Source organism: Strongylocentrotus purpuratus, unplaced genomic scaffold (assembly GCF_000002235.5).
Source record: "Strongylocentrotus purpuratus isolate Spur 01 unplaced genomic scaffold, Spur_5.0 spur5_scaffold_6, whole genome shotgun sequence".
Taxonomy (NCBI): domain Eukaryota; kingdom Metazoa; phylum Echinodermata; class Echinoidea; order Camarodonta; family Strongylocentrotidae; genus Strongylocentrotus; species Strongylocentrotus purpuratus.
This window is the reverse complement of record NW_022145612.1, coordinates 22379311-22488316: the sequence shown is the minus strand read 5'-3', so window position 1 is coordinate 22488316 and position 109006 is coordinate 22379311. Positions and strand designations below refer to the sequence as shown.

At 37.5% G+C, this 109006-nt stretch overlaps 7 protein-coding genes and 8 non-coding genes across 17 annotated transcripts; 2 read left to right on the top strand and 13 right to left on the bottom strand.

The window, feature by feature from the left end:
• Positions 1–6929: 6929 nt before the first annotated feature.
• TRNAP-AGG lies at positions 6930–7001 on the bottom strand. Its single transcript has one exon. It is a non-coding gene; the product is annotated as a tRNA-Pro (tRNA).
• Positions 7002–7773: 772 nt separating this feature from the next.
• Positions 7774–7845, bottom strand: TRNAP-UGG. Its single transcript has one exon. It is a non-coding gene; the product is annotated as a tRNA-Pro (tRNA).
• Positions 7846–8689: 844 nt separating this feature from the next.
• TRNAP-AGG lies at positions 8690–8761 on the bottom strand. The gene has a single exon. It is a non-coding gene; the product is annotated as a tRNA-Pro (tRNA).
• Positions 8762–9568: 807 nt separating this feature from the next.
• TRNAP-UGG lies at positions 9569–9640 on the bottom strand. The gene has a single exon. It is a non-coding gene; the product is annotated as a tRNA-Pro (tRNA).
• A 209-nt stretch (positions 9641–9849) lies between these two features.
• On the bottom strand, positions 9850–9921 carry TRNAP-AGG. Its single transcript has one exon. It is a non-coding gene; the product is annotated as a tRNA-Pro (tRNA).
• A 1773-nt stretch (positions 9922–11694) lies between these two features.
• On the bottom strand, positions 11695–11766 carry TRNAP-UGG. Its single transcript has one exon. It is a non-coding gene; the product is annotated as a tRNA-Pro (tRNA).
• Positions 11767–11979: 213 nt separating this feature from the next.
• Positions 11980–12051, bottom strand: TRNAP-AGG. The gene has a single exon. It is a non-coding gene; the product is annotated as a tRNA-Pro (tRNA).
• A 1899-nt stretch (positions 12052–13950) lies between these two features.
• On the bottom strand, positions 13951–14021 carry TRNAP-UGG. The gene has a single exon. It is a non-coding gene; the product is annotated as a tRNA-Pro (tRNA).
• A 2411-nt stretch (positions 14022–16432) lies between these two features.
• LOC577340 (centrosomal protein of 83 kDa) lies at positions 16433–44135 on the top strand. Of its 3 annotated transcripts, XM_031000342.1 has the most exons (15): positions 16433–16560; positions 18248–18529; positions 18804–18954; positions 19978–20202; positions 21708–21831; positions 23491–23615; positions 24148–24394; positions 24979–25123; positions 25603–25752; positions 26527–26684; positions 27140–27345; positions 30230–30330; positions 37705–37894; positions 39521–39580; positions 41321–44135. In XM_031000342.1, the coding sequence occupies exons 1-15, from the start codon at positions 16553–16555 to the stop codon at positions 41528–41530; spliced, it is 2382 nt and encodes a 793-aa protein (XP_030856202.1). In that variant the 5' UTR covers positions 16433–16552; the 3' UTR covers positions 41531–44135. The 3 variants fall into 3 exon arrangements, with proteins under 3 accessions (XP_030856202.1, XP_030856203.1, XP_030856204.1); XM_031000343.1 differs by lacking the exon at positions 39521–39580; XM_031000344.1 differs by lacking the exons at positions 30230–30330; positions 39521–39580; positions 41321–44135 and having other exon boundaries at positions 37705–37888.
• Positions 33189–36602, bottom strand: LOC115930022. Its single transcript, XM_031000345.1, has 2 exons — positions 35859–36602; positions 33189–33626 (listed from the first exon to the last, which is right to left on the bottom strand). The coding sequence occupies exons 1-2, from the start codon at positions 36339–36341 to the stop codon at positions 33312–33314; spliced, it is 798 nt and encodes a 265-aa protein (XP_030856205.1). The 5' UTR covers positions 36342–36602; the 3' UTR covers positions 33189–33311.
• A 1910-nt stretch (positions 44136–46045) lies between the features above and the next one.
• On the top strand, positions 46046–52600 carry LOC577279 (transmembrane protein 115). The gene is made up of 4 exons (XM_777519.5): positions 46046–46694; positions 47384–47524; positions 50315–50438; positions 50968–52600. Exons 1-4 carry the CDS (start codon positions 46082–46084, stop codon positions 51164–51166), a joined length of 1077 nt encoding a protein of 358 aa, XP_782612.3. The 5' UTR covers positions 46046–46081; the 3' UTR covers positions 51167–52600.
• A 1251-nt stretch (positions 52601–53851) lies between these two features.
• On the bottom strand, positions 53852–57915 carry LOC105440247. The gene is made up of 4 exons (XM_030973236.1): positions 57662–57915; positions 56621–56698; positions 56082–56286; positions 53852–55130 (listed from the first exon to the last, which is right to left on the bottom strand). Exons 1-4 carry the CDS (start codon positions 57884–57886, stop codon positions 55081–55083), a joined length of 558 nt encoding a protein of 185 aa, XP_030829096.1. The 5' UTR covers positions 57887–57915; the 3' UTR covers positions 53852–55080.
• Positions 57916–60115: 2200 nt separating this feature from the next.
• Positions 60116–67668, bottom strand: LOC105440245. The gene is made up of 4 exons (XM_030999924.1): positions 66966–67668; positions 62861–62912; positions 62318–62370; positions 60116–60267 (listed from the first exon to the last, which is right to left on the bottom strand). The coding sequence occupies exons 1-4, from the start codon at positions 67261–67263 to the stop codon at positions 60116–60118; spliced, it is 555 nt and encodes a 184-aa protein (XP_030855784.1). The 5' UTR covers positions 67264–67668.
• Positions 67669–74014: 6346 nt separating this feature from the next.
• LOC115918321 lies at positions 74015–80164 on the bottom strand. The gene is made up of 6 exons (XM_030973361.1): positions 80085–80164; positions 78074–78302; positions 76689–76885; positions 75990–76096; positions 75447–75524; positions 74015–74974 (listed from the first exon to the last, which is right to left on the bottom strand). The coding sequence occupies exons 1-6, from the start codon at positions 80119–80121 to the stop codon at positions 74402–74404; spliced, it is 1221 nt and encodes a 406-aa protein (XP_030829221.1). The 5' UTR covers positions 80122–80164; the 3' UTR covers positions 74015–74401.
• A 329-nt stretch (positions 80165–80493) lies between these two features.
• On the bottom strand, positions 80494–84003 carry LOC115929850. The gene is made up of 6 exons (XM_030999923.1): positions 83890–84003; positions 83188–83336; positions 82568–82736; positions 81832–81974; positions 81173–81416; positions 80494–80583 (listed from the first exon to the last, which is right to left on the bottom strand). Exons 1-6 carry the CDS (start codon positions 84001–84003, stop codon positions 80494–80496), a joined length of 909 nt encoding a protein of 302 aa, XP_030855783.1.
• Positions 84004–109006: the final 25003 nt, after the last annotated feature.

Sequence of the window (109006 nt, the reverse complement as noted above, 5' to 3'; positions counted from 1 at the left end):
GGTCCATTTGCTCATGTCGTTGTTCTTAGAAAAAAGTGTAGCCATCACACCAATTTGATAACTATGGTCGGAAATTATTTGACTTTGTTGTTCATTCTCTTTTACAGGAGTGCTCAAACTCTATTACTATTGTTTTCTTCGTTCTCTTTGGTGGAGTGTTTTCCTGTTTTGTCGTTGGCAAGGTCGTTCTCATTGGTGATGATGTTCTTTTCTGTTGAGTCGTTGGCAAGGTCTTTATTACTTCCATTTGAGATTGCTTTAAATGAGATTTTACTTTTTTTCTTGTTGATTTTGTGTAAAAGTATGCCATCGCTTTCCCAATGTACGTGACACCCTTTTCTCGACCTTTGACTTTGTCCATGCTAGAATATGTGTCAATATTCGCATTCGTTGCTTTACGGCTCACACTTTTTTCATTAAGCGGTTTAGTTCTCCTTGATTTTACCGTTCCCCAAATTTCGGCACTATCATCAGCAGTTCCATCAGTTCGATCATTTGTTCTCTCCCTAAAGGTATTGCTTGTGAATGTCGTTTTAATGTCACTTGTACACGATTGACAATCATTATCATCGATTCTTTTACTATTCTGGCATTCACCAGATTTCCTTTTCTTTGTGGTTGATTGGTTTGGCGAAAGTAGTCTTTTCTTGCCCCGAGGAATATGCTTTTTCCCACTTGATGAAGATTTGTTTATCTTGTCTCGACCACGAGGTGGCTGTGCTGCGTGGTCATTATCATTGTCTTTCGTTAGATCATCCATGGTTAGATGTTCGTACATGTTTACGTCAATAGGGATTCCAAATTGGTCATATAAGCGCTTAGACAAATTGTTGTTACCACAGTAGCAACATATCCATACTACTTGAGCATTAGACAACTCCTTTGCAGAAGGTAATCCCATACATGGCACATGGTAATGGTACAAGCATGTTTCACAGGTTGTTCTGTTTTCATTATCTTGGATATCGAGGCCACAGACGCAATAATCCACATTGCCTTTCATGATGCACGTGTTGCCATCCGACACAAGTGATGTGTCTTTTTCCAACATGGTTTTAATGATTAGCCGTACAAATTGATACGATTTGGCTCAAGACTTCACGTTTACAATTTTGACGAACAAAATGCTGTCTCTTAACTTTTGTCTATAATTATGGTATATAGTTCTTCAATATAAAATGCGTTTTCTTTCTGTTTTAATGATTATAACATAGGCTTATGTGCATATACTCGGAACTTTAGTAATCAGGTTTATTTCACCGACACTCTTGTTTATATTAACTTAGCACACTTTGCATATTTTGATTGATATGTTCTGACAAAACCCCTTGTTTTATTCAATTACAAAGAAATGATATGCCACTCTTAATTTCACGTTCATGAAATTGCTTTGCTTAATAATCAATCACACTGTGCCTCTTCTATCATACAAGTGTGCTAAATTATTTACGTTCCTGTAGGTTAAACAAATACTTTTTTGCCGATATTCAACAAATCAACTCGCACCTTTATTTAGACTCTCTTACAATCTCGAATATACCACTACCGTTTCACAATTTCGCTTCTCCACGGGTCTCTTATAACTTATGTCTATATGATATATAGTTCAATATAAAATGCGTTTTCTTTTTGTTTTAATGATTAAAACATAGGCTTACACACATTTGTGCATAAACTCGGATCTTTAGTAATCAGGTTTATTTCACCGACACTCTTGTTTATATTAACTTAGCACACTTTGCTTATATTGATAGTTAAGATCTGACAAACCCCCGTTTTATTCGATTACAAACAAGTGATATGCCACTCTTAATTTCACGTTCATGAAATTGTTTGTTAAATAATCAATCACACTGTGCCTCTTCTTTCATACAGCCGTCTCAAATTATTTACGTTCCTGTAGGTTATACAAATACTATTTTGCAGTTATTCAACAAATCAACTCGCACCTTTATTTAGACTCTCTTACAATCTCAAATATACCACTACCGTTTCACAATTTCGCTTCTCCACGGGTCTCTTATAAAATAACAAGTTTTCATGTAATATTTGTGTCGGCTTTATAACATTCTGCATACACAGTTGCTTGTAATAATAATTCTTTTTTTAACAAGTGTTCTTGATACCAGCAAATGTTGCCCAACTCCACTCCTTTTTTCCAAGCAAGCACCATACCAGATGATGTACATGTCACTACATTGCACAGGAGAATCTACAGGAATAACCTACACTGCAGTGGTAATGATTATGATGATGTTTTTGCTTTCACTTAGTTTCAGATGTAGTAGATACAATTTGCGCTTATATGAAGGAAGCACTAGAACTGGTAAATCTGCCGCAGGCCAGATACAAATCCAGGTGAGAATAGTTTTCATGGTCTGTGAAAGAAAATCACACATTAGCAGCATAATTATAGAGAGTTATGATTAATCATGACCGGTCTGTATAATGCCATCCATTGATTTGCGCTCACTACCAAACTTGCGATCGATAAAAATCTTTGAAATACACTGCTAGTATATATGATGGCTACATAAGCAATTAAATATTAACAGGGAAATTTAGATATGGAATATGTAATGCACTTAGCAGACATAGTACAAAGCTGGACAGGAACGTGTTTTTAATTTTGGCGAAGGATATATAAGTACATGACCATTGGTATATAATATTTTCAGCTAAAAATTTTATGAACCAAAATTGGTAATATTTGTTGTAAATAGAGTGTCTAAAGTCAAGTCTTGATCAGCAAGTACCAAGCACACTCACTGCATAATGTGCATTGGGGTGGTAGTTGTTTGGTAGGGGCAATTGAAAACGTCTGTTTGGGGTCAGTTATTACTAGTGATTAATTTGATGTACAAAAGATAATATTAGATGTATATCTTTACCTCTGCTTGCAAAAAAAAAGAAGGAAAATAACTTGTACTGTATTTATTTCTTTTATTCTACAAAATTAGATTGGATACAGGGACCGACATGCTGGTTAGATGGGTCCTTGATAATTCACTGAACACAGAGCTGCAGATGTGACTTGGCACGGTGACCTCAAAGTGGGAGCGGAATGGAATTGTTGAAGCAATTCACTGAATACAGTCAGAGCTGCAGATGTAACTTGGCATGGTGACATCAAAGTAGTTCAGATGGCTTCGATGGCGATTCTGATGATGAGCCACTGTCTATGCTTGTGGACAAGTCAAAAGGTATCTTCTTCCCTTCTTGATCGTTTCCAAATAGTTGAAATTTGAGATATTTCTAATTAATTGTTTTTAATGTTTAGGTCTCTTAGTTTAAGGGAATGAGTGGTCCTATCGAGGTCAGCATCTAAGTTTTTTTTAAATCCTTAACAAAAATTGCTAATACTAAGGTTATACCAATTAAAGTATCTAATTTAAGAGCCTCTCTAAAAGTTGGTACCAAAACTACACAAAATAATTTCACCTAATCATAAATATAATGCACTATAAAGTTCCCTTTCATAATTGACATTCTGATAATGATTTTCTATTGATTTTGACTTGTAATTTTTTATTATGATTTTTGTTTCTCTTATTTCCTTTTGCTTTCAAGAAGTCTAGAATTGAAAGGGCAGACATTGAACTTTCTACAAATGTGATTTTCTTTTTAAAATTCAGATACCGCCCGCCAAATGACATTTTGGTTTCCTCTCTTCATATTGCTTTTAATCACTCATGCGGTAGTTGCATCAAATGAAAGAGGAGGATCTAAGCTTTCCAAATATGTGTCATTTGTTAACTATAATTGTGATTAAGTTATGATAAAACATCGATAATTCTCGGTTTCGTTTTTTCTGGGACGCACTGTACATGTGTTTCATGACTGTCAAAATATATTTAACACTTTCTTTATATCTTTACAAATTTATATTCATATGAATTACTTAATCACTCTCGTTCGCTTATAAAATACCAACGTGCTGAGTTATTTGCTATAACTATGATGCAATGAAAACTTCCATTTATTGGAAATCCAGAACAATTAAACTCTTGTGGTGCTCTGTGTGTTTCATGACTGTCAAAATAATATTAAACACTTTCTTTATATCTTTATATATTTATATTCATGAATGACTTTATCACTAACGGTTCGCTTAAAAATACCAACGTACTGAGTTATTCGCTACAACCAGTATTGCAATGTGAATTTCCATTTATTTGGAAATCCAAAACAATTGAACTCTTGTGGTACTATGTATGTGTTTCATGACTGTCATAATATAATAAACACTTTCTTTATATCTTTACATATTTATATTCCTTTATCACTCTCGTTCGCTTACAAAATACCAACGTGCTCATATTACTCCGTATTCATATGAATATAATATAAATATTTTTAACAAATCCGCATCACCACCACTGTTTCATGCAGGCCCCGCAGAACGTTTTTCAAAGTTGGTGGGGGAGGGGCTCAAGTATTTACGATCAGGTAGAGCGTAGCGAGCGAAGCGAGTGTAGCGTAAATTGGCGTGGGGTGCAGGGGAGAAAGCCCCAGCGGGGGTCAAGGGGCGGACCCCTCGGAAGCTCAGGGGTTTTAGGCATTTAATTACGGTCAGATGAGCTTAATTTGATACCTTATTTGTCACACTAGCAGGGGCGGTATTCTGAACATTGTTGTAAGTTTTGTGTTATCTTTTGTTGTATCTTCCAGAGATAACACAGCGCTAATATGAAGCTCAGGGGTTTTAGGCATTTAATAATGAACAGATGAGCATCCAGGGTACCGACTTAGTTCCGCTGATGGGGTTATGAGGGCGGAGCCCTCGCAAGCTCAGGGGTTTTAGGTGTTTAATTGCGGTCAGATGGGCATATTTTGATACCTCATTTGTGGCACTGGCACGTCACAATTTTTCTTTCTTCCTTTCTTTCTATTTTAATATCTTAAACATACTTTTTTTTGTGAGGGGGTGGCTCGAGCCTCCCAGCCCCGCCGTTCCGCGGGCCCTGATTATGTAGGCTTCTAAATAAGACAATTTTGGCCTGACTGAAAACTTGGAAATTGTCATTTTCTAGCAAACAGATAAAAAGAGTATAATTTACAAAACAGAACAAAATATCCCGGAAAATCATGTCATTTCAGCAAATTTTTAAAATCATTGGTATCGAATAAGAAATAAACCAAGTTTGAATTTTATTTGGGGGGCACGCCCCAAAGCCCCCGCCCCCAACCCATCAGTACGCCAGTGCGGCCCTCCCTTGTCATGTTCTATAGAAACAGGCCAGGTCATGGTGGAAAAGTCTTCATCCCTGGAATAGGATGCCAATGGAGGCCTAATGTGTAGAAGAGTTCCCAACCTATAAACGTTATAATAAAACCCACTGTACTCTTCATAAGAGATTAGGGATGGAATCATGGATGGTGGTGGTTGAAACCTTCGATACAGGGCTTGCACATGACATCTCGATCATTCCGTGACGAAAAACCCGAAGGTTATACAAATTGAATTCTTCTTCTAATTATTTCTTACTTTCAAAATAGTCTTGCAAAAGTCAGAACCATCTTATTTTTATGAAACCGCGGACGTAGTAAAACAGTTTATTTCAAAGATTTGTATTTCAATTGTTTTAATCAGCATTAATATACTCTCTTAGAGTAGGTTGGATAGAAACGTTATAATGAAAAAATATGCGTCAGTATAAACAAACTTGACACTTCTGTGGCGTGGGAAAGGGGAAAAACAAATCCTGATCAATGAATTTCCGTCAAATTATTGACGTGTGCATGTGTCTCTTCCGCTTAGGAGCCTTTTCATTATGAAGAACAGTGCTTTCGTAAACAGACAGTCAGGTGGCAATTTAATTGCTTAGTAATACCGTGTGAGTCAAAAAAAAGTTTACACTTAGAAAATTGCTAATTATTTGAAAAATCATCTTTGAACAGTAAATTATTATACATCTTATGAAAGAGTGTTTTATCCCAAATCATTTGGTATCATTTTTGTGTGGTATGTGTTCACGTTTTTGTGCTAAAAGTGATTTTCCCTGCATTTCAGTGCCTCGTTTTGTAGATTATCATTTCTATTTAATACGATGCACGTTAAAAGAATATTTATTTATTTATTTATTTCTGATATTTAGACAGAGTGACTCATTATCACCAATAATGGTGGTCTTCAACGAAGCCATGTTAAACATAATCGCAATAAACAATAAGTAAGAACATGTATAAACATACAAAGTATTTGGTATCCTCGTAATAAAAAAAGTTTTGTTTTGTTTTGTTTTGCTTTGCTTTTCGTTCAAGAAAACGTTGTTGCATATTTTAATTTAACATTATAGCATAGACAGTAGTTTTTAAATCCGATAAAAAGTAACTATTAGCATATTTCGGTAAGTATTAGACCTTGAAAAAAGGCAACATACTACTTTAAGAGTTCAATTGTTATATACATATTTACAACAACAAAATATATTGCAGGATAGTCCATGTAAACAGCGGACGCTAGAAGTGGGCGGGGTTTATCAAGACATGATCCAGGTCACTGGAGGTGTGATGCCACGTTGAACCATTTCCGTCGGAAGTTGTTCATCCCCACTTCTCTCTCTCTCTCTCTCTCTCTCTCTCTCTCTCTCGAGTCCATGTCTATCACTTTGTCAGTATCTCTCTCCTGCTTCTTACTCTTTTTCTCTCTACCCCCCCCCCCCCGCTCCTCCCCAACTTCTCTATCTCTCTACCCACTCCTATTATAGTCCTAATCAAATTCAAAGATAGATTTGAATTGGGATATTATTATTGATAATGGATAATCCGGCTTAATTCATATTCGAATTTTCCCTGCATTGTCGGTGTCTCATGCGAACAATCATTTTCACGTTTTTTCGTTTTTTTTTTTCTTTGCCCCAGATGATTATTGCAAGTAGGATTAAATACCAAAAATAATGCAGGATGGGAAGGAAAAAAGCTACGTGGGGCTTGTCCGGGAGTCGAACCCGGGACCTCTCGCACCCTAAGCGAGAATCATGCCACTAGACCAACAAACCTTAGATGCCTGGTTCCCTGAAAAATATATCCCAGTTTGATTCGCTTCTGGTACGAATTTGCAAAGTAGACAACTTTCACAAATCTCCCTGGCAACGTTCGACGCTTTGGTAGGCGGTGCTCGGGGTACTCTGATCCGTGGCCACGTCAACAAGATCCAATGCACTTGAAGTCTGTTTCCATTGCTATACTCTACAACCCTACAATCAGCCATGATAACATCATTATAAACCGATTCATAGAATAGTTATTTTGTTAATCCATTATCTTTAGAAATATATATAAATGATGTTGGTATTCACAATATTATATTGATTTGCCTAGATATCATTGTAAACAATAATCGTCAGGATAAACTAGATTAAACGCATCGAAATTGTGTGCACTTGATGCTTCCGCTAAAGTTATCGTAATTACTTTGAATAACACACTCTCCCACAGCGATTGAGTCACTCAAATTGAATTGAAAGAAAAAGGTTGGTCAAGTAAAATGTCACTTGGTAGAAAGGTGGCACTATAAACATGATGATAATCAACGGCAATAATACAATACTCGAACACTGAAAAGATGATATTACCCATAGAAATTCAGAAAAGCAGTATATACCACGACTGTTATGGTTCGAAGGAATACAAATCAATTTTAATACCAGTATAATGAGCTATAGGATAATTGAATAACGGCTGTTCTAATAGACAGTGATAAAAAGTAACTGTGAATGTGAGTTTAACTGATTTATTATAACACATTTAAAGTGCAAAAAAGATTCCACGGGGCTTGTCCGGGAATCGAACCCGGGGCCTCTCGCACCCAAAGCGAGAATCATGCCACTAGACCAACAAGCCTCAACTGCAGACATTGGGAGAATTGTCATTTTTATTCGGTTCTGGTACGAATTTGGAAGTATCTCCCTGGCAACGTACAATGCGGTGCTCCTGATTATGACCACGTCAAGAACGTGGGGCAAGATCTTATGAATTTAAAGCGTTACTCTTGTGCTCCTAGATACCTAACTCGAGTCTCTATATAATCAGCATTGATATATCACAATTTCTGAAATATTATTGTTTCGTAAATTATTGATTACCTTTACATTTATAAACCATGCTGATTTTTTTTCTCATGCACACACTGGAACAATCGTCAAGATAAGGTTTATGAGAATGAAAATTGACATGAATATTCTTTGTACTTGGTAATTCTGCTATTAATAGTTATGATCATGACTATCATAATTATGCACAGCTGTATAAACACATCCTCTCAAAAGTGAATTAGACAGCAATGGTTGGTCAAGTCAAATTCCCCGACCCCCCCCCCCTCCCCCCCTCTCTCTCTCTCTCTCTCTTTCTCTATCTTTCATCTAAAGCTCCTGAATCTCATTCCTTTCTTTCTCTCTCCTCTCTCTCTGTGAATCTCTTCCTCTCCCACCCTCCCCTTCCCCTCTATTATTTTGACTCCCGGTCAGGACCCCATTATTGCAGTCGTTCGAAGTGCCAAGTCAAGCTGATCATGGCGCCTCAGTGCACCGGTTTCACAAAATAATGTCAAATCCTCATACATAAAGCACTATATACATGTACTATGATATATTTGCGGACAGCAGGATATACAAACTACTAGGGTATGTTTAATCATCATGACAAATCCAAAGACAGAACAGATAAAAAAAGAAAAAGAAATCGCGTGGGGCTCGTCCGGGAGTCGAACCCGGGACCTCTCGCACCCTAAGCGAGAATCATGCCACTAGACCAACGAACCTCATCTGTTCGACTTGTAATAACATGATACTTTGATTTGATTCTGGTACGAATTTGCAAAGTCGATAAGTTTCACAAAATCTCCCTGGCAACGTTCGACGCTTTGGTAGGCGGTGCTCGGGGGTACTCTGATCCGTGGCCACGTCATCAAGATCCAATGCACTTGAAGTCGGTTTCCATTGCTATACTCCAAGCTATCAAAAATAGAACCCTACAATCAGCCATGATCACATCATTATAAACCGATTCATAGAATAGTTATTTTGTTAATTCATTATGTTTAGAAATAAATTTAACATTTATATTCATAATATTATATATTTAGACTTAGATATCATTATAAGAATATTCGTCAGGTTACACTAGGTTTATGTAGACGAATCGACCTTTGTGCACTGGATACTTCCGCTAAAGTTATCATGATTACTTTGCATATTCTGTATAGACACACTCTCCCACAGCGATTAAAATAATCACTCGAAATTGAAGGGTAAGAAAAGGGTTGGTCGATTAGAAGAAAATATGTCACTTAGGAGAAATATAAACATGATGATAATCAATGACAATGATACAATACTCGAACAAAAGATGATATTACCCAAAGTTCATGGGTATCATAGAAATTAAGAGGTAAACTTGCAGTAAACCACGACTGTTAAATGGTTTGAAGGAATACAAATCAATTTAATACCAGTAGCTAAGGATCATTCAATAACAGCTGTTCTAATGTAAATTGATACAAAGAAACTGTCAATGTGAACTTAACTGAATTATTGTAACACATTTAAAGTGCAAAAAAGATTCCACGGGGCTTGTCCGGGAATCGAACTCGGGGCCTCTCGCACCCAAAGCGAGAATCATGCCACTAGACCAACAAGCCTCATCTGCAAGTAATGGGAGAATTGTCATTTTTAGTGCCAAGTCAAGCTGGTCATGGTGCCTTTGCACCGGTTTCACGAAATAATGTCAGATCCTCATACATAAAGCACATTATACATAATTGCGGACAGTAGGATATACAAGCTAAGTGTGCGTTTAATTATCATGACAACTCTAAAGTGCAGATAAAAAAGAAAAAGAAATCACGTGGGGCTCGTCCGGGAGTCGAACCCGGGACCTCTCGCACCCTAAGCGAGAATCATGCCACTAGACCAACGAACCTTAGATGTTCAACATTATCATCAATATATGATACTTTGATTTGATTCTGGTACTAATTTGCAAAGTCGATAAGTTTCACAAAATCTCCCTGGCAACGTACGACGCTTTGGTAGGCGGTGCTCGGGGATACTCTGATCCGTGGCCACGTCAACAAGATCCAATGCACTTGAAGTCTGTTTCCATTGCTGCTCTAAACTACTTATGCATCCCTTCATTCGGCAGTGATTACGTAATTATAATATTCATAAAATATTTATTTTGATAGTCAATTATCTTTAGATTTAGAAAGCATGCTGATACTTTTTTCATTTATGCAAAATAATAGTCAAGACATGGGTTTATGTGAACGAATCGACATGAATTTTATGCAATATTGAAGCTTCTGCTATATAGTTATGATTATAACTATTATGCACAGCTGTATAAACACGTTCTCACAGCAGAGCGATTAAATCACTCAAAATTGAAATAGAGAACAAGGGTTAGTCAAGTCACGCACACCCACCCCTTCTCTTTCCTATTTTTCCTATGTCTCTCTCAAACTGCACACACACACACACATACTCTCCCTCTCTTTCTGTCTCTGAATCTTTCTTTGTCTGTTTTTACCTATCCCGCTCTTCCCCTCTCCGACTCCAGACCAGGACCAATAATTATTGCATAGTTCCACGGCAAACCATAGACACCTCTACAAACTATCAACTGCGCCTTGCCCCGCTTTCACAATACAAAATCCTCATATTTTACAAAGCACTTTAGTATAATTAATACAGGGCAGTATACAAATTAAAACCCTATAATGTATTTAGTATACATAAATTATTTCCCAGAACAAGGATGAAAGGTGAATTTTGACAATAATATTATTAACAAAATCAATTTTAAACCAGTAGGGACCAATGACTAAAAGCTGCTGTATTAAAGGCCCACTGCACTACTGGTAGCTACTTGCGCCCTCTATATAACAAACAATGCCTAATCGGTGACCATTGGTCCCCCATGATCCTCTTTTTCTTATGTTAACTGAGAGCTGAGTTGATGAGATAACCACCTGTCCAGTGACCTTGCAGAGCGGTCTAATCCCTCCTGTAAACTACGGCGGATAAGCTTTAAAAAGGATATAAAATTACATTGATATCGTTAACAAAATTGGACTTGGTAACATTGTTCAGATGAGAGAAAACGGTGCTGGGGCAGTGACTTCAATGCTAGATGTACAAGATAATCTGAAAGTTTGAGTGAAAACAAACCAATGTTAATGATACAAATTGGGGAAAATGATCTCATCAATATTTTATTCCTTAATTTTCTCATCTATATTATTAAAATCACATTTTAGGTGAATGAAAATCGCCACAAAGCAATAAGTTTGCTCGATGTACCATTCCAGACATTAATTTTAAAGTGATGAAAGATTTAAAAAAGCCTGTTTTATGTCTTATTTTCATGAAAAAACGGTTGGGAAAATTCAAAATGGTTGGGAGAATTTACTGTTAGAGGCTGTCGCACAGTGATGCCTTCAAAGAAAACCATAAATGTATTTGGGGTTTGATAATGTTTTCAGGATATTTTGCATGTTAGAGGTTAGTACAGTATAAGGAAAATAATAAGTAACATTTCATACAAAAATTATGCAGCTTTTTCATCAACCTTCAACGATGTTACCAAGTCACTTTAAAGCTTTGAGAAAGCGAAATCGATACAAAGTGGCTGTCGATGTGAGTTGAAATGAATTATTATAACAAGGCATCTAATGCAAAAAAAGTTTCCACGGGGCTTGTCCGGGAATCGAACCCGGGGCCTCTCGCACCCAAAGCGAGAATCATGCCACTAGACCAACAAGCCTTACTTGATCCCTGACGGTGACATTGTGCACCTAATTCTATCATTATTATATAGGTTTCTATTTGGTTACAATAACAAAGTTACACAATAGTCTATGGCATAATAGTAAATAAATTTTTTTTAAATCAATCTCAATTAGGATTTAATATCAAAGTATACGTAAATAGAGTGCAGAACGCGAGAAAAAGAAGGGGGAAAAAAAAAAATTACGTGGGGCTCGTCCGGGAGTCGAACCCGGGACCTCTCGCACCCTAAGCGAGAATCATGCCACTAGACCAACGAACCTTAGTTGATCGATCTGAAGAAATATAACGTAAGATACATTAGATACGATTCCGGTACAAAGTACGTACGCCGCATGGTAGACGCGCGCGGACGCTCTGATCTAGTCTACAAGCACAGACCCTGGTTAGTCGTAAAAGAGAGTCTGCACTATAAGACTACCATAGGCCATGTACTAAAGCTGCTCACACAACCAGTAAATATTCTAAAAAAGAATGAAACGCCGATAATACCAAACAACAACAACAACAACAGTAGGTAGCTGGGCTAGGCTTCTCGCAAGGCACAATGATTTTTTGATAAAATGTCAAATTAGGGTCTGTGCTTGCAGACTAGCTCTAATCCGTGGCCACGTAAACAAGATCCAATGGACTTGAAGTCTAAGCTGCTTTAAATGGATTCCTATATTAGGGAGTGATCACGTGATTACAATACAATTCATAAACACTATTATCTTAAATTTATAAAGCATGTTAATATTTGTTAATGTAGGTCTATACAAAATATTCGTCAAGACATAGGTTTATGTGAGCGAATCGCATGAATTGTATATGCACTTGAACTTAATTCTGCTATAATAATACTTATAGATATAATATGCTCAAGACTATAACACGTTCTTACAGAGCGATTAAATCACTCAAAATTGAAATAAAAACCGGTTAGTCAAGTCGAACACCCACCCTCTATCTTGCCTTTGTCTCTCAAACTGACTGACACCCTCTCTCTCCAAACCTCTCCGTGTCTATCTTCCCATCTCTGACTATATAATAGATATAATACATATCAATTCCTTCGCGCTCCTTTTGGGAGATCAACCGACCCGCGCGCATTTTATATTACATGACATATGGTAAAATTCTCGACATCTTTTTACACTTTTCTTTACCATTAAAAATCGAAATTGAGAATAATATCCTCAATCGAGATATGAGAAGAAGGAAACATTTCCTTTACATTCCATGTAAAACCATGCCCTTACTTGAAAAAAAACCTCCGTCACTTTGACGTTGAACTTTACAATCCATTTAAAAAAAATTACTCTCTCATACACAATGTCAATGGATCGGTCGTACTGTGCTCGATTGCCTTTCAATAAACCAATCTTTAACTTTGCAGCAACGCGTTTTGCGTCAAATTTGTAAATCCTCAATCACAGACAATGACATATGATACGTAAGCTTTTCATACATATAAATTTCATTTTGATTGATTCATTTTTAGCTCCGTCATTTTTCATGTTAAATCATGCTTCATGTCCCATTTTAGAAGCCCGACCCAGGGTTTTGTGCCAGCTAGCCGTATGCATGTACGTAATGCTATGCATACACATAACTGAACATGCATAAGTACAGTACATGTACACACGCAGCGCAGCGCGTACGAGCGCACTGCACTACATTTGATTGGGTCAGTACCATTATGAAAATAGGGTAACAATGAGTGGGATGGGTTTAGTGCCGTCACAATAAACTTGCGCATTACACGCGTACGTATAATTAGAGCAATTTATGCACCCCCAAGAAATAATGAATACAGCCCGACCTCTCTACACAGTACAGAACTGCACAGATACCGCACAGTCCGGTCAAGGCGGTACGCGTAGCGTTAAACTGCCAAATTTACAGAAATTGTGAGGAGCGCTTTTGCTATGAAAGGAATTGATATGTTGCAGTGTGCCACGGCAAACCATGGACCCTTCTGCAAACCTATCACTGTGCCCCCCCCCCCCCCCCACTCAAGTGTTATTTAGGGTATGCGTATGCATGTTCCCTACTTTTGAAAACACCCTTGATAACATAAAAATAAAAATTGAAAGAGCCTCGAGAAATCGATACAACGTAACTATGTCAATGTAAGTGAAATTTAAATGAATTATTATGGCACAAAAATGCTACCGCGGGGCTTGTCCGGGAATCGAACCCGGGCCTCTCGCACCCAAAGCGAGAATCATGCCACTAGACCAACAAGCCTCTCTTGGTGCAATCGGTGACATTATGAACCTGATTCCGTATCAGCTGACAACTGCAGCACAGTTTTGTTCCTGGTGGAAAGCCTGGATTTCCTCTTATCTTTTGTAGAATGACTAACAAAACTGAAAATACGTATTGTCAGCTCTGTGTATAAACACTACTTGTTGATGGAAGTAGCAATCCTCTCCTGTAATTATCTTGCTCGGAATTAATAAAGTGACAATACACCCTATTATATTTAGTTTTTGTTTTAATAGAACCAGACAAAATTAATGGGAGAAACAGATCAGTGAAAGTTTTTAGCAAAATCCCCCCCCCCCCCCCAAAAGTAGAATGTTATGAACTTTTATAATTGTATTTTATGTTGCGAGGTCCTCTCCATTTGGCTCTGTACATACATTTCATCAATTATAATTTTCTGAGTTATTGATGCCAGAATAGATTTTTTTCTTCTTCATACAGGTTGTATAGAAACATGTTGGGTAGCCATTTAAACATGGATATATAGAGAGTGACAAATATCACGAAATGTATTGCCAAAAATATTAATGAATGTATTGCTGTATATAATGTATATAAACTTTCTATTGCCTGGTTTGTGAGCGCGCAAATTTTGACATGTATTAGAGTAAAACAAAATATGCTAATAACTACATTTTCGGGGGGGGGGGGGGGGGCTTTCGCCCAGTTCCATCCTCGCTCCTTTATTTAGATCAAATCTCAAAAGAATTAGAACTATCATATCAATAAAGTTCAACCGGGGGGGGGGGGGGGGTACGGGAACGATTGGCAATCTGCGATAATTTCTTTTTCCTTCCCTTTTATTTGTTTATCATCACATTTTAGTTTTTCCTTTTTGAGTAGGGAGTGGGGGGGGGGCACTGCTTTTGATACTACATGTACTTGGATCAGTTTCCTTCATTTTCTGTTGCATTTGAAATCTTATACCATGCACATCCATTGTAAACGTGTAGATGCCTTTCCCAAAATTGACTCTGTCTCTCACGAATAAAATACATTCTTATCAATTTGAAAGCATTTTATTCGAATGGGGCCTTTTAGAAAGTGTTTTCTTTACTTTATTCATGTTATTCTTTTCTTTTTCGACTTTCTTCTTTCTTCAGACGAGCCCCCAACTTCTCTGACAACACGATTCTCCTTTGAGTCTCCATTATACATATGCTAAAATGTTTTAAAACATAATATACTCAAACTTTGAAGAGTATTTAATTGCAAAAATAATGTTTTCTGTCAGTGTAGGTGCTCAGCTTGATAATAATATGCTTTAATGTACCCAGAGAAGAGCTCGTGTGTCGACATTGCTCTTTGAAACAAAATAATTGATGATAAATAATTCATTTCTACTTAAACGCCCTGTATTTTGAAAACCAGCACAAACAGGCATTACAAAAGTATTATTGAAAGTTTCCAAGTGTGTATAAACTTGGATTTGTTATAATTATACTTTACCAGTCCAGCAGGGCAGCGATTTTTAGGTTTGCAACGTTGTTCTTTAATTAGCAACTTAAACACAAAATATCTATTTGATTAATTTGGTACCAATGCCAAGATCTGATTCAACTATTATGTTAGAAATAACTAAATATAAACATACATGTACTATACAAAATCCAATGGACTTTACTTCCAGTCTTCTGCAATGGGATAGGGTTTCTCAGTACCCATCAAGTATTTCTGACACTGAGTTCTATCAATGAGTTGATTACATCTGCTCTTTTCAGATTTTTTTTTCTTAAATAATAAACTTTTGGCTGATGGATTTAACGGTCACAAATGAGTTGTTAATATGAATGAACATAATGATTTTGCTTACATGCACATTATAAATATAAAGAGTTTGGTTGCGGGAGCCGATAGATCAAATAATTGTAATATTGAGATATATAGCAATTAAATTAGCAGTTACTTAAAGAATAATATTAATAAGACATATGAATTCTTTCTTTTTTAGAAATAATTATTTTATGGACGTTATGGGCGGGGTGTCTTTTGAGTCATTAATTTTTTGTGTGCATTATACGATGCCTTACCTTAAAATGTTTAAAGGATATGGCATTTATCATTTTTCATAAATGCACTATATCCATACATAAATATAAGCACTGTTGATGTTGATTATTGACCTTATATCTCAAAGTTTGGCTGCCAGTGACCAAGCTGATAACTGTGCTTGTTATCATTAATTTTTCATTTTTTTAAAGTTACTATTATTCTACTATTTCGAGATTACTGTTGTCGGCAAATTCTTAAAATTGCGATCTTGTCACCATCGTTATTTGTGTTGTTTACTCACAATACCCCCACGTGGGCGATTAAGTCAATAAAACATAAACATAAACATTAAAATAAACATATTTCGAGCTCATCTTCATTTGCGCATGCGTGCTCCCCATTCAGCTAGATTGTTTGAATTGTAGACGGTAAGACTAGTGACACAAAGACGACGTTAAATATCGCCGTCCTGTGTTTTCCGGACCGTACCGGGGATACCTTCATGAACTGATATGTAGATGAATGTGTAAGTGATATATATTTTACAATCATTTTTAAATTTTACATAATATCCCGAATCGACAGTTTCAAGGGTTATTTCGGGTCTTTTCGACTAAATCGTACGGTACCGCCACCGCTACGGTAGCCGGTAGTTGAGGGTGTCGGAACAGCTCGACAGCTGACAGCTCGACAGCAGAAAGGCCGGCCAGGTTGTGTACTTGGGGCGGTATTCTGAAAACCTGAAATTGGTATTGACGATTGTGTATCGGTAACTTTTACGTTATCTTCTATGACTTTGTTAGGTAATTCTCCGTACCAGAGTTAAGTACCAGGATTAATCATTACCAGAGAGATTAGAGCTTTGCTTGCTTTTAGTTTAGCTTTGTGCATGTCGTGAGAGGTAAACTGTTTTTTAACATTTTGTCATTTTTGTGTGTTAAAACAATAAATGAATGCAATTTTCAGATATAGAGACTAGACCTTGAGTCTACCATACATTATTCCAGACCTGCATTTCACATCTCCACCACTCTACTCTCTAGACTAGGCTATAATTGTATTTTCCTACGGTACAACGTATACGGTAGGCCCTAGCAGGAAAATGTTGTATAGACCTCTACTACTAGACCTATGCGGATCCTTTTAATGATTACGTAATAGCGGTGGGGTGAGAGGCCACGATCCCGCAAGGCGGGATGGTCTTAATAACTTAGGCAGGTGAATGTTATTGTATTGAATTGAGAGGGAAAGGATTCCAAGAATGTTCAGAAAGGCATAATAGAGAGGAAAATGGGTGTGGTAGTCATCCTACATGTAGCTTTGGGAGACACCAGATCCATGGCATGACACAAATTTCAATTGAAAATTTTAAGAAAGAACAATAGTTTGGTGTTTTGTTGATGGTATAAAGATATAGTAGATAATTTTTATTTGGATGATTTGCCATGCTAGGTTTTTCCAGAGCATTTGCCTTCTTTAGTTTATCTCTGTTTTTTTCAACCTAGGGAATCGGTCCGAGCATGGGGCAAAAAGGGAAAGCCCCATACAGGTCTCAGATTAAAGCAGATCAATTCATCTGATGTTCAAAACATTTATTATATGGCATTATGTAACAAGATTGTTCAAGAAGATACAACTCGAATAAAAGCCGGCTCTGCCGGTCTGGCAGGCTTCCCCATAAATATTGATATTGATGTAATCTGTGAGTCATTAACTGAGTATTGTATTGAATGAGAAATGAAGGATGAGAATATAATTGTAAAAAGTAATTGATAAAAAAAAATGTATAAGTTATATAAATAATTGATAACTGATCAATATAAAAACTGTAACTGATCAAAACATATCATATAATCATAAATGCAACTTGATTTTCAACCAATAAATTAATTCTTGTGTTTGATTTTTAACAAGTGTTTTAACACAACTATTTTGCAAGAGGCCCTAGTTCACTTATCAAAGGGCCTGTGGAGTCTTTTAATCTCAAGTCATTGAATTGCTGGAGGAACTCAAATACATGTACATGTATTTATAGACTACGTGTATGTTATACTACTTGTAATAATATGGATATTTATATAGCGCCAGTATCCGCCAGGCTCTGACGCTCATGGTTGTAGCCAAGCTGCCAAAGTAACTAGCGCTCAAGCATATCAGGTACCCATTATATGACGGATTAACTATCCAAGCTTTTATTACAAACATTTATGTAGCACCATGGCTTTCCCTGGAGGAACCAGTCTAGGACCAGGTTTCATAGGCCCATCTTCAAATGGACTACCCCTTCTCACGTCTACTGATACCATGGGACAGTTCGCGGGCCTGGGCTTGGGTCTTGGCCAACCGTCTGGATTGGGCCTGAGCCAGGGCCTGGACCAGAGACCCGTCACTCACTTGAACCAGGAGACGGAACTGCAGAAGATGTTGACTGATGAGAGGATGAGAGGAGAGATGCACAAGACAAATTATCAGATGATCAAGGCTGAACACACAAAGTGAGTTTACAGATGATACCTTTATTTATTTGTAATTGCTTAGATCCTTTGTCAAAACAATTTCTTTTCAGTGTTAGCCTATACGGGTACATGGTTTAAAAATTACATTTTGACAAAGTGCTTAAAACTCTACTCTTTACATCTATTCCAATAACATCATTTGCTAAATAATTTGAGTAATGTTCACACTTCTTAAATCCTATAGAATCAAGTGATGATAGTGATGCCGTTCTCTTTTATTTTCAAAAATTATTATTCATTTCAAACACTTTAGATTACAGGATGAAAATAGCAGATTGCAGAGGGAACTTGAGCAAGTTACAGCAGATTGTCAGGTCATGGAGGAAAGGCTTCAGGAAGGAGTCAACAAAATTAACAGGGAATTGGCAATCAAATGTGCTGAACTTGAAGAATTCAGGGCACAGGTAAGCCGAAAAGGAGTTACTGTTAAACCATAACCTTTGTGACATGAAAAACAGTGAGTCTAGATTTTTTTATTTTTTTATTTTTTTTGGGGGGGGGGGAAGTGGGGGTAATATTAAAACCTCAAATGCTTAAACATGATTTCTTTCAGTTTATCCTGTAGAATTAAAGAAACTCATTTGAATGAATTCTTATGACAAGACTGCTTTGGTCTTTGGTAGCATTCTTGATACCATGTACATTTTGTATAATCATTTGCAAAGTCTGCTCTGTATTCTTGTTTATCAGATTGTAAAGGAATGACTTGAATGTAACATGCTTTTATTGGAATTGAATAAATTGAACCTGAACATGAAAATTGAACTTGAATATGTTTTTGCACATAATAATAGTAACATAGCGATGGTAACATTTACATAGCACTGAGTACTAATGTTTCTTTTTACTCTACTATTAAAACCCTGGCTTTAGCCAAGCTACCTTGACAAGGCGCTCTGGCATTCAAGGAACGTATATCTACTGGGTACCCATTTACATCATCTGGGTGGAGAGAGACAAATACAGATTAATATCTTGCCAAAGGATGTTAGTTCCGAACATCAAGAGAGAAGTTATTTTCCCCTTAATGTCATCTCTCCTTAACTCTTAAACCACGAAATGATAATCCCTTTCAGCAGCTCCTAGAAGCTATCCAGGGGGTGTTTCACAAAGATCCTAAGTAGAACAACTCTACGTTGGACTTAAAAATTATGGAGAGCCGTTTGTAGCCTTAAAATGAAATATGTTAAAAAGCAGAAATTCAAGTATCGTAGACTTTTCATAAATTCCACATCAAGAACATAAAATCTCCTTGATAATAGAAAAATATTTGCAAAGGTGCTAACGGCTTTCCATAACAGTTAAGTTGAACTTAGGATCTTTGTGAAACACCCCCAGGGATGATAATGTGCAGTGCATCAGTGCGAGATGCCATGGTGAAGTAAGTAATTTTCAGTGCTTTTTTTTTTTACCCCACTTCTTTGTAGGCTCTTACACTAGACAAGTTGGAGCTGATCAAACTGAAAATAGCTGAAGATCTTGAGCAGCCATTTCGAGAACGTTTTACCCAGCTGGAACAAGATGTGGAGCATTACAGGACTGAATTTAACAAGCTGCGTTATGAAAATTCATTCATTAAGTCAGAGTATGAACACGAGCAGGCAGAGCATAAGAGAGTTGTGGAGGAGATTAAAATGCAGTATGAAACAGAGGTATGAGGATATATTTTCAAAAGGATATTTTCCCTTAGATTTCTGTTAGTGCTGTAATCAAACGTTTAACCGTCCGGTATCTGACCGCCCATGACGGATTCCGTTTTCAATTGGACGGTTTTGTTTTCCCGTTTTTGTTGTTGTTTTTTTATAATTTTTTTATTTTTTATTTTTTTAAATTTTTTTTAAATTTTTTAAGTTTCGATTTATGCCCCTCCACCTGGCACTATGCCTGGCAATGTCTCCCAGCTCAGTAATCTGTGTGTTGACTCACCACTCCGAAACTAGGACAACACTCCAATTTGTCTGTCATCTTGGTTTGAAAGTAATCTTTGTAATAGATCCAATTCATCCAACTTTTACACCACAAGGTTCTATCCTAGGTCCTCTCCTGTTTTTAATTTACATTAATGATCTTACACATTCTTCTAAAAATGACATTGTTACTATTATTATAAGCACAAATCGGCGCCTTCAAATGCACCTCGCAGTTAAATGAAAGTCCTTCCCGCTTTTTCACACGGACCTGGCTTGCTGCCGACAGAGACGGTCAAAAAAAAAATTGTTTAACCGAAAACCGTCCGGTTTTGAATGGCGGTTAAACGAAATTGGAGATATCCGTGATGTTACAGCGCTAATTTCTGTACATATCAGAATATTTAATTCCATATGTACGCTTAGAAATGTACACTTTGTACGTAGCAAAATCCCAGAATAGTATCGTAGTACACTGAATTTGTTGTTGTTTTTGTTTGTTGTTGTTGTTTATTGTTGTAATTGTTGAACATAAAAAAGACAAAATTACTACTCATATTAAGATTAAATGCCTTTTTTGATTGAACATGTGATGGCTCAGTGGTAGGGTAGAGACATGGAAACAAGGCTGGATTGTTTTGAAGCTTAATTGATGTATTTATGCCCTTTGTTATGGCATTAATCCTTAATCACTAAGTCCTTTGAATAGAGCTTTAAGCTTTTTCTTCCTGATGAGCAACTGCAATCAACGAGCTGGTTATTTTGTCACTTTCCAAGGAGGTCACCACTGCACATTTCAGTAGTTTGGTTTGTTTTTTAATTAACTAACTTATCTTGTTGAGGGTTAGTAAAACAGATTTGTAAACAAACAAATAATTGGAATACATATACGTTGCTGGTTGGCTATTTTTCCCAATTGTGAGAACCTTGACACAAAAGTCTTGATGGTATTGGCCTCAATGACGTCCTTGAGGAGTCCATTCCACTGCTTGATGGATAGCACGTGGCAGGAATGAGTTTTGGTGATTTGGGTCTTATAGTGTGGGTGGGCGAAATTGTGCATGTGAGATGTACAGTATGTAGGTCCTCTGGTTGCTTTTTTATTTTAAAGTGTATCGTTCTTTTATTCGTTATAGAAATAACCATAACAAATAACACCAACACAATTGTAATTGATAATAACTACATTTTGTCTATCTAATGTATATGTTGTATTATTCTGTCTTTATTTTATCCTCTTGTATCTATAGATAAAAAATCTTCATAGGGATAAAGAGGCCATAGTAGCCAAGTACAGTCAGGAGAACTCACATGACAGTGACAAGGTCCGTACTCTATACAGGGACAATGCACAACTCAACCTCAAGGTCAAGGGTGAGTACTCTCTCGATGTCCCTCAGATATCATGTGAAACTATAATCCCCTGGTTACATTAACATGGGACTTCTTTTTCAAAGTTTGATGCTGTTATCATGTAGAAAACTCCCCAAATTTGCTTAAAGGGACTTTGTAACATTGTTCAGATGAGAGGAAATGGTGCTAAGGTAGTGACTTCAATGCTAGATGTACAAATAAAGATAATCTGAAAGTTTGAGTGAAAACGGACCATTATTAACGATAAAAATTGGGGAAAACTGATCTGATTGATTCCTTAATTCTCCCAGCCATATTATTACAATTTAATTACATTTTAGGTGAATTTAAATCTTCACAAAGCAATGAATTAAGTGTTGACAGATTTTTAAAAGCCTGTCTTTTGTCTTATTTTCATGGAAAAAACGGTTGGGAAAATTCAAAAATGGTTGAGAGAATTTATTGTTAATCACTGTTAGAGGGTGTCGCAAAGTGACACCTTCAAAGAAAACCGTAAATATCTTTGTGGTTTGAGAATTTTTTCGGGATTTTTGGCATGTTAGAGGGTAAGTACAGTAGAAGAAATATAATAAGTAACATTTCATACAGAAATTACGCAATTTTTTCATCAACCTTCAACAATGTTACCGAGTCACTTCAAGGTTATTTGACTAGTTTCTTTAAAATCCAAAGCATTTTTACTCTTGCTGTTTCAATCAATTGTGAGGTGTTTTTGTCCCTCATTGAATCATGGTATAGTAAGCTTACTTTATTATTTGGCTCTGCAAGTATTTGTATTTTGTATTTATTAACATTTATTTCCTTCTCAACAGTACAATATGAAACACAATGTATATAAACATGATATATGTAACAATTATTTCAACATAGAGTATAGTTACAGTAAATAATTCAGATACGGAAGGAGGCGAAAACCCGGAAAGCATAGCTTGAGTTGGGAACGCCCATAATAAATTAACACAGTTACCGAAAGAACATTATAGATATAATTATGAAAATTACATTTTATTTAACAGAAAGTTGATAGGAAAGAACAAAAATAGTAAATGGAACAGAGAGAAGAAAAAAAAAAATGAGGAGAGAATTAAGTATAGGAAGGCATGTTCACTTATAAAGAGAAAGTTACCTCAATTGGTGAGGGTGAAACAAATAGCTGCGTGCAAAAAGGTAGTCTGCATACTATACAATCTTGTGTGTCATATCAAGCTCGTGTCATTATAAAGAGGGGAAAATGCTACAGTTTACAGCATCATATCCTCTGTTTGAAGCAAGAAGGGTCTTAACTCTATGTGAAATAATATGAATTACTGCCCTTCTGGCTCTATGAGTTAACACCCTTATGGCTCCATGAGTTAACACCCTTATGGCTCCATGAGTTAACACCCTTGTGGCTCCATGAGTTAACACCCTTGTGGCTCCATGAGTTAACACCCTTGTGGCTCCATGAGTTAACACCCTTATATGGCTCCATGAGTTAACACCCTTATGGCTCCATGAGTTAACACCCTCCTGGCTCCATGAGTTAACGCCCTTATGGCTCCATGAGTTAACACCCTTCTGGCTCCATGAGTTAACGCCCTTCTGGTTTTAATCAGACAATATGTGAAAGAGCCTTTACAATGTTACCTCTGCAATCACATCCTTTCTTTGCTTCTATAGGCCTGCTAACAGAGTTAGATGAGATACGAGCCCAGCGAGAGCAATCTGGTCTACAGTCGGACCATGTATCAAGGTTACAAGCTAGACAACTATCGGAACATGCTACTAATATCAAGGCGCTTCAGGTGTGTGCATCAATGGGAATTGTCATATTAGGGGATACTTGTGTGCAACACAGAGATGAACATTTCACATTTCCGAGAGAGAGATTTAGAGAGAGTGACAAAAGGGAAGAAGGAGGAGGAGGAGGAGGAGGAGAAGAGAGAGAGAGGGAGGGAGGGAGGGAGGGAGGGAGGGAGGGAGGGAGGGAGGGAGGGAGGGAGGGAGGGAGAGGGAGGGAAAGTAGGGGGTGGGAAGCAAAAGACAGTGCTTGTGTTTGGTCTTTTTTTAAAACTTTATAACAGAATCTTTGAAATGGACCTACTATTACTCTTACCTAGCATGTTCCATTACAAGTTCTTACTCTATTACTCGTTATCCTGCTGGTCATTTGAAGACTTGTCCAATGTTCCCCAGCTGTATTGTTATGTACAACAACAATCAAGATTTAACATACAATGTCTTACAAAATGAGAATTGTCCATTATCAAACTGAGTCGTGTAAAGCGAACCTGTGCCTTGACAATTAAATGCCAACGTCTCTTGCTTGTCTGCCAGAGTGAGAAGGAGTCACTTCAGCTCCACATGGAGCAGCTCACCAAGGAGCTTGGGATCTCTCAGGACACCCATCGGAGTCTAACTACAAAGACCCACGACCTGGAGAAACAGAACATGGAGCTACGCAATCGCATGGAGGAGACCCTGCACAGAAATAAGATGGAGATCACTGATCTTAAGATGGCCGCTATGAAGACAGGGGGAGAGTTGGAGAGGGAGAAAGACGGTCTTGTCAATGAATTGGAAGGCAAGTATGCATTGGATTCAAGTTAGTTTTTATAATGAAAAACTACATGATTCAAGATCAAAAGTGTATGCATTGCTGGAATCCAGAGTCTTTGCCGAAAATATTATTGGAGGCACTTTGTTTTAGGGTTTTTGGAAAGAGAACCAGTAAGCCGGTGTGCAATATACTCATGACATGAAAATCACTGCATGTTATGGTATAGACTTTCATTGATAAAACACAGACACAGTAAAGATAATCCTGGGCAAGCAGGCCAGTGTGCGATTTACTTTCAATATGCAAAATAAAATTGAGCACACTAGTATTAATAATGCACAGTTAAAAATAGGGAAAAAACTTACTGAATTATTAATACTGCAAGTCTTACCAAAATATAAAGCGAAAAATATCATAGCTGGTGATCAATTTTTCAACAACACATTTCAGCAATTGGGAAAAGATATTTATATAAAATGTCATAGAACCTCTATCATAGGACACTTTATAGATAAAGAGAAAGATATTAGTTATCAGCAATTGTCCTCAAAACATGTATTTAACACTCATGATTGTACAACTCTCTTTCTGCTGTATAATGATTGAAGGTTTGAAGGCCAAGCACGAGGTGTTAGAGAAGTCCCTTGATGCCCAGACCAATGCCGTTGCTGACAAGGAGAGGGAGGTGGCTAGAAAGGTACAGTCAGTTCGAGAAGAAGAATGGGACAGGATCAACAAGCTAGAAGGAGAAAAGTAAGGACTATTTATTCACCAGCCATTGGAATTTCAAGAAATTTAGATTTTATTTACAATTATTATTTTGTTAATGCTATTTCATTTCCAGGAACACATAGGATTTTTTACAAAGGATGAAAAACACATAGTACATTAACAAATACAATAAGAAAAGGTTGGAATAGATTGCATACACATATTTCCAAGGACTACTCCTCCCCTCCCCCCCCCCCCCATTTCCAAAATCTAAACTAAAATTGTGATGGAATGAAATGTACAAATATTTCCTTTGACTACATTCCCAGAATTGCATTGATTTATTTTAAATATTTTTTTAATGACCTTTTATTTGATAACCGTAATTATCATTTCCATACGATTCTATTCAAACATGTCTTGTGTTGAAATGAATGCTTTAGAAATGAGGTACTCTTATTTTCCCAACACATAATTCAAACAATGCATTACGAATACGGCTTTTGTATTTGGATACTCAGGTTGGAATTGGAGGGTCGTCTGCAGGAATTTGAGAGGCTAAAGATAGACGAGGAATCCCAGAGATATGCAGACAAAGAAAACGGACAAGAAAGAATCAGAGAAGCTGAGAAACGATGTGAACAAGCTGAAAGAGACCTGCAGCTTATAAAGTAAGTAGCCATAATTTCATAAAGGTGTCATCTAAATTATTAAGGGCCATGTTACTTTCTTTGATGTAGTAAAAGCTTACTTCTTTCTTAGATGGTGTTACATGAGGAAAAATTCCATTGTGCACTTTCCGAAGGAAATAGAGTAAACAATGATAATGAAAGAGGGATGAAGCTTCATGATGACACCATCCTATTACTAAACTCGTGTCTCATTCCATAAGTTCTCTTAGAATAAACATGAAAGATGAATGTATATCGTGTGTGTAGATAAACATGGATAAATCACAGTTTGTGTTTGAATATTGTTTGACCAAACAAAAAAAGTTATGGGAATAGTTGCAACCATTAATACTTGTTTAATTCTATGCTGGTGATTAGCTTAGTTTTATCCCATTACAAGTGAATGTTACTTGTATAAACTGTATATGTATGGCATTGAAATTTTCTTGGGTTAAAGTACCCTTTCAGTCAAAGCATTATACCATTAAAGGGACATAGATGTTCTACATACACACAGTGATTTAGAGAACAATGTGGAAATTACTAAATCTACAATTTACATGCTACTTGAACCTTACTTTTTATTTTCTTGGAGTAACTCAGCTTGTAATGCCTTCGGTGTTTTGTTGATTTTCAAGTATATGACATGAACAACAAAAAGTGAAAACTTATAGACCAGAGTGCATGCACAATGGATTTAACTGAATTGCACTGAAGAAAGTGACAATATATAATGTTTTTCATCATGTTAAATTTCTCGTCTTTGAAATCTAGAACAAAATTAGAGCATCATAATACATCGTTGAAAGATCTGGAACATGAGCAAACCATCAGCACACAGCTGAGGGAGAAGTGCACAAGGCTGAAGGCTGAGCTACAGGATACACATGCAGCAGAACAAGAACTCCTGATGGAAAATGATAATATCAAAGGTACAGTCACCTGCTCTTCCACTACTTTTAGTGATATATTACGTCCATTAATTAAATTGTATTTAAAATGTAGCCGTTTGAGATGAACTAGCTTTGGCCAAAATAGAAAAATGTAAAAGGCCGAGCTGTCTATCTTTTTTTCAGACTTTTAGTAAAGTGCTTTGAGTGGTTCCTTGCAGCTGGTAAGGTGACATGTAAATACCGGTTGTATTTTGTCCAACATATGATGGTATAGTCTGAGTATTAAGTTAATAGTAATACCATAGCTTAGATGAGACCAAATATGATGTGAAATGACACATTTGATGTCAATTTATGTTGAGAACTCTACAATAGTTGGTAATTTTTAGGACACGAAGTGACCAAATACCTTTGACTTGCTCTTATAATTGTTGTAATGAATTCTGTCAAATTGCTGCTGTTGTGAAACTTGACTACTTATGATTATCTCACAGCATCTTTGGAGATGTATCAGAATGAGTTAGTCTTGGCCAAGGCTGCGATGGAAAAAGAATCAGAGCTGTCCAATCAGAGGCTGTCCCAGCACAAGATGACGTGGCTAGATGAGAAGACACAGCTGGAACGAAGACTAGATGAGCGGGAAGGCCAGGCAAGGCAAGCTCAGAAGCAGAGGGATGATACCACCAATGCACATGCAAAGGTAAATGAATATATTTATTGTTTTTAACTCAATGATAATTTTTATATCACATTCTTGTAGTTTAGTTCATACTACATTCCGCGCACGGTTCCTTTCCTATCCAGGCAATATCAGAGCTGCCAACGATTCCTACTCCCTTTTTTTTTTTTTTACATACCGCACATCAAACAACTGCCCTAAAATGTTGATTTGATCACAAATTCAATAGAAAACTAAGTTTAAAATATACTTGAAAACATACTTGAAAAGAAAAATATTCTTAAAAAGAATGAACTGCTGATAATACCTAAATAACCCCCCCCGAAAAAAAAAAAAAAAAAAAACTTGCTTGTATGGAAAAAACAGCATGAAGAATGACCATTCCTGCATAGGAAGTGTGTCATGCGTGTTTGTAAGTTTTGTTTTAATGAGTTCCTTTTTTTCTTCCTGAAATTCCTTTTTTTTTGCCTTCATGGTTCCATTTTTGGTCGCACAAGGTTGGTAGCTCTGCAATATGCACAGCACATCTTCCTATTATGACTACTGTTTTAACTCAATGCATTTACGCTTTCATTCTGCTCTCAGAAGGGCAGTTACTCAGGAAGTGTTTTCTCCTATAGCCCTTGACATAGTAATGAAATATACCATGCACTGCAGGGAATAATTTTCTTCAAATTTTTTGATTAGCAATTTCAGGCGATGGATAAATATTTCAAATGAAATTCTGTACATTTCTATGGAAGAAAACTGCTACATAAAAGATATTTTGTATAGCAGTCATGCAAAAATGCATAGCAAATTGCGATGCGATACCAGGAAAATTATTCCCTGCACTGAGAGGTTCAGGCTGACATTATGGATTCTCTGAGACAATTGGCTTAGCACTTTTAAGAAAACAGTCACTATGCCACTCACCGTATACTTAACCAGTTCTGCTAGGATAGTGCATGGTATATTTGATTTACATCCCTCATCAAAATATGAAATATGTTATGATATCATCAAGGCTCATGGTCTTAATTGCATGATATATACAGATGATATTCAGGTTTATCTCTCTTTCCCTTCAAGAAGTATAGTAGGAACATACATGTAGCTGTTTGTCGTATCAATGCCTGCATTAAAGACATAATATTGTGGTCAACTAAGAACATGTTATACAGTAGGCTTGCAGGTGCGCCATGTGAGAGAGAGGAAGGATTGAGAAGTCCTGAAAAGGACTCTCGGTAATCTTTCTTGAGGGTTTTGTAGTCCTGAAAAAGACTGTTGGTATAGTCTTGAAAAAGACTAAGTTTTAAGGAGAACTATAGCGCTTGGAGAGGATGGGTGGTGGGAGTGCGTGGCTCGACCATGAATATGCTACTTGTCAATGCTTCTAAGACTGACGTGATATTTTATGTCTATATTTGTTCCTAATACACTGCATTCTCTAATTGTCAATGTTGATGGAGTTGACATTCCTGCAGTCCAAAAAGCCCAAACCTTGGTGTTATCATGGACAGGCATCTGTCAATGTCTGATCACATCACCAAGACTTGTCAATCAGCTGTCTCAGCCATCTGAAAAATTGGACAGATTAGGCATTATCTTAATCGTAAATCTATGGCAATCCTTGTTCACTCCTTGATCATGTCCCATGTTGATAATTGTAATGCTCTATTCTATGGTCTACCCCCAAAAGCAATTGAATCGTGTTCAGAGAATCCAGAATACAGCAGCAGGGCTCATAACAAGCGCTCGCTCTAGAGACCCAATTTCACCTATATTGTTTAATCTCCATTGGTTACCAGTTGAAAAACGTATACTTTTAAAGATATTCATTGTATGTTTTAAAGCTCATAATTACCTCTGTCCACACAACATATCAGAAGTTGTTCATCAGTACACACCAATACGCAACCTCAGATCATCAATCTCAATATCTTCTTTCTGTTACGCCTACCAAGTACTAACACACAGACGTATGGCAACAGAGCCTTGTCAGTGTCCACTCCTGTACTCTCGAATTCTCTACCTTTAGAAATAAGAAAAATTATCTTACTTGCAATGTTTAAGACTGCAGCAAAACTTATATATTTTCAAAGTAATTATTATTTGTTGTGGAATATCATTTGATGTACATTTAGTTTGCAATTTGTATGTAAAATTGCAATTTTCTATAATTTGTATGTAATAATGTAGGCCTGATATGTAATTTGTATGTGATAATGTAAGTTGTATGAATGTTATACTGTAAAGCGCATCGAGGATTGTCATCTATGATTATTATTAAAGAAATACATTTGAATTGAAAGTAAATATAAACATACACCTTTGTCCAAAATACACACATATTGCGAAGAGCGATGTGCTGCCCATGCCATATCACAGTGGCTATAGTGGTGTATAATTGGCAATACTGGTAGTCAATTTATACCGTAATAATTAATAATCCGGTTTTTTATATAGCGCTCAATACACCGATCCAACGATGTACCTAAGCGCTTTACTGATATATTATTACCCCGGTCATCAGATTCAGGCTTACCCGCACACAATGTGTGCACATTTTCCACTCCCTGGGGAGCATTCCAGCCAGTCGCCATTTTACAGGCGCACACTTGCTCGTTCAACCACATGAACGTTCGCATATAATAGTGGTTGGTCTGAGGCCTAGAATATTATGCAGAATGTACATTGGTTTTTCTATGAAGATCTGAGAAGTTCATATATAGACTCCATGCATAATTGTGCTTTTATAGCAGTACATAATTTTATGAAACTTTGTAGGTGACATAGCAGACAAGATTAAGTGTCAATTATTTCACTATGTTTTACTTCTATACCAATGAAAAACAAGACAGTTTAATAAAGTATAATGCAAGTGGGTTTATGTGGATATTTTGTAATGAATTTGTCATTGTAGAGAAAGCAGAAATATCAGAAAGTGGTCAACAAGCTTCAAGATAAAATGCAACTTCTGGAGGCCAAAAATGAGCAACTAGAATTGGAGAAACAAGCATTGAAGTAAGAATTTCCAATTTCAATTCAAATTTATTTCACTTTGCAATAAAATGTAATGTACAAACACATTTATATATCACAATATATGTACAATCAAATGTGTAACAATTGAAGCATGGAATAAAGTATTTACATCATACATTGCACAATGTAGGTAGCAGCAAAATAGGAGAAGCCCTGAAGAAATATTTCAATTAGTGTTGTAACATCACAGATATTTCCAATTCCGTTTAACCGCTAATGAAAAAGGGACGGTTTTCGGTTACACGATTTGTTATTATATTTTTAATTTGTGTTTTTATTGGAAGATTATTTGGGAAATTGGGAATTTAGTTTTACGAGTCAACTTCTCAATCTGCAATCTTGCAATTTATTATTATCTTGTAGATTGTTGCTCTGCAATTCAACATTCAACAGTCGGGGCTGACTTATGATGACTTAATGTTGACAAAACTTGATTTATTAGCTTCATAAACAAAGTGAAACCCAGTCATTATTCCAATGCATGCCTGACAGTAAAAGGCTCCCTTTTTGTTCAGCGACTTTGTTTCTAACCATGTAAATTATTTGTAAATTATGTGATTTCTTTTTATTTTCCAATAAAAACACAAATTTAAAAAAATGTGTGAACGACACCGTCAAATTGAAAACGGATAGTGCCATGGATGGTCGGATACCGGATGGTTAAACATTTGAATGTATAGATGATAATATGATAAATGTCCATAATGGCTGCAACTTATAGCAGAACATTACAGAAAGAAAAAAAATTGTGTGTCTGTAATTGACTGCATGTCTGAGAAAAATTTAACAGCAAGTAAAATAGTAAGTCAAGCTACTTTATGGCCCGAATTCACAAAGCAAGGTTTGAGCTCAAACCTCCTTTTGTTTCGCCAAACCTTCTTTTGTTCTTTACAAACCAGGTTTGTAAAAAAACGCGTAAAACGCATCATATGACGTACGAAAACCAAGGTTTGTCAACAAACCTCCTTTGTGAATTCGGGCCCATATGTATGGAAAAAAATATCCTGGCTTTAAGTTCTACCACAAGTCAAAGGAACAGGTGCCTGGCTTTGTCAAAGAGCTTATATTATTTGTGACCTGATTTTTGCACCAATTTAAACATGATCAAACATACAAACATGCATTCAGTATTTGCATAGAGAACTGGCACTGTATTAATATATCTTGTACTTTGGATGTCACTTTTATTTACTTTTATGGATTTTTTGTTGTTTAAAGGATGCATACTATTACATTTAAAAGCTGATCTCAAAATGATAACGTTTACATTGAGCTATTAAGGTATATTATATACCGGTATGCAGAAATAGTTTTGGTATGTAATGAACTAAGGGGGACATTTTGTTGATTGTACTAGCTAATGATGCACCATAAAGTGGTTCAACAGTAGGCCTATTGTTTTACTCCTTGTATGCTACAAAATAATGGCTCATTGACATATGATGTAGGAAACTGCAGTGAACAAGTGGGGATGAAAAAAAGTTTCTGTATGCAAAGGTCCTACACGTACTTACGACGTGTTTGTTGTAAAATATATAAATGTGAAGCATTTAATGATTGCATTAAGTGATATGTTAATGAGCCTTTATGTACATGCATGAAGGAGTCCTTTTTTCAATGCTGATCTAATTCGGTCATGGACTGGAGGAGGCGCCATAGCTCAGTCGGTAGAGCAGTGGCCTCGTTATCCGGTGACCCGGGTTCGAAACCAAGTCAATGCGCTAGTGCCCTTTCGTAAGGCATTAACTCATAGCCTGCCATAAGGCTGCATACACGCTATTGTTATAGTGCTTTGTACACGCGAGCAAGCTACTGTTTCTCTGCTTCTTGCATGATTGCACGCATATGTAATAGCAGTTATTGTTCATGCCCATTGGACTGTGCCTAGTGTTTTGCACTGGGGGGGGGGGGGGGATTTGTGGCTTGGTACAATGGGGATTAGCCCTGTGGCAGGATAAGAGTTAATCCTCATTACCAGGTACCTCAGAGAGGACCTTAAGCTGTCGGTCTCCTGGTTGCTTACTAACAAGCTGCATTTATTGCTTTCTTAGCTGTCAGGTAAAATAACCACCACTATCACTATCACTAGTTGCCTCTGGTGAGTCTACAACCAGGTCCCTGTTTCATAAAATGTGTTATTAATAACAACTGCTACAGATCTGTGACAACTCTGCTCACAGCCAATCAAATGCAAGGATTTCAGTAGCTTATAACAATCATCGTAACTTGTTATTGATAACAAGTTTTATGAAACGGCCATGATTGACAGCCTAGGAAATCTTGGCAGGGTTTCACAAAATGGTCATTTGTTCACTGACATCCTATTGAAACTTGTACTTCAGACAGTTTTGTGAAATGATGCCCAGTATTCTCTTTTCAATATTTCATATCTTTCTATGAGTTACTGGAGGGAAGGGCTACTTCCTTAAAGGTAATACTAAGTTTTGGTATAGGGTCATGAATTTGGTTCAAATGAACATATTGGAAGCATATGCGATCCTACAATATTCAGTGATCGTTGTCGTGGTTGAAATCGAGTCCTAAGTGATGAAATTGTAGATAATAAAATCTTTATGTTGTAGAGCTCCCTCTCAAGGTCAAGATATTCATTTAGCTTTAAAACAATGTTTCTTGACTAAAATTGACCGAATTGCTATTCCCGTTTGGAAATTGTATATCACTACTGCATATTCTGAGATTTTCATGGTCGCAGCTACCATTGGATGGCCATATAAGCTATTTGAAATTTATCACAATTTACCCGGAGCACCGGTATATTTTTATATTCAATTTTTCTCGAAAGCAGAAGTTTTTTAGGGGCTAAATTTTCTAGTGCTCATAGAACATCCTCAGGGGCATCCAAATATATCAAAATTTTAAAGAATCGCTATCCAGCCATTTTCAAAATTTCCCAAAACTTTGTATTACCTTTAACATGATAAGAACATCGTCTTTGTATGTCAAGTTTTGAAACCATTTCCTCTGACAATGGATTTTATAAAAGTTTGAAAAGGGAGAGTCTGTTGAGACTCTGAAGTGCTGGTAGCAGATGAATTCACCAATGTTGCGTCTTCCCTGATACATGTACATGTATTATACGGTTGATTTACATAAGTGTAGAACTTCAGAAATATGAGAAGTAGAATGAGAAAAAAGATGAGCCCTAAAGGAATCCACATTTTGATGTTTCCCAGAGGTGCGGTAGTTGTGGTGGATGGTGGCAGGGTGGAGGCGGTCGCATCTGTTTCGGTTTCAGGAGAAACGTTGCCCCCAACCTATCAAATAGAGTGAAGAAGAAGTAGACTGAATTTAAAAAAAATTAATAATAATCACAATCTCTTTTATTTCAATACATATGGAGTTATTACAGTATTCTATTTCATTTCAAAGTAATAATATCAATGCAAACCCTTCTTTTTTAAAGATACTATGTCCCATTTGCAGGCCAAGTCGACTTAAGAGCTATAGTGTGTGTATTGGGTTTTTACAGACGTGTTTCAATCAGATATGATTATTTACGTCTGGGACCGACCTTTAAACGTCACCATCCGAAAGACGTGACTCAGTTTCGAACCTGCGTCCTCGGCTGAATCAGTTTGTAACTTCCACTTTTTAGCTGGATTACAGGCGCATGCCACAACGCCTAGTTGTAACAGTTTGATTTTCAGACCATTTACCTATGGTTATATGTTTTGTGCTGCGCAAAGATTCAATCAGTTTAATTTTGGCCATTACAAGAAGTGGGTTATTGATGTAGACAAATGCTCATTTACCTTTACAGCTCATTTTATGTACATGTATGTTATTACCAAAGGAAAAAAAAAGAAGTCAGTCAGTCACTCAGTAGTGTCTGACAGTAAAGTCTAGAAAGTAAACGGGTTTCCTTGCATGATTTAAATAATAGGACACTGCTAAGGTTTAACTTTCACAGATAGGACATATTCATAATTCTTGCAAAGTTCTACAGAATTTGATTTTGGCTGCAAATAGGATATAGTACCTTTAAAGGTAGTATGTCACATTTGTAGGCCAAAAGAAATGAAAATGTCAAATTGTAATGGCATTTGAAAGATAATACTAATTAAGAACTTCCCTCAAAACAGAAGGGCTTGAAAATAACGACTGTTAGTTGTTGAATCGAATTAAGTGAGTGCTCGATTAATTAAATACAGTAGTCTGATTATCAGACTCTATTACAAAATGGTCATACGTTTTGTGCTGCTTAAAAATTCAATCAGCTTAATTTTGGCCGTTACAAGAAGTGGGTTATTGATGTGGACATTTATTGATGTACCCTTTACAGCTCATTTTATGTATGTTATTACCAAAAAAAGAAGCCAGTCAGTCACTCAATAGTGTTTGACAGTGAAGTCTAGAAAGTAAACAGGTTTCCTTGCATAATTTGAATAATAGGACACTGCTAATGTTTAAATTTCACAGATAGGACATAACGGTACCTGACATATTCACAATTCTTGCAAAGTTCTACAGAGTTTGATGTTGGCTGCATAAGGGATACGCTACCTTTAAAGGGCAATCCAACCCTTGTAATAACTTTATTGATATGGAAGCAATAAATGAATAAAAATAAGAGAAACGGGGAATTATGAATGCTTGAAATATGATATCACTAAATCGATATGATTCTCAAATTGGCAGTGGATTGTGACATAGTCATGGGAAAACTCTCCTGTTTGCTGAGTACAAAAATATAATAACCTTCTTCCCCCCTCCTAAGTGCGTTCTCCCTTGGAACACTAGGTACTCCAAATACATTATGAATAGCATATTATTACAGATCCTCTAAAATGAAAAGACCTTCCGGAATCATACATGTTTAAAAATTGACTTTTTAATGTAGAGTACTTGTCTTGTTATGGTTGGATTTTCCCTTATAGTGATATGAGTTGCAGCTTTCAGTTCATTTCAGCTCAGTTAAATTCAATTAACTTTAATTCTATACAATCCAGCTCGATTCAATTCAATTCCTCTCCCCACTAGTATTTAAACCCATAGCAGAAGTATAAAACAAATACTAGCATATTTACATTTAACATCAACAGAAGGTTTCTTGAGGGGAACAAAATGAGCCATGATATGGAAGATGTATGGTGTAAAACAGTCCAATAGAAAAAAAACACAATGAAAAATAAGATGATGAACCTGTGAAAAAAGCATGGGATCCGAAAGTGAATGGCATAAAAGAGGGAAATGAAGTCCAAAGATTTCACAGGAAGATATTACGAAGAAAGAAAGCAGTAAGGTTGGTTTACATGAGGAGGATGGTCAAGACAAGAAGAAGAGGAGGAAGGGAGTATCATCATGGTGTAAAAGTCAGTAACCCCTCATAAGAGGGAAAATGCTGCCTTTGATTATTGATGATGAAGATGATGATGATTTGCATGAAATAAAATAGACCGTAGTGATACTAGTACCGTAAATAATATGTTGTTTATAGACATTACAATTACAATGTTTCATTATAAAAAACAAAACATGAATGTTACCTGTTTTGATGAAATGGTAGCTTCCTGTGGATCCACACGAATTTCGATAAACTCGTGTAAAATCTCTACTTTGGGGTCTCTAGCAAACACAGAAAGTTTGATTTCCCGATGATCCGCCAACCGAAGGTTGTGGATTACGATCTTTATAGACCCTCTGGTAGAGCTGTAATTTTTAATGGAAATCTCAAAGCGGTCGATATCTCCAATTTTGCTGTGTTTGTAGATAAACCTTGTTTCCTCAATAAATGGTGTTTCTCCATCAGGGTGTCCAACTGACCACATAAAGATGTAATCCGACATTGATTTGTTTGTAGGAAGCATGAACGATGCAGTTATCATGGCAGTTTCATGTTCAAGGTAATGAGGCTTGTTGGTTGTTAGACTCCTCAAAATACTACCCTGCACAGTCGAACATGAGCAAAGCCTCATCAGTGCAGCTATGATGATAAGCCTCGACATTGGGACTATGCAGTGTGGATCCATGGTTCACTATAGTACCAGCTCCTCAAAATCTTGTTCAATGTTAATACATTGGTGACCTATTGATGAGCTTGACACCACCAAGATCCAGGCCTCCATATATGGCTGTTAACATGTAGTTTCAGCTTCTACCAACCTTAACATTTAGTAGGCAAGCTTTACAGCCACTCCTGTGGACTTTCTCAAGCAAAGTCAAGTTATCATTCACACAGTTTCTTGCTTTCTGCATGCTGCCTGGAGATCACTGGACCAAAGATAGTGACAATGAATAGCAAGACACACCCTTAATACTGGACACATCATTGTAATGGGATGAAGCATGGACTTTAGAATACACTCCTGTTCCAAGAAAGCGGAAAGAATCCATGTGGATAAAAAAGGATTAATCCCTCACTGAATAGGGACTCTGGCTATTCACTATCACTTATCTGCTCCAGTGATCTCAAGGCAGCAGAAAGCAAAGAAACTGTCTGAATGATCACTTGGCTTGAGAAAATCCACAGGAGTGGACCAAAGCTTGCCTACTATATTTTAAGGAAACATAGAACTCTATCTTACTTGCAAAGTGGCTGATGAACAAGTGACTGCAATAAGTTGAGCTACGTGCAACTATCAAACCAAAAGCATCCAAATATGGCACGTACTGCCTGACGTATTCATCATCCATTTACAGACAACGAAAGTTTGTCCGGAAGTGACTTTCTTGAGTGGGATAGATAGCAAAAAAATAGCGAGGAACTTGATAATTTGTTTTTCCTGTGTGATCATGTAGGGGTCATCAAAAAAGTTTGGCATAGCCTGTCAGATTATTTATGACATATAAACTTTGTTATTGTTTTCTCAGTTGTTGTTGTAATCAAAGACTTCACTCCAAGAAAGGAAAAGGGGTGGGGCCAGGGGGTGGGGGGGGGGGGGGGGGGAGGGGGGGGGGAGGTTCTCATATTTTAGTATTCTGTAACTTTTATAAGTTTGTTAATGGGGTACTGTACTAATCGTTCAGATGCATGCGTACATGTAGGTCCTGATTGAAATGTATTGTTGTAACCAATTTTAACTGATTTTGTTGTCTTTACAGTTTGCCATAGTTCTATCATCTCTTCTGTAGGTACACAATCTATACATGACATATCACGACTAGATAAAGATTGCTTTTATGAGTCACAGATATCATTTATGTGATTAAGTCCAATGGCTTCTATTGGTAAAGCAATAATGATAAATCAAAATCGATTTTAGCAACTGTCCACCCAAAAAAGTATATTCTAATCTCATTTGCATTAACAATTTTTTTGTAATTTGTGTCCCATACGACTCAGAATATAGCGATATCTTTTAACATATAAACCAATGTATACAAATCTTTCAGGAATCAGATACCCAAAGAGACGTACACCAAAGCAGTAAGAAAGTTAAGGGAACTCCAGCGCAGGCACAATGAATTCCGGAACGTACTGAGTTCAGCCAACGTGTCCCAGGTACCCTTGGGAGGAGTATCTTTCATGACTCCGTCTATGACACAACCCTTGGATGCCTCTAGTCCATTTAAAACAACACAGGTTGGTTGGTGCTACATGTTTTTTTAATCAAATTTTCTCAGAAAAGCTGAACAACAGCTAGGTTCCTATATTTGGTGTAATGAAAACAAATTGGTTTAATATTATGACGATGAAAGATACTGTAATATTTATAATTTATCTGGTATGTATAGAAAATTTGTTATTAAGTGGCAGTGACTTCAATTTTTATTTGTGTAAAAAGAATTAGGGAACCACCTTGTAACCAAGTTGGTTAAACATATGTAAATTTATGATTGATCTTTGTTATTTTGACTTTATCCAATTAAGTAGCCTGTGGAGGTCTAAATATATATAGCTTTTTAAAGGCATTGTTTAACAATGTTTCCACTTTACAAATCTGATATGCATGGCCCTAGGTGTTATCAGTGTCAGTGATATGGTGTAATATTGAAGCCCCAAACAAATTGCGCTTCAAAATGATCATGAAGTGCTATAAGAAAGTAAAAATCTTTGTGCGACTGTTTTTACCAATACCATACTCATTTTCCCCCAATAGACTGTAATGTTATAAAAAAACGTTGGGGAAACGGTTTTTGAAATTTTGAACTCCAGTCACAAATATCTTGATGATCAGACAGGCCATTGGCTTGAAAAATTCATGGGATCCCTGACTGACCTGAAGGTTTATAATTATGATTGCAGCATGAGCTAAATTCAGGATTTTGTTTAGAATCTGAGGCAAAGATACCCAATCCCTTTAATGTTTTGTTTTCATTGACACCTACTTTCACAACCACCTTATTACAGAAAGACCATTTTTCTACAAAGAACACAGTTTGAAACCTGTGGTCCGGTATTACATTAAAATGTGCTATATTCTTGAATAGCAAACTACTCATAGGTAAAAATTTCAAATGCTATTTAGTACTGAAACAATAGATACGATTTCTTAACAAATCAAGAGACAATGTTTAATGGATTTTGATAATTTTGATGCAATGCTGTTGGTATTAAACTCATCAAGAAATGAGTAGAAATTCAAATTTATGCATAACACATTTAAGAAGAGAAGCTCCAACTTTATTCTCTTTTTTGTATGAATTTTAGTATAAGGATAACAGATAAATTACCTATTTTGCATCCAATTGAAATGAGAGTTGCTAAATTGATTTTTTTTGGGTGTAAATTATGGGATATATATATACATGTGGCTGTTTGTAAGAAATTGCTGTAGATGTTTCCAACACTGATAGGATATCCCCTTCTAGTACATATACCCACACACAGGCGCGGATCCACGGGCTCAATTCTACGGGCCCGGCTATGGCAAGCCCATTGTGTAAAAACTAGATAAACTCTGTTTTTCTCAGATAAACTCAGTTTATCAACAGATAAACAGAGTTTATCAGATAAACAGAGTTTATCAGTTGATAAACTCAGTTTATCAGAAAAACTCAGTTTATCAGTTGATAAACTGAGTTTATCATTGATAAACACAGTTTTTTTGATAAACTGAGTTTATCTAGTTTTTACACAATGGGCTTGCCATAGCCGGGCCCGTAGAATTGAGCCCGTGGATCCGCGCCTGCCCACACATATGTTGTCCCTTGTCAGTGTATAAGTTGATCAAGAAGATTATAAGTGGTATTGTGTTGTTATTTCTAGCCAATCCGGTTTCAAATTCCACAAATCCAAATACATCCAGTATCGACCAACAAGATGGGGGTAAAGAGAATCATTTTATTGCCTGGCACCTACCAACCAGTTTTTATTGCATTCTGAGGCATTTTTAGAGGTGGTGGTTGAATAATATAAATAATAATGGCTACTAGTCAGATGGAATGTTCTCAAACTGTATTTTTCCTGATTCAATAACACTTATATCTGGACATGGACACATGGTATACAAAAGCCTTGAGAAATATCTTTTTCATACAGATTTATGGCTTTCTTGTCAAAAAACATGACTGTTTTCATTATGTGCTTTTATCAATTTATAGCATGGATTTTAATTTGCTGTGAGGCATCGAGAAGAACTAGCAACCTGTATATTTAATGGGAATCTGTAATTTTGTCTGTGTGGGACTCCCTCTATGGCCCTTCCTCTTTCACAATTTGTATTCCCCCTTTTAAATCCTTTCAATTGTATGCACGTTTTAATATTTTGGATTCTTTAATCACACATTTTCCCAAACAAAAGATTATTCTTTGTTGTTTGTGTGTGTTTTCACCTCACCTAATATCTGCACACATGGTATCATAGGATTTGTGGTTTGAAAATTGAAGTATTTGATCGATTAGGATGACAACAGTCTTGAATGCATTATTCATTACATATATCACTGTTAAATGTCAAGTGCCTTGTAAATAATCATTGCACATTTTTGGTGTTTTTGTTGTAATGAAAGGGAGAGAAGTATGTATCTTACGATTTGGGATACTTATAGTCAAATGCACCGTGTATTAATTACATTCAAGCATACCCCCTCCCAGGGCACAGTATACCGGTATGCACATTTAAAAAAAAGATATATCATGCACTTGTCTTGTGATGTGATGTGTACGGTAAGACTGAAAGTACATGGTTTAATGACTTATTAAAATGCTTGAAATTTGAATACATTTATTGTTAGATTTCCTCTCTTCTCAATTTTTCTTCTAATTATCTTGTACATTTTATCAGATGAAAAGCAGAGGACATTGGAACCAATTAAAGGGTTGGGGTTAAGGTTGCACTTGAGTTTGTTTAGGTTGTGTTTAGGGCTAGGGATAGTATAGTAGGGTGGTCCACAAGGTTTTTTTTTGACATGTAACATAAACAGATTTGAACTTTTAAAAGACAGGTTTGGAAATGAGCAGTGGCCAAAATTGTTTTTAAAATATTAGTCATGAATTTAAAAATGGCTCAGAGTGCATCTGAGAGCACCTAAGAACCCCTGTAGGCCCAGGGCAGAGCAGTGCTTGTCATGTTTGCTGTAAGTTTTAACAGTCGCAAGTCCAAATCTTTTCTTTGTGGACCATCCTGGGTATAAAGTTTTGGGTCCAGGGTTGAGGATCGTAATTTGGTTAGTTTAGGATATTGACGGGAGAAATTGTTGAATGAGCAAGTCTCATACAACATACATGGCATGTTCCTTCTCTCTCTCTCTCTCTCTCTCTCTCCCTCTCTCTCCTCTCTCTTTCTCTCTATCTTTCCTCTCTCTTTCTCTATCTCTCTTTCTCTCTCTCTCTCTCTCTCTCTCTCTCTCTCTCTCTCTCTCTTTGTCTCATATTTTCTTCTTACAATTGTATAGATGTTATCAGTTGGAAAGCATAGGACCCAATAATGAAACCAACTTGTCACTTGTCAGTAGTACAAGTTACGTCGAGGAATGATTCATAAGTTAAACCTAAATTCATTTATCCAGTATAAATTCATTTATTTATTACCCATTTATTCCTATTTTTTTCTTCTTCTTTTATTAGCACCATCATGATCTCTCGGTGATCCGTAGCCGCCTTGAGGAGCTTAGTGACAACCAGAGGCTACAGATGGATGCCCTGCTGGGGGGAGTAGGGGGAGGGGGTGGAGGGATGGGGAGTGTACCCCTTACAGCTAGATCTGAGATGGACAAGGAGAATGAGGACCGCGCCTTATCACCAGAAGGGAGTGGCATGGATGTCCTTGATCTTTAGTGACAACCAGAGGCTACAGATGGATGCCCTGCTGGGGGGGAGGGGGAGGAGGAGGAGGAGGAGGGGGTGGAGGGATGGGGAGTGTACCCCTTACAGCTAGATCTGAGATGGACAAGGAGAATGAGGACCGCGCCCTATCCCCAGAAGGGAGTGGCATGGATGTCCTTGATCTTTAGTGACAACCAGAGGCTACAGATGGATGCCCTGCCTGGGGGAGTAGGAGGAGGAGGGGGTGGAGGGATGGGGAGTGTACCCCTTACAGCTAGATCTGAGATGGACAATGAGAATGAGGACCGTGCCCTATCCCCAGAAGGGAGTGGCATGGATGTCCTTGATCTTTAGATGCAATGTCCAAACTTTGAAGAAAAAGGAAGCTTAATGAAAGTATGGAGTGCCCTCGTGAAGAATAGCATAAGGCACAACACTTGAACTTTTAAATTCAATCACCTTGATTTATCAAATGAATTTGATTTTAGACCTGAAATTCTCTTACCAGATAAAAGCTATAAAGACTTGAATATACATGTATGTTATACCGGATATCAGATGCGTTTTATTTATTGAAAATGATTTTGTGGTAGTTATTGTGTGTACCGTCCTAATAATTATATCTATGAATAAGTGATGCATGACATATCTAATACTATTGCTTTGATGCATGCAGCATACCTGCCAACCCTTACAAATAATCCGGAATATTCGGTTTTTCTGGATTTTTTTTGTTTTGTTGCTTAAGCCTATAATTAAGTTTGTTTTATCATGTGCCACAATGTGAGAGTTCACATATTGCGTGCATGATTGAGCAGCAAATTTGTATTCACTTTTTTGCTCAGATTTACCGCGTATTGCCAGTTACACAGCCGCTGCATGTGCGTACGCCTGTTAAGGGTACAGATTTCTTATTTTCAAAGACTTACCGTGCTAAACATTCCTAATTCTCATTTTCAAATGTTGGCAGGTATGATGCAGTATGAAAGCAAGATAACCGTGTATTGTAAAACCCTATTAGGCAAGAGATATGGGCTATATATTTTGAATTGATACAAAATTGCCAGGTCAAGGAAGTGTGACTTCAAGATTGGGGAAGGTTTATAGAAACAAGTAGATGTTACATCACATAATTTCAATGTTGGCTTAGACTTGTTATTCAGTATCTAAAGCTCACACCTTTAGTAATTGACAGTCTTGAATCAAACGATTCTCTCACTTTCTCTCTTTTCATAGAAAAAAATACTGTTTTCCTGAACTCATGCCAATGCATCCTGAGACAAACATGAATAACAGACAAGTTCATGTGACATATGTGGTTTCCTTCCAAGTAATATTGATCTAAGATAAGATTGATATACATTGGCCTCTTTATTTAAATGTATGCGCAATCTGTAATTAGCTATGACAGCAACTAACTACTGACAACGATTTTGATAATTGATACTGCAGATTTTAAAAATGAAAAAAATGTACCTATTTGTACTTCCTCATAATGTTATTGTATGCTGCAGTTTTTACTCCAAACAGTAAAGCATGAGACTTTTGCAGTTTTTAAAAAGGGAATATACTCTCAGTGCTCTTACAAAATGTGTACCGGTAATGTGAATAGCAGATTTTTACTGTGTATGAATGACTATTTATTCTGTAAATATTGAATTTTTTTACTGACAAACTACTGTGTTTTAAATTATAATTTGTACATATAGTCACCGTTAATATATTTTAAAAGGTAATTTGCATATTAATTAGACAGGAGATGAAACACTGAGGAGACATTTTTTTTTCTTCAAAATAGTTATAGCAGGGGCTGCGGGGCCTTCTACAAGTACTGTATATAAAGTGTTGGTTGCTTTCAATTTTGATGAAATATGCTTCAATCCAGGTTATTTTTAGAATACTCATCATTCTTGTGTTAGTGACAACAAAATTAAAATTCCTGAACATTGTGAAAGTGAAAATTTGTTCTTCAAAATCAGTAGAAATTTTCATTTTTGCAGTAAGCTTTTACTTGCTGTGCTGCAAGCTTCTTCGGACCTTTGTCATAGCTGGCGCTGTTGCTTACGCAGTTTAACGAAAGTCATGGTTTAACCGAAAAGGTCCAGGTTGAGGCACAAAATCTTTAATTTGGTATTGACATGAATATCACGTTGCCTTATCTTTAGATAATTGTAGGATATAATGGCAGAAAAGATATCAAATATACAATTTTTTCTAACTTCATTCAATCATAGATATTTCCATCATGTGGATATTTTCTTACTTGGAAAGTTGGCTGTGGCTTCTTAAACTCCTTTGGGGTTAGAAATCATCCTACAGTATCACTATAAAATCATTTACATTTGAAGCCAAAAAAGGAATTGGCATTCTCTCCAAACTTGAATTTTGAAAATGTAATATTGTGTAACAGATGTGCCAAACTCTGAATGGACCATTTAAGCTGAAAACACAATACCAGTGGAATGTAGGCTTACATAGTATTTTAGCCATATGATCAAGGAACACAATAATGTACATAGACTTGTTTTTATATATTATCACAATAAGAATATAATGTGCTTTTGTCATTTTATCACATTGATATGCATAAAACAACTGCCATGATACACCAAGAAAATCATTGTTCAATTGCTAATTTTTAGCTGTTTTAGTTGTCTGAATTATGATGTGATGTGTAAGTACATGGTTTAATAACTTATGCGAATGAAATGAATGCATCTCTGTCAAGATGAAGATTTTGCAGACCATTTTCATTTGGATGCTGAGTATTTCAAAAAGAGAGAGGGGGGGGGGCGACTGAGAGAGACAGAGAGAGAGAAAGAGAGAGAGAGAGAGAGAGACGGACGGACATCTGGCAGTGAATTGGATGGATTGATTGAGAAATTCTGTTCAATGAGGAACACTTTCTTTTTGTAATAAGTGGTTAGGCATAAAAAAGATGTTGCATCGCCCCTTTGCGACCGACCCAAAAAATCTTAAAATCTTTGTTCAGCTTTTTAATACATTTTTTTTTTGGTACCGTTCTTTTATAAATAAAATTTTGAATGAATAATTAAATATGGATTCTGTTTGTTTGTTTAAATGGGATAAAAATGCATAAAATCATCAAATTGCTCCTGTAATTCTCACTGGTCTTCTGCCCTAGTTTTTGTAATCCTGCTAGCATAAACAAGTAGACCTCTGCCTCGTGTACGTGTATATACCATGCACTGCACCAGCTAGAAACCAGCATTTTTTTATTTAGGCGACGTTCCCGTTTTTTAGGGCAACGGTTGCTGTTTAATATGAGGGGGAAAAAAAAAATTATTGAAAAAACAAATCCTACTGATCGACCCAGATTCAGGCTTCTAAAGGGCAATACAACATCTCTTTTTTTTCTCGGCCTCGTGATCATAAAGATAAAGAAATATATTGGGGAAACTTAATCCTTTAATTGTTCAAAATATTGGGAGTGATGCTGCATGGTAATTGGAGAAATAAATGGAAAATTATTCTTGTGGCCAAATCTCAGATCAAATTTCAAATGAAAAGATAGCCCTACTGATATGAGGATGAGGAAGATGATGATGGGGGATGGTGATAATAACGAGGGTGAATATCAATTAAGACCAGTGGCAGATCCAGGGGGGCCCAAATGGCCAGGCCCCCCCCCTCCCCTCCTGGGAAAAAAAAACATGTAAAAACACGTGATTTTTAGCTTTTTTTGGGGGGGGGGTGCAAATTTTCAAATTTTTGAGGGCCCCTCCCCCACTGAGCAACTTTTCGGCAGGCGCGATTGTCAAATTTTTGGAAGCAAAAAAAAAAATTTTTTTAAATAGTGCTCTCTACCCCCTCTCCCCCCACTGAGCTACTTTTCGGCCCCCTCCCCTGAGAAATCCTGAATCTGCGCCTGCAAGACTAATTGATTATCTAATGCACAGGCACGTAGCCACGAGGGGGGGGGGGGGGGGAGGGGGCACATGCCCCCTAAATTTCCAAGATCGGTTGAACTTTCTGTATACCCCTCCCCAAGAAGTCGATCAATTACATGTATGTGCCCCCCCCCCCCCCCCCAAACATCAAACTCTGGCTACGGCCCTGCTTAATGCAATCAAGATTAATGTACAGTAATGCATGTGAATGCCTACTAAAATTAAGTAAATTGGGTCAATATGTGAGATGGGTAAGAGGCCTGGAATGAGAAAAGGAGTAAGAGAAGAGAGACAGAGAGAGGAGAGAGAGACAGAGAGAGGGGGAGGCAGCTGACACCAGCGAGGATGAGGAGAGTAAAGAGGGGGGGGGGGGTGGTTGGCTCTGAATATTGCAGCTGCGTTGTAGTTTCGATTCCAGCCTTATGTTTGTATAATCGTCAACATTTCTACTATTACCAAACTATTGTGGAATTAAAGCCAGTCATTACATCTAGATCTAAATTATTGTACCTTTTATCCATTACGATTGGAATCAAAACAAGATTTAGATATTTGTGGGAAGACCCCCGTCAAATTTATTTCATTTTTTTTTTTTACAAATAAGTGACTGTAAGCCAGACTAAAAAACGTCATTTCGGCCAACACAGTAAAAATGGCTACCTCGGCCACTACCGCTCCTGCCGGAGTGCAGCAGATTCAGGCTGTTTTCATGAAAAGCAGCGTTGTTGTGAAATCAATTTGTGGTGTGATCATTTTTCTATATTTCATATCGTTCCTGGTTAACAATGACAAGTATTTGGAAGCTCTTGCTGTAACTCCAGGCCTCATATTTCCACCAAGTTTTCGCGTCTGGACGTTGTTTACACACCCGTTTATTGAAGTGCATTTGTGGCTTGTTCTCCACGACGTGGCTCTTGTGTTATTATGTGGCAGACTCATCGAACCTCTGTGGAGTGCACTAGAAATGTTGATTTTCTTCGCTATTGTAACAGTTGGTTCAGCGATCATAACTTCATTTCTTTATTTGTTTATGTACCTATCAACTGTAAATATTACATACCTTTTTGATACACACATATTTGGACTCGCTGGGTATGCAGGAGCAGTGACGATCGCTCTCAAACAGTCGATGGGAGATGGGGAATTGCCACCCAAAGTGGCAAGATTGAGAGTGCACCATCTTCCAGTTTTGCTCCTTGTATCATCGTTTTTGCTTCGGTTTATAGGAATAGTACCACCCACACATCCGTTCATGATATTAACAGGTGCTTTCAATATATTTGATTTGGTTTCACTTTATACAGATCTAAATTCTAAGTAATATTTACAAAAATACAGTCAGACGTGTTTAGACCTTATTCCTGTAGGCCTACATCCAAGTCAAGGGAGCTGGGAGCTCCTTCACCTCTGGCATATTGCATTTGGTTAGAGGAGCAGAGGTCATTTGCAGGCACGTAGCCATGGGGGGGGGGGGGGCATGTGCCAAAAAAAAAAAATCCAAGATCGGTTGAACTTTTTTAAACCCCTTTTTTTTACCTCGATCGATTACATGTAGACCTATGTGCCCCCCAAACATCAAACTCTGGCTACATGCCTGGTCATTTGAGTTAGAATATTACTTTATTTGTTAGATCTAGTAGTCCAGATTTGAAAGTATTATGCCTAGGTAATTATGCCACAAATTTGTTGAAGAAGTATTGATTGAATTTGCATTGTGTGGATTGTTTTGCTGCAAAAATGTGTACCTCCCCCTATATGGCCCTTGTCAGGACAAAACAATGCTAAAGTGGTGCAGATTTGCGACAGAAATTTTGAATTTGGATGTCACACCCTCATCTCCTCTGGTAATCCCTAAAACAAAGATCTCCCATATTTTATACCGGTAATGATTCATTAATTATGGTATGTTGCTATGAATAATATGTTACTAAATTAGTTTTTCATTATTTATCAGGTATGTTGACAGGATGGGTGTATCTTCGGTTCTACCAGCGACAAACAGATGGAAGCAGAGGAGACATGGCCGACACTTTTTCATTTGCAAGCTTCTTCCCAGAGGTTATTCGACCATTTGTTGCTATATTAGCAAACACGGGTAAGAAACACCAGACCATTTGCCACCTGGAAAGGGGAAAAATGTATAGATCACCCCCTCTCCAATAATACCAACAACTTTTAAAAACATATCTACACAACAAATGTACCATGTACAGTTTTTAGTGTTTTAGATAGGGTTAAAAAATCTTGACCATAAACAGATCTTTATTCGTTTCCACTAATTTTGCAAGTCCTTTTGAATTCTTGAATGAAAATGAGCATACTTGTGCATGTGTACCCTTTAAGATATTTTTCTCCATACCGGGTAATTCAAAAAGGTAGGCACCTTTTTGCTTTCTCTCTTATCTCTTTTTTAGACAAATTATTGGGGGTATGACCAGCATTTAAGAACTTTTTTCCATATAATTTGCAACAAGAACAAGTGTATTTTTTTTACAAAAGAGAGTATGTTGGTACTGAATTTATATATAATATTTGACAGCACCAGTTTAGGTTTATGAAGGGTTTTAAATCTAATTTGTACATGCATGAATAGCGAACAGCTTCAGTGTTCTTTGTGATGGGCATATTAAAAATGCATTCCACTGAGATCATGATAATGGTTCATTGAAATGCACTGGTAGTGGTACCCTCATGTTGTATTTGATCCACATACTGTCTGCCGAGAGCTGGATGGATGTTAACTCATACCATGTTATACAGATTTAATACCTTTCTGGTATTCAATAGTTGATAATCCCTCATGTGCTTTTGGCTGATAGGGGCTAATCTGGAGGATACAGTCACAAAAACAATCAATAATAATCCCTCTCACACTTAACACTGTATGTATTTGCTGTGTTATTAACTGCATGTTTCTCAGTGACACAGGTGTAAGGTACTCAAAAAAAGTCTTTGCATATTGACACAGTCTAAATCCATGATTTATTTCCTTGATACTATTTCAAATCAAGTGTAATGATTCACTGATTTATTAATTACCTGTACCATATTGTTTGATTAGACTATCACCATTTACCCTAAACTGTGACCATTTTAAAGGATTAGATAGATATATCTTCCCTGGCAATGTTGAATTTTGAATTTTCCTTGGGGGAAAGACAAGTGCTGAAATGTCCATTTATATTTCTTGAATTAATCTTTCAAGTTTAACAAAAATTGTGTATATAAGCTATGCTACATTGTATGTTGTAAATTACTAGAGGAAAAAATGATTTGCCTATAGATATTTACTCATAAATGCAAAAAGAAAGTTTGGTTTAACAGTCCAGTTATATTCACGACTCATAGTGTTAACAATATGTACAGAGTCGGGCTAACTCGGACCCGGGGTCAACTCGGCCACGCTAAAAAAAACGGTCAGTTTTTGCAGGGTAAGGGTAAAATGACCCAAAAATGACAGTTTTTGGAGCGGGCCGAGTTGTCCCAGATCCACATGTACAGTATGTATACCAGGTACTGTGGTGCTGAAAATGCATTCATGTTCTTCAGTTCTTGTCTGAGATTTGCTAATCCTGGGAAGGACCTAGAAAATAACTGGACTGCAACCTGGCATTCTAGCCGGAATGCAACCTAGCATTTCTTCTTTTTTATTCAATGGGTACTCCAACCAAGATGACCAATGCACAGGTCTTAGAACAATTTAGACAAAAGTAAAAGAGTGAACATAAAAAGTTTACTCAAGGAGGATAAGTAAACATACTTTACATGTTGATGTAGGGAGAGGGCTTCTGAACAAAACATTGTTATGAGGGGGAAAAAGCAGTCTGGATTGAACAATAGAACCTCTAGTGCTTTATACCGGTCATCTCTTTGAAGCGATTGACCACATTACAATGGATGAATTGACTGCATTCACTATAATGTGCAGGGTGTCTCAGAAAAAAGAAACCAAAGTTGCATGGTAAATTACTCAATAAATCCCATACTATGTCTTGATTGATGTAGAAAATCATTGAAAAGGTTAATTTCTCTTCTTTTATACAACACCAAAAATATAATCAATATATCATGCAAGACCAATTTTAAACAGTCTGAATTTGCAGTGTTGGAAACCCAGTTGTCCAAAACAAGCAAATGACTGTTTCATTTAATTCATTATGGTTTTAAAAAACGAAGTATTCTAATCTTTCTTATGATACTATAATTATAATGAAGGATCATGCATGACTGAGCAGGCACAATTGTAATTGGTAAAGCACATTGATATTTGTTCAGCTCCCTCAGGCATCATTCAATTCCTACAAGAAAATGTCAATGTGCCTATCAGTTACAAATTATGTTGCCTGCTCAGTCATTAGTGATCCTTCCATCATTATTAGGGTCTCATATTATATATGCAAGAAGAAAATATGATTTTTGAAATTATGTGTAATTTTGACTATTGTGGATTTAAAACAATTTCATATCTTTTCAAAACCAAAATGAATCAAATGTAGCAGACATCCATTTATTTTGGACAATTGGGTATCTGACACTGCCACTGCATGCTGTCTGAAATCGACCATGCCAGACTTATTTATGAATTATTTAATGTCATATGTAAGAACAGAAATTAAGCTTTCCCATCATGTACATGTATATAATGACCAAACTAATTAGGAATCATCAAGTAATTTAGCCATAAACTTATATGGTAAGTTTCCTTTTATTGAGGGTCACACTGTAAACTTGATTTTAAGTTATATGCAGAACATTATTGAAATTAAAGTTTTAAAAATTTAAGCAAATTATCTTCAATTATCATGAATTATCATTACTCATCTCAAATTATTTCTGATAAAAGGCCATTCTTTTTCCTTGTCTTGCATTCTTTTCTTTTTTACAGTTCACAGTGTGCTAGTAAAGATCAAGGTGTGTAAGAAGCAAATAAGGAAATATGATGTTGGTGCACCATCTCCAATCACAATTAGTCTACCCGGTACAGACCCTGCAGATGCTGAAAGAAGAAGGTAAGCCTGTCTGTGTTGATAGGATGCTTAGGCCCAACTGCACAAATTATAGCTACTTGCGCCCTCTATATAGCAAACAATGCCTAATCGGTGACCATTGGTCCGCCATGATCCTCTTGTTCTTATGTTAAGTGAGAGCTGATTTGATGAGATAACCACCTGTCAGTGACCTTGCAGGGAGGTCCAATCCCTCCTGGCTAAACTAGTGCAGTGGGGCTTTAAAATACACAGTATTGCCAAGTGTGCTTCTTGATCAAGGATGAAAGTATACTCTACTTGACAATTAATAAAATAAATATAGTGTAATTAGATTTGAAGCTACAAATCTGTGACTCTTAAACTTGTGTATGGTATTGTTCAAATGGTATAGATTATTCTAATTTTCTAAATGAAGCCTGCGTTTAGAAAACTTTAACAAATTTCTGCTTTGAGTCGTGCATGCTGCATAGTTGAGAAAAAAAACACTTCAACATGTTTGTTTTTTTTGTTTTTCATGAATCGTTCTCCCAACACTTTCTAAAATCTGCAGGCAAATAGCTCTGAAGGCCTTGAACGAACGACTGAGTAAGGTTGAGGAACAGACGGCATGGCCTAGCATGGATGACCAGCTTTCTTCTACAGACCCGGCTTCCCCAGCACCTTCAAGCGTCTCCCTCATGAGTGATGCCAACCCTAAGGATAGTGTAGAGATCAACCTGGATGATCCAAGATCCAGCGGGATCGCCTAGCATTGAGGCCGGGAGGCAGTAGGGTTGGAGAGTTGTATTTTTTTTGGTATAAGGAATAGAGCAGAGAAGATGGTGGTCGTGAGTCTCTGATATCTTAGCACGGAACCTTGAACCTTTAAAAGGTACAGCCTTAGAGGTCAATTACATGGACGAATTGATTTGCTACCTTCAGTTTTATGGTCTCTACATGAAACTGTTAATAAATTTAAAGGAAACTCCTCAAAAGATAAGGAGTCTATTGCTGTACATGGAAGAGATAAAGGTGGTTTGATTCTTTGCTCATTGTTGGCCAAGTCAGATAATTCATTTATGTATTAGTATGTGATTGATAGGCTTCAAAGTGCATCATTTCTTGGTGTGTTTTTTTTTTCACAGGGAAATTGCAAAAGAGGGATCTGTCAGCTTGAGGGAATTTCACCATTACAATGTAGCTTGTTTATTACTTGTTTTGTACATCTAAACTGAATTAACATTTATTTGGGAAATGTGTAAATTTTTCATATATAGCGAAGAGCTCTGCAAATAGAGGTATTTATGCTCAATAAACCCAGAAATGTATTAAAAGAATCATTCTTTGTTAGTGGTGCATGTAGCTATAAAATGGTCAACCTGTGTCTTGAGTTATGTATGTTATAGTACCAGAATCTATATACATGTAACAGGTACCTTGTATTTGATCTCAGTACATACAAATATATAGGTGGACTAACCTGTCTTTATTCATCAATCAAGCTTCCTCTATGAAAATACGAGAAATGTTTAATGGTAACTGCTTCTGCAAAACTGTATGTTTTGTTTCTTTCTATTATGACCACGGTGTGATGTGATATTGGAGTTAGTAGAGGTCTAATGGGCATGACAATTGTGATTTTGTAGTTCCTGAAATGCACTTGTTATTGTGTATGTACATGTACATGTATGTGAAGTTATTATTTATGATGGAATATAACCAATTGTGATCATTCAGCTGCCCAATTTGGATCAATGATAGCGCAATGAATGAAAGTGATTTTGCTTTGATAATCTACTGGTTAATTTTTTTAAAGGTATGTGAATATAATGAATGGAAGAATCACCCTGTATTACCCCTATCACATGTCTTTATCATAAAGAGCAGAACACGCTCTTGCAACAGTGATATTGAGTGAATGTATGAAAAATCATATAAACAATGCACCTGTAATTCAGTGTTCAGTGTGTCTTTTGACATTTTCCAGCAGACACATCTCATTTTCCACAAAATTTATGTGAATATAATTAATGGAAGCAGTGAAAAAATACACGGGGGCTCGGGGCGAAATAGCCCCCAAAATGCCCAAAAGAGCCCCAGAAAATCGGAATAGAGCCTCCGTAAATTTGCATAGAGTTCAATATAAAACAAATTTTAGAATGTTATTTTCATGCAGGCAAGCTTGAAAAGTAGCCCCCGAAAAATAAATATTAATTTTTTCCCTGATTGGAAGAATCGCCCTGTATTACCCCTATCACATGTCTTCATCATAAAGAGCAGAACACGCTCTTGCAACAGTAATATTGAGTGATGAAATGTACAGAATGTATGAAAAATCATATAAACAACGCACCTGTAACTCGGTGTGCAGTGTATTTTGACACTCTTCCAGCAGTTACATCCCATTTTCCACAAAATTTATGTAAATCTTATTCCAGTTTGCCCTGTCCAATACACCAATGAAATTATTTAAAAGTGCCATTGAACATCATTTGTTCCTCGTATTGTATTACTTATTTATAATACGTTCCTCAGTTATGTATTCTGTTCTTGTTATGAAATTTTAATCATACCGGTAGTTAACGAATACCCTCCTTTCTTTTGTGTGTAAATGTATGCATTTTGTCGTATTTTGTTGTAATAGTATTGAACATGTAATGAATTATTATTCTTATACCGCACACTATCCACTCTCAAGATATACTTACTATACATGAAAAACAAAGACATACTTGACACAAGTGTCTCTCTCTTCACTCATAGAATTTAATGATTAAACAAGTGCTTCCACTACATTATGGTGGTTCACAAACATGATTATATATGTATACAGTTAAAAACTAAATTATTCATACCCTTACCAAGTTTTGTAATTTTTTAAGTATGTCAAAAATTGATTTGTCCCAATTTGTATTTCTTGAAAATGTGAAATATCAAAGCTTACTTCTAAAATTATTCAATAAAGGCCCTAATTCAATCAGTCCAACTTTGATTCTTAAATATAAACTTGAGTTCTGGTAAAAAAAAGAAAATGAATTCTCACAGAATCTAACGAAACTTACACTGAATGTTCAAGATTACAAATAAATGTCATGTGCCAAACAATTTTGGAAGAAAATTTATACTGGCTGAGTAATGAGCATAGAAAGATAACAAATCAGGGTAGTACTAGCCCTGACACCATATGTGTTGTCCCATATACATCTTTCTGTGTAAGTGATTGTTACTTTACCAAGACTCTGCCAAATTTATGATGATTTTGAAGACTCCAGAACCTTGCATTACACACCATTACTTACATGCTATATGATCAACTTTTCTGATCCATTCCACACCTTTTCTTTCACAATGCAATCGCATCACCGGTACTCAAGTTTATCTTTAAATTACAAGAATACAAAAATATCAAACTTACAAGGAGTATGAATAATTTAGTTGTTGACTGTATGTCATTAATGGTAGAGCAACAGCAAGTTAATATCTCATAAGTTTGATGTTAATGTTAGTCCCTTTTTCTTTTAAGTGTATGCAAAGAACAATGAATGTGTAATTCACATAAGTGTGCTGTAGAATGCATCATATGCAATCTATAAAAGTTTATTTTGGGAAGAAATAATGCGTTTAATAGAAGAGTACTGTTCCGTAGAAAGAGCATGAGCCTATAAATTTATACCAAGTCGCAGTACATGTAAAAACTTTGAATAGATGGCGAGATAATATTTGATGAGGCAATCAGTTACCAAATACATGTAATATGAGTCTCACTCTTCACATGGCTGAAATTAAAAGCGCTTTGTCATTTGTTGTGCTTATTATGTCTGCATACAATCAATATATTATGGTACTCCAACGTAATAACTAACATAGAATTTTATTTCAAGTTTAGTAATATACCAAGTCAATCATCCGATTTGTCATAATAGGTTGTAAATTTTCCTGATTACTCTTGATAATGATAATGATTGAAATAAAGCATTAATAAAAATCAAGATTAAACCAGCAGTTCAGTGTGTGGAATTATTACTTAAATAGCTCCTTAATCTTGGCTGTAAATGGATGAAATAAACTGAATAACAAGCTTACAACTTATCAAAATTACATGAATAATAAACTGCTTATTTTCAAAATTCATCTCGCTGAACATCCTAGAAACTAAAATAGCATTTCACAAACACCATCCAAAACGTTTCAGATTCACCAGCATGTTTTCCCACTTCATAAGACGATATTCACAATGTGGGCTTTCACAAATACAGTAATCACAATTAACTGTTTATACGTGGTGACATTTAATGTCTCGTTGACCTACATGACTACACAACTTTTTATAAATACAAGTACCACATGTGTTACACAAAATGTTACATCCAATAAAGGTAGAACTTGTGCATTACCGGTACACCTAATTTGCAATTGAAAGTAATTATTTCATTTATATTCCGATACCGTATACAAGATCATATTCTGAATAAGTATTACCAAACAATGTGGCAGATTGCAACAACAAAAACATCAACAATGGCTCGGCCAACAAACACAAAGTTAGTATAGAACACTTACTGTAAAAGTACAAAATAATGCGCACATTATCTTTAAAATGTTGTATTACATGAGAAATATAAAGGCAATGAGTTCACAATAGGAAAGATGACAAAATAATGTATTTAATTTATGAAAAGGCACATTATGTGAATTGAAGACATATGTCTTCAACGTTCAGCCCAGGAAATAGCCCTGTAAAGGGAAAAATACGGGGAGGGGGAGGGGGAGAGGGGGGGGGGGAGAGGGGGAGAGAGCGAGAGCGAGAAAGATATAGAGGTAGAGATCCAAACAGAAAGAATGAAAAAGGGACGCACAATAAAGAGTGGGAAACAGAGAGAGAGAGAGAGGGAGAGAAAATAAAAAAGATCAAAGATGCAAAAAGAAAAAGTATTGTAAAGAGATGGAGAAAGAGAGAGAGAGAGAAGGGGGGGGGGGGGGAGGAGGGAATGGTAAATAAACAGAAACATAAAAAATCATAAGATATGGCTTACACTAAATATTTCTTGTTGAAAACAATCAAGCATGTTTAGAAAAACAAAATCACAATCATTAATGTGAAATCATTATCAACACGAGAGAGAGAGAGGAAAACGATATGTCTAACATAAAATAATATTTTTTAGTAAAGTCTTCAACTAAAAAAATAATTCCCAACTGGTAATCAAGCACAAAGGATATTTCAGTTTTCAGTAAATTTCAGTTTATCCTTACAGCCACGTTAACTATAGGTTTTATATTGCCCATTTTAATTTTCTTTATCAATAAATGGTGAAGGTTACTTTTCTTAACTTTTTTTTATAATCAGAAAAAAGAAGAAAAAAAGAAAAGGTATGACATTCATTAATCTCTAATCCATTTGAGGGCTTAAAAAAAAAGATGTTGTATTGCCCTTTAGGTGCCAAAACATGGGTCGGTCGGTCGGAAATCTTTTTTTTCTTCAAATACTTTGTTATACTTTTTTTCTTCTCAGTTTTGAATGCTTTAATGCATTTTCCCCCTAAAAAACGGATATAATTATATTGACAACATAAACATTCAAGGAATGCATATTACTGCTAACATCATGATTGACCTATGACTCAATAAATCCTGTTTTTTTAAAAATTGATTAAAAACAATTTTAAAGAAAGAAATCCCACTTACCATGTCTGATTACCAGTGTCTGACATAAGACATGGTAATAGGTGCTGTGGAAGATCTGCTCCCAAGCAGGATTCCACCAGTCCTCAAGCCCGGAATCCTTCCGGGTCATGATGGATAAACCTCGAGTCGAACAGTTAAACGACTTTCCCTCTACTGGAGAAGCGTCTGCCATACTCACATACTTTGTCGTGTATATTGCATGAACCTATATATATATATATATATATATATATATATATATATATATATATAGAAAACAAAACATGAGACACTGTTTTATTTGAATTTATTTTATTCACCCAGTCAAATTAAATTAAAATGCAAAAAAGTATTTAAAAATATGACAGAAGCAGATCCACGATGCTACAGTGGAGGGGTGGACATGCATGTTTGAAAAATCCCCTGACAATTTTTTTTTGGTCACATATGTAGGGGATCGATGCCCATTGGCTGTCGACTAAGGGGGTGCAGATGGTGATGGGAAAGGGGGGGGGGGGGAGGTTTCGTATCAGAGACAATTTATGGTTAGTTTGACATACCTGATTGGTTCTCAATCCTGCTTCTGCATCAGCGGGTGTAAGGTAGTGAAATATCTGCTCAGTCTTCAGAGGTAAACCCTAGACATAGGAACACAATGAATACAAGGGAATGTATTATGAATATAATAAAGTAATTGTATGAAAAGAGGTAATGTCATTATCACCAGATTTTAAAATGATGAATTTAAATCAAGTTTGATTAAGAGAATGTTATCTAACCGCTATTTTACAACATCAAAAACTTTGTACTATTCTCATCCGTCTTGAACCTGGTGCAAATGATTTGGCTTCATCCCACATCATCCCTCCCGATAACTCCATCAGAACTTCCTCTTGCAAAAAAATGTATAAGTGTTGACCGTTTTGAGAAGATTATAACAGGGACAGTTTTCCTGGTTATTGAAAGAGAAGGCCTTAAGTTGGACAAAGGTTTTTCACCGATTGACTCAAACAATATGTCATGGCTCAATAATCTTTTCATTTCCCTTCATCACTATCAATGGGGGGATTATCCTTTCCTAAACAAAAAAGCGTACATACCGGTACCCATTCATATTTTACCGTTCAGACACTAAATAATTTTATATCAAAGTTTCATGCTACATCCATCTTTTGAATATTATTATCCGCTTCTTTGTTACTAAAACATATCCGTCTGTTACCTGGATATATCAATGTATGTTACAATGTCTGTTACCTGAATATATCAATGTCTGTTACCTGGATATATCAATGTCTGTTACCTAAATATATCAATGTCTGTTACCTAAATATATCAATGTCTGTTACCAGGATATATCAATGTATGTTACCTAAATATATCAATGTCTGTTACCTGGATATTTTCTTGTCTGTTCCTTTACTTTCAAATAACCTTCAAAATTCACTAACGTAACATTTATTAAAATAGACCTTCAATTTCTTATTATTATTTAATAAATATACTAGATAGGCAATATTTTTGCAATTTAAGTCCAGCTATTCTGTATAATCTGTAATGCCTTTTTGCTTTGCATGTTCCAACTACTCTGTCTGTTATACCTGAATATTATCCTGTCTGTTTAAGCAATGTTCATCACTTGCATAGCCGTCAAGGAATCCGATTTTCTTTCCCTGCATGTCAGAGGTGTCAAAACTAGACTTTCCCGATGACGCGTTTAGCGTAAAGAAAGCGCTAGGGAATGGCTTGGTGTAAGGCTCAGTGAAAGCAAATGCCCTTCGCCTTTCTGGAGTTTGTGACCAACCTGGAAAAAATACAATGTTCATCAAGAATCGGCTGTATATTAGAAAACTGGTTTTGAAATTTAAAAAAATATTTATAAATAATAAAAAAATCTTTAAAAAATGCTGTAGGCGTGAAGCATATGTGCCTCTATATAGGTATCAGGATGACCGGGTCTGTAATTGACACCATGGAATACCAGCTCAGTATCAAGATGCCACGCCCACCTTGGATTGACCTCCTGAATGTTTGGGGGTAAACTCTGGAGTAACTTGAAGAAGAAATAACAGCAGGGAACTTTCACTTTGGATTGATGATAATTATTGTTGACCGTCGAGGTACATTGCAAATTCTGAGACCTGATTCATGAAACTTGAAAGTGTGTGTGTGTGGGGGGGGGGGGGGGGGGGGGAGTAGTGAGCACTATTTTTGCTCCCGAAATTTTTGATAATCGCGTCGGCCGATAATTCGCTCAGTGGGGGGGGGGGGGGGGGGTAGTGAGCAGTCCAGCGATCAAAATACACGGGGGCGGTGGGCGATTCGCCCCGTGAGCTCCATAATCGCCCCCGTCACGATCACGGGGGCGATTGCAAAATTAAAAATCGCCTCCATGGAATTATAAAATTAAGATTATCTTTTCTGATATAACTTTAACACAATATTGAGTATTCATTTTCAAACCTTAAACCAATGAAATGGACCTTAGCTTAGATGGCGCTTTCTCTACCATCTCTACGAGTATTCCCGATACAAACAACGGAAGCTCGCGGTGCGGCCGTCAGCACAGTGGCTATACTGCGCTGGTAGTACCGGTGTGCACGCTGACGCCCAATATCTGCTGGAGCTGGAGATCGACAATCGCGCAAGGACTAAAACATGGAGAAGTTTTTCGTTGTAAAAGTTTGAATCCTCTGAAATCTGGTGATTCTTAAAGACCCGCAAATAATGTAACCCGACCAGTAAATCAATATTGAAAAGAAGAAGAAGGCATAAGATGTTGCAGGGGCGGATCTAGGCGGTTTAGGGAGTTTAACCCCCCCCCCCCCCCTCCGGCCCTTGGGTTGCCAAGGAAAAATGTGATGTGCAAAGAAAAATGCTATCATGAGTCCAGACCTACACAGTATAGTAGATGTCAGTAGATGCCAGGAAAACACCACTAATATAGCAACAAAAAAAAATCGCCTCGCCGCTACGCGGCTCGTGGACGATGCTCCACATCGTTATTTGGGGTACCCCCCCCCAACCTTAGCAAAAAGCTTGATCCACCCCTGTGTTTTGGAAGGATTTGGTAAAGACTAAAAGTAAAAAAAGAATGTAAATAAGGTTGCTCCGAATAATGAGGAGGAAATTATGTGCAGAACGGGAAGAAATGGAGAAAATGTCCTCACGGGAATAAAAGTCAATAACAGCAATGTAACAAGTAAATTTCTAAGAGGAAAAATACCGACTTAGATAAATGATAATGATAAAATACCAAGGAGTTTCACGGGTACCAATTCAATGGAAATTTGTATTAAAATAAGAGCCCCCGTCAGCACTTAAATCGCCCCCGTGAGAAGGCTCACGGGGGCTTTTTTTCTTTTGGAAGAGCCCCCGTGGGCAAAAAATTGATTTGAGCCCTGGTGAGCACATTTCTTTTATTTTTGTTGGGGGGGGGGGGGGGGGGCCTCGGAAATTTTAAAAATTGCAACCCCCCCTCCCCCTTGAGCGCCAGGGGTGGGGGCCCATCTCCAAAAAAAAGTTAAATTAACGTGTTTTACACATTTTTTTTCCCCAGGGGAGGGGGCCCATGGATCCGCCACTGGTTAAGGTGAAACAAATCTTTGGTAAAACATTCTGTACACAAATGATCTTACTTTCATAACTACATAATGTGTATTGTACATGTAGTATATAATATAAGCGCATCGGGACAATTACCCCCTGGACAATCGTGCCCCTGGAAAACAAACCCGAGGAAAATCACCCCTGGGACAATTATCTTCCAACCCCCTCAGGGTAGTCTACCCTGATAATAAGCATTTTTTTTTTTTTTTTTTTTTTTTTGGGGGGGGGGTAATTTATTGTCCTAGGGGGGGGGGGTGGTTGTCATCAGAGATAATTGTCCTTGGGGGGGGGGGGTAATTTTCCCGCTAGTAATTGGCCAGGGGTTGATAGTTCAATAGGGTAATAGTAGTAGTTATAGCAGCAGCAGCAGCAGTAATATAGTAGAATTAGAAATAATAGATATTAAAATCTCTCTTTGGAGTCACACATTATGTGACTCCCGTTTCTTATACAACACTGCGATACCTACCAGCACATGCATCATACCAGCCTCCGTTGAGACCTACTCCACCCGTCGCAGGTGATCCCTTCTGAGATATCCAGCAGTTTGTGCGTTGATCAGTCACTATCTCACATTTCTTACCCGCCACGTGACATACTGCAAAGAGATGGAAGGGGATTGAAAACACGGGAGAACAATTCGAGAAATAGTAAGTGCGTGTTGAAATGATGAAGGTGAAAGTGTATAGTTTCAGGGGTGGATCGGTGAGGAGTCACGGGGAGGGGGAGGGGGAGGGGAGGGGAGGGGGAGGGGGAGGGGGAGGGGGAGGGGGAGGGGGAGGGGAGGGGGAGGGGAGGGGGAGGGGAGGGGGAGGGGGAGGGGGAGGGGAGGGGGAGGGGAGGGGGAGGGGGAGGGGAGGGGGAGGGGAAGGGGGTCCCGACAAATAAAATAATGCCTATGTTTACCAATTTAACCCTATAAACCAGGGGCAGGGACTAACTTATTTTTCACTTCCCTCCCCACCCCCCTCCCGCGCGAAGCGTGGAAGCTTTGTGCACTTCACTTAATTATTAGAGAAAGAAGACGATCCGTTGTGGCGCGAAGCGCAGAAGCTATGACGTTTCATTTAATTATTAGAAAAAGAAGACGATTCGTTGAACCGTTCTCGACTCTTAATCCTAGTCTGAATTCAGTTGTCCCCCACCTGCGCAAAGCGCTGAAGCTTTGACGATTCAATAAATTATTAGAGAAAGAAGACGATTCGTTGTACCTTTTTCGACTCCTGATCCTTGTCTGAATTCTCCCCTCCCGCGCGAAACTCCCCCCCCCCCCACCTTTAGCGACGCCCCTGCTTGTTATCCCATTATTGTTATCTCTTCTTTCGTTGTTTCATTCTCTTTTTCCCCTTTTTCCATCTCTTTTTTTTTGTTCTTCTTGTCCTTTTTTGTTTTTGTTTTTGTTTTTGTTTTAGTTTGTTTGTTTGTTTGTTTTGTTTTGTTGTTGTTTTTTTTTTGTTTTTTTTGGGGGGGGGGGGGGCTAAACGCCTGGCAAGAGGGACCCCATATAATGCACACTGCAAAGTTTCGTGCCCCCCCCCCCGCCTCTCCCGGTAAAACAAACACCATCTTATAGTATTATCCCCTTTTTTCTCTCCACAGTCTTTCCCCTTTCTTCCTTTTCTACATTTGCCACACTCTACCCAGGTGAAGAAATTAAATGGGTACCTAGTAGGAGTTTATTCCTTGCAATGCTAGAGCGCCGTATGCCAGCCGTGCTAAAGCCAGTGTAATAATCGGGAGCGCCAGGAGGGTCAAATCTGACTGACATGAGCGCTATACAAGAACCCATTTTTATTATTATTATTATTTTCCGCCTTTTCTCTCCTCTTTCTTCCCCTTTTTTCCTTTCCCCTCCTTTGTCTCCTCTCCCCTTTTCTCTCCTCCCCCTTTTCTTCTTCTTTCTTTTCCCCCTTCCCCTTTTTTTTACCGGGGGGGGGGGGGGGAGGCACGTGCCCCCTGCCCCCCCCCTGAATCCGCCACTGCCACGTTTTGCCAGATTGGACACTATTTTGCCTGATAACTGAAACCCCTTATTTGCTTGTAAGAAGTTTTTGGGGAAAATCCCCTTTTACAACTTGAATCCTGAAGCCGCCCCCTCGGTTTCGGTAAAAGTAACAGAAAGAAAAAAAGATGAACAGAAAACTGTGATGGGTATAATTATCGCGGACACGGGATTGGGAACGTTAATTTTCAATATTTAAGCGGGACAAAGACACTGATCGCATATCAGATGACTGTTAGGTCCACCCTGTTTCTAATTTTGTTCTTTTATGCACTTCCTGGCTTTGTCGGTCTCTTTGACTGTCGGTGAAAATATGGGTCGAACAGTGGTTACAAATACAAAGTTTTTGTTGTAGTTGTCTAGAGAGACGTTTTCATGAGTAATGCGAACTGTGATAAGGCCTAAAAAAAAGATGTTGTATTCCCCATTGCGACCGACCCCAAAATCTTAAAATCTACGGTCGGCTTTTTTAAAAAGTTTCTTTTTTTGTTACCGTTTTTGTTAGAAAAAAATCTATTAAAGCATTCAAAACTGAGAAATATCAGCCAAAAGAGGGAGACCAAAAAAAAAAAAATTCCGACCGACCGACCGACCCTTGTTTTGGCACCTAAAGGGCAATACAACATTTGTTTTAGGCCTAACATACCGGCTTGCACCATTTCAACATCGAATCCGTCCATTTGTAAAGTTTTTCCGTCTCTGATAAAAGAAAGAAAATAGAATGAATCAACAAAGAAAAAATTGACACGTAAATTATGTTAAACGCCATTGTTAAGCATAGAAACGATTAAGGAACATGGTGATGAAACGTTGAAAGATAATAGAATATAGGGAAGGATAACCCGTCAGTTTAATAAAGAGAGATAAACAAAAAAAAAGGAAAAAGAAGAACAAAAGGAATATTAGAAAAGATATGAGGAATAAAAGGAATGAGAGATAGAGAGAGAGAGAGATCGAATTACCCTTATAGAAGTTAACAAGTTTCTTTATGTAAATGCATTGTAATGTAACATCTACAGTTTTTTACTAATAAATGATAATCTAAGTGATAAAATCAGATTTTAAAATAGAAAAATGTTACCAAAAATAGTCAAGAAACAGCGGTGACTTATTGTTATAATTAAACATGGTTTGAAAACGCCAGGTGCCAATTAACCAAAGTTCTTTGAATAAAGAAATATTTCCTTACATGTAATGCAATACAAGGTTCGACTGTCCAAGCGCAAACGTCCATGTTTTCTCTGCATGCATGGTAAAAAAGAAGGAGAAAAAACAAATAAATTATAAACACGATTGAATAAAGGCCTTTACATGTAATTTATTAAAAAATTCATTAAAATCCCATTAGACATTAATTTCCTTCAAATCGTATTACAAAAAGTCCTATTAAGCACCCAGACTTCGCAGATTTGATTTGGACGGGGGTGTGCCGCTGAAGCCTCGAAACCCCTACCTAGTTGGGGGATTTTTCTCGAAGTAAGGCCAATTTTCGGGTGTTTAAATGGCAAACATCCGAAAATTTTGGAAATTTTGAAAAAAAGAACCGATGTTTCGTGATTTTGGGGTGAAAAGGTGAACCATTAGAGCGGCACACCCCCGTATGTCTTAATATGCAAGTACCCCCCCCCCGCCCGGTTGTAATCATATCGTAAGCTTATAGCCCCCTTTTAATCTCTCCAACAGCACTCACAGATATGACAATGACGTATAATCTACCATTGATTTCTTCTTCGTTCTATTACTTTCGATCCGGAAGAAGAGAGAATATCATTATTTCTAAAAGAAGACTACCCGGTAGTTATTGATAGACGACGGATGCACTGAGTGGTTACAATAACATTAAAATGACAAAGGAACATGCCGATATAACGACTTCGCGCCTTTTTCGCGGGGGAAAACCACATCAAGTTGCTGAGGAAAAAATGGACGCAAGCAGAATCATTTTTTTTGTGTGAGTGGTCGGACAGCATTATTATACAGTGCGTCCCAGATAAAACGAAACCAAGAATTATCGATGTTTTATCATAACTTAGTCACATTTATAATTAATAAATGCCACATATTTGGACAACTGAGATCCTCCTCTTTCATTTGACGCAACTTATATATGAAGCATATTTCATGCATGTGTGATTAAAATGAATTTGAAGAGAGGATCCAAAAAGTCATATGGCGGACGGTATCTGAATTTCAAAGAGAAAATCACATTTCTAGAAAGTTGAGTTTCTGCCCTTTCATGACACCTCAATCTGGCAAAATGAGCAAGGAATGACACAGCTGTGTTTGTTTAAAGTAGTGCTTGCATTTCCATAATTTTATCAAACGAATTCGTTCTCACTGGCTGCCTGCCGTACCAACAAGCATAATTGACAACAGACTTAACTACATTTCGTTGACAATGAGCCATGCATGAAGTCTTTCGTATACGGCTGATTGTCAACGAAACTGAGTTAAGTCTTTTGTCAACTCTATAATTTGTTGCGACGGCAAGCAGCCAGTGAAAACGAATTCGTTTGATAACATTATGGAACTGCAAGCACTACTTTAAACAAACAGAACTTTGTGATTCATTTATAGTGATTGAGGTGTCATTTGAAAGGGCAGAAACTCAACTTTCTAGAAATGTAATTTTCTCCCTGAAATTCAGATACCGTCCGCCAAATGACTTTTTGGTTTCCTCTCTTCAAATTCATTTTAATCACTCATGCGTGACACATGCATTATATGAGTTGCTTCAAATAAAAGAGGGAGATCTAAGCTTTTCAAATATGCGTCATTTATCAATTATAATTGTGATTAAGTTATGATAAAACATCGATAATTCTCGGTTTCGTTTTTTCTGGGACGCACTGTACAGATCCAATAAAATATCCAGTCAATGTTACCGACAGTGTACAATTCCATTACAGGAATGGTATAGCATGGTTGGGGAAGAATGTTAGAAAAGTACGGGTATTAATTAACCTTGCCTCATTTATTGTATCTATTCATAAGCTATTCATATCAAGTTATTGTATTACGACACAAGGGCCAGCAAACAAACAATGATACGAACATAGTTTGCTCGTTATTAGCAATGGCGTACTGCTGAGGGGCTCTAGAAATATGTGGCGGGGCACGTAAGGCCATATTATAAAAAAAAACATGTTTAGCTTCCTGTTTTTTCGAAAAATAGGAAGGAGGCCCTTTTTTTTTTTTTATCTTTCTTTCAAAATAGCCGCTCAAAGGGGCCGCTCGGTACATTTTCCCTGACAGTCGGGCTATTTTTCAAGATGGCCGCCAACATTTTTTTTTCTTTTTAATTCAGAAATAGATCCATTTTAGCAGTGTTTATCATGTGTTTTTTTCGGGGACGCTAAACATGACTATTTTTGTAAATAGCCTAATACAGGTTTTTCTCAATGAAATGCAATTCAACAAGGTTACTGTTTGGGTGGAGGGTGCGGGTGGGGGACCAGGCATCTTCATTTCTCACCCTTTCCCCTTCATCTTTTCCCTTTACCCTTCCCCCTTTCTATTTTTTCTTTCTTCAAACAAAAATTGTTGTCACCACTCGATGGAGAAGGGGAGGGGGGGGGGGGAGTAGGAGGAGGCACGTGCTCCACGTGGCCCCGAAAGTTATACACAACTGCTTGTGATATCAAGATGAAAGCAGTTTTGTACCGTTGTCCTACATATTTCTTTTGCCTGATGTAGGCCTTTAAATATCATCTGACACTCTTCTGAATTTTAATAGAAAAAAAACTTGATTCATTTAATAGTCTTTGATTAAAAATGACCTAAATCATCTATTTTCTGTGTATCTCTTTCTCTGTCTTTATTTCTGCCTCATCTCACCCCCCCCCCCCTCTCTCTCTCTCTTTCACTCCATTACTCGCTAGACTGTTGTACATTTAGGCGTCACAGCAGGATGACCAAACTGTATTGTGTTTGAAATATATTTATAAACTCTAAAGGGGTATACAAATAATCTATTTATTAGTGACATAATGTATAAGGACAGAATGATCTTTATCACATACACTGTACTTTTTTCCCTTCATAATTATGAATTATATCTCATTAACGTTGTATATCTGTTTGGATGTATCTACATTCTTAAAATCAATATAACATAATTATGTAAAACAGTTCAGAATTGAAATAATTGGGATGCTGTAATTCTAAAGATGCATGAGCTATGTTATGCTCTGGAGCATTGGATTCGGATGTCAATTTGGTTAGTTGCCAAAATAACCATGACAACATGGAGATCTCTCAGAAAAATTCTTTTAAAATACACACAGCTTACAAAATACAGGAAATGTTCTAAAAAATATTGAATGAACTCGTTCATGATAGAGCATTACTCATTCTTAGAATGAGTAACGCTCTATCATGAACGATGTTAGACTAACATATTTTGTTTGCGTCAGAATTATCAACCTTTCTTCAACAGCAATGTCAAAATGAATGATGGGCCTAGATCTTCAAATACGTGTATTTCAAGTGTTCATGATGGGCGCATGAGGTATATATGAAAAAGTCAGATGGTTAAAAGAATAATATGCATATAAACATTTGGAAGCTAGCAGTGAAATTCTATCTTTGAACGTTATGCATGTCGAGTACGATGAGGGCCAAGAAAAATATTAGATTGTTGCCAACTTGCCATTCGCTGTATAGAAACAAGTCATATCATTGTAGCAGCAGTACCTTTAATAAAATGAGTAACAGGTTTGTCTTTACACCTACCATGATATTCTGGTATAGATTTGGCTCATAAACAAATTATATACATTGTACGTGTATACTATGTAGGTCTATGTGCACAAACACTGTCCGTTTGTTTCCGTATAGAATGCAGTTAATATCGTACCGCTAGACTGAACAGACAATACATTGAACCAGGGATTGAACATTATCATAATCCAAATCGTTAACAAAGAAATGTTACAATGTAAATTTGTATTGAAATTGAAAAGGAAAACGAGACGAGAAGAGTATGGGTAAGACTATAGACAGGGATGGGGAAGAGGGGTCGAGAGAGAGAGAGAGAGAGAGAGAGAGAGAGAGAGAGAGAGAGAGAGATGGGGGGGGGGGGAGTCTTAGAGATGGAGTGGAGAGAGCCCGGAGGAGGGGAGAGAAAGAGAAAAAAAATACCTTTGCCTTTTGGGATGGCTCTCGATCAATATATTTCACCTATTTTCTTCTTCAGTATTTTAATTGAGAATAGCAAAATGCATTTCTCTTACTTTCATCCCTGTTACACATCACCATTCTTTCAGAGCAAAGAAAACAAACGAGTTACTTACCCGATGTCTCAATAGACATCACGCGAGAGAGAGCGAGACCAGACAAAACAACAGCCAACAGACAGATAACGCCTACCAGAGCCATCATCAAGAGCGTCGTCCTCCGCACCGCTTTGACAGATCCCCTGGCTCCTTGTCCATTACCGAGCACCATCGTCATCATCGGATTCGTCGACGAATCTCCCGGTGGCCTACTCTCGATATTACCCGCGAAAGCTTCCTGACTTCCCTTCCCCTCTCCCCCTTGGTCATCCCCTCCTCCTCCCAGACGAGAGAATTTGAATCCGGTATCCGCCATTATTTCCCGCCAGCGATCGCGACACAAATTACTCGGATTACAACTTGCCGTCTGTTGCTGGACTCAACGTTATCATAGGAGCACAAAATGATATCCAACGGCAAGCACGTACATCGGATCTATATACCAATATCTGACACACAGATCGACAGGCATGCATCCGCAGTTCTCATTCCAATCACCACGAGTACTGTTTGCTGTTGCACATGCCTGTAGGGCGTTATTATACAGAACGCTGTTGATATAATTTCAATAACAGGGGATGTATAGAAATTGGAGAACAGAATGCAGTCAACAGTGGACGATTGTCCTTTGGACGATGAAGGGCACGCGGGAGAGTGTTCAAGCGTCAAATAAAATATGGATGACTCATTACTGGGCCAATACATCGCGTGTACGGAATTTCCATCGTAGCATATCAAAAGCATATTTCATTAATTAGGCTTCAGATTATGAATAAGAATTAAACCTCAATGCCTATGTGTTGTGCGATTGGTCGGCATAATGTGTTTATTAAGCTACTCTATTTACTTAAACTCATGTGCATATATTTTCTTTACTTCTTCCTTTGTACTTTGAAGGCATTTTTATATAACGATACCTGAAAAGCAACGAAGGATCAATGATTTACGATGCACATTGGAAAAACGGGATGGGGGGGGGGGGGGCACAGGAATGCAATCATTATACCACCTGACGACTCATGAAGAATGCAATGGTGATCTTTGTTCGCCTTGCTTTTGAAGACTTATGCCCCCGGCCCCCATGTATGCATAAAATCCCTAGATCCACCACTGAAAATAAATTATTATGAACGTTTAACCCGAACTCATAATTAACCAGCGTCGTTGAGTTTCTGAAACATTCGCCGTGATGGAATTTATTTCGGATCGACCTAAAGGCCAATAAAACACATCGAGTAAAGTAATGTTTTCTTTAGCCCTCGATCGTGTCCTTTCCATCGTTGTAGTTTCCTTTGACATTGTAAAATAAGTTCAGTCAAAAGGTTAAAGGTAATACAAAGTTTTGGGAAATATCGAAAATTGGGTCGAAAGTGATTCTTTACAATTTTGATATATATGGATGCCCCTGTGGATGTATTATAATCACTACAAAATTTAGCTCCTAAAACATTTCGGCTTTCGAGAAAAATTGAATATAAAAATTTACCGGTGCTCCCGGTAAATTTTGATAAATTTCAAATAGCGCCTACGGCCGTACAATGGTAGATGCGACCACGAAAATGTCAGAATAGGTAGTTGTGATATATAATTTTCAAACGCGAATAGCTAATTGGTCGATTTAAGTCAAGAAACATTGTTTTATAGCTTAATTAATATATTGACCTTGAGAGGGAGCTATACAACATAAAGAGCTTATTATTTACAATGTCATAACTCTAGACTCGATTTCAACCGCGACAACGATCACTGAATATTGTAGAATCGCATATGCTTCCAATATGTTCATTTGAACCAAATTCATGACCCCATACCAAAACTTTGTATTACCTTTAACAGTCGGGTCTATTTCTTGAGGACATGCGTTTTGAATGAATTTATTTAGGCGTCATAATTACTGGTTGTCAAAATATCCAGTAGCGTATCCACAAATAGATTTTAAAACGGAGCAGAATCGTGCCCGCGGTGTAGCGTAAAGACCCATTAACCTCTTCTTTCAAAGGTGGGGTGGATGCGGTACACCAGCCTTTCACCATTATGGAGACTAGGATACGCCACTATAAAGGAAAAACAAAAACGCAATTAAAGAGTAAGATGGGGTCATGAAATCATGGAATATAGGGAATAGTATGTGTATGTGTGTGGGAGGGGTGTGTGGAAGGGGGTGGGTGGGGAGGGGGAGGGGTCTGTCTGGTTTGTAATACAAGTGTAATGTGGAACATGTTAGATGCGCACGTCCGAAAGCATGAAATCACCCTGACGATGTGATGATGTACGATTCCCCGATCTGAAGCTTCCCAACTATTGAGCGCGGGGAATCCCCATTTGTTCGCGACCGGATGATGCTATTCAGATTTTGAAAGAAAGGTATAAGGAGATTTTAGAGATGGAGACCCAACTGGTAACAAATTATTCAAAACAGCTGCCGTTTTCTATGGTTGCACACTAGAATGTACTGGTGTGCTGTAAACTTTGATGTCCGAGGTTCGAAGCCGCCTCATTGGAAAGCTTGAGTAGTGATTTTTGTCACAAAGAAATATCCTTAATATTTCACTTTTTATTTGAACTAACAAGGGGAAAATCGAACAGATGGTAAAATATGAATACAAAAGCCTACTTATGTCAGGAAATTTGCTTACATTGTATGATAGCAGCTTTAATTTGTGAAAAATAGTAAAAATTCACAGTCCTATAAGACCTGCCGAAGACCTGCCATTTGACCGCACTTTTCCGAATACTTGCGGCTCACGAAAATAAAAAGTGAATATGTTCATGTACAGTTCTTTGTGATGTTATATGTCAGATTAGTGCCCACACATGCCCAGTCGAGTAATTGTGATTAATATTTCAGAAAAATTTGCTCCATTTCCTTTCGCTTGCCTCCGGTAAAGGTAGGCACTGTATTGCTCGTATCATCAGACGAGTGGTATTACAAAAGAATATTTCCATTTGAAAGTGGCCCGTTAGTTCGCAGCTATAGGCAGGAATCTTTTGTCTACGTATCTGCAAGGAAGATCCAGTTAAGCACATGCCTGACCAGGCGCGGATCCAGGATTTCTTAGGGGGGGGGGGGGCCCAAATTTGAAATTATGCGAGCCAAATATTGGTACGTAATGGTGACCAGCAGTGACGTAATGCAGGGGGATGTAGGGAGGGGCGAGTTTCCCCCTCCCTCCTCTGCAAAGCGCGGAAGCTATAAAATTAATGACGTACTTCACATTGATTTATCTTATCGATTTAAGCGAAACGATTTGCTTTAGTATCATAATACTATAACAGTAATGACTAGTATGGTTTTCCTGAAAATTGCATTATACAATGTATATTCATCGTTATGGAAAATGTTGTATAATATACAACAATGGGCATTAACATTTTCCAGACCATTGATTTAATTACGTTTAATATTGAAACTGTTGCCCTTTGTATATACATGAACTTGAAATAATAAGTAGCCTTGAAAGTGTCGCAATAAATCATGTGTGAGTGAGCTTGAAGTTTAATGGTGTAGGTTTGTTTGAAACTGTATAGCCTTTACTCTGTTTTTAATGAGATATATCTTCAATCAAATCAAATCAAACTGAGTGATGTTATCGTACAACTAAACAATATCAATCTTCTGTTCTCCTAAATAAGCCTGGGAAACTTGAAAATTGCATTACAATGTGAATTCATTGTCAGTGAAAATGTAATACAATACACAACAATGGGCAAATAATTGTTTCCAGACCAATGATTTAAGTAAGAAGAACTTACATTTTATATTGAAACTGTTGCCGTTGTATATACATCAGGCGCGGATCCAGGATTTCTTAGGGGGGGGGGGGGGGCAAAATTTGAAATTATGCGAGCCAAATATTGGTTCGTAATGGTGACCAGCAGTGACGTAATTGGGGGTGGGTGGATGCAGGGAGGGGCGAGTTTCCCCCTCCCTCCTCCGCGAAACGCGGAAGCTTTGACAATTCAATAAATTATTAGAGAAAGAAGACGGTTTGTTGTACCGTTCCCAAAAAATAATCCTCGTCTGAATTGAGTTTTCCCCCTCCCGCGCTAAGCGGAAGCTTACGTTTCATTAAATCGTTAGAGAAAGAAGACGATTTGTTGTGTCGTTATCCCCTTTTTTTTCTTTTCTTCTTCCTCTTTTTTCCTTTCTCCTCTTTTCCTTTTTTCTTTCCCTTTCCTTCCTTCTCTTTAATTTTTTGATTGGGGGGGGGGGGGCAACAGCCTGGGAGGCAAGTCCTTTTGCCCCCCCCCCCCCGATCTACTTCTTCCCTCTTTTCTTTTCTTCTTCCTCTTTTTTTTTCCCTTTCTCTCCTCTTTCCCTTTCCCTTCTTTCCTTCTCTCTCTCTCCTTTTTTTTTTTTTTTTTTTTTTGCGGGGGGGGGGGGGGGGAGGGGGGGGGGGGAGGGAGAGGGCCAAGGCCCGCTCGGCCTCTCCCCTGGATCCTGACATATTTTCTCATGGCGGCATCGAAGATTGTACAAAGGGAATGAGCTAGATAGGACTCCATCTCTTAAAACTTCTTGGTATATATATAGTGCTTCATTGTGTACATGCTCTTTTGATCGCATTGTACCCGAATGAAACCGAATCTTTTCATGAGATCTGCCTCCTAGGAAAAGGGTCATGCATGTCAATCTGCATGCTGTTAAAAAGACCAAGAATCGCTTACAACTATAATGTACATATCGTGCAAGTAAAATTTGCGATGTTTTAATTCGATGCACACAAATTAAAGGTATTAATAGGTATGACACACGAGACTTAATCCCGGAGGATGGATTGAATTCCTAGGATCTTGTTAGTAAGTGAATTCAGGCCCACTTAAAGTTAAAGGAAATGGTGTTTAAAATTACTTTGAGCGTTTCTTCCTCATTGATTTCCTTAAAATGCTAATCTTTGTGGGAAAAGATATAGACGGATGTGAGGCACTTCCTTACGATGGGTGTAGATAGGGAAGGGCATAACATATTTGACAATTAAAGTACCAATGGTATCATAAACATATTTAAACATTTCTTAATTTCCAAGGTTGTGATTTGCCAATTAGAGTCTTGTGCGACTATATTTACAAAATCTGCCAATTCAATCCTTGCCTTTTTATTTCTTTTTGAAATTTCTTATGGATTTAAACTTTCATCTATTTTACAATTGCCTATTGCCAGTCAAGGCCTTTATCTGGATATTAAGTTGAGAAATAACAAATTACATGAACTAGAAAATAATGACTAATTTTTATATGAAACTTGAAAATATATGTTTTTCTATACATTTTATACAGAAGTTCTAAAAACTCTCCATTTTCAGGCCGATATGAGGTCATAAAAGGTCACTGAACTCCAAAACGGTACACCTGTTTGTAGAGAACACTAGTTTAAAATCAATCCCGAAAGTTCCTGAGGGGGAGGTTAAAGGTACCATGGCTCCAATGTATTTAGTGGTGTTTTAAAATTCATATACACTGCCATTTGATAGGAAAAGAGGAATTTGTAAGGATCTTTTATTCAGTTTATATGGAGGGTTGATTTTATTTCCTCAACATCAATTTGATTAAAGAAACCAGCTTTACTCAAGTTTTGCAAAGCTAAGACTTCCCTTTAAAGATATGGAGAGCAACGGAAGACAGACTTAAAAGACATCCACTAAGAGACAATCTATGGATTTTGTTTCTCACCATTCAGTAATCCAGTTAAGCGTAATTACCTTCTTCCTGTGAACCATACTCTCTTTCAATAATCTTGCAAACACTTTTATTTGTTCATCATATTGTTCTTTTACTTTCCTTTATCTCTATGATTCACTCACTCCTTCTCTCTCTCTTGTTTTTTCTCTTTAGCTTGTACTCTCTGCAATTCATTACTATTTTCCCCAGTGTATTCCCATTGTTTCATTTCAAGATCGATAAAATGACCAATTGTATAACGCTCTTAAAGGGGAAGTCCGTCCTGGTATTATCTTGGGGAAGTCCGTCCTGGTTTTATCTTGGTTTTATCCTTAGCAGAAAATTGAGAAAAACAAATTTGCAAGAATTTGATCAATATTCTATCAAAAATTAGGAAATTTATGAATTTTTGAAGTTGTGGTCAGTAAAACACAAATTGGCAACATTGAGACGTGCTCTACTCAAATTTGCTCTGTACAGAATTGTTGTTGTTCTTCTCATTTTATAAGTTATTGATGACTTGACGGGGGTCTTACAAAAACACATTTGCAAAAAGAATATTTAGGGTGAAGGTATAATTACAAATTTTCTTAATAGTAAATACACATTTTAAAAGTTTTTTAGTACAGGGTAAATGGGAGGTGACCTCGCAAGATACGCCACAGAGTTGCCAATTTGTGTCTCATTGATTGCACCTCAAATATTTATTACCGGTACTTTCTTATTTTTAATTGGTTTTTGCTCAAACATTCACTGACCTGTTTCTCTCATTTTTCTGCTTCTATTAAAACCAACTTTATATCAGGGTGAACTTCCCCTTTAAAATCAAGCAAGCAATAAATCTCCATATTCTCTTGAATACATTAAAAGTTTTTATTTCAGGTGCGGACACCAACATTACTCTCACAGACAATATGCAAAATGGCAAGAAAATGCAGGAAACATAAATATTACTCATTACCATCTACATTGAATACTTTTTATAACTGTCATTTTCATTACCACTTCATGATAGGACCTACATCCCCCAAAGATTTGGTGAGCTGCACATACTCTAAAAAAATTAAAGTAATTTAGCTCTTTAAAAGTTCTCTGGTCTAAAACACAGACCATTCAAAAGATCAAGAGAGAGAGATAAAGAGAGAGAGAAAGAAAAGGGGGTGAATTAGGGAGGGGTAAAATAAAATCTATGCTATATGACAAGAACAAAATCTAATTACAACTTTGAAAACTTTGAGTTTGCATGGGGGCGTAATTATATAATAACTTATAGAAACTGTCAAAATGAAGTTTTGGGGGATTCCCGAGTGTATTCATCTTATAAAGCATTGAGAGCTGAGGTTGTGATGTAACATCAAATCGCATCAAGTTGAACCAAGATCAAACAGATTTAACCAATCAATAACTTATTGATTGAATTAAGAAATCAAGTCAATGATCATCCATGGCAAGAGGACAGAACGTTCAGTCTCCAAATGTATCTTCGGCCAGTGATTGCCTTTCTCTTGATATCCTGACAGCTTCTGCTGCTAACCCTTGCATGAATGGTATAGCCATGGGCTGCTGTCTCCATTGACACACCCCCTCTCTATCTCCACTCTCTGAACCATGTCCTTTAGAGTCCAAACTCTTCTTCTCTTCAGGATCACAATAGTTCTGGTCAGACGTTACAAGAGAAGCTTGGCCACTTTCATGGGAAGCTGCAATGGAGTCCGATCCAAGAGGTGCCACGTTTCCATCGCTTGAAGGATTGAGTCTTTTGCCGATGTTTTTTCTTGGCTTTGGAACTGGCCTTCTTATTGTTGTCTCTGTACTCCTTCCAATACCTGAGGCATCATATCCTTCACCACTTCCAGAAGAACCAACACCCTGGCAACCAATCTGTGACATTTGATGGCGAAGAACTTGGTCATCACTTCTTTGGTCATCATATTTTCATCGTCCCTATTGTCGGCGACTTCTAGTAATTTTGTTTCAGATGAGGAGTCCTCGGTACAATTGATATCATTTGATAGTTGTTGAGGGTTGGCTTTACCTATATGCCTCTCATTGTGCTCATGATGTTCATGGGATAATGTCCGTTCATGGTCTAAATCAGTTAAACCGCTCTCTAACTCACTCAACGAACCATCACAAGTTACAGGGATGTTTGTCTTTCCATCTCCAATTGTCTTGTCGTCATTCGTACTATCTACCGCTCCTTCACTCAGTTCACCAAGTGTTTCTGTTTCTTTGACTAAATCACCTCCTTCCTTCATTCTTCTCCTCTCCCTTCTCATCTTCTCTTTTTCCCCTTCTCTTTTGGTCAGCACCGAGTTGAGTTCCATCAGCATGTGTTTAGCATCTTCAGAATCTTGCTTCTTCTTTCTCTGGAAGAAGACAAAAATAAAGAGAGTTAAATGAAACAAGAGATATGTTATAGCTTTAATGTTATTAAATTTTGACATCAATTGTGCCAGGAAGGGGAAAAGTCAACTGAACCAGTGTGACACTCAGGTCTTTCCTCCCAGTATAACTGACAAGGGATATGCATGTGGACCACTCAACCAGGGTTTTCCCTTGTTTTACACAGTGTAAACAACACCCAGAATTTGAACTTATGATTTGTGTACATGGGGAATATTGTTTCTAAATCTTTGACAAGACAATTCACTGGAGAAAAGAAACAATTTATTGGGGTAATTCTCCTCTGTTTTGTAACAAAAACTGATACATTTCAATGGTTGAATTTATATGCAATATATATTATCAAGGGACAGTTTAATAGTATAATGACATAATGAATGATTAATTCAACTTTAATAATAGATATCATTTGGATCATACACAAGAGTAGCTTACCCTTTCTTCAATCAAATCCTCCATGCTGTAATCTGGTATGTTATCATCTCTCTCTGGATCAATGTAAGCCTCAAACACCTGCAGGATGGAGATATATAGGTCACGGGGAGGAGAGAAGAATAAATATCAAAATGAAAAAAAGGCAGAGTACAAGAAAGTAATTTGTTGGGACATAAGTGTAGGCAGATACAAGAAAAGAGATGGAGAAAAAGTGGGAAATGAATGATACAAAAATAAAGCTATTTAGATAAAGATATACGGACAGCACTCAAGTCATTTTTTACTACCGGTAATATCTACTTAGACATAAATAAACCAGTCTACGGAACAATGCACCATTAACAGAAAGTTTTGTGTATTAAACTGATTTGCTTTTCATTAGATCTCTATCACTGTGTTCAATCAAGTTGTCAAGCTAACTGTAATAGGAAAGGAGAAGCAGAGTATACTTATGAGAGATGTTATGTATAGCTGTAACCATGGTGAAGTACTGATTGAGCAGTAATTACCGGTAATTACAAAAGGAACAAAGATCATGCTCACCTCCTCTTCAATGAAGTCAATATCCGAGTCCTTGGGTGATATGAAGTCTAGATGCTGGGGTGTTGGTATGTCAGCTTTCAATTGCCCAGTCTCTGGCTTGCTCATTACTGAAGAGATCAAGCCAAGAAGAAGACAAGGAAGAGGAGAAAGTGAGGAGAGATAGAAGGAAGAATGGTGAGAAAAATGCATCTAAATGTTAAAATACATAATACCACATAACTCTTGAAATTCATTCAGATTACTGTAATGCACATTCTAAAAACAGCTTATTTTGTATAATAATTACACAATGAAGGGAAACATTGATACTTTTTAAAATTGTTCTATCACAACAAAAGGAAATTGCATGGCATATACCAGAATTTCATATTTTTCCCCTTTCTACTGATTTCTATTTACCAGGTATGTAGTAAATTTTGAGGGAGGGCTGTGTGCTGTAACATTCATAGAGCTAAGAGATATAGTTTGTTTTCCTGAATGCATTTTGAAAGTTAGCAATAGAGAACAAAACTACTCCAAATATTCCATCAAATTATTTTTTCTTCAAAAAGGAAAAGACCATATTGCATAAGCATATCTGCCACTTTATCTATATTACATTATTACAATACATGGGCCCCATCTAGGGACCATATAAAACACTCTCATATTTTTGTAGTATTTTATTTATTTTCATTAAAGTAAGCAATCAAATCTTACCAGGTTCTTTGAGCTTTGCTGGCTCCACTCGACCTGTTAGTTTGGCAAGGGCTGTCTCGGCTTCATGTACACAAGTTTGGCACGCCTCCAAATGACCTTTGACCTCTGAAAGTAACTCTTCAAGATCATGTATCTCTGGGTCCCCCAGGTCGGACTTGCCATCCTCCTTACGTGTTCCCATTTCTAACTGCATTGCACTGGAAGGATAGCAAAGTGCATGTTTATTGAGCTCATATTGCAATTATGTTTGGTTAAGCTGAAGGGTCTAAAGTGGTACAGAATGTTTCTTTCTTTCTTATTTGGTTTTTTGTTTTCACACTGAGCAGTTGTTTTCAAAGACACTCACTACATCTATTAAAAGAAATCTACAAGAATGTACTTTCCAACATGATATAGTATCATTTGATCTGTTACAATCAACATCTACAGAGAGATAACATATCATAGTTGCCTATTTCTATTACTACATCAAATAATGAAATACCTCACTTGATACATTATGTAGGGGGCATGATGGTTCAGTGGGAGAGCAGAAGTCTAGTAGGGGAAGGTCACAGGTTCAAAAACAAGTTGATGCACTTGCCCCCTTAAAATCAGACTTAAAGACAATAGATCGTCAAGTTTTATCTGAAAGCCTATACAGTGTGAGTCAAAAAAAAGTTTACACCTAGAAAATTGATAACTATTTAAAAAATCATCGATGAACATTAAATCGTTATATGTCTTATGAAAGAGTGTCTTACCCAAATCATTTGGTACCATTTTTGTGTGGTATGTGTTCACGCTTGGATGAACAGCAGACATTATTTGCGAGATTGCAAAAATCGACTTGCGCCAAAGTTGCCTATGTGATGTTTGAATAAAACAATTGGGATTTTATTAATTTGGTCTTTGCAGATCCAAATAACATCCCTAACAAAATTAATCATGCTACACATATCAAATATCGACTATCAAATATCAACAAATATTTGTGCGCATGTGTGTGGGTGTGTGTGACTTTGCCCTTTGCAAAAAACATTCAATTCATTCTCTCACTCCGCTAATCCCAACATAATAGATACTGTAGGCATCACTTTGGTGCAAGTCAATTTTTGCACTCTCGCAAACAATGCCACCTGTTCATCCAAGCGTGAACACATACCACACAAAAATGATACCAAATGATTTGGGATAAAACACTTTTTCATAAGATGTATAATAATTTACTGTTCATAGATGATTTTAAAGATAATTAGCAATTTTCTAGGTGTAAACTTTTTTTGACTCACATGGTATATACTTGCTTTCTTAGCTGTCAAGTACATAAAAAGATTATCATCGTCATCAATGTGACAGACACCTGATCAGCCTATGCAAAAGAACAAAAGTCATCAATCTTCTACCTTTTCATAGTGACATCTAGATGCAATCTCAGAGCTCGAGTTGCAGAAGGAAGGACATCGGAGGGCCCCCAAATCTCTTCCGTCCCACGCATCTTGACCTCGGGATCAACGCCCGATTGGAGGGGTGTCATTGGCTGATGAATCTTGTACGAGCTCTTCAGGGTGGTAAGATCTTGCTCAGCTAACCTCCTCTTAGCGTCAAGTAGTGAATGCGAGCTTGAGGTTGCATCTATGGGCAATGCAAAGAATGACAAGAGTTACCGTAAATCTTTGTGTATAAGACGCACAGTTTTGCCACCAAAAAAAATTCAAAGTCTGGGGGTGCGTCTTATACACAGGTACAAAAAAAAAAGCTCAGTAATTGGTGTGTTGACTCACCACTCGGAAACTAGAACAACACTCAAATTTTTCCGTCATCTTGGTTTGAAAGAAATCTTTAGATAGATCTCAATATGTACCGGTAGTTTATAATAACAATTATATACCTCACTTAAGAAATCCAGCCATCTGATTGGTCGAAATTGCATTCATAAACTTTAACTATTCCTGTAAAATTCCCGGTAAAATTCCAAACCCATGTAATAGTTCAAAAAAATAGTTCTAAAATCCCAGTTACCATGGTTACAGGGAAAATAGTTCTAAAATCTCAGTAACCATGGTTACCCATAGGTTTACATGTTAAAAAATGGTTTGAGCGATCGTGGATACCGTACGTGTGCGAAGAATTGGTCGGCATTTTTAGTACGGCAATATATCTTGATTCAAACAAGGCAAAAATGGCTGTAGAAACTCTCCCAAGATTTCAACTTCTGGATGAGGATCAAATGCGAGACATGCTGACAGCAAGAACACCGAAAAGGGTACGTGAAATCTTCTATAATTTGTTTTCAGTAGGCCTAGACCTAGATTCTAGTAGAGTCTACGTGACAACCAGATGCTGGTGATTGTAGTGATTTGTACGTCACGGATAGATGCAGATCCTTCCCGTAGAGATTACACACATCCCTATGCATTTCCATTGGCCATTGCGCACTCGATCATGCTAGATTGGTCGATGTTTTAATTACCAGAGGATTCAAACTAATATTGCTCGTGATCCTGAAGGTGATACTCAATAAGTGAGGTACATATGAAAGCGCAGGCCCACCCCTAAAATTGTAAAAATATCTTGCTTAGACTAGAATCTAGATCTAGTCTACTCTCAAAGAAACACTCATAAAAAACAACCGTGCAGATAAACTAGAGAAAGGCCAAGGTGGTGTCATAATTTTTTTGGCATATAAAAGTATTAATGACTGCTTTAATATTTGAGAAATAGTTGTTTTTCTCAAAGTAGTCATTAATACTATATAATTCCTCCAATTTTTCTTCTATTACACACGGCTTACCATAAGGTTCTATCCTAGGTCCTCTACTGTTTTTTAATTTACATTAATGATCTTACACATTCAACTGCACCTCGCAGTTAAATGAAAGTCCTTCCGCGTGGGTTTTTTAACACGGACCTGGCTTGCTGCCAAAATTAGTATCTACAGGGGGTGCGTCTTATACACAGGTGCGTCTTATACACAGAGATTTACGGTAGCTGTGTTCAAACCACACTCACTTGTGCTATATCTATCTTTTGATATCATATATCTTGAGTCTGAAGTTAGACATACTGAATACCAACTTCTCTCAGATACATACGGCTCTTGACTCAGGCCCTTAAAAGTTCAATATATTCTGATTCTAATTTCACACACACACAAAAATCAGAAGTTGTTACTACTTCATCTACAGTTCATGGCATAGCACTATTTGAAATACTTTTTGAAAACATAAGTAAAGTTTCCAGACCATCCTTACGAACTGAATATCTATTTCACACGTCTATATCGTGTAACAAGGTACATCTGGAGAACTCTTTTTTCTTTCTGGAAAAAGTTCTTGTCTTTCAAAATGATAACCATGGTATTCAAGCAAACAACTCCACTACAATAAAAAAAATTTAAAAAATGCGTGGACATACCTGCAGAATCGGCTAATAGATCAGACTTTAGACACATGAGATGTCTTCTGATAAACTCAGATAACTGATCACTGTATAAGTTGGATATAGCCTACAAGAAAAACAGACAGAAATATAGATTATTGTCCACCTATTAATTCACATTGAATTTACAGAGAACTTACTTGAATATCAACAATTTGGTCAGATATATAATAAACTTATTTCTTGATGTATCCTTTTGTTCATGGTAACTATGAGCAGAAAGAATGATTTTTTTAATTTTGCTGCAAGATCATTTTTTTTCTTCAATTGTGTTTGCTAGTTTGTTTTGTATCTATAATTGTATTCTACTAATACCAAAACTGTGATATCTACTCATTACAAACTACAATTATACATGAAAAAGATAGCACATTTCAAAAGAACTCTACTCTACACTCGTACACATGTAATGAAAATATTTCAGACTAATGATATTTACCTTCAAATAAGAGGTGGGGTATGGTCCTGTAGAGTCCTGAAAAGAGCAAGAAATGAATGGTAGATTATAGGATTTACATGTAACTTGATTGTAAATGTTCCATCACTCAACACATTTGAGGTGAACATCTAAGCATAAATAATTTTTTCATTGAGAATACATAAATTTCTCAAACCTCTTAAAATAAAAACCTGAATATATGGAGGTTATTAAATTCTGGCAACATACACCACATAAAAATAATTCATGCTTGAGTTCTAAAAAATGACTAGAAATTTAACAAACTCAAACCAAACACACATTGATCTTTAAGACTACAAATAGATACCATACAGAGTATTACATGAATAATCTGGGTAATGAGCAAGGACAGATAAGGAAATAGATAAGTAACCCAGTTGTCCCAACCAAGACTCGAGCAATAGAATACTCAGTCCCACATGTGCAAATGTGTGTTGTGCTTGAATATGTGAATTTGATTTTCAGCAAGTTTTTTTTTCTTCATATCTCACGGGTGTTCACCAATCTACTGCCTAATCAAAACTTCAGAATTACTTTAGGCCAGTTCCTCTCAAAATTTAGTCATATAATCTGAACTCAAGAAAAGCTTTGATTTTTTTCTTACATCAGTTAAAATTGACAGTTCCCCTGCCAAGTGTTGTAGATCTGTGGTAGCGAGATAGACGTCTTCTAAGTCTCTCTGTTCTTCATCTCTTAGTGGACTATCAGCTATGGTTGACAGCATGGCTTGCCTCAGAGACAGAAATTGGTTTCTAGCAGCCTGGAAGATAGCCTGTCTAAGGGCAGGGCATTGAAGTTGTGTTTGGCTACCCCTCTCCAGGTGAGATATGGGGGTGAATGGTGTCATCCTAAATTAGGAGAGGAGCACATTTTTTTAAATTTCCCAATGAATTACAGACATGCAGTGTCTTTTACACTGTTAGACAGGTCATTAAAATGAGATTAATATTGTTTGAAACAAAATAGTCTTAGAAACAGAGAACTGCAATCCCAAATATGTTGACTTAATTCAATATCTACTAAAATAGTACATTATGTCGGTGCTCATAAATAAATACTTTTAAGGCTGAAGTGTTTACTAATGTTTACACTGAGCTGACATGTCTGGGTAGTTTCTTATCATTTTCTGACTTTCTTTGATTGACAATAAAATTTGTACTGAAAATCCCCAGTAGGTGAGGATCGCTAATTTAATAAGATTTATCAGGCTCTTTATATAGATAAAGATAGTACACTGATCACTGATTCTCTTGTGATACTTACATTGTATAACCTCTTAAAATGACTTCCACTTCTTGAACATATAGCACAGACTTCTTCAGGAAATTACCAAAAGACTTATGGACGGATAAAAACTGAGACACACTCTGCTCCTGATGACGATTTTCCCTCCACAACCTGAAATACTTATTGAGATAAGACACAGAAAGTGATGCTGAAAACAGGCATAAAAATTGCAACCTAATGATTACAAAAGTTTGGACCACATCAGCTTTGAAAAAGTTACTCTAATAAGGTCAAATATTTCTACTACAGTACAAACAATAATTTTCCTTAAATTCAAATTCATTTTAAACGAAGGGGGGGGGGGGAGCAAATTATTTCATTACTCATGTTGTGGAAACACGTCTTTCTAGTTCAAAAATAAAATCCTTAAAAAACTTTGAACACTTTGAACACTAAAAATGGTCAAAACAGTGAAAACTTCATGTAATACCTATTTTTAGTGACAATATGATTGATAGATTATAAACTTAATGTTTCATGTTAATAATATGAGTAAATGTCTCATATTCCATGATACAATCTTTAACAAATGAGAATTCCATCACATGACATCTCCTTTAATACATCATGTCTAAACAATTCCTGGAAGTGACATATTATTTTTTTTCTTCCACCCCCCCCCCCCCCCAGACCAATTTAAGGCATCAAAGTCTTTTTGTAACACACAAATTATTTTGTGAAGTTTACACTCAAGCGATTAATATTTCTGTACCTGCCATACGACACCCACTTGCCACAGCAGACTGAGAAACAAAGTTGTCATGACAACAGTGTACATGAGGATGTTTGGAATGTTGAAAGCGTCCACAGCATCCCAAAGTAATGTTGGATGACAGACACCACATAGGAGCATGATATGACTGAACATAAGAAGACCAAGGCTGAATAGGATGCAAAAACATAAATATCAGATGTTAACATCAAAAGGATAATGACAGTTCACTACTGTTTCATTTCCAGCAAAGCTTGTGCAACTTATACACACAATTAACAGCCTTTTCCCCAAGAAGTAATGACAAAATGTTTTACTAAATCTTAACCTATTCTAAGATGGGAGGAGGGACATGTCAATGCACTATCAAACAATTAAAAAGCATCAAAATCTGATAATTTGATGGAAATTATAATTATGATTAGAATGCTTTTTACTGCATATGCCATTTATACATAGCTCAAGTTATATTCTTATAACACATTAAATATCTGCGGTTTTCATACATTACATCTGTATGGAGCAAGAAGTGCATTTACTCCTACACTTTAACACAGAATTAAATCCCTTCCGGCTTTAAACCGCCAATAATACAGTTTACATAGGGATAGGATACTTACATGAATAACCAGAGACTAATCTTTGTCCCAGATAACTTGGAAGTCGTTTCTGAAACACCAAGTAATGTAGACAATACGGTTGCATCTTCTTCATTTACGCACTTGCTTATCAAGGCAAGAGTGTAGTACTTGGGAAGTCCATGGTTATTCTGTAAGAAAAAACAAAAACACAATGATACAGAATTTAATACATATACTGCATATACCTTATAATCAATAATAATAAATACAATTCCTACACATTGATTGCCGTAATCTTTTGATGTAGATCAAAATACATGGGACATTCTTGTTTTTCTACATTCGCAGGACAGAGACCATCATCACTCTGATATCTAATCATCCAAGTGATACTTGGTTTTGTTTTTTTGAAAATTTGAATTATGACTTACTACAAGCAGGATACAGTGAGATATAGCAAACATTTCTTGAGAAACAATATTCTTTCAAATGACTAACAATATGCTTCACACAGCTCTACATCACAAAAGAATCATCATCTTAGTCTTACCTCTTGATATCTAGAGAGCTTCAATAGTCAATGTAATCTCTGATATTTGTTTTTCTTCATTTGTTTTACATTTGTTTATAGTCAAAGTTTTCCAAATTCACTGCTTATATAATATATATTCATTTTCTTCTATGTATTTTTATTATGTTTTTGCAGTATGAATATCAAAGGTGACTTTGAAAGAGACTTACTAAGTATGCTAAAAACTCTTTTCTGTCGACTGGAAACAAACTTCCATGGGTAATTCTGGTGGTCCAAATCTGTAAGAGATACGACAGGGTAAGAAAGTGCAAATGAAAAATCATTACCCATGGCATATTTCATCAGGACACACTTTAAAAAAAGAATTTGAGGTTTATACTGAAAGATCAACAAAAATTATTCGAAGGGGATCCAGATTTAACCAGAGTCTTTATAATGCATGAGCCCTATGTAAAATGTTTGAAATGTTGGGGTCATGACCTAGATTTTGGGCACCCCTGTGTTGAAGGTACCTGTTAGTGTCGAGCCCTGCTATGGGTAATATAACATTTAAACTCTCTGTTAAAAGAAAGAATGATAACAAATTGCAGTGTACATCATTGGCATTTCTAAAAAAAACTAGATGGAATTTTGACTGCGTGCAGTCGAAAATGATGCCTCCGCCATAGAGCAATTTAAACAAGTTTGGAGTTTAAATCTCCAGTGGTTCTTGAGATATCATGATAACAATCTCAATGTATGGAATTTCATAAGTTGACCTCTGTGACCCTTGACCTTTGACCTACGTGCTCCAAAATCTAATCAGATTGTCTTCCTATGGTGATACACACTATCCTTAAGTTTGAAGTTTAAATCTCCAGTGGTTCTTGAGATAATTATGATATGGTGATACTATAACTATCATTAAGTTTGAAGTGAAAATTCTCCAGTGGTTCTTGAGATATCGCGATAACGATCCCAATGTATGGAATTTCATAAGTTGACCTCTGTGACCCTTGACCTTTGACCTACGTGCTCCAAAATCTAATCAGATTGTCTTCCTATGGTGATACATACTATCCTTAAGTTTGAAGTTTTTACATCTCCAGTGGTTCTTGAGATATCATGATAACAATCTCAAAGTATGGAATTTCATAAGTTGACCTCTATGACCCTTGACCTTTGACCTACGTGCTCCAAAATGTGATCAGATTGTTTTCCTATAGTGATACACACTATCACTAAGTTTGAAGTTTAAATCTCCAGTGGTTCTTGAGATATCATGATAACAATCTCAATGTATGGAATTTCATAAGTTGACCTCTGTGACCCTTGACCTTTAACATTCTTTGCTCCAAAATCTAATCAGATCGTCTTCCTATGGTGATACATACTATCCTTAAGTTTGAAGTTTAAATCTCAAATGGTTCTTGAGATATCGCGCTAACAAACTCAATACAAGGAATTTCATAAGTTGACCTCTGTGACCTGTGACCTTTGACCTACGTACTCCAAAATCTAATCAGATCGTCTTCCTATGGTGATAAATACTATTCCCGAGTCTTAAGTTTAAATCTTAAATGGTTCTTGAGGTATTGTGATAACGGTCAAACGGGACGGACGTACGGACGGACAACCCGAAAACATGATGCCTCCGGCACAACCTTCGGTGGCGGAGGCATAAAAATTATATTTTCCTCCAAAATGCTGAACCACCCCGGCCCTTACCATTTCGGCCCGAAATTGGTGTTCATTCAAATTATCACGATATTTGCCACTACGCCCCTTTCAAAGGATATGGGGGTCAGAATCCATTTAATTGCATGTAGGTACATTAATTGTGGGGAAACCAGCCTATTTAAAAAAAATTATATTTTCCTCCAAACTGCTGAACCACCCCGGCTCTTACAATTTCGGCCCGAAAGTTGTGATAATTCAAATTTTTACAATATTTGCCACTACGCCCCTCTCGAAGGGATATGGGGGTCGGAATCCATTTAATTGCATGTAGGTACATTTATTGTGGGGAAACTAGCCTATTCAAAAAACATAATATTTTCCTCCAAAATGCTGAACCACCCAGGCCTTAACCATTTCGGCCTGAAATTGGTGTTTATACAAATTATCACAATATTTGCCCCTACGCCCCTTTCAAAGGGATATGGGGGTCAGGATCCATCTAATGGCATGTATGGACATTCATTGTGGGGAAACTAGCCTACTAAAAAAAATATAATATTTTCCTCCAAAATGCTGAAACACCCCGGACCTTCTAATTTCGGCCCGAAAGTTGTGATAATTCAAATTTTTACAATATTTGCCCCTACGCTTCTTTCAAAGGGATATGGGGGTCAGAATGCATCTAATGGCATGTATGTACATTCATTGTGGGGAAACTAGCCTATTAAAAAAAAATTATATTTTCCTCCAAAATGCTGAACCACCCCGGCCCTTCCAATTTCGGCCCGAAAGTTCTGATAATTCAAATTTTTACAATATTTGCCACTACGCCCCTTTCTAAGGGATATGGGGGTCAGGATCCATCTAATGGCATGTAGGTACATTCATTGTGGGGAAACTAGCCTATTAAAAAAAACAATATTTTCCTCCACAATCCTGAACCACCCCGGCCCTTCCAATTTCGGCCCGAAAGTTGTGATAATTCAAATTTTTACAATATTTGCCACTACGCCCCTTTCAAAGGGATATGGGGGTCAGGATTCATCTAATGGCATGTATGGACATTCATTGTGGGGAAAATAGCCTATTAAAAAAAAACAATATTTTCCTCCAAAATGCTGAACCACCCCGGCCCTTACAATTTCGGCCCGAAATTGGTGTTTATTCTAATTATCACAATATTTGCCCCTACGCCCCTTTCAAAGGGATATGGGGGTCAGGATCCATCTAATGGCATGAATGTACATTCATTGTGGGGAAACTAGCCTATTAAAAAAAAAAAAATTTCCTTCAAAATGCTGAACCACCCCGGCCCTTCCAATTTCGGCCCGAAAGTTGTGATAATTCAAATTTTTTCAACAATTGGCCACTACGCCCATATAAAAGGGATATGGGGGTCAGGATCCATTTAATTGCATGTAGGTACATTCATTGTGGGGAAACTAGCCTATTAAAAAAATATGATATTTTCCTCCAAAATGCTGAACCACCCCGGCCCTTACCATTTCGGCCTGAAATTGGTGTTTATTCAAATTATCACAATATTTGCCCCTACACCCCTTTTAAAGGGATATGGGGGTCAGGATCCATCTAATTGCATGTAGGTACATTCATTGTGGGGAAACTAGCCTATTCAAAAAAATATATATTTTCCTCCAAAATGCTGAACCACCCCGGCCCTTACAATTTCGGCCCGAAAGTTCCGATAATTCAAATTTTTACAATATTTGCCACTACGCCCCTTTCAAAGGGATATGGGGGTCAGGATCCATCTAATGGCATGTAGGTACATTCATTGTGGGGAAACAAGCCTAATCAAAAAATATAATTTTTTCCTTCAAAATGCTGAACCACCCCGGCCCTTACAATTTCGGCCAAAAAGTTGTGATAATTCAAATTTTTACAATATTTGCCACTACGCCCCTTTAAAAGGGATATGGGGGTCAGAATCCAGTAAATTGCATGTAGGTACATTCATTGTGGGGAAACTAGCCTATTAAAAAAATATAATATTTTCCTCCAAAATGCTGAACCACCCCGGCCCTTACATTTTCGGCCCGAAAGTTCCGATAATTCAAATTTTTACAATATTTGCCACTACGCCCCTTTCAAAGGGATATGGGGGTCAGAATCCATCTAATGGCATGCATGTACATTCATTGTGGGGAAACTAGCCTATTCAAAAAAATATGATATTTTCCTCCAAAATGCTGAACCACCCCGGCCCTTACCATTTCGGCCTGAAATTGGTGTTTATCCAAATTATCACAATATTTGCCCCTACGCCCCTTTTAAAGGGATATGGGGGTCAGGATCCATCTAATTGCATGTAGGTACATTTAGTGTGGGGAAACTAGCCTATTCAAAAAATATAATATTTTCCTCCAAAATGCTGAACCACCCCGGCCCTTACATTTTCGGCCCGAAAGTTCCGATAATTCAAATTTTTACAATATTTGCCACTACGCCCCTTTCAAAGGGATATGGGGGTCAGGATCCATCTAATTGCATGTAGGTACATTCATTGTGGGGAAACTAGCCTAATCAAAAAATATAATTTTTTCCTTCAAAATGCTGAACCACCCCGGCCCTTACAATTTCGGCCAAAAAGTTGTGATAATTCAAATTTTTACAATATTTGCCACTACGCCCCTTTAAAAGGGATATGGGGGTCAGAATCCAGTAAATTGCATGTAGGTACATTCATTGTGGGGAAACTAGCCTATTAAAAAAAAATTATTTTTTCCTTCAAAATGCTGAACCACCCCGGCCCTTACAATTTCGGCCAAAAAGTTGTGATAATTCAAATTTTTACAATATTTGCCACTACGCCCCTTTAAAAGGGATATGGGGGTCAGAATTCAGTAAATTGCAAGTAGGTACATTCAATTTGGGGAAACTAGCCTATTAAAAAAATATGATATTTTCCTCCAAAATGCTGAACCACCCCGGCCCTTACCATTTCGGCCTGAAATTGGTGTTTATTCAAATTATCACAATATTTGCCCCTACGCCCCTTTTAAAGGGATATGGGGGTCAGGATCCATCTAATTGCATGTAGGTACATTTAGTGTGGGGAAACTAGCCTATTAAAAAAAAAAAAATTTTCCTTCAAAATGCTGAACCACCCCGGCCCTTACAATTTCGGCCAAAAAGTTGTGATAATTCAAATTTTTACAATATTTGCCACCACGCCCCTTTAAAAGGAATATGGGGGTCAGAATCCAGTAAATTGCATGTAGGTACATTCATTGTGGGGAAACTAGCCTATTCAAAAAAATATATTTTTCCTCCAAAATGCTGAACCACCCCGGCCCTTACAATTTCGGCCCGAAAGTTCCGATAATTCAAATTTTTACAATATTTGCCACTACGCCCCTTTCAAAGGGATATGGGGGTCAGGATCCATCTAATGGCATGTAGGTACATTCATTGTGGGGAAACAAGCCTAATCAAAAAATATAATTTTTTCCTTCAAAATGCTGAACCACCCCGGCCCTTACAATTTCGGCCAAAAAGTTGTGATAATTCAAATTTTTACAATATTTGCCACTACGCCCCTTTAAAAGGGATATGGGGGTCAGAATCCAGTAAATTGCATGTAGGTACATTCATTGTGGGGAAACTAGCCTATTAAAAAAATATAATATTTTCCTCCAAAATGCTGAACCACCCCGGCCCTTACATTTTCGGCCCGAAAGTTCCGATAATTCAAATTTTTACAATATTTGCCACTACGCCCCTTTCAAAGGGATATGGGGGTCAGAATCCATCTAATGGCATGCATGTACATTCATTGTGGGGAAACTAGCCTATTCAAAAAAATATGATATTTTCCTCCAAAATGCTGAACCACCCCGGCCCTTACCATTTCGGCCTGAAATTGGTGTTTATCCAAATTATCACAATATTTGCCCCTACGCCCCTTTTAAAGGGATATGGGGGTCAGGATCCATCTAATTGCATGTAGGTACATTTAGTGTGGGGAAACTAGCCTATTCAAAAAATATAATATTTTCCTCCAAAATGCTGAACCACCCCGGCCCTTACATTTTCGGCCCGAAAGTTCCGATAATTCAAATTTTTACAATATTTGCCACTACGCCCCTTTCAAAGGGATATGGGGGTCAGGATCCATCTAATTGCATGTAGGTACATTCATTGTGGGGAAACTAGCCTAATCAAAAAATATAATTTTTTCCTTCAAAATGCTGAACCACCCCGGCCCTTACAATTTCGGCCAAAAAGTTGTGATAATTCAAATTTTTACAATATTTGCCACTACGCCCCTTTAAAAGGGATATGGGGGTCAGAATCCAGTAATTGCATGTAGGTACATTCATTGTGGGGAAACTAGCCTATTAAAAAAAAATTATTTTTTCTTCAAAATGCTGAACCACCCCGGCCCTTACAATTTCGGCCAAAAAGTTGTGATAATTCAAATTTTTACAATATTTGCCACTACGCCCCTTTAAAAGGGATATGGGGGTCAGAATTCAGTAAATTGCAAGTAGGTACATTCAATTTGGGGAAACTAGCCTATTAAAAAAAAAAAAATTTTCCTTCAAAATGCTGAACCACCCCGGCCCTTACAATTTCGGCTCGAAAGTTGTGATAATTCAAATTTTTACAATATTTGCCACTAAGCCCCTTTAAAAGGGTATGGGGGTCAGAATCCAGTAAATTGCATGTAGGTACATTCATTGTGGGGAAACTAGCCTAATCAAAAAATATAATTTTTTCCTCCAAAATGCTGAACCATCCCGGACCTTCTAATTTCGGCCCGAAAGTTGTGATAATTCAAATTTTTACAATATTTGCCCCTACGCCCCTTTCAAAGGGATATGGGGGTCAGAATCCATTTAATTGCACGTAGGTACATTCATTGTGGGGAAACTAGCCTATTAAAAAAATATGATATTTTCCTCCAAAATGCTGAACCACCCCGGCCCTTACCATTTCGGCCTGAAATTGGTGTTTATTCAAATTATCACAATATTTGCCCCTACGCCCCTTTTAAAGGGATATGGGGGTCAGGATCCATCTAATTGCATGTAGGTACATTTAGTGTGGGGAAACTAGCCTATTAAAAAAAAAAAAATTTTCCTTCAAAATGCTGAACCACCCCGGCCCTTACAATTTCGGCCAAAAAGTTGTGATAATTCAAATTTTTACAATATTTGCCACCACGCCCCTTTAAAGGAATATGGGGGTCAGAATCCAGTAAATTGCATGTAGGTACATTCATTGTGGGGAAACTAGCCTATTAAAAAAAAATTATTTTTCCCTTCAAAATGCTGAACCACCCCGGCCCTTACCATTTCGGCCCGAAAGTTGTGATAATTCAAATTTTTACAATATTTGCCCCTACGCCCCTTTCAAAGGGATATGGGGGTCAGGATCCATTTAATTGCACGTAGGTACATTCATTGTGGGGAAAGTAGCCTATTAAAAAAATATGATATTTTCCTCCAAAATGCTGAACCACCCCGGCCCTTACCATTTCGGCCTGAAATTGGTGTTTATCCAAATTATCACAATATTTGCCCCTACGCCCCTTTTAAAGGGATATGGGGGTCAGGATCCATCTAATTGCATGTAGGTACATTTAGTGTGGGGAAACTAGCCTATTCAAAAAATATAATATTTTCCTCCAAAATGCTGAACCACCCCGGCCCTTACAATTTCGGCCCGAAAGTTGTGATAATTCAAATTTTTACAATATTTGCCACTACGCCCCTTTCAAAGGGATATGGGGGTCAGGATCCATCTAATGGCATGTATGGACATTTATTGTGTGGAAACTAACCTATTAAAAAAAAAAAATATTTTCCTCCAAAATGCTGAACCACCCCGGACCTTCTAATTTCGGCCCGAAAGTTGTGATAATTCAAATTTTTACAATATTTGCCCCTACGCCCCTTTCAAAGGGATATGGGGGTCAGGATCCATCTAATGGCATGTAGGTACATTCATTGTGGGGAAACTAGCCTAATCAAAAAATATAATTTTTTCCTTCAAAATGCTGAACCACCCCGGCCCTTCCAATTTCGGCCCGAAAGTTGTGATAATTCAAATTTTTTCAACAATTGGCCACTACGCCCCTTTAAAAGTGATATGGGGGTCAGAATCCAGTAAATTGCATGTAGGTACATTCATTGTGGGGAAACTAGCCTATTCAAAAAATATAATATTTTCCTCCAAAATGCTGAACCACCCCGGCCCTTACATTTTCGGCCCGAAAGTTCCGATAATTCAAATTTTTACAATATTTGCCACTACGCCCCTTTCAAAGGGATATGGGGGTCAGAATCCATCTAATGGCATGTATGTACATTCATTGTGGGGAAACTAGCCTATTCAAAAAATATGATATTTTCCTCCAAAATGCTGAACCACCCCGGCCCTTACCATTTCGGCCTGAAATTGGTGTTTATCCAAATTATCACAATATTTGCCCCTACGCCCCTTTTAAAGGGATATGGGGGTCAGGATCCATCTAATTGCATGTAGGTACATTTAGTGTGGGGAAACTAGCCTATTCAAAAAATATAATATTTTCCTCCAAAATGCTGAACCACCCCGGCCCTTACATTTTCGGCCCGAAAGTTGTGATAATTCAAATTTTTACAATATTTGCCACTACGCCCCTTTCAAAGGGATATGGGGGTCAGGATCCATCTAATTGCATGTAGGTACATTCATTGTGGGGAAACTAGCCTAATCAAAAAATATGATATTTTCCTCCAAAATGCTGAACCACCCCGGCCCTTACAATTTCGGCCAAAAGTTGTGATAATTCAAATTTTTACAATATTTGCCACCACGCCCCTTTCAAAGGGATATGGGGGTCAGAATCCATCTAATGGCATGTAGGTACATTCATTGTGGGGAAACTAGCCTATTAAAAAAAAAAATATTTTCCTCCAAAATGCTGAACCACCCCGGCCCTTACCATTTCGGCCTGAAATTGGTGTTTATTCAAATTATCACAATATTTGCCCCTACGCCCCTTTTAAAGGGATATGGGGGTCAGGATCCATCTAATTGCATGTAGGTACATTTATTGTGGGGAAACTAGCCTATTAAAAAAAAAAAAATTTTCCTTCAAAATGCTGAACCACCCCGGCCCTTACAATTTCGGCCAAAAAGTTGTGATAATTCAAATTTTTACAATATTTGCCACCACGCCCCTTTAAAAGGAATATGGGGGTCAGAATCCAGTAAATTGCATGTAGGTACATTCATTGTGGGGAAACTAGCCTATTAAAAAAAAATTATTTTTCCTTCAAAATGCTGAACCACCCCGGCCCTTACCATTTCGGCCCGAAAGTTGTGATAATTCAAATTTTTACAATATTTGCCCCTACGCCCCTTTCAAAGGGATATTGGGGTCAGAATCCATCTAATGGCATGTAGGTACATTCATTGTGGGGAAACTAGCCTATTAAAAAAAAAATATTTTCCTCCAAAATGCTGAACCACCCCGGCCCTTCCAATTTCGGCCAAAAGTTGTGATAATTCAAATTTTTACAATATTTGCCACTACGCCCCTTTAAAAGGAATATGGGGGTCAGAATCCAGTAAATTGCATGTAGGTACATTCATTGTGGGGAAACTAGCCTATTAAAAAAAAATTATTTTTCCCTTCAAAATGCTGAACCACCCCGGCCCTTACCATTTCGGCCCGAAAGTTGTGATAATTCAAATTTTTACAATATTTGCCCCTACGCCCCTTTCAAAGGGATATGGGGGTCAGGATCCATTTAATTGCACGTAGGTACATTCATTGTGGGGAAAGTAGCCTATTAAAAAAATATGATATTTTCCTCCAAAATGCTGAACCACCCCGGCCCTTACCATTTCGGCCTGAAATTGGTGTTTATCCAAATTATCACAATATTTGCCCCTACGCCCCTTTTAAAGGGATATGGGGGTCAGGATCCATCTAATTGCATGTAGGTACATTTAGTGTGGGGAAACTAGCCTATTCAAAAAATATAATATTTTCCTCCAAAATGCTGAACCACCCCGGCCCTTACAATTTCGGCCCGAAAGTTGTGATAATTCAAATTTTTACAATATTTGCCACTACGCCCCTTTCAAAGGGATATGGGGGTCAGGATCCATCTAATGGCATGTAGGTACATTCATTGTGGGAAAACTAGCCTAATCAAAAAATATAATTTTTTCCTTCAAAATGCTGAACCACCCCGGCCCTTACAATTTCGGCCAAAAAGTTGTGATAATTCAAATTTTTACAATATTTGCCACTACGCCCCTTTAAAAGGGATATGGGGGTCAGAATCCAGTAAATTGCATGTAGGTACATTCATTGTGGGGAAACTAGCCTATTAAAAAAAAATTATTTTTTCCTTCAAAATGCTGAACCACCCCGGCCCTTACAATTTCGGCCAAAAGTTGTGATAATTCAAATTTTTACAATATTTGCCACTACGCCCCTTTAAAAGGGATATGGGGGTCAGAATCCAGTAAATTGCATGTAGGTACATTCATTTGGGGAAACTAGCCTATTAAAAAAAAAAAAAATTTTCCTTCAAAATGCTGAACCACCCCGGCCCTTACAATTTCGGCTCGAAAGTTGTGATAATTCAAATTTTTACAATATTTGCCACTACGCCCCTTTAAAAGGGTATGGGGGTCAGAATCCAGTAAATTGCATGTAGGTACATTCATTGTGGGGAAACTAGCCTAATCAAAAAATATAATTTTTTCCTCCAAAATGCTGAACCATCCCGGACCTTCTAATTTCGGCCCGAAAGTTGTGATAATTCAAATTTTTACAATATTTGCCCCTACGCCCCTTTCAAAGGGATATGGGGGTCAGAATCCATTTAATTGCATGTAGGTACATTCATTGTGGGGAAACTAGCCTATTAAAAAAATATGATATTTTCCTCCAAAATGCTGAACCACCCCGGCCCTTACCATTTCGGCCTGAAATTGGTGTTTATTCAAATTATCACAATATTTGCCCCTACGCCCCTTTTAAAGGGATATGGGGGTCAGGATCCATCTAATTGCATGTAGGTACATTTATGTGGGGAAACTAGCCTATTAAAAAAAAAAAAATTTTCCTTCAAAATGCTGAACCACCCCGGCCCTTACAATTTCGGCCAAAAAGTTGTGATAATTCAAATTTTTACAATATTTGCCACCACGCCCCTTTAAAAGGAATATGGGGGTCAGAATCCAGTAAATTGCATGTAGGTACATTCATTGTGGGGAAACTAGCCTATTAAAAAAAATTATTTTTCCCTTCAAAATGCTGAACCACCCCGGCCCTTACCATTTCGGCCCGAAAGTTGTGATAATTCAAATTTTTACAATATTTGCCCCTACGCCCCTTTCAAAGGGATATGGGGGTCAGGATCCATTTAATTGCATGTAGGTACATTCATTGTGGGGAAACTAGCCTATTAAAAAATATGATATTTTCCTCCAAAATGCTGAACCACCCCGGCCCTTACCATTTCGGCCTGAAATTGGTGTTTATCCAAATTATCACAATATTTGCCCCTACGCCCCTTTTAAAGGGATATGGGGGTCAGGATCCATCTAATTGCATGTAGGTACATTTAGTGTGGGGAAACTAGCCTATTCAAAAAATATAATATTTTCCTCCAAAATGCTGAACCACCCCGGCCCTTACAATTTCGGCCCGAAAGTTGTGATAATTCAAATTTTTACAATATTTGCCACTACGCCCCTTTCAAAGGGATATGGGGGTCAGGATCCATCTAATGGCATGTATGGACATTTATTGTGTGGAAACTAGCCTATTAAAAAAAAAAAATATTTTCCTCCAAAATGCTGAACCACCCCGGACCTTCTAATTTCGGCCCGAAAGTTGTGATAATTCAAATTTTTACAATATTTGCCCCTACGCCCCTTTCAAAGGGATATGGGGGTCAGGATCCATCTAATGGCATGTAGGTACATTCATTGTGGGGAAACTAGCCTAATCAAAAAATATAATTTTTTCCTTCAAAATGCTGAACCACCCCGGCCCTTCCAATTTCGGCCCGAAAGTTGTGATAATTCAAATTTTTTCAACAATTGGCCACTACGCCCCTTTAAAGGGATATGGGGGTCAGAATCCAGTAAATTGCATGTAGGTACATTCATTGTGGGGAAACTAGCCTATTCAAAAAATATAATATTTTCCTCCAAAATGCTGAACCACCCCGGCCCTTACATTTTCGGCCCGAAAGTTCCGATAATTCAAATTTTTACAATATTTGCCACTACGCCCCTTTCAAAGGGATATGGGGGTCAGAATCCATCTAATGGCATGTGTACATTCATTGTGGGGAAACTAGCCTATTCAAAAAATATGATATTTTCCTCCAAAATGCTGAACCACCCCGGCCCTTACCATTTCGGCCTGAAATTGGTGTTTATTCAAATTATCACAATATTTGCCCCTACGCCCCTTTTAAAGGGATATGGGGGTCAGGATCCATCTAATTGCATGTAGGTACATTTAGTGTGGGGAAACTAGCCTATTCAAAAAATATAATATTTTCCTCCAAAATGCTGAACCACCCCGGCCCTTACATTTTCGGCCCGAAAGTTGTGATAATTCAAATTTTTACAATATTTGCCACTACGCCCCTTTCAAAGGGATATGGGGGTCAGGATCCATCTAATTGCATGTAGGTACATTCATTGTGGGGAAACTAGCCTAATCAAAAATATGATATTTTCCTCCAAAATGCTGAACCACCCGGCCCTTACAATTTCGGCCAAAAGTTGTGATAATTCAAATTTTTACAATATTTGCCACCACGCCCCTTTCAAAGGGATATGGGGGTCAGATCCATCTAATGGCATGTAGGTACATTCATTGTGGGGAAACTAGCCTATTAAAAAAAAAATATTTTCCTCCAAAATGCTGAACCACCCCGGCCCTTACCATTTCGGCCTGAAATTGTGATAATTCAAATTATCACAATATTTGCCCCTACGCCCCTTTCAAAGGGATATGGGGGTCAGGATCCATCTAATTGCATGTAGGTACATTCATTGTGGGGAAACTAGCCTATTAAAAAAAAAAAAATTTTCCTTCAAAATGCTGAACCACCCCGGCCCTTACAATTTCGGCCAAAAAGTTGTGATAATTCAAATTTTTACAATATTTGCCACCACGCCCCTTTAAAAGGAATATGGGGGTCAGAATCCAGTAAATTGCATGTAGGTACATTCATTGTGGGAAACTAGCCTATTAAAAAAAAATTATTTTTCCTTCAAAATGCTGAACCACCCCGGCCCTTACCATTTCGGCCCGAAAGTTGTGATAATTCAAATTTTTACAATATTTGCCCCTACGCCCCTTTCAAAGGGATATTGGGGTCAGAATCCATCTAATGGCATGTAGGTACATTCATTGTGGGGAAACTAGCCTATTAAAAAAAAAATATTTTCCTCCAAAATGCTGAACCACCCCGGCCCTTCCAATTTCGGCCAAAAAGTTGTGATAATTCAAATTTTTACAATATTTGCCACCACGCCCCTTTAAAAGGAATATGGGGGTCAGAATCCAGTAAATTGCATGTAGGTACATTCATTGTGGGGAAACTAGCCTATTAAAAAAAAATTATTTTTTCCTTCAAAATGCTGAACCACCCCGGCCCTTACCATTTCGGCCCGAAAGTTGTGATAATTCAAATTTTTACAATATTTGCCCCTACGCCCCTTTCAAAGGGATATGGGGGTCAGGATCCATTTAATTGCATGTAGGTACATTCATTGTGGGGAAACTAGCCTATTAAAAAAATATGATATTTTCCTCCAAAATGCTGAACCACCCCGGCCCTTACCATTTCGGCCTGAAATTGGTGTTTATTCAAATTATCACAATATTTGCCCCTACGCCCCTTTTAAAGGGATATGGGGGTCAGGATCCATCTAATTGCATGTAGGTACATTATTGTGGGGAAACTAGCCTATTCAAAAAATATAATTTTTCCTCCAAAATGCTGAACCACCCCGGCCCTTACAATTTCGGCCCGAAAGTTGTGATAATTCAAATTTTTACAATATTTGCCACTACGCCCCTTTCAAAGGGATATGGGGGTCAGGATCCATCTAATGGCATGTAGGACATTTATTGTGGGGAAACTAGCCTATTAAAAAAAAAAATATTTTCCTCCAAAATGCTGAACCACCCCGGACCTTCTAATTTCGGCCCGAAAGTTGTGATAATTCAAATTTTTACAATATTTGCCCCTACGCCCCTTTCAAAGGGATATGGGGGTCAGGATCCATCTAATGGCATGTAGGTACATTCATTGTGGGGAAACTAGCCTAATCAAAAAATATATTTTTTCCTTCAAAATGCTGAACCACCCCGGCCCTTCCAATTTCGGCCCGAAAGTTGTGATAATTCAAATTTTTTCAACAATTGGCCACTACGCCCCTTTAAAAGGGATATGGGGGTCAGAATCCAGTAAATTGCATGTAGGTACATTCATTGTGGGGAAACTAGCCTATTCAAAAAATATAATATTTTCCTCCAAAATGCTGAACCACCCCGGCCCTTACATTTTCGGCCCGAAAGTTGTGATAATTCAAATTTTTACAATATTTGCCACTACGCCCCTTTCAAAGGGATATGGGGGTCAGAATCCATCTAATGGCATGTATGTACATTCATTGTGGGGAAACTAGCCTATTCAAAAAAATATATATTTTCCTCCAAAATGCTGAACCACCCCGGCCCTTACCATTTCGGCCTGAAATTGGTGTTTATTCAAATTTTCACAATATTTGCCCCTACGCCCCTTTCAAAGGGATATGGGGGTCAGGATCCATCTAATTGCATGTAGGTACATTTATTGTGGGGAAACTAGCCTATTCAAAAAATATAATTTTTCCTCCAAAATGCTGAACCACCCCGGCCCTTACATTTTCGGCCCGAAAGTTGTGATAATTCAAATTTTTACAATATTTGCCACTACGCCCCTTTCAAAGGGATATGGGGGTCAGGATCCATCTAATTGCATGTAGGTACATTCATTGTGGGGAAACTAGCCTAATCAAAAAATATGATATTTTCCTCCAAAATGCTGAACCACCCCGGCCCTTACAATTTCGGCCAAAAAGTTGTGATAATTCAAATTTTTACAATATTTGCCACCACGCCCCTTTCAAAGGGATATGGGGGTCAGAATCCATCTAATGGCATGTAGGTACATTCATTGTGGGGAAACTAGCCTATTAAAAAAAAAATATTTTCCTCCAAAATGCTGAACCACCCCGGCCCTTACCATTTCGGCCTGAAATTGTGTTTATTCAAATTATCACAATATTTGCCCCTACGCCCCTTTTAAAGGGATATGGGGGTCAGGATCCATCTAATTGCATGTAGGTACATTTATTGTGGGGAAACTAGCCTATTAAAAAAAAAAAAATTTTCCTTCAAAATGCTGAACCACCCCGGCCCTTACAATTTCGGCCAAAAAGTTGTGATAATTCAAATTTTTACAATATTTGCCCCACGCCCCTTTAAAAGGAATATGGGGGTCAGAATCCAGTAAATTGCATGTAGGTACATTCATTGTGGGGAAACTAGCCTATTAAAAAAAAATTATTTTTCCTTCAAAATGCTGAACCACCCCGGCCCTTACCATTTCGGCCCGAAAGTTGTGATAATTCAAATTTTTACAATATTTGCCCCTACGCCCCTTTCAAAGGGATATTGGGGTCAGATCCATCTAATGGCATGTAGGTACATTCATTGTGGGGAAACTAGCCTATTAAAAAAAAAATATTTTCCTCCAAAATGCTGAACCACCCCGGCCCTTCCAATTTCGGCCCGAAAGTTGTGATAATTCAAATTTTTTCAACAATTGGCCACTACGCCCCTTTCAAAGGGATATGGGGGTCAGGATCCATTTAATTGCATGTAGGTACATTCATTGTGGGGAAACTAGCCTATTAAAAAATATGATATTTTCCTCCAAAATGCTGAACCACCCCGGCCCTTACCATTTCGGCCTGAAATTGGTGTTTATTCAAATTATCACAATATTTGCCCCTACGCCCCTTTTAAAGGGATATGGGGGTCAGGATCCATCTAATTGCATGTAGGTACATTTATTGTGGGGAAACTAGCCTATTCAAAAAATATAATATTTTCCTCCAAAATGCTGAACCACCCCGGCCCTTACAATTTCGGCCCGAAAGTTGTGATAATTCAAATTTTTACAATATTTGCCACTACGCCCCTTTCAAAGGGATATGGGGGTCAGTATCCATTTAATTGCATGTAGGTACATTCATTGTGGGGAAACTAGCCTATTAAAAAAAAATTATTTTTTCCTTCAAAATGCTGAACCACCCCGGCCCTTCCAATTTCGGCCCGAAAGTTGTGATAATTCAAATTTTTCAACAATTGGCCACTACGCCCCTTTCAAAGGGATATGGGGGTCAGGATCCATCTAATGGCATGTAGGTACATTCATTGTGGGGAAACTAGCCTAATCAAAAAATATAATTTTTTCCTTCAAAATGCTGAACCACCCCGCCCTTCCAATTTCGGCCCGAAAGTTGTGATAATTCAAATTTTTTCAACAATTGGCCACTACGCCCCTTTCAAAGGGATATGGGGGTCAGGATCCATTTAATTGCATGTAGGTACATTCATTGTGGGGAAACTAGCCTATTAAAAAAATATGATATTTTCCTCCAAAATGCTGAACCACCCCGGCCCTTACCATTTCGGCCTGAAATTGGTGTTTATTCAAATTATCACAATATTTGCCCCTACGCCCCTTTTAAAGGGATATGGGGGTCAGGATCCATCTAATTGCATGTAGGTACATTTAGTGTGGGGAAACTAGCCTATTCAAAAAATATAATATTTTCCTCCAAAATGCTGAACCACCCCGGCCCTTACAATTTCGGCCCGAAAGTTGTGATAATTCAAATTTTTACAATATTTGCCACTACGCCCCTTTCAAAGGGATATGGGGGTCAGTATCCATTTAATTGCATGTAGGTACATTCATTGTGGGAAACTAGCCTATTAAAAAAAAATATTTTTTCCTTCAAAATGCTGAACCACCCCGGCCCTTACAATTTCGGCCAAAAAATTGTGATAATTCAAATTTTTACAATATTTGCCACCACGCCCCTTTAAAAGGAATATGGGGGTCAGAATCCAGTAAATTGCATGTAGGTACATTCATTGTGGGGAAACTAGCCTATTAAAAAAAAAAATATTTTCCTCCAAAATGCTGAACCACCCCGGACCTTCTAATTTCGGCCCGAAAGTTGTGATAATTCAAATTTTTACAATATTTGCCCCTACGCCCCTTTCAAAGGGATATGGGGGTCAGAATCCATCTAATGGCATGTATGTACATTCATTGTGGGGAAACTAGCCTATTAAAAAAAAACAATATTTTTTTCCAAAATGCTGAACCACCCCGGCCCTTCCAATTTCGGCCCAAAAGTTGTGATAATTCAAATTTTTTCAATAATTGGCCACTACGCCCCTTTCAAAGGGATATGGGGGTCAGGATCCATCTAATGGCATGTAGGTACATTCATTGTGGGGAAACTAGCCTATTAAAAAAATATATATTTTCCTCCAAAATGCTGAACCACCCCGGCCCTTACAATTTCGGCCCGAAAGTTGTGATAATTCAAATTTTTACAATATTTGCCACTACGCCCCTTTCAAAGGGATATGGGGGTCAGGATCCATCTAATGGCATGTATGTACATTCATTGTGGGAAAACTAGCCTATTAAAAAAAAATATTTTTTCCTCCAAAATGCTGAACCACCCCGGCCCTTACCATTTCGGCCTGAAATTGGTGTTTATCCAAATTATCACAATATTTGCCCCTACGCCCCTTTTAAAGGGATATGGGGGTCAGGATCCATCTAATTGCATGTAGGTACATTTAGTGTGGGGAAACTAGCCTATTCAAAAAATATAATATTTTCCTCCAAAATGCTGAACCACCCCGGCCCTTACAATTTCGGCCCGAAAGTTGTGATAATTCAAATTTTTACAATATTTGCCACTACGCCCCTTTCAAAGGGATATGGGGTCAGTATCCATCTAATTGCATGTAGGTACATTCATTGTGGGGAAACTAGCCTAATCAAAAAATATAATTTTTTCCTCCAAAATGCTGAACCACCCCGGACCTTCTAATTTCGGCCCGAAAGTTGTGATAATTCAAATTTTTACAATATTTGCCCTACGCCCCTTTCAAAGGGATATGGGGGTCAGAATCCATTTAATTGCATGTAGGTACATTCATTGTGGGGAAACTAGCCTATTAAAAAAAATGATATTTTCCTCCAAAATGCTGAACCACCCCGGCCCTTACCATTTCGGCCTGAAATTGGTGTTTATTCAAATTATCACAATATTTGCCCCTACGCCCCTTTTAAAGGGATATGGGGGTCAGGATCCATCTAATTGCATGTAGGTACATTTAGTGTGGGGAAACTAGCCTATTAAAAAAAATATAATTTTCCTTCAAAATGCTGAACCACCCCGGCCCTTACAATTTCGGCCAAAAAGTTGTGATAATTCAAATTTTTACAATATTTGCCACCACGCCCCTTTAAAAGGAATATGGGGGTCAGAATCCAGTAAATTGCATGTAGGTACATTCATTGTGGGGAAACTAGCCTATTAAAAAAAAATTATTTTTCCCTTCAAAATGCTGAACCACCCCGGCCCTTACCATTTCGGCCCGAAAGTTGTGATAATTCAAATTTTACAATATTTGCCCCTACGCCCCTTTCAAAGGGATATGGGGGTCGGAATCCATCTAATGGCATGTAGGTACATTCATTGTGGGGAAACTAGCCTATTAAAAAAAAAATATTTTCCTCCAAAATGCTGAACCACCCCGGCCCTTCCAATTTCGGCCCGAAAGTTGTGATAATTCAAATTTTTTCAACAATTGGCCACTACGCCCCTTTCAAAGGGATATGGGGGTCAGGATCCATTTAATTGCACGTAGGTACATTCATTGTGGGGAAACTAGCCTATTAAAAAAATATGATATTTTCCTCCAAAATGCTGAACCACCCCGGCCCTTACCATTTCGGCCTGAAATTGGTGATTATTCAAATTTTCACAATATTTGCCCTACGCCCCTTTTAAAGGGATATGGGGGTCAGGATCCATCTAATTGCATGTAGGTACATTTATGTGGGGAAACTAGCCTATTCAAAAATATAATATTTTCCTCCAAAATGCTGAACCACCCCGGCCCTTACAATTTCGGCCCGAAAGTTGTGATAATTCAAATTTTACAATATTTGCCACTACGCCCCTTTCAAAGGATATGGGGGTCAGTATCCATTAATTGCATGTAGGTACATTCATTGTGGGGAAACTAGCCTATTAAAAAAAAATTATTTTTCCTTCAAAATGCTGAACCACCCCGGCCCTTACAATTTCGGCCCGAAAGTTGTGATAATTCAAATTTTTACAATATTTGCCACTACGCCCCTTTCAAAGGGATATGGGGGTCAGGATCCATTTAATTGCATGTAGGTACATTCATTGTGGGGAAACTAGCCTATTAAAAAAAAATTATTTTTTCCTTCAAAATGCTGAACCACCCCGGCCCTTACAATTTCGGCCCGAAAGTTGTGATAATTCAAATTTTTACAATATTTGCCACTACGCCCCTTTCAAAGGGATATGGGGGTCAGAATCCAGTAAATGGCATGTAGGTACATTCATTGTGGGGAAACTAGCCTATTAAAAAAAATTATTTTTCCTTCAAAATGCTGAACCACCCCGGCCCTTACCATTTCGGCCTGAAATTGTGTTTATTCAAATTATCACAATATTTGCCCCTACGCCCCTTTCAAGGGATATGGGGGTCAGGATCCATCTAATTGCATGTAGGTACATTCATTGTGGGGAAACTAGCCTATTCAAAAAAATATATATTTTCCTCCAAAATGCTGAACCACCCCGGCCCTTACAATTTCGGCCCGAAAGTTGTGATAATTCAAATTTTTACAATATTTGCCACTACGCCCCTTTCAAAGGGATATGGGGGTCAGTATCCATTTAATTGCATGTAGGTACATTCATTGTGGGGAACCTAGCCTATTAAAAAAAAAAAATTTTTTCCTTCAAAATGCTGAACCACCCCGGCCCTTACAATTTCGGCCCAAAAGTTGTGATAATTCAAATTTTTACAATATTTGCCACTACGCCCCTTTAAAGGAATATGGGGGTCAGAATCCATTAATTGCATGTAGGTACATTCATTGTGGGGAAACTAGCCTATTAAAAAAAAAATATTTTCCTCCAAAATGCTGAACCACCCCGGACCTTCTAATTTCGGCCCGAAAGTTGTGATAATTCAAATTTTTACAATATTTGCCCCTACGCCCCTTTCAAAGGGATATGGGGGTCAGAATCCATCTAATGGCATGTAGGTACATTCATTGTGGGGAAACTAGCCTATTAAAAAAAAAATATTTTCCTCCAAAATGCTGAACCACCCCGGCCCTTCAATTTCGGCCCGAAAGTTGTGATAATTCAAATTTTTACAATATTTGCCCCTACGCCCCTTTCAAAGGGATATGGGGGTCAGAATCCATCTAATTGCATGTAGGTACATTCATTGTGGGGAAACTAGCCTATTAAAAAAAAACAATATTTTTTTTCCAAAATGCTGAACCACCCCGGCCCTTACAATTTCGGCCCGAAAAGTTGTGATAATTCAAATTTTTACAATATTTGCCACTACGCCCCTTTCAAAGGGATATGGGGGTCAGGATCCATCTAATGGCATGTAGGTACATTCATTGTGGGGAAACTAGCCTATTAAAAAAATATATATTTTCCTCCAAAATGCTGAACCACCCCGGCCCTTACAATTTCGGCCCGAAAGTTGTGATAATTCAAATTTTTACAATATTTGCCACTACGCCCCTTTCAAAGGGATATGGGGGTCAGGATCCATCTAATGGCATGTATGTACATTCATTGTGGGAAAACTAGCCTATTAAAAAAAATATTTTTCCTCCAAAATGCTGAACCACCCCGGCCCTTACCATTTCGGCCTGAAATTGTGATAATTCAAATTTTCACAATATTTGCCCCTACGCCCCTTTCAAAGGGATATGGGGGTCAGGATCCATCTAATTGCATGTAGGTACATTCATTGTGGGGAAACTAGCCTATTAAAAAAAATATATATTTTCCTCCAAAATGCTGAACCACCCCGGCCCTTACAATTTCGGCCCGAAAGTTGTGATAATTCAAATTTTTACAATATTTGCCACTACGCCCCTTTCAAAGGGATATGGGGGTCAGGATCCATCTAATTGCATGTAGGTACATTCATTGTGGGGAAACTAGCCTAATCAAAAATATAATTTTTTCCTCCAAAATGCTGAACCACCCCGGCCCTTCAATTTCGGCCCGAAAGTTGTGATAATTCAAATTTTTACAATATTTGCCCCTACGCCCCTTTCAAAGGGATATGGGGGTCAGAATCCATTTAATTGCATGTAGGTACATTCATTGTGGGAAACTAGCCTATTAAAAAAAAAATATTTTCCTCCAAAATGCTGAACCACCCCGGCCCTTACCATTTCGGCCCGAAATTGTGATTATTCAAATTTTTCACAATATTTGCCCCTACGCCCCTTTTAAAGGGATATGGGGGTCAGGATCCATCTAATTGCATGTAGGTACATTTATTGTGGGGAAACTAGCCTATTAAAAAAAATATAATATTTCCTTCAAAATGCTGAACCACCCCGGCCCTTACAATTTCGGCCGAAAAGTTGTGATAATTCAAATTTTTACAATATTTGCCACTACGCCCCTTTCAAAGGAATATGGGGGTCAGAATCCATTAAATTGCATGTAGGTACATTCATTGTGGGGAAACTAGCCTATTAAAAAAATTATTTTTTCCTTCAAAATGCTGAACCACCCCGGCCCTTACAATTTCGGCCCGAAAGTTGTGATAATTCAAATTTTTACAATATTTGCCCCTACGCCCCTTTCAAAGGGATATGGGGGTCAGGATCCATCTAATGGCATGTAGGTACATTCATTGTGGGGAAACTAGCCTATTAAAAAAAAAATATTTTCCTCCAAAATGCTGAACCACCCCGGCCCTTACAATTTCGGCCCGAAAGTTGTGATAATTCAAATTTTTACAATATTTGCCACTACGCCCCTTTCAAAGGGATATGGGGGTCAGGATCCATCTAATTGCATGTAGGTACATTCATTGTGGGGAAACTAGCCTATTAAAAAAAAAATATTTTCCTCCAAAATGCTGAACCACCCGGGCCCTTACTAATTTCGGCCCGAAAGTTGTGATAATTCAAATTTTTACAATATTTGCCCTACGCCCCTTTTAAAGGGATATGGGGGTCAGGATCCATCTAATGCATGTAGGTACATTATTGTGGGGAAACTAGCCTATTAAAAAAAAAAATATTTTTCCTCCAAAATGCTGAACCACCCCGGCCCTTCAATTTCGGCCCGAAAGTTGTGATAATTCAAATTTTTACAATATTTGCCACTACGCCCCTTTCAAAGGGATATGGGGGTCAGGATCCATTTAATTGCATGTAGGTACATTCATTGTGGGGAAACTAGCCTATTAAAAAAAAAATATTTTTTTCTTCAAAATGCTGAACCACCCCGGCCCTTACAATTTCGGCCCGAAAGTTGTGATAATTCAAATTTTTACAATATTTGCCACTACGCCCCTTTCAAAGGGATATGGGGGTCAGGATCCATCTAATTGCATGTAGGTACATTCATTGTGGGGAAACTAGCCTATTAAAAAAAAATTATTTTTTCCTTCAAAATGCTGAACCACCCCGGCCCTTACAATTTCGGCCGAAAGTTGTGATAATTCAATTTTTACAATATTTGCCACTACGCCCCTTTCAAAGGGATATGGGGGTCAGAATCCATCTAAATTGGCATGTAGGTACATTCATTGTGGGGAAACTAGCCTTTAAAAAAAAATTTTTTTCCTTCAAATGCTGAACCACCCCGGCCCTTACAATTTCGGCCCGAAATTGGTGATTATTCAATTTTTATTCACAATATTTGCCCCTACGCCCCTTTTAAAGGGATATGGGGGTCAGGATCCATCTAATTGCATGTAGGTACATTCATTGTGGGGAAACTAGCCTATTAAAAAAATATATATTTTTCCTCCAAAATGCTGAACCACCCCGGCCCTTACAATTTCGGCCCGAAAGTTGTGATAATTCAAATTTTTACAATATTTGCCACTACGCCCCTTTCAAGGGATATGGGGGTCAGTATCCATTAATTGCATGTAGGTACATTCATTGTGGGGAAACTAGCCTATTAAAAAAAAAAAATTTTTTCCTTCAAAATGCTGAACCACCCCGGCCCTTACAATTTCGGCCAAAAAGTTGTGATAATTCAAATTTTTACAATATTTGCCACTACGCCCCTTTAAAAGGGATATGGGGGTCAGAATCCAGTAATTGCATGTAGGTACATTCATTGTGGGGAAACTAGCCTATTAAAAAAAATAATATTTTCCTCCAAAAATGCTGAACCACCCCGGCCCTTACAATTTCGGCCCGAAAGTTGTGATAATTCAAATTTTTACAATATTTGCCACTACGCCCCTTTCAAAGGGATATGGGGGTCAGATCCATCTAATGGCATGTAGGTACATTCATTGTGGGGAAACTAGCCTATTAAAAAAAACATATTTTTTTTCCAAAATGCTGAACCACCCCGGCCCTTCCATTTCGGCCCAAAGTTGTGATAATTCAAATTTTTACAATATTTGCCACTACGCCCCTTTCAAAGGGATATGGGGGTCAGGATCCATCTAATGGCATGTAGGTACATTCATTGTGGGGAAACTAGCCTATTAAAAAAAAAATATTTTCCTCCAAAATGCTGAACCACCCCGGCCCTTCTAATTTCGGCCGAAAGTTGTGATAATTCAAATTTTTACAATATTTGCCCACTACGCCCTTTCAAAGGGATATGGGGGTCAGGATCCATCTAATGGCATGTAGGTACATTCATTGTGGGGAAACTAGCCTATTAAAAAAAAATATTTTTTCCTCCAAAATGCTGAACCACCCCGGCCCTTACCATTTCGGCCCGAAAGTTGTGATAATTCAAATTTTTACAATATTTGCCCCTACGCCCCTTTCAAAGGGATATGGGGGTCAGGATCCATCTAATTGCATGTAGGTACATTCATTGTGGGGAAACTAGCCTATTAAAAAAAAAAATTTTCCTCCAAAATGCTGAACCACCCCGGCCCTTACAATTTCGGCCCGAAAGTTGTGATAATTCAAATTTTTACAATATTTGCCACTACGCCCCTTTCAAAGGGATATGGGGGTCAGGATCCATCTAATTGCATGTAGGTACATTCATTGTGGGGAAACTAGCCTAATCAAAAAATATTTTTTTTCCTCCAAAATGCTGAACCACCCCGGCCCTTCTAATTTCGGCCCGAAAGTTGTGATAATTCAAATTTTACAATATTTGCCCTACGCCCCTTTCAAAGGGATATGGGGGTCAGGATCCATCTAATTGCATGTAGGTACATTCATTGTGGGGAAACTAGCCTATTAAAAAAATATGATATTTTCCTCCAAAATGCTGAACCACCCCGGCCCTTACAATTTCGGCCCGAAAGTTGTGATAATTCAAATTTTTACAATATTTGCCCCTACGCCCCTTTTAAGGGATATGGGGGTCAGGATCCATCTAATTGCATGTAGGTACATTCATTGTGGGGAAACTAGCCTATTAAAAAATTAATATTTTCCTTCAAAATGCTGAACCACCCGGCCCTTACAATTTCGGCCAAAAGTTGTGATAATTCAAATTTTTACAATATTTGCCACTACGCCCCTTTAAAAGGAATATGGGGGTCAGAATCCATTAATTGCATGTAGGTACATTCATTGTGGGGAAACTAGCCTATTAAAAAAAAAAATTTTTTCCTTCAAAATGCTGAACCACCCCGGCCCTTACCATTTTCGGCCCGAAAGTTGTGATAATTCAAATTTTACAATATTTGCCCCTACGCCCCTTTCAAAGGGATATGGGGTCAGAATCCATCTAATGGCATGTAGGTACATTCATTGTGGGGAAACTAGCCTATTAAAAAAAAAATATTTTCCTCCAAAATGCTGAACCACCCCGGCCCTTCCAATTTCGGCCCGAAAGTTGTGATAATTCAAATTTTTACAATATTTGCCACTACGCCCCTTTCAAAGGGATATGGGGGTCAGGATCCATCTAATTGCATGTAGGTACATTCATTGTGGGGAAACTAGCCTATTAAAAAAAATATATATTTTCCTCCAAAATGCTGAACCACCCCGGCCCTTACCATTTCGGCCGAATTGTGATAATTCAAATTTTCACAATATTTGCCCCTACGCCCCTTTCAAAGGATATGGGGGTCAGGATCCATCTAATTGCATGTAGTACATTCATTGTGGGGAAACTAGCCTATTAAAAAAAAATATTTTTTCCTCCAAAATGCTGAACCACCCCGCCCTTACAATTTCGGCCCGAAAGTTGTGATAATTCAAATTTTTACAATATTTGCCACTACGCCCCTTTCAAAGGGATATGGGGGTCAGGATCCAT

Bases quoted from the DNA above. Each gene is read 5' to 3' on its own strand.
- LOC115930022 (XM_031000345.1), bottom strand. From the start codon at position 36,341: ATGGATCCACACTGCATAGTCCCAATGTCGAGGCTTATCATCATAGCT. The intron at 33,627-35,858 runs GTAACATTCATG...TCTATTTGATAG, and splicing joins CTACCATTTCATCAAAACAG to GTTGGGGGCAACGTTTCTCC.
- LOC105440247 (XM_030973236.1), bottom strand. From the start codon at position 57,886: ATGAACATTGTATTTTTTCCAGGTTGGTCACAAACTCCAGAAAGGCGA. The intron at 56,699-57,661 runs GTATAACAGACA...TCCTATGTCTAG, and splicing joins ACAGACAGGATAATATTCAG to GGTTTACCTCTGAAGACTGA. The intron at 56,287-56,620 runs GTATGTCAAACT...ATATATATATAG, and splicing joins CAGGATTGAGAACCAATCAG to GTTCATGCAATATACACGAC.
- LOC115918321 (XM_030973361.1), bottom strand. From the start codon at position 80,121: ATGTGTCTAAAGTCTGATCTATTAGCCGATTCTGCAG. The intron at 76,886-78,073 runs GTAGAAGATTGA...CTATCCTTCCAG, and splicing joins CTAGATGTCACTATGAAAAG to TGCAATGCAGTTAGAAATGG. The intron at 76,097-76,688 runs GTAAGATTTGAT...TGATCTCTTCAG, and splicing joins AGCAAAGCTCAAAGAACCTG to TAATGAGCAAGCCAGAGACT.
- LOC105440245 (XM_030999924.1), bottom strand. From the start codon at position 67,263: ATGGCGGATACCGGATTCAAATTCTCTCGTCTGGGAGGAGGAGGGGAT. The intron at 62,371-62,860 runs GTAAGGAAATAT...TTCTTTTATCAG, and splicing joins AACCTTGTATTGCATTACAT to AGACGGAAAAACTTTACAAA. The intron at 60,268-62,317 runs GTATGTTAGGCC...ATCTCTTTGCAG, and splicing joins TGTTGAAATGGTGCAAGCCG to TATGTCACGTGGCGGGTAAG.
- LOC115929850 (XM_030999923.1), bottom strand. From the start codon at position 84,003: ATGATTTTTCATTTGCACTTTCTTACCCTGTCGTATCTCTTACAGATT. The intron at 82,737-83,187 runs GTAAGTATCCTA...CATCCTATTCAG, and splicing joins ATTAGTCTCTGGTTATTCAT to CCTTGGTCTTCTTATGTTCA. The intron at 80,584-81,172 runs GTAAGAAAAAAA...TGCTCTTTTCAG, and splicing joins AACTGTCAATTTTAACTGAT to GACTCTACAGGACCATACCC.
- LOC577279 (XM_777519.5), top strand. From the start codon at position 46,082: ATGGCTACCTCGGCCACTACCGCTCCTGCCGGAGTGCAGCAGATTCAG. The intron at 46,695-47,383 runs GTGCTTTCAATA...ATTATTTATCAG, and splicing joins TCCGTTCATGATATTAACAG to GTATGTTGACAGGATGGGTG. The intron at 50,439-50,967 runs GTAAGCCTGTCT...TAAAATCTGCAG, and splicing joins GCAGATGCTGAAAGAAGAAG to GCAAATAGCTCTGAAGGCCT.
- LOC577340 (XM_031000342.1), top strand. The intron at 24,395-24,978 runs GCAAGTATGCAT...TAATGATTGAAG, and splicing joins TCTTGTCAATGAATTGGAAG to GTTTGAAGGCCAAGCACGAG. The intron at 39,581-41,320 runs GTAAAGAGAATC...TTCTTTTATTAG, and splicing joins TATCGACCAACAAGATGGGG to CACCATCATGATCTCTCGGT.